This window comes from Lepidochelys kempii, chromosome 9 (assembly GCF_965140285.1).
Source record: "Lepidochelys kempii isolate rLepKem1 chromosome 9, rLepKem1.hap1, whole genome shotgun sequence".
Taxonomy (NCBI): domain Eukaryota; kingdom Metazoa; phylum Chordata; order Testudines; family Cheloniidae; genus Lepidochelys; species Lepidochelys kempii.
In genome coordinates, this window is record NC_136388.1 from 58,894,626 (window position 1) to 59,002,683 (window position 108,058).

Genomic DNA, 108,058 nt, shown 5'->3' on the forward strand with positions numbered 1-108,058 from the left:
CACAGCCACGTCTGAGGCCCGAACAGGGTTGGCCCTGCCCACAACAGCAATCACACCCAGCCCCACCGAGAGGTGACGGCTCCTCCACATCAACCCTGCTAGCCCACTTGGGCAGTGACTCCTCCATCTGGGTCAGTGGCTCTGAGCCCCACTGGGCACTAGGTCTGCCCCTCCCACCAGATCCATGGTTCCCAGCTAGCTGGTCCGTTTAGCCAAGGGTGCTGAGTGCCTCTGGCACCTCATTGGTACTGCAGCCAACATGGGCGGGGCCAGAGTTGCTGCCCCCTCAGGCAGCCTTGAATGCCAGGAGCAGGGGCTAGCCGTAGCCAGCGGCCAGTGCCAACTGCTTCTCCATGGCAACCCACGCTGGTCTTAGATGGCCATGGAGGCATTGGGCAGTGTCCTAGCCCAATGCGTTAGCTGCTAGACCACACTCTATGTATCGCTCATTCTACCACGGGTCTGTACAGCACCTAGCACAATTATGCCCTGAGCTCAGTGGGGACCTCTAGGCACAACCATCATACTGAGCAACAGCATGCCAAGCTATTTGTAGCCCCACCCACAAACAAACTCCACTCCCACGGGGTGTACAGCCCTGCATGCTTGCAGCGCTGCAGTGAGGTTGTGGCTCGGGGACAGTGCTCGCTAGTGGAGTCCCCAGTGCTTCCAGCCCCAGCACTCCTCTTTAATGGACCATGTGAGGTGCATGGCAGCGCTGAGTCACAGATGAGCCACGCGGCATGGAGCTGTGCTGGGAGCAGGGCATGGCCAGGCGCCCTACAGCACCTGTCAGGTTGTCAGGCAGCTCCTCGGATCCCATCCCCACCCCCAGCACAGACAGGCAGATGCTGGATACCTCCTTGCTGGCTTGCGGGCCTCCCTCATTGAGATTGGTGCCTTGTCTCAGCTCGGCTCTACGGCACACTCATGGCCCAGCAGGGCGCTGCCGTGAATCCGGCCACTGACCTCAGCCTTTACACGACCACTTATTCTGGAGTGGAGGCAGGGGCTCTTTGTTCAGCACGGCATGGGCCTCTGGCCCAGCTCTACGGCCTCACAGCTAGGGCACAGCTGAGTCCCACTGATCTCGCTTGGGCTCACATCGAGTGAGACAGCCCCTCTTGTGTTCTACATAACAATGGGCCAGCACTGTGGAGCGGGCATCTACTCAGGAGGCATGGGGCTGGGATCTGCTCCTAGCTGTGATGCCCTCCTAGCTGGGGTCTATTCCTAGCTCTGCCACTGACTTGCTGAGTGACTTTGGGCAAGTCAGCTTGTTGCTTTGTGCCTCAGTTTCCCTATCTGTGAAATGGAGGTTATGCTACGTAACCTCCTTTGTAAAGCACTTTGAGCTGGTGGGAGGAAAGGGAGGGACATGCTATGGGGCTGGTGTTAAGAAGGGCTGTATTTTCACTGCCTCCCCCACCTCTGTCTGTCTTCCAGGTGTTCCTATCTTTTGCCTTCCCCTGTCAGTTCACCGCCCTGCTGATGGTCTGTGTAGCTCCCTCGTGTGGCCCCGGCCCTGTCTCACACCCTCCTCACAGCACATTTACTAATATCACGTTTGGTTTCAGTAAAAACTCACTCAAGCTCACAAGCCTTTCTCTTTCCCGAGGCTCAACACCGCCACCCAGTGGCTGGGAGAGCCCACACGGCGCCAAGCATCTGGCTTGTGTGTGAAATTAAACCCATGCAGAGGGTCAGCATGAGCCCTCAGGGCATAAGTGGGACCCTGCCCAAGGGTGAAATTCATGCTCTGGATCTGCCTACATTACAGCCACACAGTGATCAAGCTGCTCTCACTGCCAGCTGGCATGCAGTAGGGTGTCTACCCGCAGAACACCCCCATGGGCACTGTCACGCAGACTCTGTGGGTCAGGCCGTTGAGGGACCCATCACACACTGACTGTGGCTGGCTTACATACTTGGGCAGAGGAAGCCATCCCAAGTGTCCAGCCCCTCCAGCAATTTGAATCCTAGCTGTGGGCCAATGCTGGAGACTGAAATGAGGGGCTCAAGTAACACCTGCTGCCCATGGGGTACACCAGCACTGCTGCAAACAGCCATGCTCAGGGGGAATTCTGAGAGAATGTGTCCATGCTCTGGTGCATTCTGGGGGGAAAGGAGCCCACCCCCAGAAATGCCCACAAGTGACCCCTTTAGCCAGGCTCAAGAGCCCCTGGGGATTTGTGTGTTGCTGCCAGAGGCCCCATTCCAGTTTGTGCCTGCATCACTGCTGGCACCTGCCCATCTGCACCAAGACATGCCACGTTGCGCTGAGTGGCAGCTGGCAGATTCTATGGGCACCTGGTTGAGGCAGCCGCACATGAGCATTTCTAGGGCACCTGGTTTCAGAGTCCAATCTCTCTCCATCTGAAAGTGCCATGAGTCTGTCCCTGGGAGCTGGGCCAGGAGCATACCATGGGACTGCCCTGGGGGGCAGGTTACAGTTACACTTGGCCTCCAGCTCACGGAGCTTCCCTGCAGGGAGCCCGGGGTGCCCTGGTTGGAAGGAGAAGTCATTGGGCAGGACTATGGGCCAGCGCCCCCGCTGCTATAAATCAACAGCGCTCCATTGGATCACTGGGACAAGCTCCCCAGCTGTTGTCAATCAGCACTGCTCCATTGGCCTCAGTTTGTACTATCTAACCCTGTGTAGAGCAAGGCATGATCCCTCCTCCCTCTCCTGGGTGTAGTGTAGACATGGGAGTTCATGCATCTTTATTGCCTGGCCCTTTGGAGGCAGGAAAGTGGGGGTAGAGAGAGCAGAATGCTACCTGGAGAGCTGCTAGGCATCAGAGAGGGACAAGGATGATAACTTGGCACATCGAATACAACCCCAAGCACTGGGAAGTGATACCCTGGGCACAGCCTAGCTATACCTGGCCAGGCCACTTGGTGACAGAGTTGAGCTTTGGCTGTGGAGAATGGCCGCATCCTGCAGCTTGGGGGCTGAGCTGGTGCTTTGCGAGAGCAGGGCAGCATCTGAGGGACAGAGGCTGGCAGTTCAGGCAGTCAGGAAGCACAGTGCTGGGGGAGGCGCCCAGGCCAGAAGCAGCCACCAGCAGGGGGAGCTGCTGCAGCATCTGCTCACTGAAGGAGGCAGCCCCAGGATGTGCAGGGTGTTGCTCGCATTGCAGGTGTCCCACAGGGATGATGCAAACTATGCTCACATTGTAGACGTTCCTCCCCTGACCCATGTGGGCAGGTCTGTGGGGCAAGGTTTATACAGCCCTGGGGGAGGGCAGGCTGCTGGCTCATGGCACACCAGCATTGGATGTGCCCGTTATCAACCCATTTTGGCCAATGGAGCTGCACTGGGGGTGGTGGCTGAGAAGCAAGAGGAAAACCACTGTTTGATGCCAAGAGTATCATCATGGGAGCCTAAGCCTCACCGGGATGGACATCTGGTGCCCCTGGCTGCCCTGGGGCGTGATGGCTGGCTTAGTACAGCTGTGTGGGACCTGATCACTGTTCTCTGCACCGGCTGCAAATGCCAAGCCAGCCACGACACAAGGGACGTTTCAAATGGAACATGCCCCTGCATTAGAGGGAGCTGCAACAGGCAAAATGCAGCACATCTGGTGTCTTTAGCTCTGCCCCCTGTGCATGCAAAACTATAGTGTTGTTTATGATGTGTGACAGAGCTGGGAACCACCTGCAATAGCCTGGCCAAACCTCACTGAAAGAAGTTTCTGTATCATTGTGGCCAGGGTCTGTCTGCCATGGGGGAGAGGGCCCACAGCCCTGCAAGAATTAGGAACAGTGAGAGGGGATTAGGCACATTCATTCAGGCTGTAACCATGGAAGTACCAGCACCTGGCCAGGATCACACCTGCTGGGTCACATGGGATTCTCCAGAACCTGACAGCCAAAGAAAGGACTTCTGGGTAAATAGCCTGAGTTCAAACTGCCTTGATGCCTTCATTCAGATACAGCAAATGGACAGGCCCCTCTGGCCAGTGGGTCCCCAATCATTAGGGAAGGGTTGCGAGGCATGACAGCCCCGGTGGAGCTGGGGGGATGAGCTCTGGTAAGGCTCTTAGCATGTGTGTGGGGTTCTCTGGGATGCTTTGTACCTTACCAATAACTGTCCTTGCTTAGCAAGAGCGGGGTGGTAGCTTACCTGGGGCAATGCACTGTTGACTGTCTCAGAGGAGAGACATAACACAGGCGGCTTAGGCAGCCTGCCTTTGCTGGGGAATTCACGGGGTTGGCAGGGAGCTGTGCAGCCTGGAAAACCCCCACTCAGGAGAGAGAGAGATGCGGGTTGCAGCCCGAGTACGGTTGCCATATGTCCAGTTTTTGACCAGAAAGTCCAGTCAAAAGGGGACTTGTACACCAAAAGTCCAGTTACTGCCTGCAGGGACACCAGAATGGGGGGGCCAGGCAGCACCCTCCGCAGTATGTGAGACCGCAGTGGGGCACTTGCAGAGAGTGGGGGCAGCATGACTGTGAGCCAGGTGGGTGCCAATCCACGCTGTGGGATTGTGTTTGGATCCTGTCCTATTTTCCATGCTCCTCTCTGTTCCCCAGCTCTGCCCCTCCCTGCCTGCTGCAGAAACATCCCATCATCATGGGAAGCCACTCCAGGGGCTCTGAGACACACATGATCAGCACTGAGCTGGGGATCCCATGTGGGGAGGCCGCTTCTCCGCGGGGCAGAGGAAACTTTGCTGCACCAGTGCCACTTGGATGGGGGCTCAGCCCGGCCTGGGAGGGTAAGGGAGCAGCGCCCTTAAGGCTCAGGGTATGCGGCTTATTGCGAGCCTGGCCTCCAGCTCACACACAGAGCGTGGGGAGGGAAGGGCATTTCCCCCAGCCCAGCCCGGCTTGTCCAGACAGACAGACTGATAACACCCCTGCCCCCCACGATTGTTGCCTGCAAATGCTGCTGCCAGCCTGGCTCAGGTTATGGGGACTGGGAGCGCTGCTGGGCCATCAACCTGTGTCAGCCCCTTCTCAGCCAGGGTTGACTCCTACCTGCATCTCATGAGCAGCCACCGCTGCAGCTCCCACCCCAGCTCTGTAGGTGGCAGGTGAGTCCCGGGGGAGGAGGGGGAAGCAAGCGAACAGGGGAGGGGGGCTGTAGTCTCCAGTTTTAAGAAATTGGAAAGTTGGCAACCTTATGCCCAAGAGAGGCAGCTGCAGGGAAGTCGCAAGACCAGTGTAGGTGCCCTCACAGGCCTAGCAGGGGGAATACAGGTGCAATTGCCCAGAACTGTGACAACATGGTCACACAACCACCATCTCTCCAGCTTGTGCCACAGCCAGGCTGGGCTGTTTAATTCTGGGTAACTTAGAGCAGAGAAAGGAGCAGGGCTGGGCTGCACCATGCAGAGGGAGAAGGGGTGAGACTAGCCTCATGCACAGATCTCAGCTCCACGCAAAGCTTCTAAGGGAAGGGCCTGCGGGGGCAGCACCTGGCTGGCTGGACACCCAGCAGTCAAACAGGCAGCTGCCCAGAGACCAACTCCACTGCTGCCTGCAGCACAGCCCAGCCTGGGGCTTGGCAAGGCCAGGCTTTGGGTAGCAGAGAGAAAAGGGCCACTGCTCAGGTTGCTAGCGGGGCCCAGCCTCAGGCCGAGCGTGCCATCTAGTGGCTGCAACATGGGCTTTAGTCACTGCCAAAGCAGACCTGTCCCTGTGACTGAGCTGCTGTCTCCAAGAGCAGATTTGACAGGAGTGGGATGCCCCTCGTGCCCACTCAGTGTAGCAGCTGCTTTGGTGCTTTAGAACAGGTTAATCTGCCTTTGGGCGGCCAGTGCTTTTGTAACACCGACAGACCCCAGTTATCGGTGGGCAGGATCGAACCTGGGGCCTCTGGAGCTTAGTGCATGAGCCTCTACCCCCTGAGCGAAAAGCCAACTAGCAGTTAGCAAAGGCTGCAGAGCAGACTCAATTTCTCTCTCTTTAAGTGTGGCTACCTGGGACAGAACGCCACACCCAGGAGGTGTGTGGGTTACACTTCCAGCGACCAATGTGGCTATGCTGTGCACAGCTACTCGGGCTTTGGGGGGAGTCATCTTGCACGGACCCCAGAGCAAGCCCAGCCCCTCGACAAGGAAAAAGGGGGCCTTTATACAAGCACCCTGGGATCAGAATGCAGTTGGGTTCCTTGTGCCTTGCGCATGGCCAGGCTGTGTGTCAGGACTGGTGTTGTGCCACAGATGGGCATGATGCTTTGGAGAGTAAAGATTCTGCCTGGGGACTTGAGCTAAAAGTTCTGTGGCCATGCGAGCCAGCAGAGTCCTGTTTCCACCATCCGCCCAGGGGCCAGTGCTACTGCTTCAGCTCTTTCATCTCTCTCAGGCAAAGGCAGAACAAGAGCCACCGGCTGGATGCTGAAGCCAGACAAATTGAGACTAGAAATAAAGGTGAAAATTCCTAGCTCTCCCCACACAGATTCAGGTCACAACTGGCCCACATAGCAGCCGCAGCAATCACTTCCATGAAGCAATCCCCCGCCCCCAGCTCCTTGCACAGGCAGGCACCAGGGGCTCTTCTTTGCAATGCAGAGCCCGCTAGCTGAGGGAGTAGCAGGCCCCACTGAAGAGGGAGCCAGTGTAACCTGCTGGACAGTCTGTTCCATCTCCCTCCCAGCCTGATCCCCAGCTGACAAGCCCAGTGTCCCCAAGACAGAGGTTGTCACACTCATTTCACATGAGCTGCTGGCTCCTGTGGGCCACCAGTGAGTAGCCACCCTTTGGGCCAGCTGCAGGGCTGCATGAGGGGGCTCAGAAACATGCCCAGGCCTGAGGAGCCAACAGCAGCTCAGCACATTAGGCTCCCAGGTCATTTTGAAGCCCAGGTACGTCTGGCAGTGTGGCTGAGCTGCTCAGAGGTGTGAGCCAAGTGCCACAGTACTGCCAGCAAAGGCCCTAGTTCAGCCCCAGCTATGCTTTTACCCTTCGCGTGGCTGCCATAAGCAATGCCAGTGAGCAGGCAGCTTGGCCAGGCTAAGCTGGGTCCCGCTAGGCATGCTAGGGCACCAGCAGAGCTACACCAGCAAACAGCTCCCGGTAGAGAGCGGCTTCAATCTTCTTGCTGTCACATCTCAGCAGCGGCATGAACGATCACACAACACCCACTGGCTCATTGTCCTTAGCATTGTTTAATGCAGCGTGTCCCTCGCCTCCCTGTGCTCCCCAGGTGGGGATACATACCCGCGGCCAGAGAGCTAGGGGACACTAACAAGTTCAGTAATCAACAGCTTAGAAAATACACACAACGTTGTAAAAAACACCGCTCTGGGACGCTGTACAGAGCCCACTGCGCCTTTAGTGTGTAGGAAGCACAATGGTACACAAAATATACAACATTGGCACAAACCCCATTATACACGGTTGGCACATCCCTGGGCTGGACCTTGCACGTCAGGCAAGAGGCTTCAGGACTATAACAGTACAGCTGATGCTGGCAGTCAGGGTTATACTCATGGAGACCAGGCAGCACATGACCAGCGGGGGCTCCGGGCTGCTCAACACCCACATTTGTGATTCCAAACACTGAGAAGGTTCCTTCCCTCCTGTCTCACTGCCACAGGGAGGGCTTCCTGGCCTTCCTTAGCATCTTTCCCACCCCTCCCTGCCTGCTAAAGCCTGTAGGCTGCCCACTGGCCAGCAGGGGCTCTGCAGATCCACTTTCCCTCCCCACTTGGACAGCACTCTTAGTCTCTGCTGTAGGGTGACCAGATAGCAAGTGTGAAAAATCGAGATGGGGGTGGGGGGTAATAGGAGCCCATATAAAAAAAAAGCCCCAAATATCGGGACTGTCCTTATACAATCAGGACATCTGGTCACCCTACCCTGCTGGCCAGGGGCTCCCGCATCGCAGCACAGAGCAGTAGCCATGGGGGTGAGCCCCTGCGTGTGGCTTTTTACTGGGCAATTGAAATAAGGCTCCCCACCCACCAGGGCTTTTAGTTAGGGGTATCTGAAGGCCTTTACGTGACAGGCTCCTGTGCTGAATACAACTGCACATGGAGGCGGGGGGGAGCTAGCCATGGGGCTGTGGCCAGGGCCTGGGGTGCAGCAGGAAGTAGCAAAAGTGCCATTTGAAAGCCAGTGGAGAGCCCTTTCCAAGCCCCGGGGCCTGCATGTGCACTGCAGGGACTGGAGCCTGGGGCTGTCAAGCCACGGGCCAGGATCAGAAACCAACTAGCAGCCGAGCCACTACACCCACTGAACACAGCTGCCCCAGGCTGTCAGCAAAGGAACCCGTATGCCTGTTGGCTGATAACCGACTGCAACTCTTCCCAACACCCATAGGGAAGCCATAGGCCAGCGGCATGGCACTTTGAGCTACACCTCCAGCGGCTCAAGTCTATGGCATGGGAATTGTGTTGTGGGGCATAGCACCCCATGGCCTGACTTTTCCTGGGCCTTCAGGGCAAGGCAGGAGACCTAGGACAAGAGCCCGTCTCATATACACCACATGGGGAAAGGACAGGCTGTAGGGGGATGAGGTGAAACAATTAGCATGACGAAGATTTAACCAGAAGGCCAGGCTGGGGCCTATGTGGTCTGACATCATGCAATAAACAATCACATTTGCTAGCTTGTACATGTGGGTGCGTCTTGGGCTCTGGGCATATAAATGATTCATTTTCAGGCTCCAAAGGCTTTGGGGGGATTTAACCTTCCCTGTAGTGTTAGAAACTCAAATCACGGCAGCCTTGGGTAAGTGCATGAAAATCAGGAAGTGAAACGGACAGTGTGTGATCTTGACCAGGCTAGTTCCACTGTCTTAGATGAGTGAAGTGCAATGGGTCCAACATCCTAGAGGGTGAAAAGTACAGCAGAACTTTTAAATCTGTGTAGTGTTAAGGAGGCTTCGTCATTGCACGTAAGGGATGTTGGAGATAATTGTTAAGTGGTGCCACGTCCCAGTTCCATTTCTAAACACTCTGGAGGAGGAGACTCATTAAAAGGGGCTGTAACATCGCATCTGCTAATTGCTCAGAAAGGATTCCAGGAATTTGATTCACGTCAGAAATCCAGGGCCCAGCATGGAAACAATGAGGATTTCCAGTTCAATATTCCTGTATTATTTCAAGAGTCTTTTCTCATCCCATGGCTCTAATCAGCTCCTAGAGGGAACAGGATACCCTGCACTGAAATGCTGAGCTCCCTTTGCTGCATTTTCACATAACATTGTAATTACTCAACCTGAATTATTTGGAAATCAGTTGTTTATTTTTCTAAAGCAGCTATTTCCTCTTCGGCTACAGCCAGTTTTATTCAGGTTCCAAGGCTTGATTGGAAATGATCACGTGCAAATTCAGCAAAAAGCTTATGTCGAATTTCTTTTCAAGGTTTTAGTACTGGATGCGAGAGAGACTTCTGCAGGGTTGGCTCTTACTGCCATGAGCACACTGAAAACATCCAGTCCTTGCTACAATCTCTTCCTGGGTGGAGAAACACTCATCAAAAGTTTAGCATAGTTTCAGTTAGTGTTAAGGAGCACTAGAAGAGTTTAGTGTCTTAGCTATTCCCACAATCACTAGCTCAAAAACTTCCCCTTAAAAAGAGTATGACCCAGATGAGTCATAAGCAAATGACCCATCCCTTTTTAAGTGCTATTTTTATATCACCAAAGGGTTAGGTTATTTTCAATTTATGTCTGTTTTTATGCCTGTCCCTGGCCCACTCCTGGCTGAGGTATCTCACTGGGTGCATGATCACATGGGGAATGGCACGTGACAGGGTGTCTGGCTACAGCTAGCTGCCCACTGCATGCCCTGCAGCTGAGTGGAAAGGGAAATGCACTAGAAGGCCGGCATGGGGCCTGATCCCCATTGGGCACAGAGCACCCGCAACCCCTAATGCAATGAGGGCTCAGTACCTCTCCAGTAGTACAGAGCCCTGGTCTGTACAGTCCCATTGGGCACACAACCTGCATCAGCCTATCCCAACCTCTCTGGATGGCACAATGACAGGGAGAGGCTGGAAATGCATCAGGCAGGGAGGTAGGACACTGGAAACACTCTAGGATCAGAGTAAGGGCAGGGCCAGGCTGTCTCCCAGTTTAGCTCCATGACCTCAGATCAGCAGCAGCCCAGAACTGTGGCCAGACCCTTGCACTTTTCTCTGACCCATGGTGAATGGAGAGCTGTGCCCCCTGCATGGGCTCTGCCTGACACAGCTCCTGTCCCTGGTAACAAGTGCTGTCACACTCCTGTCTCCAGAGAGCTCCTCCTATGCTCCATCCATCTCCACCCCCACACTAGCATTTGCAGCAGGGCTGACATCCCTGGTGTTCTGGGAATGTGCCCCCCACACCCAGCTGCAGAGCTGCAGCAGGGATCTCCCCAGGGGCTGCTAGTGGGAGAGGCAGCCCACTGGTCAGGTTCCTACTCAGCTCCCAGGGGAGGGACAGTCCCTCTGACCTGCCAGAAAGAGAGAGTTCCCAGGGGCTCTACCCGTCCTGTCAGGAGCCAGCTGGGAGGTAGCACCAGCCTCCTCTCTGTAGTAATAGACTAGGCAGGCTGGTGTTACTGAGATCACAGATAGCAGGGCAGGGGCTCTGAGCCCAGGCGTAGGCCATGCCCAGCACAGCACTGAGAGAGTTAAGCGCCTAGTGGGTTTAGACTATTGTTCCAAACACAATGGAGAGGAAGAGGATGTCGGGGGCTGAGAATTTGTGGCAGATCCCCAGCAAATTCCTTTGGTTACTTAGAAGCCATGTGTATTAGGGGAAGAAGTGATTAACCCTTTACAGCCAGAAGTGCTGGAGTGCGGGGGGGGGCGGCGAGGAGGAACAGACCAGCTCAAGTCCTTAATGCCAGGAAATCCCAGCCTAAACCTCTTTCTACAGAACGATAGGATGCTACCATGTCTCTATAGCTACAGTCCAGGTGCAGCTCTCAGGGAGGTAAATCCCAGAACAATGGCATGGGGTTTGCACCTGGGACAGATTGGGATCTGGCTGCTTGGGCCACGCTAAATGCCCAGACAGAGAGAGGGCAGAAAAAGGGTTTGGTTCCTGGGTTAGTGCTTTCTCCTGCTGTCTCTCATCCCTGAGCTGCTTGCTCATGTGGTATAATGTGTTTATAAGGTACCCTGGAGAGCCAGAGCAGCTCCTACAGAGAGTGGCAACCAGCAAGACAAGGGGGTACCCAACTGGGACGCCTGCAGCAGCCCATTGCATCAGCAATCACACACCCAAGTTGGGGGCGCACTCCAGAACCCATTCCACTAGGGCATGGAACTCCACTCCACTTCTGCAATAGGACATGGGGAGCAGATGCCCCCTGGATAGGCCTGGTGGTGGCACCGGGTCCAGAGCTGGGGGGGGTAAAGCAAGGGGATGGGATGGGCAGGGCAGGTGCAGTGCTACACCTGCACCAACCTGCGCTGTGCAAGGGCACCGGGAGGCTTCCGCCATGGAAACAGGAGCAGGGCAGGTGCAAATGGGACAGGTGCTGAGGCCGGTGAAGGAGAGTCAGTGCCCTAGTGTAAGCATGTGTGACAGCAGGGCCCGGACCCTCCCCTCACACACCAAAGCCACCAGAGCTGCTGGCCAAAGGCGCCTAAAGCTACCCCATGGACAAACGGACGAGTATCCGGACCCCACATGCCCCAGGGAAAAGTGGACGCTGGGACTGAAAGCCAGGGCAGGTGGCCACTTGGCACTAGGTGTCTGAGCTTATCAGAGACAGGACAGTCTGGGATATGGGAGTTTCTACACAGAGCTCCCAGATCCTTGCCAAGATGCCCAGGTGGCATCACCCCATTGTACAGCAGACGGGATGGAGGCACAGACAGGGAACTACATATAGTCACATGCAATCAGTAGGTGAGACGGGAAGAGAACCCAGGAGTCCTGGGCTTCCATTCCCATGCCCCAGCCACTGCCCCACACACCGCCCCACATGGCAACAGCTGGGAATGAGCCGCAACTGCAGCAGAATCTGAGTGTGAGTCTGATACCAGGTGATCCTGGTCTAGGTTCTTGGACCCTCCTGGAATGGACTCAGAACAAAATGGTAGGCAAGGAGCCCGCCCAGGGGGACAGTGACTCTCAGCTGTACCCCAGGTGAGGGGCCTGCACTGAGGGAGCAGTGCCTCCCCAGCTAAACCCCAGGTGAGGGGCCCGCACTGGGGGGGATAGTGCCCACTCCTGGTGTGGAGCTGATGAAGGAGCTGGCCTTGGCTGCAGAAGGGGGAGGTTTTGGTTAAGAACATCCTGAACCTGGTGGGAAGTAAGGGATGTTCAGAGCCCCCCTGACCCCCTCCAAACCCAAAACAGTGAGGGCTGAGGAAGAGCCAGGCAGCTTGGCAGCCAGCCAGAGGCTCATACCATTCCCTGGCCCTTGGGGGCTGCTGGTTCCAGGCCCTGCTTTGGGTGGAATGCACAGTCCTAGCGCATGGGCCCAAAGCCAGGGCTGGGCAGGAAGGTAGCGTTGGGGACAGGCTCTCCCCCGAGCTAAGGTCCCTGGCTCCTCCCCCTCCCCATGTGCCTCTCCCCATTCCCGCATGCCTCTCCCCCTTCCCACAAGGCCCCTCCATAGGAAAAAAGCAATTTAAAATACAAAAATAAATAACATTCGCAGGGATCTCTCTCTCTCTCACACACACACACACACACACACACACACACACGCGCGCGACCAGGCACTGGTATGAGACCCTCTTTGGTCGTGCTAACTGGGGTCATGGCAGTGGGGCAGCAATGCCCTCTGCCCCCCCCGCTGGTACCCCCATAGGCACCACGTGAGGGGATCTTTGAGCAGGCAGCAGCAGGGGCCAGTTGCAGGGCTCTCCCGGTGAAATGTAGATCCTGCTGCAAACCTTGGCAAGGGCTGGGGAAGCGAAAGCAACATCCCCTTTGGCGTGTTGAAGAGTCCAGTTTTCTTCGGCTTCCAGTTCAGCTCCAGAAATCCCAGGCCGCTCTCCAGCAGAGCCCTTCCCACCCGGAGCGCTGTTTGCTTGGCTTTGGTGACCCGGCCCGTGGCAGGTCGGTGCTGGAGGAGATGACTAGTGCACCCTCCCACTCTTTGGGGCTTCAGGCCGTGGCACCCTGGGAAGTGCTGAACGCCCTATTTGTGCCAGCGCCCTGCTGGATCTTGCCGGCTGGATGGCACATAGGCTCCCACTGAATTGGTGCATTGGTCGGGAGGGAGGAGAACGACGTGTACTGGCACCATTCACCTGGGTCACCAGCTGGGAGGCTGTGGGACACTCCCACACAACCCTCTCTGCTCCAGGGTCCTCCAGCAGCAGCCCATGAGAAGGCCGTGGCCGTCAGCTCTAGGCCACATGACTGTGGACGAGACCATGGCCACGTGGCCACCAGGAGTGCAGTGCTGGCACTAATAATCTCTGGGCCCAAGCAGGAGACTCTCCCTGAGACACCTGAGCTGCTCCTCCCCCAGCTTGATCTTCTCCTCCAGCTCCCGCTGCTCGATGATGAGGGCTGACTTCATCTTGACAAAGTGCTGGTAGTCCTGGAGCTGCTCGGCCGGCAGGGAGCGCGAGATGGTGCCAAACACGGCCCTCTCTCGCCGGTCCACATGCTCCTTCAGCTCCTTGGCATCCTCCAACTGCTCCGTCAGCTGCCGCTTCTTCTCCAGCAGCGCCAGCTGTTGGGGGTGCAGAGCAGGGAGCAGTGAATGCACACAGCAGACCCACCAGAGACTTGGGGGGTCAGACACCCCCCAACCAGAGCAGTGCCTGGGTGAGACACACACCCTCTCCCCCCCCCCCCACACACACAACAGGGCAGTGCCCGGGTGAGACCCCCCCCGCACACAACAGAGCAGTGCCCAGGTGAGAGGCATACCTCCCCGTCCCCCTTCCCTCCCCCACACACACAACAGAACAGTGCCCCCGTGAGATCTCTCCCCCCCACACACACATGGCAGTGCCAAGGTGAGACACCCTCCCCCGCCCCCACATGCACACATAACAGAGTAGTGCCAGGTGAGACACTCCCCCGCACAATACAACAGGACAGTACCCAGGCCACATAATTAATTTAAAAATATTGGAGGAAACTGGATGTCAGGGGAGACAGCACAGAAATCTGGGGAAGCTTCCCCTTCATGCACTGCCAGAATCTCAGTTTCAACCCACAGCCCCCTGCAACCCCAGCCCTGGATTTCCACCCCCCACAAGCTCTGCCAATGCCCCTCAATCCTGACCCACAGCCTCTCCTGAACAGAGACAGAGCACCTGTCTGACCTGTGCTTTGCTAATGCAGCACTGGGGTCAAGGCACTACTAAATCTTGACCCATAGCCCTGGTGTCCCCGCCACACTTTAACCTGGGTAACCACAGTCTGCCCCAGAAATTCATCCTGTAGGTCAGCTGAACACAGGATTCTGCCCCACTTCTGCCTATAGAACGTTGCTGTGCACTGTTGCAGGCACCTCTGGAATAGGGCATTTATGTCAGCTAAGGGGATGGAGGAGGACAGATTCCTGGGGCTCTGGCAGGATCAGACCTTTGTTGCTACTTGTGACCCACTGTCCTGGTGCCCAGACTAATGTGGTGATGTGGACGAGCTGGCATGTGCATGCCAATACAGGAGGATTGTGCCCCTCCCCAGAGCATCCTCCCCGCATACCTTCTCATCCTCGGTGGCCTCATGGTCCAGGCTGTTGAGGGCATTCTCCACCCGGGCCAGGCGCCCCGAGAGCGACAGCAGCAGATTCACCACCTTGTCCAGGTCACCGATGAAGAGGCGGAACTTGTCAAACTCATTGGGTTTGCAGACGCCCTTCACCTGGCACTCCACCTCCTCCCCCAGCGCTGTGTTGGCGTTGATGTCCTCCTGGAGGCCCCGCTGCGCCTCCTGCAGCACCGCCAGCTTCCTGCTGATGCTCTCGATGAGCTGTGCCTGCGGAGGGAGAGAAATGTGGGGCAGGGGGCGGGAGAGGCGATTAAAACCCAGGGGTCATGTCAGGTGCCATGTTCATGAGAGGTGGAGCAGGGGAGCTCAGGAGTCAGGACTCCGGGGTTCTATCCCCGGCTCTGGGAGGGATGTGGGGGCTGGTCGTTAGAGCAGGAGGGGCTGGGAGTCAGGACTCCTGGGTTCTATTCCTGGCAATATCAGGTCCTAGAGACAGTGCACAATCCACATAACCTCTGCCCCACTTTACCTTCTTCTGCGCTAGTTCGTGATCCACCTCCTCCTCTGAGGTCCCCTCCGCTACCTCCGGCAACTCCTTCATCTTGTTGAGCAGCTCAGCCTTGCCCGCCGAGGTGTTGTAATAGGCTGAGTAGGAGGTGGGGCTGACGGTGCCCCCCAGGGGAGGGGAGATGGGCTGGAACTCCTCCCTGTACACATATGGCACACGGGGTCGGACACAGTACAGAGCGGAGGGAAGCTGAGCTCCCAGTTGTAGAATGAGGAAGTTACTGGCAGGGACATGGGGGAATCTGCACCTGAATCCTAATGGCTCCTAACTCCACTAGGCTCTTTGAACCCTAAGCATACAATCTCAGGCCACCAGATCCCCCAGTCCCTCAGCTCCAGCTTGGGGACAGGAGCTGCACTTTGCCAGATGGGGAAGAGGGGTTAGACATTGGAGGCTGAGATGCCTGTGACAGCCCATGGGTTTGCTAAGCAGCCTCAGGAGAGCAGGAACTGGACTTGGCCAGACCCCCAGCGGTCTCTTTTGGTGCCACATGGTGCGGGTGGGTGTCAGCACAGAGACTGCACTTTCTCGCTGTTCTGCCTCCTGCGTCAGAGCAGCAGCAAAGCGCTGCTGGCTGCCTATGCCCAGGTCCCATGCCCGTCTCTGTCTCTGCAGGGTCCAGCCCAGCACCTGCCGGCTGCCTGAGCCCTGGGAGCGGGTGTGAAATTCACCCCCCCCCCATTTAGAGCGCAGGGGGATCCCTGCAGTGTCCCCATGCCATTTAGTTGGGGATTGGTCCTGCTTTGAGCAGGGGGTTGGACTAGATGACCTCCTGAGGTCCCTTCCAACCCTGATATTCTATGATTCTATGATTGGCACCCCAGTATGGGCGCACTGGGGCGGCCCTGTCCCCAAGGCCACATGGAACGACCTGCCACTGCGACAGTGCAGAGGTGACACTGCAATGTTCAGCAACCACAGGGGCTGCTTGGCTGGGGACACAGGGAAATGGGCAACTGAAGGACAAAGCCCAGCTGGAGGGAACATGCTGTGATTGCTCGGGGCTCTGCAGCCACGCTGAAGAAACTTGCACAGAACATGTGAAACCCCCTAATGCCCCAGTGATTGCACCAGCACTCACGAGCTACTTACACATCAACATCCAGCCCCGCCAGGAATAGCCAAGACGTCTCCTACCTTTCCTGAGCCTCAGCCTCACTCTGCTTCTCCAGCCGCCAGTCCTGCTGGTAATGGTCCTTCCACGAGCGGCGGTCCCCTGCCGAGAAGAGTTCTCCCATGACCTCGGCAGCTGTCACCATGCCAGAGGCTGGGCTCAGCACACCTGCCAGGGAGCGATCCCTGCCTGCCACGTCTCGCATCAGCTCCTCTGAGGTCATGCGGCAGGGCGGCTGCCTGCCCAGCCGGCAGCTCTCCACCTCTGCGCTCTCCTGGGCCGACTCCACCTCCTCGGCGGCTACAGGAGGAGGCAGGGAGTGAGCAACCACAACTGCCACATGGGCCCATGCCACGGGAATTCACAGGGAAGTACCACTCACCCAGGCAGGGGGGGCTAGGCCGCGGGCGCTCCTGGCCCCAGCTGATCACTTGGTATTGCTCGTCCTTTACAGACCTGCCCGTATCCCACCGCGGCGTCTCCTTCACCACCTCCTCTGAGGGCCCGTCTGGCCTGTAGGCACAATCCCAGAGGAAAGGTGTTAGTAGGGAGCCTAAGTAGCATAGCAGGGCCCAGAGCTTCCAGCCTTTGGGGTACTGGAGGACACCCTCTGGGGAGCTGGAACCCCCCTGCCTCAGGGGGTGACTCTGGACTGGCTGGACTCTGGGAACAGCCTTGGCCCAGGGGATTTGCCACAAGTTTGACAAGAGTGTGTGCTGGAATACAGCACATTTGGGGAGCGGGGCACAAAGGCAATTGCACCCGGTCTGGCTTTCAGAGGGTTCAATGTCGGGGGAGGCAGAGGGGAGCATTTGTCCCTGCGAGCTCAGCCCATCCCAGTCAGGTCCCACCCTCCCCCGCCAGCATCCAGGGCCACAGGAACCAGGCAGATGGGACACTGAGCTTGACATGCCTTGCTGGGATTTTTGGTTAAAGAGCCCCTTGGACTCAGACATCCAACACACACTTGGGAGAAAGAAAAGGAGTACTTGTGGCACCTTAGAGACTAACCAATTTATTTGAGCATGAGCTTTCGTGAGCTACAGCTCACTTCATCGGATGCATACCGTGGAAACTGCAGCAGACTTTATATACACACAGAGAATATGAAACAATACCTCCTCCCACCCCACTGTCCTGCTGGTAATAGCTTATCTAAAGTGATTATCAAGTTGGGCCATTTCCAGCACAAATCCAGGTTCTCTCACCCTCCACCCCCCCACACAAATTCACTCTCCTGCTGGTGATAGCCCATCCAAAGTGACAACTCTCTACACAATGTGCATGATAATCAAGTTGGGCCATTTTCTGCATGCCAACATTTTTATGGCTGATTTAGAACGCTTCCTCAGCTCTCGTCCCCTAAAGCCCCTACTCTACTTGCACTATATTGATGACATCTTCATCATCTGGACCCATGAAAAAGAAGCCCTTGAGGAATTCCACCATGATTTCAACAATTTCCATCCCACCATCAACCTCAGCCTGGTCCAGTCCACACAAGAGATCCACTTCCTGGACACTACAGTGCTAATAAACAATGGTCACATAAACACCACCCTATACCGGAAACCTACTGACCGCTATTCCTACCTGCATGCCTCCAGCTTTCACCCTGACCACACCACACGATCCATCGTCAACAGCCAAGCTCTGCGATACAAACGCATTTGCTCCAACCCCTCAGACAGAGACAAACACCTACAAGATCTCTGTCAAGCTTTCTTACAACTACAATACCCACCTGCGGAAGTAAAGAAACAGATTGATAGAGCCAGAAGAGTTCCCAGAAGTTACCTACTACAGGACAGGCCTAACAAAGAAAATAACAGAACGCCACTAGCCGTCACCTTCAGCCCCCAACTAAAACCCCTCCAACGCGTTATTAAGGATCTACAACCTATCCTAAAGGATGACCCAACACTCTCACAAATCTTGGGAGACAGGCCAGTCCTTGCCTACAGACAGCCCCGCAACCTGAAGCAAATACTCACCAACAACCACATACCACACAACAGAACCACTAACCCAGGAACGTATCCTTGCAACAAAGCCCGTTGCCAACTGTGCCCACATATCTATTCAGAGGACATCATCACAGGGCCTAATAACATCAGCCACACTATCAGAGGCTCGTTCACCTGCACATCCACCAATGTGATCTATGCCATCATGTGCCAGCAATGCCCCTCTGCCATGTACATTGGTCAAACTGGACAGTCTCTACGTAAAAGAATAAATGGACACAAATCAGATGTCAAGAATTATAACATTCATAAACCAGTCGGAGAACACTTCAATCTCTCTGGTCACGCAATCACAGACATGAAGGTCGCTATCTTAAAACAAAAAAACTTCAAATCCAGACTCCAGCGAGAAACTGCTGAATTGGAATTCATTTGCAAATTGGATACTATTAATTTAGGCTTAAATAGAGACTGGGAGTGGCTAAGTCATTATGCAAGGTAGCCTATTTCCCCTTGTTTTTTCCTCCCCCCCCCCAGATGTTCTGGTTGAACTTGGATTTAAACTTGGAGAGTGGTCAGTTTGGATGAGCTATTACCAGCAGGAGAGTGAGTTTGTGTGTGTGGTTTTTGGGAGGGGGGTGAGGGGGTGAGAGAACCTGGATTTGTGCAGGAAATGGCCCAACTTGATTATCATGCACATTGTGTAGAGAGTTGTCACTTTGGATGGGCTATCACCAGCAGGAGAGTGAATTTGTGTGGGGGGGTGGAGGGTGAGAAAACCTGGATTTGTGCTGGAAATGGCCCAACTTCATGATCACTTTAGATAAGCTATTACCAGCAGGACAGTGGGGTGGGAGGAGGTATTGTTTCATATTCTCTGTGTGTATATAAAGTCTGCTGCAGTTTCCACGGTATGCATCCGATGAAGTGAGCTGTAGCTCACGAAAGCTCATGCTCAAATAAATTGGTTAGTCTCTAAGGTGCCACAAGTACTCCTTTTCTTTTTGCGAATACAGACTAACATGGCTGTTCCTTTCTCCCAAGTGTCAGAGTATCTCAGAGCTAAAGATCCAACATCCACCCCTTCAGTGGGGGGCTGAGATGCTCCCAAGGATCCCTCCCACAGAGGTGTGGAGGGTCACACTCACTACTGCTGAAGTACCAAACAAGCAGAGATAAACACAGCCCGGAGCACGGCCCTTCTTCTCTGGCCTTTCCAGGTGCCCCTGCCATCAGGCCGGGCCCAGCAGGGGATCCACCCACCCACCACCCTCCCTGGACATGGACAGCCTGGGCCAACAGCCCTTTGCTCCAGGCTCTTGTGAGCCATGATGGACCAGGGGCCAGGGAATCGGCAGGACAAACAGCCAGCCCAAAGCCGCCCCAGAGAGACAGCGCTCATGGGAAAGGGAACCCCCAACTCCCATGGTAAGACACATGAGAGCTGAATGGGGGCGGGTGAGGGGGGGGGCATTCCTCAGTCCCCACATGCCCCTGGCGCTGCGGGAATCAGCATCCCAGGGACAAGCCCGTCCTGGTTAACCAACCTGCTGCCAAGCAGGGCACGGATGCCAGCCTGGCTCCTGTGCCAGAGGGGAGTGGGGTGCTGGTGCTGAGCTCAGCCCCTGAGCTGCATGGAGTGATGGCACAGAAGGGCCTGAGACGGCTCCAAGGGCCATCAGCCTCTCACTTGCTTTAGCTCAGGGGTGGTGGATGGTCCAAGGCCTTGACAGCTCAGCAACCTGCCTTACACGTGGCCGATGCCCACCAAAGCACTCCAGCCCTTGGCACAGCCCCATAACCAGCGACTCCCAGCGAGGACGAGGTTTCTCCTCAGCAGAGAGTGCGGCAGGTGCAACCCCCCTGACATAGGCTCAGAACAGGATGCATGCCAGGAGCCCATTACTACACTTAGGATCGGGGGCAGTGTGCAGCAGCAGCCTCGAGAGGGAACAGATCGTGGTATTGAAGTAAGTGAGGCCCCTTGGGGGTGAGGGGGCAGTGACAGGCCGTGGACCCTGCCATCGGGGTGAGGGGGCCCAGTTTACTTGCCTGGGAGCGTCCCTGGTGCCCGTGTCCGGTGCCAGTGGCTCCCGAGGCGAGACATGGCAGTAATAGTGGCTGCTCCCCTGCTCTGGCAGGTGTCTGGTGTCCAGGGATTCCTGGGGGAGGGTGCCAGGCATTCGAGGCTGTGAGACGGCCATGGGCTTGGCCGAGTCCCCAGGGAGCTTGTCCAGAGGAAGGCTCTGGGAGCGCTGTCTTGCTGTCTCCATGCTGCCACCGCCCTGGTGGTGAGGCTGTTCCAGGGGCACCGCCAGCAAGGCTGAGCTGGGCCCAGCGGGCTCCGGTGGGTACAGGTGGTGGTGGGAAGCCCGGCGAGTTCTGTACTTCTCCCAGTTTGGGGGTGGGGGCCGTGGAGGGGGCGGCCCTTTCTTTCTGGCTGGACACGGAGTCATCGGGCAGGTCTCGTCTAGCTTGGCCAATGGGGCGTCTCTCCTCTCTTGGCCCTGGGCGCTGGGCGGCTCCATGTTGAGGTGGCTCTCGGAGAAGGCCCTGCCCCGGAGCGGGCGGTGGAGCAGCTCGCTTGGGCTCTCTGGTGCGCGCCGCTCGCAATCCCAAGAGAGGTCGAGAGAGGACGTGGCCCGGTAGCACGGGGGCCACGTCTGCTTGGAGGTCTCCAAGCAGGGCCGGAAGGGACCCTCCCTCTGGAAGCCGATCTCGTAGTGCGCCAGCTCGCTGGGGAAAACATTTGGGGGCAGATGCCCCCGAAACCATTCAATCACAGCCTGCTTCCTGCCTGGCCTGAGGATAGCTAGCGCTGACGTACCAGGCAGCCATAGGAGCCAGGAGTCAGAGAGAAACCCCTCAGGCAGCTTCTCTATGGGCCAAATCCCCACTGCCATGACAAGCCCAGCCTTGGGGCAGCTCCCAGCCCCATGCAGCCAGCACCCAGAGTGCTAGCCTCTCACTAAGGTACCTATCCGACTCCACCCGTAGTGTCTGGGCCCCCCATCTGCAATGGAATGGCCGTCTCATGCCCCTGGGGTGGAGGGGGGCTATTCTCCTCATGGCATGGATGGGGAAGGGAGCTGGGATTTCCAGAGTCCTAGACCCCCCACTGAACAGTCCTTCCTCTGCCTCCCCTCCCCCCACGCTGATCACAGGGCTGGGCCCAGGGCATCCGGCAGCAGCACGACCCGTGGGATCTGCCCCAGCTGGTGGTAACTGTCAGTCCCCCCCAGAGGGACAGGCACAGAGCACGCTATCCCCAGCAGCATGGCCTCACTCTCCAGCCCACCCCTTGCTTGGCGTCCCCATGGGCTAGGCCCAGTGGTGAATTAGCCACTGGGCAAATGGGGCCCATGCCCAGGGGCCTCAGACAACTGGGGAGCCCCTGGAAAAAATGGGTGCCCCTGCCTGTCCGGTGGTCCTCAAATCCCACAAGGCGGGGGGACCGCAGGCAAAAGCGGTGGGGAGGGGCCCCCACTTGCTCTGGCTCAGGGCCCCACAAACCCCTAATCCACCTCTGGCTAGGCCAGAAGGGTGGGAGTCAAAGACCCTGGGCTCAGCTCCCCAGCAATCCCACTGATCACAGCCCCTAACCCACCTAACTGGGTGAGCCCCAGCACCTCAGCTTCAAGCAGCCCTGCGAGAGCCTTGCTCGCAGCAGGCAGGGCAAGGCCAGGGGAGTCTGCCAGCCTTGCCACAGGCCTCAGGGAGCCTGGCACCAAACAGCAGCTCTACTGCTGCCTCTCCCCTGGACATGACACTTGTGTTGGAGACAGCGTGGTCTAGAGGGCAGAGCACTAGACGTGGACTCAGGAGACCAGGATCCTATTCCTGGGTTAGCTGGGTGACCCTTGGCCCCTCCCTAGGCCTCAGTTTCCCCATCTGTAAAATGGGAACGATGACACTGACCTCCTGTGTAAAGTGCTTTACGATCTACAGAGGAGAGCTTGGCATGAGGATGATCCCTATGATACCCCATGGAAAATCCTTCCACGGAGGGCTAGACACGCAGTTCTTAGCAGCGCAGCAGCTCTGCGCAGCATGCCACATTCCCAAGGACTGAGGGTGGACAGTCCCTGGCCCTGCCTCAATCCCAGATTCTAGCTATTGCCAGACCCTCATCTCAGCACAGACTGGTGACAGTATCCCTCTGGGCCCTTCTGCTCCGTTCCCTGCTCGCCTGGTAAAGCTGCTAAAATAACTGGCTTGTTTCCTCTGGAACTGCCGTGCCAGCTGCCTTGGGAACAGGCATGTCCACATCTGGCTGCTCTTGGAATGAGGGGTAAGTTCAAAATGAACGCTAGGGGCAGGGAAACCCTGAGGGTCTGGGCTGAGATCACCAGGGCTAGGACCAGCCTTAGGAAATCCCTGACCGGACAAGGCAGAGAGCAGGCCCATTTCAGGGCAGCATACTGACCACGCAGCATAACATACAACACCCTGCCATGTGCTCTGGCTGGGCTTCTGGAAGGGCCCTGTCAGTGGGCATCTGACACTAATGCCCTTCAACCCCCAGCTTGTGCACAAATCCAAATCCTGCTGGAGCCAGCTCAAACGCCCGCTTTGCTGAGGCACATGGAGATGTGGTTCTCAGCTACCAGCAGGCAGAGCTGGAGACAGAGGGAAAAACTAACCCTTCCAGGAAAGCTAGCGGCAAGCCTGGGAACACAGCGAGGTGGGGACACCAGCTGGGCATACCTGGGAAAGCTTAGAAATCGAAAGGCAAAGGAACTCTGAACTCCTGTGCTGGTCTCTCCTGTCAGGCAGCCTGGTATCCTCACCCCAGCCATCTTCCCCAGTGAGGCCTTGGCCACACACAAACCTGACTGATTCCCACTGAGGTAACCTGGCCCCGCAGTCACAACTGTAAACGTGCTTACCCCACACTGGCTGGCTCCACCTGGAAGCAGAACAGCTGTACCTGAACAAGGCACTTTCTCCCAGTACAACAGTGTCACCCGGATACCAGCCTTAGTGTATCAGCCCAAATCTCGGGCAGAGCACGGCGGACTCGCCTGGCATGTGGCTCCTGTTCCCTGGATAGCCTGCCTAGCCCTTTGAGCCTCCTCTGCTGACCCCGCCTCTGGGAATGTGCTGCATCGCCTCACCCTTTGCCTCCAGTCACAGCCCACATCCCTCCTGCAGCCTAATTCAGAGCCCATGGCATGGCCACCTCTCAGCTGCACCCACTAACCTGCCCCCTTCTCCTTAGTCCACTGCATGCAACAGAGAACTGGCTACCCCAGGACAGGGACTGACCCACCACACCATGTGCTGCACCAAACACAGCTCAGCGTGGAAGGGCCAGACAGATCTCCAGCCAACTCTCCTGGACCAAGACCAGCGGCTTGTGTTCGACTGAGGCAGATCTGCAGGGCCCCGAAGCGTGCCTGTGTGAGAACTGCTGCAAGGCGAGCTAGGCTGGCCACAACCTTGCTCACAGCCAGCGCTGACCGGGCATGTTTCATTGTTACTTTCAAACTGTTGAAAATGACTTGAAAGGTTCAGTCCTGGCCCTCGGCTCTTAGCAGGGTCCACGTGGGAGGAGGCACAGGGCAGAAGACAGGCTGTTTGCTTTGCCTTAGCTTGGCTTTCCACAGTGCCTGCCGAGCATTTGGTATTTCGCTTCCAAACCAAAATCAGATCTGGGAAATTTAGGTTGAGATTTTAAACCAACAGATGCCTAAAACTCAGCCCCTCCGGAGTTCGGCACCAAGACTTTTAGTGGGACTCCTGCTCCTAAATCCCTTAGGATAATCTAACTCCCCAATACCAGGGCTGATTTTAGCCAGCCTTTCTGAATTACAGTCTATCATCTGCATTGTAGGGGTACCTGGGAGGCTCTTCAGAACCCAGGCTAATGGAGCAGATCAGTGCTCTGCACTCTTGAAAATCAGCTGTTATTCAGGGCCCAGATCCTCACAGATATTTTGGTACCTAACTCCCATTGATGTCAATGGGAGTTAGGGGCCTAAGGACCTCTGGGGATCTGGGCCCAGGCACCTCAATAGGATTTGGGGCCCTAAGCTGTGGATTGCCCTTTTGAAAATCTTGGCCCAAGATGACAACATTCTCAGTGTTTCCCTGCTTGTCTGTGCAGCCTTCATGTGCTCAGTGTGGGGATTTACTGGCGCTCATGTGCCTGGAAACAGCACTTCAGGCACCTCCTTGATGGGTGGAAGCTCACCACAAATCACCACAGCCAGGGCTGTACCAAACGGCTATCCTGGCAGGGAATCCTGCTGACAGAATCCCCAGGCCTCCTGCAGAAGCAGCACCCTGGGAAGCCCCAACAGCAGGCTGCCTCCCTGTCCCAGACACTGAAACAGCGAGGCCCTAGTTGGGCTCTGGTGATCCTCTGTATTGTAAGAGCATGTGCTCCTCCTGGCTCCTCGGGGCTGACGGCTGGGCCGGGGTTAAAAAGGGCCTTTCAGCGCTGGCAGCAAGGCTGCAGGTTTCTCTGGCCGTGTGCCCAGAGCTTTGTTGTTGGGTTCATGAGAGAGGCAGCAGCAGCACGACCCAGGTGCCAACCCTGTGCCCTGGCCCATAGCACTGCATGCAGAGCGGCTCCCCGGGCACAGTCACTCCCATGGGCCAGCTGGCGATCCAGGGAGGATCTGTGGGCTTGGAAGCCAGGTCTGCTATGGTGTCCACCCCGCCACCTCACAGCTCCAGCAAAGCAGGAAACAGCTTCCTCTGAGCCCCACAGTGCAAGCCCCACTGGCTGTCCTGTGCAGGGAGGTGCTGGCTGCTGGAGCCTCCTGTGCTCTGGATTGGCCCAGGCACGCTGCTTAAGAAAAAACACCTGGAGGCTGTCAGTGCAGCTGCGAGGATCCCTGGCTTGCTGCTGCTAACAGACCCTGCTGTGCACACCTGGTCCCTTGCCTAGCTCCCGGTTCCTGGCCCAGCCCTGCTCCATGTCCTTGGTCCCTGCTCCGCTCCTGCCCTCTCACCCAGTCTCAGCTCCACTGACCCTGCTTCAGCTGGCTCACTTGGCTCCAGCCTGGCACAACTCATCGACTTGAGTTCAACCTGCTCCTGCAACATGGCACTAGCATGGGCTGCTGCTCCTGGCCTGGACTTGGACTATGTCCCCTCCACGCCAGGCTCAGCTCGACCCACTCCCCACAGCTGGGGCCCTGACACGAGGGCCCCAGGGGATGGCCCCAGCTCCAGCACAGCTAAAACATGCTGGGAGACACCCCCACCCTTTGTGCGGCCCCCGCCACGGCCTGCAGCACGTGATACCCCCAGCCCGGGCTGCTAACTCAGGACCCCGGGACTTTCTGGGGCTTCTTCCTCAGAGCTCTCACCCCCTTGTCCACCTTCAAAGCCTTGAACCACCACAGGTGCTCCCCGCTGGCCAGGAGGGACCCCTCTCCTCCATCAACAGCACCCCAGATGGGGGAGCAGGTAGGAGCCTGGGCTGGGTGATGGGAGCAGCCCCCCGCCATAGCCCAACCGAGCAGGTACTGCAGGGCAGGGCCACTGCCCAACCCAAGCCACCAGGCCACCACTTGGAAGTGGCAGTGTCCCAGCAAAGTGTCTGGGTGAGCTGAGTGCTGGGGACTCCATCCGGGGTGCACGGGGCTCTCCATGAGATCCAGTGTCACAGGCAGCCTCTGTCCCCTTCGCTGGCTGGCCATTTTATCGGTGACCCCACACCCCAGCCCCTCATCAAAGGCTCCTGCAAAGTAGGAACCTGCCCCCCTTCCCCCCCCCCAGCCCTTACCTCACTGACTGGCTGCCCTTCCTGTTTATCACCCCAGGCTCCCACTCCTCCAGAGGAAATTCCTGCAAACAAGAATCAGAGGAGTGAGATGGCCAGGACGAGCCACCCGCCCCTCCCACTGGTGCTCTCCAGCCCCCCGCCCAGCCACTGCCCCCCACCCCTCACATCCCAGGAGCAGGACAGGGGCTATTTTCCGCTCACAGTCCTAAAGACCAGGGCAGAGTCTCAGCAAGGAAACGCATGGTCCTGGCAGCCAGCTTAGCACTCGCTTGCCACCCCCCACCGCCCTCCCGTAGAGCCACAAACCTGCTGAGCCTGTTTGCCCTCCCTCCGTGGGGCTGGGCTGCAGGGCTGGTTCCCAGCTGTTGCGGAGAGACTGCACTGGGGAAGGCTCCCTGGGCAGTGGAGCTTTGGGGCTTGCACTGGCTCATGCAGGCAGCTCCGGCCACCAAAGCGCAGCAGGCCAGGCAGGTCCTGTCAGAGCCCGACAGGTATGGAGCTGGGCGGGGCATGAGCGGGAGAGCTGGGCAGGCACCAGGGCCTCAACCCAGCCCTCAGGACACCCGCCCCCTTGGGGTCTGAGGCCCTGCCAGGAAACGACACCCCCTCACCCATCCCTCTTGTCTCCAGTCACCCCCAGCCAAGGGACACCAACGTCCTTCCACTGCCAGCAGCCTGCACTGACAGGAGAGCGTGACACCCCCAGGAAGGACGTGTGATACAGCAGGGCTTGGCCACAAACAGGCCACTGGCAGGATGGCGCCAGCTGGCACGTGGATGGGTGGTTGGCAGGGGCGGGGGGGTCAGACAAGGCAGATTCAGCCAAACGAAAAACGTGCGGCAGAGACTCTCTGGGGTCCGGGATGGAATCTGGGAGAGGTCAGAACAGCCAGCAGCCCGGCAGGTGGGGCACCCACCTGGGACATGGGAAACCCGGGTTCAAGTGGCTGCTCTGAATCAGGCACCCTTGAACCGGGGTCGCCCCCGGTGAGCGTCCTGATGCCAGGCTGCGGCTCTCTCAGGCTCTGGTTTGCAGACAGCGCTGGGTTTAACAGAAATAAACACCAACCACAATGCTTCTTGTGCCCGAGTTTTGTTCTCCAGCCAGCGCTGCCAGCCAGCAATGCCAAGGTGCCCAGCGGCTACATGGGCTGCCATGCAGCACTCTCCCACGCTCATGCCACCCCAATGGTATGGGGACACATGGCAGGGTGGGAGGAGGAAGGGCTGATGGGCACAGCATCACCATTTGTGAGTAATCCCCTGGCTAACGCTCCCTGGCTGTGCCCCCAGGCCAGGAGAGACAAAGCTCCATCCTGCCCTGGCTCAGACCCACCGCTTCCCTCCCTGGGCTCCCGCTGCCCTGGCCCGCAGCTAGCAATCTGCTGGCTGGGGGGCACAGCCATGAGGAACCTGACTCCTCGCCCTCCCCTCTCCACCAGTGTAGGAGCAGCACTTAGGGGTGCCAGAGGGACACCGGCTGCCTGCTCCAGGCTTGGCAGGGGCATGTGTGGCGGGGGGCAAGGGGGTTCCCATGGCACATTTCTGGAGAAGGTTGAGTTAAACACAAATGGCAGGGGATGCCAGTTGCTGTCCTGGCAGAGATGGGCAGGTCACAGGCAAGGGGTACCCAATTCCTCCCACACACACCGGGCATGTGCCAGACAGACCCCCTTCCCTAAGCTGGGGAACCACTGGGGATCAAATGCAGTCACGCAATACGCATTTTCCCCTGTCCCCTACTGCCTCCCAGGAACTCTGCCCCTGCCCTGCTCCAACACCCCCTGCCCCACAGCTTCAAACACCCTGGGAGGGGAGTGGTGCCTCCTGCTGCCAGTGGCTGGCATGGCGCAAAGGGCTCAGGGTGAGGCAGGGTGAAGGAGGCGGCAACTCCTAGTGTTTAAGCAGGGTTGGCTCCCCATCCCCAGGGACAGACAGACAAATCCCCCTGACAGCCTTCCCCTGCACCTCTCCACAAGCTGATACTCAGCCGGGCCAGGCTCAGCCACAGGGCCTGCCCACCTGGCACCAGAGACTGCTTGCAGGGAGGATCTCTTACCGGCAAGAACGCCTTCCTCCCAGGCCAGGGCTCGCTCTCCTCCAGAGCCTTGTGGGGAACAGAGCAGCAGCAGTCAGAGCACCGTGGCACCCAGGGGTGGGGGTGGCAGCGGTAGCCATGGTGGCTGGGCTGCATGTTCCTCTGCAGCAGTGTGGGGCACATGTCGCTGGAGCAGTAGAGGCAGGGCTCGCAACGCAGTGGGGCCGTCCCGGCACAGGCCCGGGCAAAGGGCCGCAGGTACTCGAACTCGGCATGCCGCGGGAGGCCGGCATAGCACACAGGCGGCTCCAGGCAGCACTCAGCATAGGCGGGGAGATTCTGCCGCCCAGGTGACAGGGGTGGGTACGATTGGTCCACGGAACGGCGCCGCAGCTCCCGGCACTCAGCACTCAGTGGCTGAAAGGCGTGCGGCTCGGCTGCCTTCGGCCGGAAGCTGGGGGGCTTGCTGTGCCGGGCCGGGAGGCGCCCCATGCACCTGCTGGTCTCCTCAAAGAACTTCCTCCGGTCAGCGAAGGGCAGCAGGTCAGCATCCTCCGCCAGGCGCAGCGGGGAGGCAGGCGCCTCCGGCCCCTTGGCGTACGCCTTCCCAGGGCTCAGGACCCGCTGAAGCTTGTGCTCTGGAGACCACCGCCACCGGCCCCCAGCTGCCGGAGCCCTGTGCTTCTCCCTGTCGGGGGCAGGGGGGCTGGGGCCTTTCCGTGCAGACTGGGGGGTGGGGGCACTCCTGTCAGCAGGGCGGCCGAGGCTCCTGCCAAGTTTCCCAGCAGGTGCCACACCCGACGTGGGGCTCAGGCACCTGGCTCTGGCTTGTGCCATGCCTGAGCTAGGCAGCCTGCCCTGTGGCAGGGCTGAGGAATTAGGGGGGCTCTCACACGGCTCGTCAGTCTCCTCCACTGGCTCCTCCCCACACAACAGAGCCACAGAGCCCTTGCTCTTCTGCAGCTGGGCCTTCCTCCTCTGGATCTCATTGCGCAGGTTGGTGGCGAAGCGCTCGCTCCGGCGCCGAAGCTGGGCCGATCGCTGATGAGAAGGGCCCAATTTCCTGGCACATGGCCTGCTCTCCCCAGACTCCTTCCCCTCCTCTACCAGTGCCTCGGAGCTGCACGTGGGGATCAGGCCAGCAGGCTGCGGAGGTGTGGCTGACTCACCGGGGGTGCTGCAGGATCTCTCCAGCTCTGAGTAACACCTGTATGGCCCCTGGCTGTGGCAGGAGTCCTGGGCCCAGCTGGGGGAGTGCTGGGCTTGCGTCGTGTGGTCGTCAGCCCGGTCTGTGCCCATGGCCGGATTCCCGCACAACTGCTCTTTGGCATCCTCTGTCTGTCGGCCAGGGCACGGCTGCTCCAAGTGCAGCGGGTTCACAGTCCATTGGTGCCCGTCCTGCACCTGGGTATCCCAGCAGCTGCTGCCTGTGGCCACAGTCAGGGAGTGCAGCTGGGATGCCAGCAGCTGCTCAGGGGCGCTGTGCCGGTGCCCCTTCCGAGGAGATGGGGGAGGGTCACCATTGGTGCCTGGCTCTCCTTCGTGAGCACCGTTGTCCTGGCACTGCCCACGGGCAGCTCCGTGGGGATGCTCTGTGCTCTCCCCTAACAGCTGCTCCATGTCCAGGTGGGAGCTCAGCATGTAGTACTGGTCGGCAGACAGGCGCTCTTTCGGATGGCCTCCAACCCCCTCGGGCTCCTTGTCTCGCAGGCAGAGCAAGGTGTCTGAGGTCCACCTGCCCGGGAGGTGCAGGACATCGGCGGGCGCGGAGGCCCGGCGTCGCTCGGTGCCAGCTGGCTGGGGGTTGGAGGCCCGGAGGCTGTCCCTCCTGACGGGGGGCTGGGGAGGGGCGCCTGATTTGGAGGAGCCTGACAGGTTGCTCTCGTGGGGGCATGAGGAGGGCCTGGAGTTGGGTGCCAGGTGCCCACACAGCTGGCAGGAGACATCTGCCCCCTCGCTGCCTGTCTGCAGGTAGCGCCCCTCGTGGGCTCGGCTGGGGCCCAGGCCCTGGAGGATGGAGTCTGTGGAGGAGGTCTCCTCGGGGCGCAGGGACAGGGCATAGTCCGAGGTGTTGGAGCTGGCTGAGAAGGAGCTGTAGGCAGAGTCACGTTTGTTCTGGTACATGCTCTGGTCCACGGGCGAGAGGCTGCCCTCGTAGTAGGTCTGACTGGGCGGGTCCAGGCTCTCCATGCTTCCAATGGAGCTGCTCTTCTCTGTGCTGCAATGGCGAGACAGCTGGGCCCACTGCAGGGACAGGTCACTGGAGAGAGACACAGCAAGTGTGAGCGGCACCGGGCAAACACCCTCCCCCCCAGCGCCATGGGAAGAGGAAACCCGGCCTGTGCCGCACGGTGCCGTTCACAGGCCAGGTATAGACCAGATGCCCCTTGGCCCAGTGCACCCCTCAAACACCCCAGCTCTGCAAGCTCACACAACACTAGCAAGCTCCTGGGCAGCTCCCCTGCCATGGTCAGGAAGGAGTCGCTCCCCTGTGGGCACTGCACAGGGGGCCCAGGGGGGAGTGGGGCAAGAAGCTGGTGCAACAAGGGGTGGGACCTCCTGCCTGCCCCCGCTGGGGACGGTTGGTTCCAGCCTTGCCCTGGCCCCACTGTGGGCAGGGGCTGCGTGCATCAGGTATCTCCCTGTTCGGTGGATTAAGTGGTGGGCAGAGCCAGGTGATGCTCCCGGAAGAGGTGATCTGCCCATTCCAGCTCCGCTCGTCTCACTGCCCTTCGCCCAGCCCCAGGATGCTAGTTCCTATTCTGAGGCAACAGGGGTCGCAGCCAGAATTACTGCACATAAGCGAGGGCAGGATTTGGCCCGCAGGGGGAGGGGGGGATCCACTGGGCCCGCAGCATGCTCTCGCCTGTCCTCTGGGACTGTGGGCAGTGTGGCATTCGCAGCCCCCCACTTGGCCAAGACAGCTGGGATTTGTTAGCTCCGTGCTCGCAACGCAGCTGGCTCTGGCCCGCCACCCTTCCTGCTCAGGAATCGGAGCTCAGCAGAACAAACCAGAGCTGGAAAAAGGGGGGAACCATCCCCGGGGAAGACAGGGAGACAGCCACGGAACAGGGCAGCTCCTCCTGTCAGAACGGGCCTAGGGGGCCCTGTGGCAGTACCAAAGGGCCCCAGTGGAAGGCGGGGCAGCAGCCAGCCAGGCCAGCAAGGGGAAGAACGTGCTGGGCTTGGAGACAACCCAGCCCAAGGTGGAAAATTCCAGGGTGAGACATGCACTCATGCTGGGATAAAGCGTGCTCTGGAGAGCTGGCTAATGGCGTGTCACAGGGGCCATGTGGCCCTCTGGTCCGAGCCCTCTGTGTTACAGCAGGACAAGGATGTTTTTCCCACAGCCCAGGCACAGAGAACACTAAGGCAGAGCTCAGCCAGGGAACTGAAGGGCTAACGGTGACAGACGGGTTGCATTACCCCGAGGGCCAGGGTGAGAGCAAAGCTCACATCTAAGGGACCCACTCCTGGGCAGCTCTGGGGAGCATGGCTGGCCTTAACTCTGCCCTCTGCAATCCTCCAGGGAAGAGAAATGAGTCCAGGCTCAAAATCAGCCTCAGCCAACCTGGAGCCACCTATGCCTGGCTGGCAACCAAGCGACCATTGCTGGGCCCCGGCCCAGCGCCTGAGGCCCAGAGGCAGCCCAAGGCAGGGGCTCCAGAGGTGGGGAGCAGCTAGCTTGGGTCTGGATTGCTCCAGCAAGGGGGCATTTTAGAGCCAGGCACCTGCCAGGGCTCCTCCACCCAGAGGGCTCTCAGGTGCCCCAGGGCAGCAAGTCCAGGCAGGCAGAGCCAGTGGCACACACTGGGCTACACCCCAGCTGCTGTGGGACTCACCTGGAGTCACATCCTGAGTGCCAAGACAAGCTGAAGGTGTCGGAGGGACAGTGCATGGTGGCAGCCTCGGTCCGGACCTCGGAGAGTTTGGCCAGGTGCCAGGAGTGGGGCCTGATGACGGGCACGTTCCTCCTGCCAAGAGCAGCACAGAGCCAAGAATGGAGAGGAAACCAGGCTGAGGCATTGGGCTGAGCTCACTTCCTGGAGAACTTCCCGTCCCGTCCTCCACAGAGAGGCTCCCTTAGCGGGACATCCCGGAGGAGTTCCCCATTAGCTTACTGGGGTCTTTGGGGGCGTCCTCTCTCACCCTGTGTCTGCCCAGCCCAGAGGATGGCATCCCACGCTCCCCATCCTGGGGGAGCTCCCGTCCCTCTGAGCGAAGGGCTGGGAGCTGCTGGCACTTGGGGGTGGGAAGTGGGTGCCTCCCACCAGGCAGACAAAGCCATCCAGGGCATGGAAGCCCTTTCTCCAGGCTGCCCCTCATGGCTCTCCCCACTCCTGCCTCTCTGCCAGCAGGGCCAGGGATTTGCTCCCCACCAACTGAAACAATGGGGGGGACCCCTCCCTCCGCAACATTCCAACAGGCAGAGGAGGGGCCAGCGCTATTGGGATAAAGGCCCCCTCACCCTTTGGGTGATGAGAATTTCAGTCCCCATTCTACCCACGCACTGCACCTTCCCTTTCCAGCACAGTACCCCAAAGCCTGGGATATCCTCAAGCCCCAGCTCCCAGAGTCATGGGATTATGTTCGGCCCTCAGTGTGGGATTTTGAAAAAGCAGGTTTCTAGCCCTGGTGGCTGGGAAGAAAAGCTGGCGAAGGGGCTCCGCCAGGCTCAGACGCCAGGAGACGGAGGAACCAGCTTCGGGTCTAACGCCTACATTTTAAGCCAGTCTCATGATTTCTGCGGGCTGGACTCACACTGGCTGAGTGCTGGGGATTATCCAGGCAGCCCCACCCCCACCCTCTATGGGCATTGCTCCAATAGGTAGGACAACTTGGAAAGTCGGGCTCATACCAGGAAGCCAGGGCAGGGCCCTAAATAAAGATCCCAGCCACCTCCACAGAGCACTAGCCCAGGCCTGGCTCTGGATGGCAGGGGGCAGAACTCAGGCAAATCCCCCCAGTAATTCACAGCCTTGGGTGATCCCATTGGGAGACTGGGAGCCCTCTGACTGCCACTGGGCTACCAGGGTAGGTAGCCAAACTGCCACCCACAGGAGCACCCAGACTGGTAGCACCCTGCCCCCACAGAGCAAATAGGGGCATTTTAGCTGGGCCTGGCTGCACACACAAGCTCTCCACCAGCAGTACAGGGTCCTGCACTGCACTCACAGGCCAATGGTGGGACTCGACCCCAGGCTCCCAGAGCCAGGCCAAGAGACTCCCTGCGATGGCACGTTACTGCTGCCCCAGCCTGAGTATCCCAACAGCACGTGGGGTACGGCGGGGTGCTGGGGGACGAAGTGGCATGGAGGGAAGGAGCCAGGTTGGCAGGAGACAGAGGAGTCAACATGAACTATGCATTGGCTGAGTTGGCTTTCATCCCCCTTCCCAGCCCCTGGGCCTGCCACGCACAATGCCCCACGGGGGGAGGGAAGGGGACTCTGAGCAGAGCCTTGGAGCTGCTCAGTGCCCCAGAGCCCTACACAACAGCATCACACCCTGGTTCAGCACAAGCCCAGCAGCCCAGGCTGGACTGAACAGAAACCAGGGTCCAGCACGGTGTGACACAATGAACAGGAGCAAGGGGAAACTGACGCCAGAAGGACAGGGCTGGGAGCGGGAACCAGCCGGGTTCCCAGCACAGGGTCGCGCGGTGCTATTAACACATGCTGCAGGAGGGAGCAGCCAGGGGGAGAATGACTTCACGCCAGGCCAGCCCGGCCCCTCAGGGAAGAAGTGGGCTCTGCAGAGCCGTCTCCCTGCTCTCAGGGGCGAGGGATTTGGGATCCCAATCCCGGAGTCGCTGACGTGCAGGCGGTGCCGGGCGAGAAGTGTAGAGGAAGCTGTTGTGTGGGGGTCAGGGACCGCGTGCTGATAGCATGGCAATAATGCCAGGATTTATGGGCTCCGTGGGGTCGGTGCCAGGCCAGCACAGCAGGACTGCACAGTTGCCCGCTCCTGCGGGGAGACGTGCTCCTGGCAGGCGCATGACATGGGGGGGGGGTCAGAATCACCCCCAGGAAGCCCAGAAGGTAGGCTCAGTTGTTCCACTACAGGGCACCACATGAGTCCTGTGGCAGCCCAGCCCAGTGAGGGATGGGCACAGGAAGCTGTGCCAGGCCACATGGTGCCGCGGCGCAGGGGCTGGGGACCCAGCCTGGAATGCCCTGACCCGTCCCTGCACAGCCCTGCACCACCACCGTTAGCTGGCACTGAGCAATCAACTGCTGGCACATGGCCTGGCGCCCCAGTGCTGGCCCTGAACTCCTGGCTCCTCCAGGAACAGCCGCCCAGTCTAGGCTTCTCCAAGCAGCTGCGTGCCCCAGACGTTGCCTTTGGTCTGATCTGCAAGGGCAGCCCCTCATCCAGCTGCAGACCTCGGGGGATAAGGCCGAGGTGCCCATGCTGCTCAGTCGAGGGCAGTACCAAGATCAGAGGGGGTCTTGCTGAGCCCTGCAGGTTGCATCCTGAGTTGTGAGGGGAGGCAGAGATGACTGCAGCAGCCGGCCACGGGCGAGCCACAAGCCCCTTGCCAGGCCTGGAAAGACAGGGTGCAGTGCAGGGGAACATGCCACTTCTCAGGAGACCCTGACTCCACCCAGACTGGCATTGAGTGAAATGGGCTTCAAAACCATTAGGAACCTTAGGGGCTTGGCTACATCATGAAGCTGTCCCACGACTGGGCAAGACCAGCTGCTTCTGTGTTGTGTGAGGCAGGACTGGGACACAGGGGTGGAGGAGGGGGGGCCTGGGCTCTGGCAGAGCTGTGTGTGTGTGGAGCCATGGGCTGGGAGATCAGGGGCTATGGGTCGGGACTGAGGGGCACCAGCAGAGCTGTGTAGAGAGGAGCTCAGGGCTGGGCTAGCAGGGGACTGTGGTTTGGGAGTGAGGGGCACCGGCAGAGCTGGGGTGGAGCCCAGGACTGGGCTAGCAGGGGGCTGCAGATCGGGAGTGCGGGGCACCGGCAGAGCTGTGTGCTCAGCATGGGAGTCACAGGAGGTGATGCTCTGTCAGGATTCAGGCACACTCCAGTGGGAGAGGGGGCAGGTGCTATGCAGGGCCCCAGAGAAGAGCTGTCTGAAAGCCACAGGACAAGCAGTGCTGGGGAGCCCGAGCTGTGCCCCACGTCTCCTGGCAGAAGTTGCCAACTTCGGCAAGGCACAAGCCAAGAAGCAGGGCATCCATCCTTCCCCATGTCCCACTGGGCCTGGCTCCCTCCAGGGCAAACCAGGCTGCTCCCCAGAGATAGGCTGTAAGGGGCCATCAGTGCCAGGAGCCAGTGGAGCCCTGCCAGCCCAAGGCCCCGTACTCACCATGGATGCGGGATTCCAGAGAGATCTGGGCTGGGTGTCCCCAAAGACTAGAGCGTTGCGTCCCTCGTGGCCGACCTGCTGCCCCTAACGCCTCCCCCAGGAGCACAGCCCAACCCCCCCGTGCTGTGGAGCCACGAGCCTGGGTGCCACGTCAGACCACATAGACGGTGCCCTCGCTCGCTGGCTGTGCCACACCGGGCAGCCTCTGCTAGCACTGTGGCTGCCGACCCCGATCCCAGTGCTCTCCGGGAGTCTTTGCCGGTCCGGAGAGCCCCACCCCCAGGCCCAGCGGCCAATCGTCTACCTGCTCCCGGGCACCCGCAGCAGCCAGGAAGGGAGTGAGGAAGCGATGTTCAGGGGAGATAAGCTCTGGACAGCAAGGAATTTGCTGCCATATGGGAGAGAAAACAGGGAGGGAGCTGGCTGGGGCTGGAGAGCATCCCAGGGCTTCCTGGCTCCGTGAGTAGCCATGAGGAGGAAATGGGACAGCAGGCACGAGCAGAGCCACCAGCACCAGCCCCGCTGGCCCAAGAGCCCCATTAGGCACACTGAGTCAGTGGGACCAGCAGGCTCCCAGACAGGCCCCCTGCCCTGCTCCTCGCAAGGGACTCAGATCCCAAGAGTCATTAGCGCCCTGTAGGAAAGGGGACCACCCCTGCACCCACAGGCTCTCGGCCGAGACGGGCTGTCCTGGGGATCAGGGAGCATTTCCAGCTGCAGGGGAGAGCAGGGCCTATGCATGGCCTTAGTGCTCCCCTCCTCTTCACAGTAGCTGCTTCCCACAATGCCAAGGGCCACAGGGCTAGAGAAGGGATCTCTGGCTGGCATGCCCAGGGGCTGCCTTTGCCAACATCTCCCGCAGCCATTTGTGAGGGGCCACGGCTGCCCCACATGGCAGCACGAAGAAGCCAGGTCAGCTTCTGGCCAGGCAGGCCGGCCAGGCCCTGATGTCAGGGTGCACCCAGCACCCTGTCCCGGGGAGACCCCAGCCAGAGTTGGGGAGGCTGTGGGCTCTGCCTGGGGACTCGCTCCAGTACTAGTGCTGATTGCAACAAAACAAACCACAACAGCTGCAGCCGCTTCCCTGCCCGAAGCAGCTGGGCTTGGCCGCCCCCCACCTCCGGCCCTTGCCCTCGCACAGGAAGCCGTGGGAAGAGCCCGGGAAGAAGGAGGTCACAGGGGGGTGGAGATTGAAAGAGATCAAGGGGAACGGGCAGCCCTGCAGCCTCAGCTCTGGGGAGGGTGGCAGGGCCAGGGGGTTAGGGGAGCCCCTGGCTGGGGGCAGGAAACGTGGCTGGAGCCTCGAAAGCCAGCTCAGAGCTCGGGGCCAGGGTCATTTCACCCTCCCCCAATCCCCCAGCCCCACGTGAAGCTCCCTGGGCAGAGCCCCCAGCCCATGTCACTGGCACTGAGCAGCCCCACAGCCGCAGCAAGCGCCGGGTTCTGCGGGCTGATCCGGGCTCATCGGGGAGACCTTCTGGCCCAGGGAAATGGTTCCTCGGGGGGCAAGGGGGCACTGTGGTCAGAGATACTGGGTCCCTTGGGGCGTCCCCTCCCAGCCAGTGCCACACCTCTGCAGCTATCTCCCTGCCTGCGGTCGAGGGATGGAGCATGGGGATCCTGGCTGCGCTGGCCCTGGCAGAAGAAGCCAGTGGGCCACCCCGAGTCCAGGGGCTCCTCTCCCCAAGCAAGGAGCCTGGCTGCCACAGTGCTCAGGAAAGGCTTCGGGCCCGGACTTCGGGCCAGAGATTGGGTGCCAGCCCCAGGGCAGCCACCCCTCCTGGGAGTGGCAGGGCGTAGCCCCCCTGGGGAGGGGAGAGGGTCTGGGGCTCAGCAAGGAGCCATCCCTGACACCACGCCAGGGCTCTGGGGCCAACAGACTGTGCTGTGTCCTGCCCCACGCCTCCAGTCCAGGCACTTCTAAACAGTAGAAAACAGTCACATTCCAGCCACCAGAGGGCAGCAGTGGCTCAGGTTGGGAGCACCATAGGACAGCAGGGCCAATGCCTCCCCAGTCCCTGGTCGGGGCTCACCAGGCCTGGAACCGGGGGGAGGGGGGGGCGGGGGTCCCTACTGAGCCAGGGCCCCTTACAGCCAAGAGCAGGGGCCTTTCCTAGGTCTCCAGTACACGGGAATCCACACCCAGGCCAGCCTCTTCCGGGGCCCATCACCTGGGTATCTGGCATCGCAGGAGCAAGCTGAAACAGTCAAAAGGCTTTAGGGCTCCCTGGGGCTGCACAGCCCAGAGCCCTGCCTAGGCAGAGACCCAGCTGTGCCCCCATACACCAGAGCTTGCTGCTGGAGCTCAACCGAGGCTGCCTCCCTCCCGGCAGGGGCATCAGGAAGCCCAAAGGGGCAAAGAGCCCTGGCTCCAGCCAGACCTTCCGCCCAAGTCCTCACACTTTTGCCAGCGCCCCAGGGGGTGGAGGGGCGGGGGGCCTGCTGTCAGCTCCGCAGCCACTATTAGGACAATAAGACCCCCCACGGCTAGACTCACCCACCCCAAATAATCAGGAGATAAAGGGGGCAGGGCACTGGGGGTCTGGAGATAAGGTGGTGCTGGGGGTCAGCCCCAGGGTTCTCAGAGCAGAGAGGAGACAGACACACCTGACTGCTGGAGGAAGGGGGGGTCCGACCCCCACTGCTCCTCCTCCCTGGGTTTGGAGGTCAGGTGCCTCCAAAGAGACAGGCTGAGCAGGGAGGGGGTTGTGAGGGGTTTCTGAGCTGCTCCCAGCTAGCAGGGGAGCCTGGGCCTGCTGTGGGGAGTGGGGGGCCCAGTAGAACCAAACAGGGGCCAGGAAGCTCCACGTGCAGGAGAGAGGTAACCCAGCTCATTGCCCCTCTGTGAATGGGGAAAGCCCAACACACACACACACCAGTTTCCCCCAACCCCCTGCCCTCACCTGCTGGGACAGCCCTGCTCAGAGCGTCTCCTCCCCAATCCCCAGTTGAGGTGGCCTGGCGGGGGCTGGCAGAGAAGGGAGATAGGGTCCCATGGCCCCCCCTGTACAGCAAGGCAGTGAGCCAGGCACACACCCGGCCCCCAGCCACATGCTCCTAGCCATCCCCAGATGCAGCCTCTAGCCTGGAGCCCTAACTCTGGGCAGTGAGTGCCAGGGGGCTGGGGCTGCTGGGGAAATGCCTCTGCTCTGGTCTCTCCCCTGACTGGGCCGGACGGGGCCTCGCAGCACCCAGACATACCAACCCGGGGCCTAGTCAGCTCAGCCCCTCGCTGCCCCCCAGCATCTCTGGGGCGGGGGGGGACCCCTCCTTACACTGCTGCCACCTGGATTCTCCTACGGTTCTCCCCTCTGCCCACAGGGTGGGGCCCTCCCTGGGGCCTGGAGACCCCCAGCAGTGCTGGCTCTAGGACAATTCACCCACTCTCCATGTTAGGACAGACCAGCCAGGGCCCCGCTCTCCTACCTCCTCACAATCATCTTCAGCGTGCGATAGGAGCCCTTGATGAGGACGAGCGCCTCCTGCCGGGAGCCGTACAGCGGGGTGCCGTTGATGTTCACCAGCTCGTCCCCGGTCCGCATCTTGCGGGACAGGGCCGCCTTACCCCCATCTTCAACCTAGGCACAGATCCAAGACAACCCAGATGGGCCGGGCGCTGTGCTCACCCGCGCACAGAGGGGTGTGGGGCAGCCAGGCCCTTGATTTCTGGGGATGCCCCAGTACCCTGGCCAGTGACGCAGGGAACCCGTTTCAACACATCCAGCTGTCCAGCCCTCACCGCGCCCCCCTGGCACCCGTCCTGCCTTCGAGGGGAGCCCCAGGCCCAGCTACTGCAGGATAGAAGTCTCATGGGATTGGGAGTTCGCCAAACGATGGGGGTGCCAGGGCCACAAGGCCAGAGCTTGGAACACACCATGTCCATGGAGATGTCCCGCCAGGACCCTTTAAGGTAGGGTGCAGGGTGGTGCATATATTGTGGGGGCTGGAAAGTCATTGCGGGAGTCAGGGCCTGAAGGCCTCCAGGTGACAGCCTCCCTGCCGCCAACCCCTCCCTTCACCCCTACATCCCCATTCATAGGGTTTCCAGGTGTCCTGTTTTCAACCAGAATGCCCAGTCGAAAAGGGGCCCTGACAGCTCCGGTCAGCATTGCTGACCAGGCCATTAAAAGTCTAGTTGGTCACCTGCAGTGGGGTGGGCAGGGTGCCTGCCCGGCTCCGCGCAGCTCCTGGGAAGCGGCCGGCATCTCCTTCTGGCTCCTAGGCATAGGTGCGGCCATGGGAGCTCCATGCGCTGCCCCCGCCCTGAGCGCTAGCTCTGCAGCTCCCATTGGCCGGGAACTGAGGACAATGGGAAATGTGGGGGCCGCGCCTGCAGGCAGGGGCAACGCATGGAGCTGCTGGGCTGCGCCTCCACCTAGGAGCCAGAGGGAGATGCCGGCCACTTTCTGGGAGCTGCCTGAGACTAGCAGCACCACCCGCAGCCCACACCTCTCATCCCATCCTGTGCCCCAACCCCCTGCCCTAGCCCTGAGCCCCTTCCTGCATCCAAACTCGAACTCAAGAGTCCCCTCCCATACTCCGACCCCCTCAACCCCAGCCCAGAGCCCACACTCCCAGCCGGAGCTGCAGCCCCTCTCGTGCCCCAACGCCTTGCCCCAGCCCAAAGACCCCTCCTGCACCCCAACCCCCTCGCTCCCTCCCGCACCTCTGCCCCAGCCTAGTGAAAATGAGGGAGTGTAGGAGAGAGTGAGCAATGGAGGGAGGGGGGGATGGAGTGAGCAGGGGTGGGGCCTCAGAAACAGGGCAAGGGTGTTCGGTTTTCTGCAAATAGAAAGTTGGCAACCCTACCCATCCATCGCCAACAAAATCCACATAAACCCCCATTCCTCCTCCTCCCTCCCAGCGATGACATTCAGCTCCTCTACCTGCCTCCCCACCTGCTCGCCAATCCAAGCTGGCGATGGGGGAAGATGATTTCCTGGGGTGGAGGCGGCAGCAGTGCCCCCAACCTATACCACCATGACACAGCGCCTGGAGACCAGCTGTCTGGCAGCAAGTGGCTCGGCCGGCTAAGTCTGAAAGAAGGTGCCAGCATATCACTGGGGACACATGTCCCTGCACAGCCACCAGCAGACCAAGACACAGTTGAATGGACTGGCTGGGCTGGACACCGCCCGCCCCCTCCCCCCTCCCCCATCCCAGTATCCCCTCTGTCGAAGGCATCCAGTTTCCTCCTCCCCCAGCCCTAGGTTTTCTCTCAATCCCAGTCATATTACGCTTGAACCCATCACTGAACCTGGCACACAAGAGGTTAAAGGGCACGAAGCAGGGGGGAGGGGCAGCAGCTGACTCCCTCCCCCACCCAGCTGGCTGAGGGGAGACGGCCCCTCTGGCTGATGGGGCGCTAGGCTGCCATTTGGGGAAATCCCTCCTCCGGCTCTGACAGGACAGGCCATTCTCAAGTGCTCACCTGGGAGTGCGGCCAGCCACGAGCATGAGGCTCCATGAGCATGTCACTTGGCCCTGATCCCTACACGCCCAGCAGATCCCCTTACCACCCGTGCCCCAGGGCACGGCAGTCCAACACCAGCTCCCAGGTTGGCTGCTATTAACCCCAGCTGGCTCAGGAAAGAGGGTACCCCCGCTGAGCCGCAGCGTCCTGCCTGAAGCCATCATGCAGCTGCTGGGTGAGGCCTGGGGCTCACAGCCCAGCTCCTAGAGGGGCATGTCCCATGCCACTAGAACCAACTCTGGCCTCCCCTGTGCAGGCACCTGGAAGGAGACCGAGCTAGAAGGGGCCACAGCAAGAGAGCTTCCATCTCCACCTAGGACAGTCTAGCTGGCGACATTCACTAAGGAAAATCACCCTGCTAAGAGCTTCAAGAGAGGATCGCTGGTGTGACGGGAGTCTCGGGTCTCAACCCAGCTTTCTAGGGCATGGGGATTTTTGTGCTGGATCAGAACCGAGGCCCAGTACCCCCCTCAAATGGTGGCCAAGAACAGTGGCTGAGGAGGAAGCTGTAAGAACTCCCACAGCCAGCAGCAACACGTCCTGGGGAGCCTGCCCAGAGCTGGCTTGTGGGCCTGAAGTGGATGGGGGTCCCGGCCCTCATGCAGCTGCTACCCCCCAGTGTGCTGTGGATGCTCACGTTACCCCCAACCCCTCCCACACCATAAGCCCCAAGCTCCTGAACAGCCCACTCTCCCACACACAGCCCTTGGGGGACCTGGCTGCCAGCGCCCGACCCTGCCCAGCCCTCAGGAACCTGGGTTAATACAGACCAGGTGGGAAGAACATGGATACAGTGATTGCAGCAGAAACAGAAAAAACCAAGCAGCCTCAGAGCAAAGCCCAGGGCTCCCGCCCCGGGGTGGCCAGCCTGAGCCAACATGCCCCACGCTCCAGGGCAGACTGGGCCCCAGGGTCCACTCACTCACACTGGAGTACCCATCCTGGGCTGCCATCGAGCCCCCTGCCTAACACCAGTGTGCATGGGGGGGGGTGTTTATGCCCACTCATGAGGCCAGCACAATACTCAGCTAGACTGGCATGCTCCGAAGAGCCTGGCAGCTCTTGGTGGCCCCCACCCACATGGCGCCCCCACTCCAGGACAGCAGCTCCCTGGTCTGGCTGCTGGAATTCCAGAGCTATGGATCTGATCCGACTCTGGCTGCTAGCAGCACCCGAGCTCGCTCTGACAGAGCGAGTAGCCCTGCGCCAGGGCCGTTGGGGAGGCCAGCAAGCTAGGCCCACCTGGCCCCAAGCGCCAGGGTCACAGCCTTGTATTGCCCTCCCCACTCTGTGGGAGAAAGGCCATGCAGAACACGCCAGCGACCCTCCAACCCCTCATCCCTGTGCCTAGCCCCACTTGGCTCCTGGCAGCCTTGGTGACAACACACCGTCCTGCGGCACCGTCCTGCACTGCTAGTCACTGCCCCAGTGCCCATCACCATGGCATGTGGACACCCACCATCCCTCAGACATTCCCTATGGGCCCTCCTGCCATGCTGCACCAGTGCAGCTGGGATTCTGGTAAACCCTGGAGAAGCCAGAAGGTGCCTTGAGTCCTGGCCAGGGATCGGCTCCGCGGGGTGATCCTGCTCCCCCAGGAGGCTATCAGGGCTCCTGCCACTGTCTGCTGCACCCACTGAGGGCAACGCCGACCTGCACATCACACCGCAGGTCCAGCCCTGTGCCTGACCCCCGCTCTCCCCCAGCACGGGCTGCACAGGTTAGACAGGGCAGGTCTTCCCATCCCAGCCATCGCTCTGCACGCCCCAGTGCCCATCCTCCACTATGCCCCCTTCCTCACCCACCACTTTGGCACTCCTGTCCCCCAGAGCTTTAACCAATTCCCTGTTGGGAGGATACCACACCCTGGACCGGTCCCAGATGTGGACCCCCCCACACTTTGCCTACACCATTGGTGCTGCTCCTTTATCTGCAAAGGGGATAGGCCATCAATGCCCCTTCTCCATATCAATGCCCCCAGACAGAGCTGAGCCTCCCTTCCCCCACTCTGACCCAACCCTGCTTGGGGAGCTTGGAAATCCCAAAGCAGGAAAGCCGAGTTCCCCCTCCCTCACAAGCAGTGCACTAGGGACCAAGGTGTTATACAGCAGCGGCGCTCGTACCACTCTCCAAAGGGTCTGGTGCTTCCGGGTCCACAAAACCAACCTGGCAACTGTTGGATCTTGGCCTGGGACGGCTGTCGAATCAACCGTGGGGGATCCGCTGTGGGACAGGAGGCTTCTGCCCCAGGGGGCCAGGTGCTCCCAAGACAGGCCAGGCTGGGGTGGAGGCATGCTGAGCCGAGCAGCCCAGCAGGGCGTGGCGTGGCCTGCCTCCCTCCCCCGCCCCAGTCACATGCATCTCACAGCAAAGAAAGGAAGCTGAAAAATGTCTCTTGCTCTCCCCGCAGATTCCCCAGCAGCGTTGGGGCAGCACAAAAGCCCATTGTGGAGCTGAAATGCCAGCCCAGTGTCCAGAGCTCCCAGTCACCCTGTCCATGGTATCAGTACATCCACCCCATGGCAAGCGTAGGACAAGGGGCTCTGTAGGCGAGGGGAGCTGGGCATTCCAGCTCCCGGGCATTGCCAGCCTAGATCAGTGCCTGAAAGTGCTAGTACCGACAGCCCCACTTGCTGATCGGTGGGCAGCGTGGACTGGGGCCTTGGCTCCTTGCCACTGAACAGAAACTGGCCCCACATTGGCACAGACAGGTTCCCAGTGCTGCCCATCTCCACAGAGAGGCCAATGAGTACATGTGCCTTAGAGGCAAGGCTGCTGCTGTCCCCTGCAAGGGGGCCCCTCCAGCCCAGGGCAGCATCGGGGTGTGTGCGGAGGGGTTCCCCATGCTGCACCTCCTCTGGGGAGGAGACTGCTCCTGGGGCTGGGAGACAAGCACTGAATCAAACCAACATATGAATCCCTGGGCAGGGTGAATCCACGGGCGCAGCAAGGTGGCCGGTGACTCCCTGCGCAGAGCGATGGTATCAGCAAGAACATAGCAAAGGTATGCCAGATCTCACCAGCAACAGATGCATGGAGCCCAGCACAGAAGAGGAGGCTGAGGGAGCGCACAAATCAAAGTCCAAACCTGGAGCATGGAGCCAGAGGAGGTGAGACTGGGACAGAGCAGCTGAGAGCATCCCCAACACAAGGAGAGAGCTGGCCTCAAACCATCAGGGGTTAGGAGACAGCCCAAAGACCTCCCAACTCATCTGGGCAGGCAACCGCCTGCTGCGGCTTCAGCAGCATTCCCAGCATCACCTGCCAGATTCCACTGTGTTGGCTCCTGTGCTGCCCCCTCTATACCAGGAAACTCCTGGATCAAACTCAAACAGCTGCTACTGCCTCCACCTTCAGATCCCTCCATAAGGGCCCCTACAGCCCCGATGCCGACAGAGCGCAGCTGTCTGACCTCAGGGCTTGGCAAGTTCCTCTAGAGCTTCTCGCAAATGGGGTCTGGACCCCCAAATAAAGCAATTCCAAATGCCCAGTGGTGCCTCATGGGAGCTAGAGTTCACAGAGTTGCCAACTCTCATGATTTCGCCCAGCGATATTTGGTGCTTTTTCTCAAGCCCCAGCACCTGGAGTCCTGTGACAAAAGGAGAATCTCAGCCTTCATTTTAAAAACCCCTATGCTTCTAGCTCTCCGAAGTGCAGGGCAAATCTCACCAGACCAGCCTGGACACTCAGCAACCAAACCAAGAGAGCCCACCTTTTACTCTGCATTCGAAATCTCCTGGTTCTGGGGGGCTGACTTGTGATGTTTGAACACTTGGGGTTGGCCATGCTGCATTCAGACTACATCTCCCATGATGCACTCAGGTAAGGGGAGTAGGCACATGACAGGCACCGCTTGCCACGGTGCCCCATGGGAAATGTAGTCTGGCCAGAGCACCTGGCCCATAGAGAACAGGAGCCAGAGGGAGCTGAATTACAACTCCCATGAGCAGGGTGGATTTGATTTAAATCACCAGTCAGGAAGACTCGATTTAATCATGAATTTCTATATAAAAATGCATTCTTGTTGGTTGTTATAACCTTAATACATATTCTTCACAGATAGAGGAACTTCATTAAAATATTCCCAAACTGGGTCTCTTTTATGGCCTGCTCTCATTATAGGTTTTCCCTTCTAGAGAGAGGGAATGGTATGGTAGATCTCAAATCAATGAAGGCTACACTCAGAAAGACCTCAAAATTTCTGGAATATGCTGGTCAAACAGTTTCACTTTTGTTTCTACTGCCTGTCCATCCCTTCTCACATTTATCTCCAGACATCTTCTCCTTGTCCAGATCTATTCTGCCCCCAACAATCTTCTATTAATTGAACTTTTTGAAACTTTGCACTTTTAGAAAGAGGTAAGGGATTGACTCTGTACACAAATTTGCAGAGGGACAATAGGGTTGAGGTCTGTTATTTCTCACCTCTATATATTAATTAATTAAAAACATTTTTGCTGTTAACAAGCATGTTATCTCTGAAGACACAAATCCACAGTTTGAGAACGGCAAAACTAAGCATCTCTGATGGTATCTTCTAAACTCAGCCCCATTGGATAGATAGAAAGATTAACCTAAATAATCTATACAGAAGTCCTTGGAACCCCATAAAATGGGGACCCTAATCCATGAACTGTTGGAACTCATCTACAAACTTTTCTTAAACATTACTTGAACATACTGTCTCTTACTATAGAATTCGAATTTATAATCCCTATTCCATGATGAGATATCTTTGAGCTATAATATTTCTTAATTAAAACTATCATCTTTAGATAGGTTTTTTCCTCAAAAAACATTTTATCAAAACAAATCTGATGTAAATTTCAAAAATCAGATTTTTAAAATTTTTTTAAAAAAAATCCACCCTGTCCATGAGGCAAATTTCAAAAATCAGATTTTTAAAAATTAAAAAAAAAAAATCCACCCTGTCCATGAGGCACTGTGATGCCATTTTCACAGCAAATGGAGTCCATCGTTTCAGACCAAATATCGACCCTCCCAAACAATAATTTGACTGGAAAACTTCTGCCCAGCTCTATAGTCCTCTCCCCTGCCCCTTGCTCCCCACACAACCCCCATGGAAACCGCCACCCAAGCTACAAGCCCCAGAACTAGCCAGGCAGGGCCAGGACTCACCCAGATGCATTGGCTTGCACCCCCTTCCCAGCCCACCTTTGTCCTTCGGCTGGAGGCCCGCAGTGCAGCGATGGCCTCCTCTCTGTGTTCATACAGCACCCAGCAGGGCCTCTGAGCACCACCATGCTATCACTATTATCTGCACCCACTGCAAGCCATGAGGCCACCGTGCCCCTGGCAGGAGCTACCATGCCCCAACATGATGCATGTGCATCACTAGGGGGTGCTGTGCAGGGGAACAGCGGGGTGGAAGCCAGCCCTGATACAGCACCATCACCGCAGGGGCTTAAAGTGCCATAGGCAGGAAGGAGTGTAGCACTAGCCCAGGGGTGGATAAACTTTTTGCCCGAGGGCCACACCGGGGTTGCGAAACTGTATGGAGGGCCGGGTAGGGAAGCCTGGCCCTCCACACCCTATCCACCCCCTCCCACTTCCCACTGCCTGACTGCCCCCCTCAGAACCCCGACCCATTCAACACCCCCCCCCGCTCCCTGTCCCCTGACTGCCCCCTCCCGGGATCCCCCACCCCTAACCACCACCCCCAGGAATCCCCCCATCCACCCCCTCCCCGCTCCCTGTCCCCTGACTGCCCAAACCTATCCACCGCCCGCCCCCCAAGACTCCCATGCCTATCCAACTGCCCCCTGCTCCTGTCCTGACTGCCCCTTGGGACCCCCTGCCCCTTATCCAACCCCCCTGCTCCCTGCCTCCTTACCATGCTGCTCAGAGCGGCAGGACTAGCAGCTGCCCCGCACAGTTATCTGCGCTACCTGCGTGGCTGCGTAGCTGCGGGGTAGGGGGGGACAGCAAGGGAGGGACCAGAGGTCTAGCCTGCCCGGCCAGAGGCTCAAGGGCCAGGCAGGACGGTCCCGTGGGCCAGATGTGGCCCACAGGCTGTAGTTTGCCCACCTCTGCACTAGCCCCACTGCAACAAGGGAAACTGAGGCACAAACAGGGAGGAGCTTACCCAATGTGGCAACACAGAAAGAGTCAGGAGTCCAGTGCCCTGCTCAGTTTCACTGCCTCTTTGGGTTCAGCGGCCCCCACCACAGGGCACCCCACACACCCCTCCAGGCGAGAGGCCTGTGTTTTGGTCTCCGGTTCTGTTCCCCTGGATCTCCAACAGGCCCAGCCCCCTTTGGGCAGGAGGAGCACCCTGCCTGCCCAGCCCAGGGGGCCAAATGTCCCCCACCCCCAAGCAATGACAGGGACAGCTTCATGCCACGCCCCACACGCTCACCCCACGCTTGGTGCCACAGCTGGCCGATGGACTCCAGCACAACAGCAGCTCGGCTCTCACTTGGTTCCCCCACCCGCTGGGCTCCATTCGGTGGGGTAGGGGGTGGGAACGTCCCACAGGCCAGGGCTGCCCATGGCCCCTCCAGTGCCATGGCACAAATGGGGTGAGTGGGAATCTTCTGAATGACCCTCTCATGCTTGGTTCTGGTGCCAGAGCACCCACACCAGCCTGCTCCTCCACAGCCCATGCATGGGCAGTGCCAAGGAGGGACGGGCATGGCCAGTGGCTCATGCCTAGGCTTGTCCCCAAACAGGATGTGATTGAGCCTGAAGATCCTTCCCCAGCTGATGGAACTGGGTAAACTGGCTCCGCTCCCACAGGGGTACCTTGCCTGAGTCCCTCCCGGGAGGGGCAACAAGGGGCCATTCCAACACCCATCACTACTGCACCCCCACATCACTGACCATCCCCCTGCCAAAGTGACAGCACGGCTTCTGCAGGATCTTACCTGTGGTCCCCAGCACTGCACTGAACGCCAGGGCACCCACCAGGCCCTGCTCTGGCACAAGCTGCAAATAACCTGAGCTGGATTCCCAAGCTGGATTCCCGGGAACGGGCTGTGGGGCCCCAGCTTGGCAGAGTCCAATGTGGGGCTTGAGGATGCTACAGGCCAATGCAACCCCCATAGAGCATGTGCTCCCCACCGAGCCAGGGACACCCTGCCCCAGATCCTCACTTCTATGGGCAAACAGCCTGGTGCTGCCAACTGGGTCCAGGGCAACTGACTCAGAGGAGAGCACAGCCATGCCAGCTCCTGCAAGCACACCAGCCATCCCTGGGGACAGCGACTCCCAGCCAAGGAGATACCAGACGTGGCCCTGCTTACCTAGCAAGGCCTGGAAGGAACTACAGCTTCAGATGAGCCAAGGAGACGAGGTGCGTTTCTTGTCACTTCCTCACCTGCAGCTTTGGTCGCATCCACTCCACAAGCCCCACGGCCCCCAGCACACAGCGGGCTCTCCCTGGGCGTGCAGCAGGCTGGCCATGGGGCTCCCCACAGGCCCCCCCGACAGGCACGCTGTGGCTGCCCACGGGGCCTAGCAGACTCCCCACAGCCTCTCAGAACACACTGGGTTCCCCCAGCCCCTATGACATGCAGCAGGCTCCCCACAGCCCCCCAGCAGGGCCCCTGGAACACAGCAAGCTCCCCTGGCCCCAGGAACTCCCGGGGCTCCCCGGTGCTCGCTGACAGTGCGACGAGTCACAGGCTCAGCACAAAGTTCTGATCGACGCCAGCCAGGGCAGAGCTGGGATTTGGAAAAGAAAATAAATATCACTCCAGTTCCCAACGCCGGATTCCTGCCATCTCTGGCGCGCTGCTGAAATAGAGTCCAGATGAGGGGACGGCCCAGTACAGCTCCCACCCCATCTTTCAGATCCCAGCCAGGAGAGGAATCTCAGTGCCTGAGGGAAGGAGCGGGGAGGGAGTTGCACACCAGCCCCAGGTCACAGCAGGCACTGGGCTCTGTGCAGCCCATGGAGAGAGGTGTTAGCACCACCATCCCTGGCATGCATGGCACAAGGCACCAGGGTACTGCCCCCAGGTGCTGCCCTCTGGCACTGCCAGCTCCAGCTGAGCCACAGACCAGAGATGGTAACAGCACAAGCTCCCGCTAGCCAACCTGCCCTGGCTGAACCCCTCCGAGGGAGAGAAGGGCTCCGGGGAGGGAGGGGGGACAGAGGGGCTCCAGCCCACCTGCTCTATGTCCCCCCTGCTCATGCTGCAGGCCAGGGAGCTCCCTCAGATGCCTGGAGGCCAAGAGGGGCTCGAAGATGCGGCCGTGGGCAGGCAGGCATGCACGGGGGTCAGAGCTGACTTTGCTTATGGAAGGTGGTTTGTCTGAGCGGTCTGTTTTCTTGGAGTGGGGGTGGTGCAAGGCCAGTGCCAGGACCAAGGGCAGGAGAGCTGATGGGGCTGGGCTGGGATTTCCCTGCCTGTCCTGGGCGGGGCAGAACACCTCAAGCCTCCCATTCATCTACCTCGGGCCTCCAGGGCTGCTCCTGGGGACAGGGAGATCCAAGGACAATGTTAAGCACCACTTTGGCAGATACAGCTCAGCCACCAGCTCTCCCCAGAATGGCTGGAATCATGCGGGGGGATGTGGGGGACGGGACGGGACATGCCAGCGATTCCATAGGACCCCAAATTGGAGAAGAGGGGCCAGGACCAACACAGCCAGAGGGGCTGCAGATCGGGAGTGAGGGGCAGCAGCAGAGCTGGGGGAGGGGGGAACCCAGGGTTGGGTTAGCAGAGGGCAACAGGTTGGGAGTGAGGAGCATGGGCAGAGCTCATAGACTTTAAAGCCAGAAGGGTCTATCATGATCATCTAGTCTGACCTCTTGCACATTGCAGGCCACAGAACCTCACCCACCCACTCCTATAATAGACCCCTAACCTCTGGCTGAGTCACTGCTGTCCTCAAATCATGATTTAAAAAGACTCCAAATTACAGAAACTCCATCAACACTAGTTTAAACCTGCAAGTGACCTATGCCCCATGCTGCAGAGGAAGGTGAAAACCCCACAGGGTCTGTCTCAATCTGATCCAGCGGAAAATTCCTTCCTGACTGCTAATCTGGTGATCAGTTAGACCCTGAGTATGTGGGCAAGATCCACCAGCCAGACACCTGCAGGGGGAGCCCAGGGCTGGGCTAGCAGGGGCTGCAGGTCAGGAGTGGGCAGAACCAGGGGTAGATAGCCAGCAGGGGCTGGGACAGTACCATGCCAGTGAGCATGAAGCACCCTCGACTGTAAAGGCCCATTTGGCATGGACCAGCAGATGACTGGGCGCAGGGTGAAACAGGCACTGAGGGGAGCTGGTAAATGGTGACACCTCCAGAGGGGACAGAGTCCAGCACCCTGATGCTAAGCTCCTCAGGCTGGAAATTGGATCAGTGCCCCACACTGCCCCCAGAGGTGCCAAGGGAACCACTCTCCAATAGGCAGGCTGCTCCCATGGGGTGGGCAGCGCAGCTCTGCATGTTGGCAGAGAGCAGGCTTCCTGCAACCCCCTGGACCCCACATGGGATGGTTCCAGGGCATTGCACCCAACAGGAGCTTCCAGCACAGCCTGGGGCCCCCTCTGCCATCCTGGCAGCTGCCCCCCAAGAGGCAGATGCAATGCTGAGCATGGGGCCCATACAGGGCCCTGCCCGTGGGAGATGCCAGCTCTGAGACCTTCATTGATGTGAGCAGCAGCATGGACACTCCAGCCCCACTACAGGAAAAGCAGGCATCATCTTTGCTGTAACTGCATAGGCCAGCAACAGCCATGCACCCCTTTGCTCCCAGTGCTAACAGGAGGCTGCTCCCCATCCAGGGCTCTTTCAGCAGCAACCCCCCATCTGCCAGAGCCCCCTCTCCCTCTGGGGCAGCATCCCTAGCTCACTGTGAAGGACAGTGACCCCCAGCATCAGAGGGCTAGTGACCCAGCTAGGGACACAGCCTGGCCTGAGGCAGCTCATGCTCTGCCCTGACCACTAGGAAACAGCTGCCCAACAGCCCCATCAGCCCAGAGCTGGGAGAGGAGCAGAAGGTTGCAGCCACAGGGATGCACCCAGGGCAGCAGGACAAGAAGAGTCCGTGGCCAGGCACTCACAGCAAGGGCAAGGGAGGGCCTGGGATGAGGAGGGGCAGACCTGGTCAGACTGGGCTTTACTGGTGCCGTTACAGCATCAGCTCTCGCTGCCCCGGGGATCCTGGCCTCTCACGCCCCCAGGCTCCACATGTGGAAATGGAGGCACAGAGGTCATGTGGCCTTAACTGAGGTCATCCATCAGCTGCAGCCAGGAGCCCAGATCGGGACGCATGCCACTCGCTGGGAGCCATGGGTCAGCTTTCACCCTGCGCCACACGAGAGGCGCTGCCCAGGAAAGTGGGCATTGCCCAGTGGGAGCAGCTTTTGGCCTCTGCTCCCCGGCTCCCACTCCTAAGCGTCCATGTCAGGGGCAGAGAGTGTGCGCTGCCCTTCAGCTTGGCTAAATAGGGAGCCCGCCTAGGCTATCACACAGCCAGACCAGGGCCCAGACTCAGGACTCCTGGGTTCTTTTCCTGCCTCTCTGTCAGCCCAGACAGGTGACCTCCTGCCCCTCCCCAGCTCTGCCCCATTCTCGGGAACATTCCTCAGCACTACCAGGCCCATCCCAACCAGAGCCTGGTGGGCAGCAGGTCCCCCTGGGCACAGCAGGGTGCAGGGCCAACACCTACGGGCTCATGACGACTGGAGACAGTCCCCCGGGGGTGGAGCACAGGCATGCACAGCAGCACCAGCACTCGCAAATCTCACTTGGGCTTATAAATGACGCATCACACAGGGCAGCCAAGGGGGCTCAGAGAGCAGCTGCCGGAGCTCCTGCCCTAACCCAGCCTCTTGGGGCCCCCCACCCACACTGCGGCTTCAGGGGGCAGAGGCAAGGGGCGCCCAGGACCTGCAGCTCGCTGGTCACCTAGCACCACGCCAAGAGCAGCTCCTGATGCCCGCAAGCAGGGCCCCCTGGCTCGGCCCTGAGCACTCGAGTGAAGATGAAGCAGTGAGGGGGGCTGCCCTGCTCGCATGCCGGCCTCCTCTCTCTGCATCCCGGTGAGGGTCAGGCACTGGCCAGGGGCCACTGTACCTCCTCGAAACAGGCAGTACTGAGGCAGCCCATCCCCCACGCCTGCTGTGCTCACAGGTGTTGGAGCCCCACCAACATCCGCCTGACCCCTGAGATCAGCTCCACTCAGTTCTCCCATTGCTGGTGGAACTTGCCCTCCTGCTGTGTCCCAGCCCTGGCGACCAGCCTCACCCTAGGCACCACGAGCTGGTGTCCCCAGCAAAGTCAGACCATCCCAGCCCATCCACCACCCTCAGCCAGGCTCCCCATGCTGCCCCCTGGTGGGCATGTTGGTGCCTGCTCATACACTTCCCCCAAGCCTGGGGGGACTGCAGCCGGCACCCCTCATGCCCCTGCCTCTCCTTGGAAACCCTGCCCGGTGTCCCAGCTGCCCCGCACAGTCCATGTCCCGCTCAGAACCGAGCCAGGCCAGATCTGGTCCTGCGACCTATGCCACAGCCCTATGCACGCTGCACAGCAGCTCAGTCACCGTCTCACATCCCCCTCCGCTGTGCAGGGCTCGCTCTCGGCAGACACAGCTCAGGCCACCTGGCGCACATTGGCCTCCAGGGGCGTCAGCAGAGGCTCCCCTGCATCCCCCACCCCCATCTGCTGTAAACCACTGGCAAACACAGAACCAGGCCACGCCCCTCCTGCTAGAGCAGAACGGACGTGGCCAATCCAACAGGGTCTGGGGAGGGAACGGCTCACCAATGGGGCACACTGGGTCCCCAACAGGCCCCAGATCTCTGCAGTCACAGCTCCTGGGCCAGGAGCCCCTGCCACAAGGCCTCAGGACGAAGGGACAGGGCTGGGGGAGTGACCGGCCCAGGCCTGGCTCTGGCCAAGCACAGCCAGTGGCAGCTATAGCGGGACACAGTGAACAAGGCGAGTCTAGACACTGCGCTGACGTCATCACCAGGGTCTCCTCCGGCGACCTGGGAACTGTGTAATTCAATTACAGCCAGGCCCAGCAACCTTCCCAGCCAGGAACGGGGAGGAGAAAGTGGCTTTGTCTTAATTAGGGTGGGTTTAAGAGCCGATTTCCTGCAACTCGGCACGCTGCCACCCTCCTCCCCCCGGCTAGCCAGCCCCAGACTCCCAGCCACGGATGGACGCGGGGGAGGGGAAGTCAGCAAAAGGGGCTCGCTTTCCAGGGGAGTCCCAGCCGCTTCACAGCCAGCCCAGCGGGGACCAGAAATGCAGCAGGGAGCGCTCTCCCCTTTGTGGCATGAGGGCGCTGGGCCAGAAGCGCTGCCTTCCTGGACAGCGCAGGGGAGAGTCCCTGAGCACACAGGGACTTTTAAGTAACAGCCGCAGGTGCTTTGCACCCCCAAAGCTCTGTTGTCTTGACCAGACTCCAACTTGGGTCGGTCCAGTCCCCCTGGATCATTCACTTCCTGTCTTAAACTGCTGGGCAGCATTGCCGTGGGCTATATTGCCGCCTTCAGAGGTGGCTGCATTTCAGTGTGGACAAAGTGATTCTCCGTACCAGGCGGAAAAGTACAGTGGCCAGGGATTCTTTGGTATGGAGGAGCCCCTCTGGCTTGAGCGACTCTGATAAATTTTGGTTAGTCTCTAAGGTGCCACAAATCCTCCTGTTCTTTTTGCGGATACAGACTAACACGGCTGCTGCTCTGCAACCTGTGCAGGCAGATCGCTGCTACCTGTGCATGCCACATCCCCTTTGCCTAGAGCCCAGGCACAGCCCCTGCATTCACAGGCCGGACAGGTCGCGTCACAAACTCTCATCTGAGGATTTCTTCTGACCAGCCCAACACTGGGCTGAGCATGCATCTGGGGGCAGGGAGCCAGTCCTGAGTCCCCACCCCCTTGCCTGCTCAGCTCAGAGCTGCTCCTTTTGGGTCAGACAGCCTGTGCCACAAACTCCGTGCCCCCAGCTTCTCCCTGACCTGAGCAGAGAGTGCAGGGGGCTATAAGCCAGAAGCCAAGTGAGGGGAGTGGAGCAGGATCCTCCAAACAGGCCCAATCTGGCCCTGGATCCCAGTGGCCAGAGACTCCCGCAGCCCCTAGCATTTCACCAACTCCCCAGGTGGCTCTGGCTGGCTTGTTCCCCAAGCTCACTGGTCACCCTGCCTGCAGCACAGCTGCCTGCCCATTTCAGCACAGCTGATCCCAGTTTACTTGCAATTCAGGGAAAGAGCAACTTCCCAACTCTGGGCCGGCCCCCACAGTCCCCGGCCATGCCTGGGGAGCGCTCCCGCCCTCCACGGCCCCAGGATCGCTCAGAGTCTGCCACGTCCTCTAAGCGAGCGAGGATCTTGGCCCTACCAGCTAACCCAGCCAAGCAGGGCACAACTCCCCACAGATCCCACCTCACTCCATGGGACAGCATGGCTGAACCCATCAGCATTCTTTGTGGGGGCACTGCCTCCAGTCTGCCACACGGAGAGCACACCTGGGGCTGTCTAGCAAGACCTCTGCCCTTCGAACCCCCGCAGTGCTGGCTGCAGAGCCCAACAGAGAGGCTACGGGAGCTCACACTCTCCCAGAGGACATGATCGGAGTGGGGGGGGGGAAGGGAGCTTGGGTTGGGAGCCCTCCAGCCATGCTGCTTTACGGACCCTGCTGCTGTCCCCAGAGCCAGTTGTACCCAGCAGCAGGGGAACAGAGGCTCAGAGCCCACTCAGGAGCAACCAGAGCATTCAGCAGTTGGGAACACAGCCAGCCCTAGCGCAGCGCTCGCTTTACGGCTCCCCAGGGTTGCCACGCCAAAGGCTCCCACCCAAGGGCTACAGCCGCAGAGGAGCAGAGGTCACATGTGTCCAACCAGCGCCCCAGGGACAGACGGGGGTGGGAGCCAATAGACATTCCCCTAGGTAGGGCTGCTAGCCCCTTGGGAGACAATGACCTAAAACCCCTCGGTCATCTACCCAGGTATTACTTTCCCCGCTGCTGTGTCTGGCTGGCTGCTGCCCTCTACCCCAGAGGTGGCTGTGTTTCAGCAGTGCTGCACTCCTACCTGGACTGGGACTGTGTGGGTCTCTGGTCAAAGAGAGGCACAGTCAGGTATGGTAGACACAGGACCATCCCTATGTTACATCTGTTCTGATGAGCAATGTTGACCAGCTTCAAGGGGAGGGCGGTGCTTCAGTAGGACTTACTTTATTTCTTAGTCTGCCTGCAGTGTCAGTGTGCGCACACACAGGGAGATCCCCCATTCCCGCTGGGTGCGCCGTACTCGTGGAGGGCAGGTAGTCAATGGGGAGCGACAGGTGGGAAGAAAGGAGCCCTGATGCCTGCACAACATTTTCCTAACTAGGGCAGCAGGGAGGTTGGCACCAGCCAGGAGAACCAGGGCAGACCCTATTAGAACCCTGGGAGGTGGGCGAGCACAAGTCCACCTACTTCTAAAGGCCCCTCTCCTAGCCTTGTGAGAGGGACCACTGGACCCAGGAACCAACTGAAGATGGGGGACAACTAATGAACAACAGGGTCAGGAGTGAAGGTCACAGGTTCAAAAACTAGGGATCCAGAGGGGGACACCAAGCAGAGAACCCAGGACAGCGCCCACTGCTCCTCAAAGCTGTCTAGGGAGCCAGCAGCAGACGCTGCCCAGAGGAACCATGCCCAGATGCATGAGACAAGGGAGGAGCAGAAATAGGCAGGTGACTGGCCCTGCACCAAGGGCACAGACCCATCAGAGAGAAATACCAGGATTCTGCTGGCTGGAGCTGAAGGTTATTTGTGGACAGATAGGCGGGGAAGGCAGCTGGGAGCTAATGGGACTGAGTCACTGGCTGCCCCGGCTGGCCGGAGAGCCCAGCCCCAGGGCTCAGACAGGGCCATCCCTTTGTCTGGCAGGTTTCATGACGGCTGCGTGCACTGGGGGAGGCTCGGGGGCTGGCACCTCTGCTTCAGGGGCCAATTCCAGCACAAACAGGGGTTTGTTCTGCCTAAGCCACTAAAGACCTCAGTACTGAAGGGAAGAGGCTTCCCAATGCAGGCCTGCTCCCCCGGTCACCACAGGCTAGGGAGAGACATCCCCCATCCCCTATCCAGGCCTGCCCTCATGGCTGCAAAGAAACCCTTCCGAACACAGCACAAGCGTGACCACAGCAGGGACACCTGCCAATACCCCAAAACAACTCACAGATGTGTTGACCTGAAGCCTAATGATATCACTTTGAAGAGCAGAGCCTGCTGCCACAGCAGTCAATAGCAAAGTCCCATTGACTTCCCTGGCAGCAGGACCTGGCCCTGCATTTCAGTATCTACATTAATTGTTTCACTGCTAACCACAGTGGTGGGAGCAGGTGGCTAACATGCTCATCCTGCAATTCCAAGGGGCCCAAACCCTCCAGCCAAGCCTCTCCAGGCAGTGTGGGGATCGCGCTACAAACCCCCAGCAGCCCCAAGCACCCAGCTCCCAAGCCTGCACGGGCAGTTCGGTGCCACTGCGCAAGCTCAAGGCAAGAACCACTCTCTGCCCCTTCCCTTCCCGGAGCCACTCCCACAGCACCTGCCATTTCTCTGGGCTGCCGAAAACCATCAGCCGCGCTCAGCTTCCAGCTCAGCGGGGCAGAGACGGGGCCTTGGAGACAAACCTCCGCCCAGAGACCTGCCTACCGACAGCGAGCCCCCCCGACAGCATGCAGACAGACACACTCCCCACCCCTCAGCAACATGGTCCCCAGTGCACAAACCCTCCACCCCCACATAACATGCACCCAGAACTCCTCCCCTGTCAGCTCAGACCCCCGCAGCAGCGCTGCATAACCACATGAGGAGCGTCCTGGACGTGCTGTCGCTAGGGGCAGTCTGAGGACACAGCACACACCTGGGCCCCCCAACTGGAATTCAACCCTCTCCCCTCTTAGCTGCAGGATCTTTCATACCAACCCCGAGGATCACCGTCACAGCTCACCAAAAGTATGGCCCAGCACAGCGCCCCCTAGCACCACCCTGGGATGGGGCACCCCTCTGCACCATCGTGGGCTCCCCAGGAGGTTTTCTGGCCAAGCACCAGCCAGCTCCAACCCCCAGAGCCCAGGTGAAGCGGGAGCTCCAGGCCCCATCCTCACCCACCATACCCGGGGACCAGAGAGCGAGGACATCCCCAGGCAGTTAGGGGAGCAGGTGCTGCCAGTGGCCCCTCACCCTGGTGCTGGGCCTCCCCACAGAGCTGCCCATGAGTTTGAGTGGAAAAGGCTGCGTGTGCCAGACACCCCCAAGGCTGGCCCTGCCCTCTCCTGCACACATCACATCTGCTGCCCTCAGTGCGGGTGTCCCTGGTGGATGCAGGCAGAGAAGTGCTCTGGAAATCCCTGGGCAGGGGTGCACTCCCCACCTCTGTCCTCACAGTGGGGACACTCCAGCCCAGGGAGAGCGGCCCCAGCTTCAGCTCAGGGATGACTCACAGCTCTGAGCACCCAGCTCCAGGAGACCTTGGCCCCAGCCCCCACAAACAGATCCAGTCTCCCTCACTCCTCAGCACAGCCGTGCCCTAGGCCTGCTCCCGCTGGCTTCGTACACATCTGGAGAACAGTGGCTGAACAGTGGCGAATAGTTTTACTGGAAACCAGTAACCAGCCAGAGCTGCCAGGCACATCTGCCCATGCTGGACGGGGCCACCCATCACTCCTGGTATAGGCTGACAGCCCCCCAGATGCCCCTCCCGAGAACCTTTCGTCACTGTCAGCAGGTGCAATCACTCCAAGCCAGCACGGCTCTGGCCTTCAGCCTGGCCTCCCCATCCCCCCCCCCGGGACCCTAGCACTAGGGGAGGCAGTACGGGCAGACATAGCATGGAGACCAGCATCATTGCAGCCCCTCGATGCTCCCCAGCACAGACCCCTGTGTGCCAGCACCCCCAGGACCCACCCTCCGCCAACAGGAGTGCAAAGAGCAAAGGCTGGGCAGAGGTGGGACAGCACTGGTCACGCAGCATGGGACACAATGGAGCCAGCTAGGATCTATGCCTAGCTCCAGCCCCGACGCAGGGAGCGAGGGCTGGCTCTGCCCGGGGAGCTGCCAGGAAGCAGCAGTTCCAGCAAAGCCCTGAGCTGCTCTGGAGGATCCTGCACCAGCAGAGAGCCGCAAAGAAACTGTATCCTTTCAGCCCGCAGGGTGGCACTTCCTCGCAGACATGATGAGGGCCAACAGCACCGCACCAAGGCTGAACGCTGGGCAAGGGACAGGCCTGGGCGAGGGCTAAGCCCCCAGCATCGCAGAGGACTGGCACCAGCCCAGCAGAGCTGCCCAAGGCTCCTACGGACAGGACAGCCTGCACTGATGGAGCAGAGCACCTGGTGTTACACTCACCATGGACCGCTCACAAGCAGGCCTTTGGAGTGGAGCCCGGACCTGGAGCGTGGAGCTGCAGGTTTTTGCCTGGAGCTGGAGTGGAGCCGGAGCACAGAAAATCTTGACTGGTCTACTGCTCCAGGTTTTTTTTCCCCCCATTTTCAATCCAAAATGAATTATATTTAGCAAGAAAGTCCTAAAGGTGCCAAAAAGTTTCAGATTGTATAACAACTGATATTAACATCTACTTTACCACTTTACACAATATGTCACAGTTATTCTCACATCAGCCGAAATCAAGATTTAAAGTACAGATACAAAATTACAAAGGTTTTTGGAGATATGTTTTATTAAAGAATCAGATAATTATCAGACATCCGGCAACACTGCAGACTGCTCCCACCCTTGTGTCAAGGTTAGGGGAGTACGTACTCGCGTAGATTAGTTAGATAGATTAGTATGTGTTGATACTTCTTTTGTAAGGGTTGATCAACGAGATGTGCTGAGTGCTGCGATTATGGAAAAGTGTGACGCAAGACGCAACATTTAAGATATCACAAACAGGTATATTGCAAAATAAATAATGTTTTTGTTTATTGATATATTAAGATATCGCAAGAGATATTAACCACTTAAGCTCGTTTCTCACACGGGCTCCCGTTACCATTTGTTCATTTGTACATGCTCCCGTATCACTCTGGAAGACTTATTTTATATGTCATCTGTTCAACGGTCTTTGGTAGCGTTGTTTGTAATTTTAAATTTATTGAAAAAGTCGCGTGCAGCAGGCAAATAAATATACAATAAACGTTTTTGCATAAATTAGGAGTGATTTTTGTGATATATCCAGAGTGATTGGAAAATGTCCAACAAAACTTTGGGGGTGAATGCTTCGATCATTTTAAGAAAAAACGTTTCTGTGAACAGGTGTCCTAAAATTCTTCCTAAGGGCGCTACAGTCCCTTCAAGGAGATGTTGAAAAGTTAATTTCTGATTAATATCTCAAAAACGCTTTAATATAAAGTAATAAAATTATGTCCGTGTCTTAGCATTAGTATGTGCTACCATATTACATTATCCAAAATTATTTAAACCATAGGCGTCCCGAACTGGCGGTGGGTCACTTTTTTTTTCATATTTCAACAAAGGCTTGTCGTCGACTGCCCCTGGCTACAAGTGGTAATATGTTCCATAATAAGTTAATAATTTTGGTTATTTATTATTACATTTAATATTTATAGTTCCAAAGTTGAAAAATAAGTAATAAGTAAAATTGTTTGTATCATTCTAAGCATCTAAGCAGATTAAAATTTCTAAACAGTTTTCTCAGAAACGGTTAATTATACAAAATAAATTAAGAGTACCATTTAAATGCATGTTTTAGCATTAAATCATATGCCAGGGTCGTATCTGTTAAATAGTCAAAGATGTAAAAAATATTAAATAAAATTAGCCCAGTCCCCCAAGTTCACGACACCTGTAATTTAAATAATTTTATTTGAATGATGTTGTATGATAGAACATTGGAAATAAACTTTAACGGGAAAGCAGATTCAAATTGCAAGCACAGTCCTTTTAGTAAAGAGAGCAAATTTTCAGAAATATGTTTATAATGTTTCCAGCCTGATGAAGGAAAAACATATTTCTGAAAATTTGCTCTCTTTACTAAAAGGACTGTGCTTGCAATTTGAATCCGCTTTCCCGTTAAAGTTTATTTTCAACCTTGTAATGTGTAGCCTTGTTACTTCCCAACAATTAATGTTGTAGAACAGCGATAGCACATACTAACGCTATGGCACATACCAAATTTTATTGATACATCTATATTAAAGCATTTTTGAGATATTAATTAAAACTTTGGAAAATATTTTGAATATTTTTACCGCCAAATTTCATAAGAAAAACTTGCAATTTATAAATAAAAATCTATATTAGTTATGTATATTAAAAATACTTTACTTCATTAAAACTGAAAGAAACATGTTAAAATATTAAAATATACTTTAATAATAATTTTGTGTAAAAAGAAAATGCAATCATTTTTGTCCAGAAAATCCAAAATAAATTCAAAGTACCTTAAGTGGTTAAGATACCACAAGCAGGTACATTATAAAAAAAATGTAATGCTTTTCGTTCATTGCTTTTCAAAGATCATAACAAGAAACATTTGGCTGCAGTAGCAGCACAAGAAGATTTGGCCATGGCTTCAACAAAAAAACCAAATCTGCCCCCCATGATTGATAGTCGATTTACAGAAAAGGATCTCAACGACGTCTTTACTTTTGAATTTGAAAAGCAAAGAAGAAATTGGCAACGTGCAAGGTTGAAAAGGAAGTGAATGGCGAGCTCAAACCATGTAGCTTTAAGACAAGTGAAGCAAGTGCTATGAAAAGTCTCAACCTCTGGCGGCATGTAAAACGTAACCATCCTGAAAACTATGCGGCTCTGGTTACCAAAAAGGACCAGGAAGATGAGGCAAAACAGAAAGCTGACGCAGCTAAACAACGTTCATCTAGCTCTTTGAAAAGTCCTGGAGAAAAGATTTTTTGCAGCGCTTCATCTGAAAAGAAACCCAAAATTGAGCAAACAAAACTTGACTCATATTTGAAGTCCTCAAAAGGTTACAGTCACCCTGGATGCCAGTACTTTCCATGAAGGGCTGATGGAAATGGCTTGCTTGAGTTCAACACCACTCACTACCTTCAGGCTAAAGAACAAAGGATTCCAAAAAATTGCAGGTGAAATGGGTCGGCAGCTTGGCATTTCGACGGGGCACGATGCGGTTCGTCATTTAGTTGTCAGCACCGCTGAGTCTGGTCGCGAAGAGCTCAAGAAAGCTTTGGAGCAAAAATTGTGCTACCTGAAAATGGATGCAGCAACCCATGGAAACAGAAATTTCCTTGCAATCAGTGCTCAGTACTATGAAGAAGGAAAAGATAAAGCTGTGGTAAAAACCTTGGACATAATCGACACTGAAGGGCGTCGCAATTCTTTGTACATGAAAACTCAAGTAAAAGCTATTTTAGAAAAATTTGCGATCAGTGAAATGCAAGTGCTGAGCATCTGCATTGACAATGTAGCAAACATGACGTGTGCCATCAAAAATTTAAGCGAGGACAACGAAACCATTTCTACCTCTGAGAACAGGGATGTGGACAGAACTGAAGCTATTTTGCCTGATGAAGGAACTAAAGGAATGGATGAAATCGAGCTCAACATGGTTGCTGCTGCGCAATGGGTTAATGACCCTAGCCTTATACTTCCAACACAGCGTCATGAGGACGACTCAAAAGTCCAACTGATGAGGTGTGGTATTCACACTCCTCAGTTGGCAATCTGGGATGGACTGAACAAAGAACATGCGAAGAAATTTCTGGCAAAAATTCGACAAGTCGTTGTCAAGTATTCAAAGTGTTCTGCTTGATCTACATGTTTAACTCAATCATTGGATACTGTGCCTCGCTGGGGTACAACATTTGCAATGATTGATCGGCTTCTCGTTTTTCAATCTTACTGTGAACAAGTGGCTGCTGCTGGAACAAGAAAACTGAAGTTAACAAAAGTTGAATGGGACGAAGTGAAGAACCTGCGAGACTTCTTGGCAAAGCCAAACCAAACAATCATGAATCTTCAAGCTGTTGACAGAATCCAGCGAGAAACTGCTGAATTGGAATTCATTTGCAAATTGGATACTATTAATTTGGGCTTAAATAGAGACTGGGAGTGGCTAAGTCATTATGCAAGGTAGCCTATTTCCCCTTGTTTTTTCCTCCCCCCCCCCCCCCGACGTTCTGGTTAAACTTGGATAGTGGTCAGTTTGGATGAGCTATTGCCAGCAGGAGAGTGAGTTTATGTGTGTGTGTGTGTTCCCCGCGGGGGGCGGGGGGGTGAGAAAGCCTGGATCTGTGCTGGAAATGGCCCACCTTGATTACCATGCACATTGTAGGGAGAGTGGTCACTTTGGATGAGCTATTACCAGCAGGAGAGTGAGTTTGTGTGTGGGGCGGGTGGAGGGTGAGAACACCTGGATTTGTGCTGGAAATGGCCCAACTTGATGATCACTTTAGATAAGCTATTACCAGCGGGACAGTGGGGTTGGAGGAGGTATTGTTTCATGGTCTCTATGTGTATATAATGTCTTCTGCAGTTTCCACGGCATGCATCCGATGAAGTGAGCTGTAGCTCACGAAAGCTCATGCTCAAATAAATTGGTTAGTCTCTAAGGTGCCACAAGTACTCCTTTTCTTTTTGCGAATACAGACTAACACGGCTGTTACTCTGCAAGCTGTTGATGTAACCCTGGAAGTTTTAATGAAGGAATGGCGAAAACTGTCAAAATTCTTGAAAGAAAATGGTGGACAAATTGCAGAAGGAATTCTATCCTACATGCAGAAACATGAAGAGAAGCTTTTTGACAATATTCATTTCCTTGCTGGAGTTTATGTTGACCCATGGTATTGGATTCTTCTTACCTCTAGGGAAATAGCAAAGGCAAAGGAAGGGCTCCTTGATATTGCTCGACGACTCCAAAAACAAAATCTATTGCTACATTTGAAGTCGGCACAAGAGGTTGAACAAAAACAAAACACAACAAAAGGTGTCATCAACAATCGAATTTGCAGTTTCAGAAAGTTCACATCCTTCAGAAATAGCAGGCTGTTCTCAAACTTCCGTCTCCACTCTGAACTTGTTCGAGCGTCCATCCCAGAGACATCTTCAACCATCACCGGGAAATGGAGATAGTTCAAGCACCAATTCTTCAGAAGATGACGCCTTTGAAAAGGAATTGGAGAAACAAGAAAGACGCCGGCGAGTTTCTGCGATTCATAATTGTAATGAAGCATTATTCAAGAGAAACTTTCGGGAAGATTGTGAGGCGATGGAGTCTATTGGTAGGCTAAAAGTTAAGTCTGTTTTTGAGGACTTTCATAGCTACCCACACCACACTCAGGCTGCCTGTAGAATTGCTTCGAACATGCCAACTCAAGCTAGTGTAGAGTGACTGTTTTTGGCTTTAAAGTTAATTTTAAATGATTTGCAGCAGGCTATGAATTGATTGATTGCTGCAATAATTTTTTACAGAATGAATTATTAATCATTCTAGTTTGTATAACTGTTGAAGACATTTAAATTGTTTTAAAAGTCTGAATAAAAATGTTTTTTCAAAATTACAGTATGCACTTTTTTTATTTAGTTAAAAATTCATTTGAGTAGGAGCGGAGCTGGAGCAGTCACTATTGGTGCTGGAGCGGAACTGGAGTGGAGCAATTCAAAACTTTGATTGCTCCAAATCCCTGCTCACAAGCCACCTTCAGCTCTTCTAAGGGGGCTCATTTAATAATGGGGTCCTGCACCAGGCAAGCAGGGCCCAGAAGAGACAGACACCCCCCTGACATTGGGATGGAAGGTGCTGACCCTGAGCCTGGTTTTTGCACCGTCCAGCACGACCTCTTTTAGAATGAAGAGAGTATCTCCAGTCAGAGAACAGCCCACCTCAGGGCTGGGCCTCAAGGGATCTGAGTTCAGTCCCTGGTTCAGCCACACAGACTTCCTGAGAGGTCACTTTGCCACTCCGTGCCTCAGTTTCCCACCTGGAACAAGGGGATCATGCACAGCAGTGTTGGGGGGACTCATTAGTGGCTGCCAGGCACTCAGATACTGCAGTGACAAGCCATAGACTGTGCCCCTGCTGCTGGACAAATGCAACCTGAATAGACCCCACCACTTTGGGGCAAAGCTTCCCATCCCCGCCGACCCCTAGGAATGTTGCTGAAGTACCTATGGCCACATGCCCCCTCTGTACCAGAACGTCACACAGCTCCCTTCACTGGGGCACGTTAGGAACACTGGGGAGCCCCACCCCACCCCAGAGCAGTGCAAAGAGGCATCACCACCGTCCAGGGCTCATGCAGCACAGCAGGAGCCAGGCCAGCGCCACCCCACAGCTCCGAACAGCCTGGGCTTGGGGGGAGCCAGGGCGCCTGCAGGGAATTCTCCCCTGAATACACAGTGCTGTAACAAATGCCCTTTGTTCACCAGCACTAAGCCACGCGCAGCAAGAACAGCCAGGCTCTAGGTAGGGCAGAGGTTTCCTGCACTGACCTTCCACCTCCTGCTCAAGTGCTGCTCCTAGGTCAGAAATAATAATGAGATTTGTCCACAGCACAAAGACAAACAGTTTGAAATGAATGGCAGCCTGTGCACAGGAAACGCCGGGGAAGTTGAATGTCAGGATTGAGGGGCACCAGCAGAGCTGTGTGTGTGGAGAGCCCAGGGCTGGGACAGCAGGGGGCATGGGTCAGGACTGAGAGGCACCGGCAGAACTCAGGGGGAAGCCCAAGGCTGGGATAGCAGGGGCTGCAGGTCGGGACTGAGGGGCACCAGCAGAGCTGTCTGTGGGGAGTCACAGGACCAGGACACAGCCTAGACAGGCAGATGTGAGCATGCTGGAGCTGAGAGACTTCTGGGACCAGACTCAAGGGCCCTGCTTCTAACTCAGGTGGGCTGAGGAGACAATCACCGGCCGAGATGATCAGCACAAGCAGCCGACATGCCCGGGATCCTTCTCCAGCAACTATCCTAGAGGGAGCAGCATCTGTGCAGGACGTGCAGCCAGCACATCAGCCCAGAGCCCTGCCCACTCCCACAGGGCCAAGATCCCGGGCCAACTGCCAGCCCATCGCAGCTGCTAGTGCATCCCACAGCAGGAGGGCTCAGGGGAGACATGGAGGATGCATCCTGCTCTGGCAGCCAGGAGACCCCAGGTCAACACACCCCACCTGAGCTCAAAGCAGCCCCTCTGAACAAGGCAACAGCTTCCTAGGGGAGGAGATGGGTCCCACTCTCCAGAGTGCAGCCAGGCCAACCCTGTGGCAGGGTGGATGCTGAATTTGGACCTGAGCTGCCTGCAGGCTGGGATCACACATGCACACCCCTCGGCATGCAAACTTCCTTCCTCCCCGAAGGCCTCTGGCTCTCATTACCAGCAAGACGGAGGGAAAGTGTAACCAGAGCCGGAGGCAGCTGGGAGAGGCTCCTCTGGCAGTCAATGCTGATCACTCACCCAGCCAGCGTAGGGGGACATCACACTGGCTCTGGTTAACCGCGCATAGCTAGGGTGCCCGCAGCTGGGTTACAGGCCACAGGGCCACGGCCACGCTGCCAGAGGAGAGGGCCATGGAGCTGGGGGGGACCAGTAATCTCCATCACACCAGAAGCGGGGGCAGGGGGAAGGGGGTGCAGCAGCAACATACTGGCCCAGGAGCCTTGGATCACTCCCATGTGAACATGAACATGAACATGTGAACATCTCTCCACAGGTATCGTTGCGGAGAGTGGACCAGATGATATGTCTGGGGCGAGAAAGCAGAAGGAGACTCCGCTGGTTGGAAGGCATGAGATGCGCTGTCCTGAGGTTGGGGGTTCCACGACCACCACCCCCAAGAGGAGAAGGCGGGTGGTGGTGGTCGGGGACTCTCTCCTCCGGGGGACTGAGTCATCTATCTGCCGCCCTGACCGGGAAAACCGAGAAGTCTGCTGCTTGCCAGGGGCTAAGATTCGTGATGTGACGGAGAGACTGCCGAGACTCATCAAGCCCTCGGATCGCTACCCCTTCCTGCTTCTCCACGTGGGCACCAATGATACTGCCAAGAATGACCTTGAGCGGATCACTGCGGACTATGTGGCTCTAGGAAGAAGAATAAAGGAGTTGGAGGCGCAAGTGGTGTTCTCGTCCATCCTCCCCGTGGAAGGAAAAGGCCTAGGTAGGGAGCGTCGAATCGTGGAAGTCAACGAATGGCTACGCAGATGGTGTCGGAGAGAAGGCTTTGGTTTCTTTGACCATGGGATGGTGTTCCATGAAGGAGGAGTGCTGGGTAGAGACGGGCTCCATCTTACGAAGAGAGGGAAGAGCATCTTTGCCAGCAGGCTGGCTAACCTAGTGAGGAGGGCTTTAAACTAGGTTCACCGGGGGAAGGAGACCAAAGCCCTGAGGTAAGTGGGAAAGCGGGATACCGGGAGGAAGCACAGGCAGGAATGTCTGTGAGGGGAGGGCTCCTGCCTCATACTGGCAATGAGGGGCGATCAACAGGTTATCTCAAGTGCTTATATACAAATGCACAAAGCCTTGGAAACAAGCAGGGAGAACTGGAGGTCCTGGTGATGTCAAGGAACTATGACGTGATCGGAATAACAGAGACTTGGTGGGATAACTCATATGACTGGAGTACTGTCATGGATGGTTATAAACTGTTCAGGAAGGACAGGCAGGGCAGAAAAGGTGGGGGAGTAGCACTGTATGTAAGGGAGCAGTATGACTGCTCAGAGCTCCGGTACGAAACTGCAGAAAAACCTGAGTGTCTCTGGATTAAGTTTAGAAGTGTGTGCAACAAGAGTGATGTAGTGGTGGGAGTCTGCTATAGACCACCGGACCAGGGGGATGAGGTGGATGAGGCTTTCTTCCGGCAGCTCACGGAAGCTACTAGATCGCATGCCCTGATTCTCATGGGTGACTTTAATTTTCCTGATATCTGCTGGGAGAGCAATACAGCGGTGCATAGACAATCCAGGAAGTTTTTGGAAAGCGTAGGGGACAATTTCCTGGCGCAAGTGCTAGAGGAGCCAACTAGGGGGGGTGCTTTTCTTGACCTGCTGCTCACAAACCGGGTAGAATTAGTGGGGGAAGCAAAAGTGGATGGGAATCTGGGAGGCAGTGACCATGAGTTGGTTGAGTTCAGGATCCTGACGCAGGGAAGAAAGGTAAGCAGCAGGATACGGACCCTGGACTTCAGGAAAGCAGACTTCGACTCCCTCAGGGAACGGATGGCCAGGATCCCCTGGGGGACTAACTTGAAGGGGAAAGGAGTCCAGGAGAGCTGGCTGTATTTCAAGGAATCCCTGTTGAGGTTACAGGGACAAACCATCCCGATGAGTCGAAAGAATAGTAAATATGGCAGGCGACCAACTTGGCTTAATGGTGAAATCCTAGCGGATCTTAAACATAAAAAAGAAGCTTACAAGAAGTGGAAGGTTGGACATATGACCAGGGAAGAGTATAAAAATATTGCTCGGGCATGTAGGAATGTTATCAGGAGGGCCAAATCGCACCTGGAGCTGCAGCTAGCCAGAGATGTCAAGAGTAACAAGAAGGGTTTCTTCAGGTATGTTGGCAACAAGAAGAAAGCCAAGGAATGTGTGGGCCCCTTACTGAATGAGGGAGGCAACCTAGTGACAGAGGATGTGGAAAAAGCTAATGTACTCAATGCTTTTTTTGCCTCTGTCTTCACTAACAAGGTCAGCTCTCAGACTGCTGCGCTGGGCATCACAAAATGCGGAAGAGATGGCCAGCCCTCTGTGGAGATAGAGGCGGTTAGGGACTATTTAGAAAAGCTGGACATGCACAAGTCCATGGGGCCGGACGAGTTGCATCCGAGAGTGCTGAAGGAATTGGCGGCTGTGATTGCAGAGCCACTGGCCATTATCTTTGAAAACTCGTGGCGAACCGGGGAAGTCCCGGATGACTGGAAAAAGGCTAATGTAGTGCCAATCTTTAAAAAAGGGAAGAAGGAAGATCCTGGGAACTACAGGCCAGTCAGCCTCACCTCAGTCCCTGGAAAAATCATGGAGCAGGTCCTCAAAGAATCAATCCTGAAGCACTTGCATGAGAGGAAAGTGATCAGGAACAGCCAGCATGGATTCACCAAGGGAAGGTCATGCCTGACTAATCTAATCGCCTTTTATGATGAGATTACTGGTTCTGTGGATGAAGGGAAAGCAGTGGATGTATTGTTTCTTGACTTTAGCAAAGCTTTTGACACGGTCTCCCATAGTATTCTTGTCACCAAGTTAAGGAAGTATGGGCTGGATGAATGCACTATAAGGTGGGTAGAAAGCTGGCTAGATTGTCGGGCTCAACGGGTAGTGATCGGTGGCTCCATGTCTAGTTGGCAGCCGGTATCAAGTGGAGTACCCCAAGGGTCGGTCCTGGGGCCGGTTTTATTCAATATCTTCATAAATGATCTGGAGGATGGTGTGGATTGCACTCTCAGCAAATTTGCGGATGATACTAAACTGGGAGGAGTGGTAGATACGCTGGAGGGGAGGGATAGGATACAGAAGGACCTAGACCAATTGGAAGATTGGGCCAAAAGGAATCTGATGAGGTTCAATAAGGATAAGTGCAGGGTCCTGCACTTAGGACGGAAGAACCCAATGCACAGCTACAGACTAGGGACCGAATGGCTAGGCAGCAGTTCTGCAGAAAAGGACCTAGGGGTGACAGTGGACGAGAAGCTGGATATGAGTCAGCAGTGTGCCCTTGTTGCCAAGAAGGCCAATGGCATTTTGGGATGTATAAGTAGGGGCATAGCGAGCAGATCGAGGGATGTGATCGTTCCCCTCTATTCGACATTGGTGAGGCCTCATCTGGAGTACTGTGTCCAGTTTTGGGCCCCACACTTCAAGAAGGATGTGGATAAATTGGAGAGAGTCCAGCGAAGGGCAACAAAAATGATTAGGGGACTGGAACACATGAGTTATGAGGAGAGGCTGAGGGAGCTGGGATTGTTTAGCCTGCAGAAGAGAAGAATGAGGGGGGATTTGATAGCTGCTTTCAACTACCTGAAAGGGGGTTCCAAAGAGGATGGCTCTAGACTGTTCTCAATGGTAGCAGATGACAGAACGAGGAGTAATGGTCTCAAGTTGCAGTGGGGGAGGTTTAGATTGGATATTAGGAAAAACTTTTTCACTAAGAGGGTGGTGAAACACTGGAATGCGTTACCTAGGGAGGTGGTAGAATCTCCTTCCTTAGAGGTTTTTAAGGTCAGGCTTGACAAAGCCCTGGCTGGGATGATTTAACTGGGAATTGGTCCTGCTTTGAGCAGGGGGTTGGACTAGATGACCTTCTGGGGTCCCTTCCAACCCTGATATTCTATGATTCTATGAGCGGCCTCCTCCCACTAAACCACTACCAGCATCTGCAGGGGCTCTGAGGAGCTGCCCTGGCCCTCACTACTGCCAGTCACTCCTGTGTTCCCACTGCCCCCTGACTTGGGAACTCAGAGAGAGGGCAATGACCCGCTGTTCAACACAGCCATGGGGAGAGCAGAGGCTGGGCTCCAGCAAGGTGTACCCCTGTCCCGCATACATTTCAGACCTCATAAATGCTGGGGGAAGAAGAATGGCCTGGCTTTGGAAGGACCCTAAGAAACTCCCACTCTTTCCGGCTGCTGCAAGACACCCAGAAACCCAGAGTCCTATATCAAGCACATGGCTCCCTATGACCTGCAGGCACCCATGTGATTCGCCCCCAGCCCTGCCCACAGGACCCCTTCGAGTTCTGGGAGCCTCACAGGACGACGAGCCCCTTGGGAACCCAAGCCCCATGCTGCCTGTACCTGCCAGGGCTCTGGCTAGCAACCCTTGGGTCTGCAATACAGAAATGCGAGAACCACAGGGCAGGCCACGTCCTAGCCAATAAGAACAGGAGGACTTGTGGCACCTTAGAGACTAACCAATTTATTTGAGCATAAGCTTTTGTGAGCTACAGCTCACTTCATCGGATGCATACTGTGGAAAATACAATGGGGAGATTTTATATACACAGAGAACATGAAACAATGGGTGTTGGGCCATTTCCAGCATAAATCCAGATTAACACCCATTATTTCATGGTTTGTATGTATAAGAACATCTTCTGTATTTTCCACAGTATGCATCTGATGAAGTGAGCTGTAGCTCACGAAAGTTCATGCTCAAATAAATTGGTTAGTCTCTAAGGTGCCACAAGTACTCCTTTTCTTTTTGCGAATACAGACTAACACAGCTGTTACTCTGATTCCTAGCCAATGAGGCTCTGAAGAAAGGGCCCACAGCCCTGCACCCCGTGGGTCAGGGCTCAGAGCATAGATCTTCTCATTGGTCAAACACTGGAAGCCCAGGTCTGGGGAGCGGACACACGGGATGAAAACCTGGCAGAACCCCGAGCCCGTAGAGCTCACCCTGGGCTCCACACAACATTAATTTTACAGTCTACTTCCAGTCAGAGCTGAATTTCACACTCAATCCAGTTGTTAGCTGCTGGGGACCCCACCTGAGAAAGTCCCCTTTGCAAGGCCGCTGGCAAGAACAGCTGCTGTCGCACCCAGGGCAGTGAACATGGCCAGCGAGACACCAGGGCCAAGGCTGCTGGAGAACAGGCAGCAGCTGCCTGGAGCCCGGGGGCCCATCCATGCCTGCAGGAATGCTGTGCCACCTGGAGGAGTTTAACATGGCCTGTGGCTAATGCACTGTTAACACAGCCCAGCAGCTGGAGTGGAGGGGCCGCACCATGGTCAGCAGGGAGGTTTCTCGCCCCACTTCAGCTCCCAGAGGCAGTGCCAGCGGATGCTTCCCCAGCTAAGTGCACGATGGAAGCTCTTGCCCTTCCTCGGAACAGTGGGGCTGGCTGGCCCTTGTCCTGTCTCTTTAGGGCAGCTCCCGCAAGGATGAGGGTAAGAGCAGCAAGGACACGGCCTAGTGCAGCCCACTGTGAACTAGAATGATATTCAGAACCACTACAGCCCCCTCCCAACCCCAGCCCTGCTCACGGGTCCCAGGCGTGTGCCAGTGTGTGCCAAAATCCTGCCAGACTGTCCCCTGGCACCACATCGGTCAGCCAACGAGAGAGGGGCAAGCTCCTTCTCTACCCCACACACAGGCCAGGGGGACCATGCTGTTAGCCTCAACCTGGGGCAAGAGGAATGGGTAACCCCTTGGGAGAGGCCAGGCCACAGCCTAACAGATCTCACAGGTAGGAATGTTTTCCTGAGACCCAGACAAACCATTCCCTTTTTTCAACTTTGTGCCATTCCCCGTCACACCCTCTAGCCCAGACCAGTCACCTACCCTCTTTGGGGATTTCACTTTTCAGATGCTTGTCCGCGTTCAGCTTCCTGCCGCGGCCAACCCAGCTTAGGAGGCACTTAGGTAGCTCAGCATCCACGCTGGGGCATTTTCCACCCCCAACTCTCAGATCAACCCCTCTAGCCTCTTCTGTCCCTCTGCTCTCAACTCCCCCTCCCGCATCTTCAGCCCAGACACCCCTGACACATGCATTCTAGACAGCACGGCCACCGCTTGAACCTATCCACCCTGCTCCCTTTCACACCCCTGGGGAACTGTACTTAAACAACCTGACCTGCACTACAGCCTTATGCATTTTTAAATAGTAATAAAGAAAGCTCAAGTGTCAGCCAGCTGGAACGGCTATTAGCAGGTTTGGCTATTTCCATTGCAAGGGTGGAAAGCCAGCCCAGCCCTGAATGGGAAATTAACAAAGTCATGTGTCCACAGCTCCAGGAGCAGCATTTGGGGTTTATTTAACCTCCTTTTCAGCACCCTTTACATAAGTTTCCACTCTGATCAGAGGCAGCTTCTCATTGCAATCTGCATGGAACTAATGGTGAGGAACCACGGGGCCAGATTCCTAAATTTAAACTTTCCTTTAAAAAAAAGAAAGAAAGCTGCTGGCCTGTCTGATAGCCAAAGTCCCATTCCACATGTGAGCTGAGCAGAACCAGATGCAGTGCTATCTTCCTGAGTCTGCAGACACCCCCATTGCTTCTGCAGCACCTCACAGCTTTGCCACATTTGCAGTGATGTTAACAAGATGTTGGTCAGTTTCACAGCTGCTGTTCACAGCCACCTGGGATGATCAATGTTATGCTGAAGCAGCGGATTGCGAAAGGCATAATGGAGTTCATGGATTTGAAGGCCTGAAGGGACCACTGTGATCATCAAGTCTGTGTTTAAGACAAACCAGAAAATTCCCCATCATAATCCCTCTTAAGAAAACACCCAGTCTTGATTTAAAACTTGTCAGGGATGGAGAATCCACCACAGCACTTGGTACATTGTTCCACTAGTTAATCACTTTCACCGTTACAAAATTAGACCTTATTTCCAGTCTGGATTTCTCTAGCTTCAATTTACAGCCATTAGATCATGTTAGACCTTCCTCTGCCAGACTGAAAAGCCCCTTATTAAATATCTGTGCCCCATGTAGGTACCTGTAGACTGTGATCAGCTCCCCCTTAATCTTCTTTGTTAAGCTACATTGATTGAGCTCCTTGCGTCTCGCACTATAAGGCAGGTTTTCTAATCCTTGAATCATTCTCATGGCTCTTCTCTGACCCCCTCTAATTTAACTGGAATTGTGGGCACCAGAAGTGGCCACAGTTCCAGCAGGCTTTGCACCAGTGCCAAATACAGGGGTGCAATAACGTCCCTGCTCCTAATTGAGATTCCTGTTTATGCATCCAAGGATCACATTAGGCCTTTTGACCACAGCATCACATTGGGAACTCACATTCAGCCAATTATCCACCCCACGCCCACATCTTTTTCAGAATCAAAAGTTAGGCACATGGAGAGGAAGACCCACAATAATGGAGAATGGGGTGAGGGGGTGATTAACAGAGACCCCTGCTCCCTCCAAGCAGCTAAGATCTAGAGGAGGAAAAGAGAGAGTCCCTTCTCCACTGCAGCACCTAAAGCAGCTCAGCTTCAAACACGGACTAGCCAGAGGTGCTCATTAAAGGACAGAGCTCCCAAGCAACAACCAGAGATCAGTTCCTCATTCCTAGCACTGGTGGCAGGGAGCAGTCCCCATCCACCTCACTGTGGCCTTCTGCATCCACTCCTGTGCTCTTACCCCTTGCCTCTGGTAAACTGTCCAAGCTCCAGTAGACTGCATGAGACAGCCATTGGCACCCATCTCCATCCCTTCCAATGGCTCGCAGAGGACGGAGAGGAGGGGTTAGTCTCTTTTAGTTCTTCCTCATCCCGTGCCAGACACACACTGCTCCCAGCGCAGGGGAGAGCAGCTGCAGCTTGTTTTAAAATCCATCGCTCACCCAAATTCTGGCCTTGACAGGAGCTCAGACCTGGGTCTTCAAGGCGCCCACCCCACCCCCTGCTCCTTTCTTCCCTCAAAGGAGAAAACACTTTTGGTTCTGATTTTTTTTGCCTTATTAACAGGGAGCAAAGCGCAGCCTGGTGTCACACGCTGCTCCAGCACTTCACTCGGGCTCCTGCCTACTCAACCCCAGGAAACCTTCCACCAACCCCAGTGTCCCTAGCCCTCCAGCCAGCCCTTCCCGCTCTGCAGAGCCCCTGGCCCAGCTCTCCGGAGCGGGACGAGCTGAGCCAGGGACAGACACGGGGGGTGGCCAGAAGCCAGCCTGCAGTGTGTCCTGGCTAGGGGCTGCCACAGCCAGCCTAGGGGGATGGGAAGCGGCGCACGGCTTCTGAAGGGTGACGAGTCTCTTCCCCACTCCCCCAGAGCACAGACCCAGCGTAGAGGGTCTGCCTGGCCCATCCCCAACGCCGGGGGCTCCTGCCTGCAGTACAGCGCCTCCCCGGGCGCCCGGACTGGGCTGCTCCCTGCGCCGCCAACACTGCAGCGAGTGGGGAGCAGCCTCCAGCCCTTTCCGGGCCGCCCCCAGCCCCGGCTGCCTGGAGACCCGCCTCCAGCGCAGAGCGGGCCGGCTCCGCTTCCCTCCTTCCCGGCCTGTCTGATCGCCCCGGGGGCCACGAACGTCCCAAGCCTCCTCCCCTGCGTGTGCGTGTCCCCAGCCCCGGCCAAGCTCCCTGCGCCCTCCTGCCTGGAGCTCGGTCCCGCGCTCCCGGGCCGGCCAGGGCACCCCGCGGCGCCTCCGGCAAACAAAGCGGGGCAGGGGCCGCGGCTCCCGTCGCAACCAGCTTCCAGCCCATCGCGGTGGGACCCCCCGCCCGCTGCCGAGCCGCTTTTCCGCCCCCCGGACAAAAGTTTCCAGCAAGGCGCGGCCCGGCCCCGGCTCCCTCCAGCAGGACGAGGCGGCCCCGGCGCCTCTCGGGCTCAGAGCGCCTCCTGCTGGCCGCGCCCCGGCCGCCTCTTACCTTGGAGACGATGAGGGGCTCCCCGTGCTCCAGCCCCCCCTTGAGGGTGAAGCCCCAGGGCGCGCCCCCCTGCAGCTGCACGTGCACGTACTGGAAGGAGACCAACCGGCTCTCGGTGCGCTCCTCCGGCGGCTCCATGGCCGCTAGCGCCGCGACCCCCCGCGCCACATCCCCCGGCCAGCTCGGGCTCCCGCGGCAGGAGGAGGAAATGACACGGAGCAGCCAGCAGCGTGACGGAGGCGGGGGCCGAGCGGGGGCTGGGGCAGCCCCGGGGGCCGGCCAATGAGGCGCGGCCGGGGTGGGGCGCGGGGCTGGCTCCGGCCTCAGTGTTACACTCTCCGCTTGCGGGCGTGGGCTGGGGTATGTATTTACATTGGGAGCTTGAGCACCCGTGTGCATGGCCATGTGTGCATGTGGCTATATGTACCTGGGTACGTGGGTACCTCCTTATGCACACTGAGGTGTGTGGGTACGGATGTCTAGAGATGTATACTGAAGGATGCATGTGTGTCTGCACATCCTCACGTGTGTTTGTATGTAGGTACCCTTGTGCATGTGTGTGTAAATCAGCCTTGCACAACTCATGAAACATTAACAGCTCAGGTTTCAGAGTGGTACCTTGTTAGTCTGTACCAGCAAAAACAACGAGGAGTCCTTGTGGCACCTTGGAGACTATCAAATTTATTTGGGCATAAGCTTTTGTGGGGTAGAACCCACTTCATCAGATGCATGCAGTGGAAAATACAGTAGCAGGTATATATATCAGATTGGTAGATGTGCAGGTGAACGAGCCCCTGATGGTGTGGCTGATGTGGTTAGGTCCTATGATGGTGTCCCTTGACAGCTCAGATGCCTAATCCCTGTGTCCCGCCTTTCTAAGGAGAACTGGTCATAACCAGAAAGCCACTGATATTTTACTCATCCCTCAGAACAATTCCTATCCTTCTTCAGTGCCCCATGGGTTGCACCCAGCCTTGCAAGGAAAGAGCCTGCTACCCAGTTAGGGACACTTGGCATGTACCTATAATGCTGTGCCCAGGTGATTAGAAGTTTGACAGGTGACTGTGTGTACCCCCCTTGGTGATATATGTGTGTGGATATATAGGAATGCCTGTAGGTATGTGCTTGGAAAACCAATCTCTGCTTCGTACACAGTCCAGTCTCCACCTCTGGGAAGCAGGCTCAGTCATTGTTCAGTGACTAGGGCAGGCAGGGGCAAGAGACCTGGAGGTGGCTAATCCTGGCTCTGCCACTGACTTGCTGTGTGCCCTTGGGTGAGTTATATCACCTTTGTGTCCCGGTTTTCTTCCCCACATCTCATTAGATTGCAAACGCTGCGGGGCAGCGCCTGTCTCTGGCCAGGAGTAATGTCCTAGCCCCAGGGAGAGCTTCAGTGAGGCAAGATTCCTCCACATGTGCCTGCAGTGCCTCGCACAATGGAGCCCTCATCCTGATTAGGGTCTAGTCTAAGTGCTACTAGAATGCAAATAATGACTCAGTCCCAGCTGCCTGCACGGTTTCGCAAAGGCATGTTCACCGTCTCGCTCAGAACGTCCTGCATGCGCATGTCCCAGCTGGTCACGAGCACGGAGTGTAACAGAAACACCTCATCTGCAGGCTGCTATTCTGCAGTGGTATTTTAAACATGGCCCTTACCCAGCATTACAAGGTATTTTTGCTTCTTGGTCAATTTTTAATTGGTGAGTTTCAAAAACAAATCCTGATTGGAGAAGGAAATGAACCTGCCCAAAGGGGAGGGGGAGCAGTATAGCCCTAGATCCCCCCAGACTGGCCATGCTGCACCAAACCTCCTTCATGGTCCTCTGATCTTGGGCCAGCCAGTATAAGTTAGCTACTCACATACCCAGCCCCCATTCCCATAGTATCTGAGCCCTCCCTACCACCAAGGAGTTAATCTCCCACACCCCTGTGAAGTGAAACAGGGCCATTGTCTCCACTGTACAGCTAGGTGATTTGCCCACAGGCACACAAGGTGCCTGTGGCAGCACGGAGCCGATCCCAGGTCGCTCAACTCACAGACAAGGGCTCTAACCACTGGACCATCCTTCCTCTCTGACATTAGTGCTGCCTCAGGGGCTAATGACCTTATGCTGTTGCCATAGCTACTGGGGCCTGGACTTTCTGCAATTTCTTTTCAATGAAGGTTATCATTTTTGTGAGCTAGGATCAGATGTGCCCCTGAACGAGCCACCCTGAAAATCACTGGGCTGTCCCGCCCGGCTCCCCTTGCAGTTTAACTCCCTGCTGCTGGCTGCACAGTGCTTCACTTCATCCCTGCCTGGCGTCGCTCTCAGGACACACCAAGCAATTGCCTCATCCCCGGGCCATCAGGGCATCTGGAGCAGACTGAAAACTTTCCACGCTCCCACCCGAGGTGGAGTGAATCCACTTTGCCCTGGGCAACAGACTGCAAAGGAGCCAGGGGGGTGAACCACACAGTAGCAAAGCTGCCATGGGCTCTCTGGGGATGTGCTGGCCCCTTCCCTGGGGTGGAGTGGGATGGGGGGGAACCCCTCCAAGCCAGCAATCATCTCACTCTCTCCAGAGCACCTGCCGAGCACGGGATCCTAGCACGTGGCTCTGCTTTGGCTTCAGGCCTGAGTGACTGGCAGGCAGGAAAGCTCCCACAGTGCCCGTAGCCTTTCCCAAAGGCAGAGGGAGACGAGGGAGCAGGGAAAGTGCGGTAACGTTTTCAAGGTGGCACATTCAGGGGCACATCTGATCTTAACTTCAGTTCAATACCCAGGGGGATCCCGGCACAAGGGAGACATCATCATCTTGAGCACACTCCATGCCTGCCCCGGAATTATTTACTTCCAGTCCCTCTGAGATGGTTGATCCTCCTGCCAGCATCCTTCGTGGTCACATTAGCAGGGGGTTGGTCAACTGAAAGCCAACAGATCCCTGCCCTTACCTCACTGAGACGCATACCCAGCAGGGGAAGAGCAGCGCTGAGGGGCCAATCATCAATGGTTTGAGCATTGGCCTGCTAAACCCAGGGTTGTGAGTTCAATCCTTGAGGGGGTCATTTAGGGATTGGGGCAAAAACTGGGGATTGGTCCTGCTTTGAGTAGGGGTTGGACTAGATGATCTCCTGAGGTCCCTTCCAACCCTGATATTCTATGGGAAAGCCACGGTGGCAGGATGTAGCAGGTGCACCTGCACTAGGTGAATTGGGATCAAGCCACATCCTCTAGCTGGCAGACCACACCCCCAGGGCACAGAGTGCCAACTCACCATGCTGTACACTAGCACAGGAACACGGCCAATGATGTTTTGGACACACTGAAGATCCATCTCCGTCTCTTGGCTCTGACAGTGGCAAATGCTAGGCCCTTAGCAGAAGCTGGAAAAGCCTGTGATCAATCTTCAGGATCAAAATTCCTTCCTGAGCCCATCAGAGGATCAGGGCATGCCCAGCATGAAGATTGAGAGCCTTTGTGATGGTTGTCCCAGTAAAGTGCTGCTCTCATTCACAGGAATATAGGAATTGCCAGACTGGATGAGACTGGAGGGTCATCTGGCCCAGTATCCACAGTGGCTGGTACCAGATGCTTTAGAGCGGAGCAGGGCGGGAAGACATTTTGGCCCGAGGGCCACATCGGGGTTGCAAAAGTGTATGGAGGGCCGGGTAGGTAAGGCTGTGCCCCTCTGAACAGCCTGGTCCCTGCCCCCTCCCACTTCCCACCCCCTGACTGTGCTCCTCAGAGCCCCCGACCCATCCAACCCCCCCCTGCTTGTCTCCTGATCGCCCCCACCCAGGACTCCCCACCCCAACCACCCCCCCGGGACCCCACCCCCTATCCAAACCGCCCCCCCCGCTCCCTGTCCCCTGACTGCCCCGACCCCATCCACCTGCCCGACAGGCCCCACGGGACACCCACGCCTATCCAACCCCCCCCCGTTCCCAGTCCCCTAACCACCCCCTCCCGCCCCATCCAACCGCCCCCTGCTCCCTGTCCTCTGACTGTCCCCTGGGACCTGCTGCCCCTTATCCAATCCCCCCCTCCGTGGCCCCTTACAATGCCACTCAAAGCAGCAGGAGCTCGCAGCCCCACCGCCCGGCTGGTGCCAGCCATGCCACCGTGCTGCCCGGCAGGAGCGGCAGACCAGACTGTTGGCGGCATGGCGAGCTGAGACAGCGGGGGAAGGGCCAGGGGCTAGCCTCGCCAGCCAGGGAGGCTAGGGCCCGACGGTTCTGAGGGCCGGATGTGGCCCGCGTGCCATAGTTTGCCCACCTCTGCTTTAGAGGAAGGTATGAGCCACCTACAGTAGCATATGTGGGCTATCTGCCCTCCATGTTAGGTATAAGAGCACTGTGGTAGCAGATCTGCCCCTGACAGTAGGTCTCATCCTAGTCTCACAAAGACTGGCTGAAGCCTGAAACATGAAGGTTAATACCAGATCAATGTCTAGGGCCAAATTATCTGCTGGCGTAACGTAATTGAGGTCAATGGAGTTTCACCGGCAAAGGATTTGGACCCTAATCATTCACTGTCTATCTCAGGGGTTGCTCTAGTGCCCATAGCGTCTGAACACTGCCCAGGTAAATCCGGTCTGTCTGGCAAGGTCTTGAGTGGAATGTGGTGCTATCCAGCACAGCAGCAGCAGGTTCCACAGGTGAATTCTACCAGTATTCCCTCTCTGATTCTAGGATTCCTTTGATTCTAAGCCACTGTCACCTTTTCATTTTGCCAGCTGCCCCTTTGTACATTGTGGGATGGGATAAAAAGCAGCACCCAGCTCGCTTTTGCTGTGCCATTTATTAGTGCATATATGGTTCTTTCAGACTTCATTAATAAATAATAATCCTTTGCCTTTCTCTCAGCCCTCCCAACAGAGCATCTCAGAGCACAGCCCAGACATTAGTTCGTGTATCCTCACAGCACCCATATGCGGGAGGTCAGTGTCACTATCCCCATTTTCTAAATGGGGAAACTGAGACATAGAGTTGCACCTCAAGCCACACAAAGTCAGTAGCAGAGCCAGGGTCCTGCCCCCATCAGTTGCTCTTATTCATTTCCTTTCCAGATTAAATAGGCCAAGCCTTTGAAAACCTCTCCCCATGCAAAAAGGGGCCTAGCCCCAGGTGCTGCCGTTAAGCATATTCATTCCCTTCTCTGGTCCATTTCTGTGTTCACCATCTTAAGGGTAGATGGGTGTGTGTGGATATACAGAGTGCCTTCTGCTGGCTAGTGGGTGCTGCTGTCTCCTCCAGTGCCCCTGGCCAGGTCACTGCATTGTCATTAACACTCAGGCCTGTCTGGGTGGTTCTCATAATCTTGGCCAAACCAGGGGGAAATGATGAAACCGTGTTTCTCTTCTGACGCTCCTTGGGCTGACGTGCCAGACATCAGACCGAGGGGGATGCATGTCCATGTGTGGGAAACCACAGGGAAAACCTGATCTGGTCCTGCAATCATGCTGCCTTGGGGTGCCTCGCTGTTAGCTCTCGCTAGTTCCACAATACCAGGCCTGCTTGGTGCTGGGACGGGAAGCCATGGGGAAAGCCCCAGCTACTGCAGAACATGGTGTGAGTGACTCAGCAGGGGTGCTCCTCCCTCTGAGTCAGGCCTGAACCCACCACCCAGCACAGCGCTGGAAGAGGCTGTCTGTCAGGGGATACCAAAACCATGACCTGTCCACGTATGGTCATTCCAGACCCCAGGATGCTTTTCACAGAGCGACCTGCCAGCCCAGGTCTCCTGGCCCGTCTGATTATTCCCTACAACTCCTACAGTTGCACCGAGACACAGATTCTTTATCCCGGTCCTGCATGGTGTTGCCATCAGACGGCTAATGCCTTTCACATGAACATGGCCCCTAGGAGAGGGGCCCCAGCCAGCCAGCGGTATATGGGGTTAACTCCCAGCAGGGGATTCAGAGACCCAGCAGGGAGGGGCCCCCCATGCTGACCTGGTCAGGTGCAGCTGGGCCTGCTAAACTCAGGCCCTGGGCCATGCTCGTGAGAGGAGCGGCAGGGGTGTTCTCCACAGCTGAGTATTTACCCGCAGGGAGGCCAAGGACAATTCTTATCTTGTGACAGGGAGTTTGGGGGTGTAGGTCTGGCTCCTGTGCATGCCCTGTCTCTGCTCTCCTGGGCCTCCCTGACAGTTTTGCTAGCCCAGTGGAGTAGAGGGGTCATGGCTGTGGAGGGAGAGGCCACAACTCTCAGGCAACAGGGGCCAGTCCCACTGATGAGCAGGGCAAAGGCCTGGACCTGGATCCGGCACACTGTGGTACCTGGGGGACATCTGATGAGCTGCTGCAAGTTGTCCCATCTGGAGCTTGTTCAGGCTACAGTGTTTACGTCCTCAGAGTGACAAGCTGCTGCCCAGACACCATAGTGAGGATTTCACAGACAGACCAGCTACCACAGTTGTTGCTTTGCCCTGTTGGATGCTGTTTGTTTGGAGGGTACGGATGGCAAAGCTGCAGGACAGGGATGAGGCCAGAGATTCTGCTGCTTTGTGTCCTCTGGCTGGAGGAGGATGCTGTACAGAAACCAGAAGCTGCCAGAGGGTCATTCTGCTTCGAGTCGACCACTGACCTCTGGGCCAGTCAGGCCCTGCCACCGCAGGCTTCTGTCAGTTCAAACGAGTGCCTCACATGTCTTCTGGGCATGGGAGTGGAGGCCTGCTGAGCACAGGGGCCTGGAGGAGGGCTGTGCTGTTTCAGTGACTTGGCCTCCCTTACTGTCTTCAGAGTAACAGCCGTGTTAGTCTGTATTCGCAAAGAGAAAAGGAGTACTTGTGGCACCTTAGAGACTAGCCAATTTATTTGAGCATAAACTTTCGTGAGCTTCAGCTGACTTCATCGGATGCATACTGTCTTGTGAGCCTCCTGTCCTCCCGTCCAGTTCCCCACCTCCAACCTCCCCAATTCCTCCTGCTCCCACTGCTTTTTTAAAATAACCTGTCTACAGCCTCCAGCATGTCATGGGCGTCTCTGTGCTTTGACAGCTGCATCTTGCTGGAGGCAACACTCGCTCCAACTCCAAAAACACAGGCCCCAGCCCCTCGAGTCTGAGCAGTATCTCCTTCGGTGTTAACAGGATAGGGCCTATGACACACAGCTGGGAAGTTCCACATACACAATGGCCAGTGCAATGCAGTGGTAGCATGCACAGAAGTTGCAGCTGGGTCAGAGGTTCAATAATTCTCTGGGAGTGTGGGGCAGAGACAGGTGCACAGAGCCACTGCATCATGCCAAGTACCATACAGCAGCCATGAGGTCCAGCTCCAATCTCACATCCACGTCATGGCCACCTTGGGACAGGAGGAAACTGCGGCTTTTTAGATCGCTGCATTCGTGTCCCAGACGCCCCGTGTCCTGCAGTGTGATCAGCCCAGCTCAGCAAAGGCTGTGGCCAGTGAATGAGGAACTTAACACAGCTCCCTCAGGTGATGACAGCCCACTGCAGGGCCCTTCCCACCCCACCCACAGACACTGCAAGCCCTGATCTGATTAGCTCAACCATCAAAGCAAACTTCATCCAGCTCTTGGAGCAAGGGAGGTGTCAGTGCCCTGCAGCAGGTTCTGATCTCTGTTCAGGAATAAAGGTGACTTTGTTTCAGGACCTAGCCCTCCAAGGAACAATCCTGACTTCAGTGCAGCTTGCTAGCTCAGGCCCAGAACTCCTTATGTGAAGGTCCTGAACCTTTTCACCCTCCACCAACTCTGCTCTTGGCTGACTCTGCCTCCTAGTCCTTTGATTGCTTTGCCCCAGGACGGGCTTGAACCAAGGGCCAGAGATTAAAGGTTAGTTCTTTGTGCACAGCGCTTTGAAACCCAGGGGATTGTGGCAGTTCTCAGAGTCTCAGTGTTGAAACCAACTGTCTTCCAGCTGGTAAAGGCTACATCTGCAGCTGCATATACAAAGGGCCGACGGGTTCCTCTCCCCTCACTCGCAGAGACAACATTGTGCTCCCAGCGCTTTTGAAGACGACTGGAGTCACAAGGCATCTCGCTTCTATGCATCACCAGCAGCCTGCAGCCCAGGATCTCAAGGCATCTTAGCCAAGCTCTGATGTGCCAGGTGGACAAATGCACATCAGCGGCGATCGCACCCGCATCAGTCCCTGCATCTCTACTGCCCATGTCTGTATAATGGTCTGGGAGCTATCTTAGGAGGTTCCCCGTTCAAATCCATCCATGGCAAGGAACGTCACATCCTGCGGAACACTGATTAGAAGGCTGGAGGGCCTGATTGATGGGAAATATCAAACTAATCACACAGGCCAGTTGTAACCAAGTGGAACTGCCCAGACTTGTAGGCATCTGCAAGCTCCAGTCAACACATCCTGTAGCAGCAATCCATGAAGATCTGTATGCTAAGGCCAGGGAGATGTCCATCCGGGGTATATTGGATGGATGAGCGACACTGGCCCAGAGTATCCCTGTGCCACTCCACAGCCTGATGAGCTCACTGGGACGACATCTGCTCTTGTTGCTCTGAAATGGCATTGTGGCATGTGAAGTGCCAACCCGAAGAAGGAATTCTGGAAAGGGCACACCATGCAGTCTAGAATGGTGCAGAGCCGGGAGTGGGGCAGACTGCAACCATTCCATCAGGCAGGGGGTGGCCATTGTGTTCCATCTCGCAGCTGCATGGCCTGGGGGATCACTTGACTGCATCCCTGACCCCGTCTCCACCATTCCCACTTTTCTAGCTTAGCTGAGGGCTTTTGAATGCACTTTATCAAAATGTCGGCCGTACATTGCAAGCCTTGTTTATTGCTCTCCTGTTCAGAGTCTTTAGGAAGCTGTGAACTGACACTGGCTTCCTTTACCAACTTTCCCCCCAGCACAAATACATCTTTGCTTGATACTGTAGGGCTGCTCCGTGGGGCAGGTTTCTTACTCTAGGGCTGCCAGGCTTGTTATTGCAGGGCTGCTCGTGGGGCAGGTTTGTTATTGTAGGGCTGCAGGGGAAGGCAGGTTTGTTATTGTAGGACTCCTCTTGGGGCAGGTGTGTTATTGTAGGGTGGCCAGTGTGTTCTTATACGGCTGCTCTGTGGGGCAGCTTTCTTACTGTAGAGCTGCAGGGGAAGGCAGGAGTGTTGCTGTCAGGCCACCAGGTTTGTCACCATAGGGCTGCCCAGGAAGGTGGGTTTGTTACTGTAAGGTTGTTAAATCCTTCTTGCCATGGGCTCTGAGCTCTCCCTGAGATCCTTTACTGGTCCCACTTGGGGATGCCTCTAGCACAAAGCTCTGGTTTCCCTGCCCATCCCGCTAATCTCTGGAGCCTGCTTCAAGGAGAGCAGAGCATGCAGCCTAGCAGCCAGGGGCCGCAGCACAGAGCCCAAGGCTTGGCTGTCTGACACCAAACCCTCTGGGGCATTGCAGGGCACCACTGTCCAGGGGAGCAAATTCCTGACACTTTCAGCCTCTTCCCAGCGCCACACTGCTCCTGGGAGATGCCTATGTCCTGCCCGCTCTGTTAATTATCCCCCTGCGTCCCAGGGAGTTGGACTTTCCCCAGGTTTGCAAAGGATCAACAACAAGGGCAGTTTTATAACTGCTCCCAGTTGGTCCTAGACACTCATTAATAACTATGCGCTGCCCAGCCAGGGGTGACAGCACCCTCAGCTCCTTGCCCCACTGCCTGTCAAGCAGCAGAGGAGAGGCCAGGGGCTCCCACATGGAGCCTCTTGCCCCCACTAGCACCACTGTCACACACACACACCCCATTAACTGCCAGCCACCTGCAGACCTCTCCCCAGGTCATGAGACCAGGCTAATCATTAATCCGCCAGGGAGTCCAGGTGCTGTGGCTTTCCAGCCACAAGGCTCAGTCCAGCCCCAGGGGATTGCCCTGGTCTATGGCACGGCTGCCCCACCCTTGCCGTGCTCCAGCCAGCATGTGCCAGACATGGCAGGAGGCAGGTAATGCAGCCAGCAACCCCAAGGGACAGGGAGAGGCTGTGGGCAAGCTTTGCCTCTGTTAAACATTTGTACATTGAGCAGCAGGCAACCCCGCTGAGGGGGAAGGGCTGGCAGCACAGGCCCCAGGCGAGTACGTTGGGGCTGCATGAGTTCCCCCAAATAGCTCTGCTGATTCACCTCAGTGCTGGCCCATAGCAGCCATTCTACCACAGCCAGGGGCTTCTCCCTGCCCCCAGCTCTGTCAATTCCCCTCAATTCCAAACTGCAGCCCCTTGCTATCCCAGGCCCGGACTCCCCCCAGCCCATCTCTGTCAATTTCCCTTAATCCCAACCTGCAGCCCCCTCACCCCAATAGCCCAGCCCTGGGCTCCCCCCAACCCATCCTGTCAATGCCCCTCAATCCTGACCCACAACCCCCTGCTTTGCATCCTCACACAGCTCTGTCCATGTCCCTTTGCATCATCTCGGTTATTCTAGTCTGTCTACCTGCCCAAAGCTTAGTCAAAGTCACCTCTCTCCCACGCACAGGATGGGGAGTCCCCAGGAGCTGGCATTATTAGGCTTCAGATCCTCTCTGCTGATCCTTAGCCATGAAAGAGTTGAAACCCCTACAACTGCTTCTGTGGGATGGAGATGGCCATAGGGCAGCACTGTCCTGAGCTCCACCTGGGAACCTGCTTCACGGTTAGCTACTCCAGGCTGTGCACTGCAGGGAGCTCTTGAGCAAATCAGGTGCCAACCATGAAACACAGTGTCCACCCCTTGGGGACACCAATCACCCACATATAACAAAGGGCTCCAGGGACCTGGTGTTTGGCGTTACTGTGATCCAGTGACAGAGCCCAGGGCCCCAGTTCCCTTGTACTCCATATGCATGTGTCCCAGGGCCCAGATTTCCTTGGGATCCATGTGCACATGCCCCAGGGCCCCAATTCCCACAGGCTCCATGTGCATGTGCCCCCCCAGGGCCCTGATTCCCATGGGCTCCATTTACAAGTGTGCTGGGGCCCCAATTCCCCTGGGCTCCATGTGCATGTGCCCTGGGGTCCCGATTCCCCTGGGCTCCATGTACACATGGCCTGGGGCCCTGATTCCCCTGGGCTCCATGTGCAGCCCCGATTCTCCTGGGCTCCATATGCACATGCCCGGGGCCCCGATTCCCATGGGTGCCAGCTGCCAGTGCTCCAGTTCCCATGTGCACCAACCACCACATATTCCACGCCAGCATGTCATCCTGGCCACCCCGTATTCCATACAGCCCCTTCTACCCATGGAGCTCCAGTACCCTGCACTCTGGTGATGGTGCTGCAGCGGATGTGTGCTAAGGCTGAGCTGGAGCTCCATGTGCATGTGCCCATCTCACCATGTAAGTTCCTATATTTGCATCCTCCAGTCTGAGTGATCTGCCCTCGGTGCCCAGGTCATTTACCAAGCCGGGGGGCTGGGAGCTTGTCCCAGAGCTAACAAACAAACCCCATTGTTCCCAGCCCAGTGCCTGGTGGCAGCAGCCTGCCACCCTTCCAGACTCTGCCAGCCTGTTGAGAGCAACGGAGCTGGGCAGGACCTTCCCCAGGTGGGTCCCTACAGCAGAGGCCACACAGAATTCTGTTGCTACGTGGACAGAGCTGAACCAGGCCTAGATTCCTTTTCTGCCCCCAGAAGTAGGCCTGGCACCACGCACACCCGGCCAGGCCAGGGCTTTGTAATTCAGCCAGAGGAGCAAAGGGAGCCCAGACACCAGGTTCTGAGGGACACCCTGTCATGTCCCAAGGCCCGCTCCCAGCTCCTCACAAGCCGGGGTCCAGCTCAAGGCAAGCAGCTGACAGGCACTCGCTACTGCTCCATTGCTAGCTGGAGAAACAACCCTGCTGAGAAAGGAGCCAGGCTGACGAGCAGCATGGGCTGTAGCATATCTCGCCATGTCTCGCTTGACATGCCCCAGCCCCCAGCCAGCCACACCAGCCCCTCCACTGCTTCCTAGTGGACAGTTCTTAGCCGATGGCTGGGGAAAAGGAGGCTGGCTCATTGGCTCTCAGCCCGGCTCCAACCAAAGTGCAGATGGACACAAGCAACCGTCCCTTGGACAGCCATGCAGGGCAGGACAGGGACTTGTGTCTTTGTTACCAGCAGCAAAAGAGGAGCAGGCTCACTGTCCAACAAAGCCTCACTGATGAGCTGGGATCTGGCCCAGGCTCTGGCTGCAAGGCGGGGGTTCAGGCCAAAGAGACAATGCTGGATTGGAGGAGCTACAGAGCACAGTGCGGGGGGTGGGGAGAGAGGGGAGGCACAGAGGAATGGGGAGCCCCAGCCGGGGCACAGGTCCAGTCCAGAGTTGCGGGGGAGGGGGCTCCAGGCCCATCCTAAACAATAACCCAGAGATCAAGCAGTTTTTACTCTGGCATCAGCACCCCTTAAATTCCTGGGGACGTGAGTTGAGCAGCTCTTCCCAGCCACCCCCTCTAACCTCCCCACACAGCCTGGGCCACCCCACTGCAGCTCTTTGGAGCCGCAGTGAAATTCAGAATCATGGTGTCCAGAAGAGAACAGACACAAAGCCCTGCTGGCCACTGGGCTCCTCATCCACAGATCTCAGAGCACTTATGTGGGGGAGGATCGATAGCTCCCTCCCACAGGTGGGGAAACTGAGGTATGGACCTACCTGATTTAGTTGGGGATTGGTCCTGCTTTGAGCAGGGGGTTGGATTAGATGACCTCCTGGGGTCTCTTCCAATCCTAATCTTCTATGATTCTACCCCAAGTCACCTCATCAGTCAGAGCCGGGACTGGACCCCAGGAGTCCTGCAGGCTAATGCCACTCTAGCACTAGCCACAGGCAAAGCATCATGCAGCTCAGCAGCAGCACCAGATGCAGCCAGCACAGGGCAGGGGCAGGGCAGAGGCGGTCAGCATGGGACCGTCGGGGATCAGCCAGTCACTGCTCCATCAGCCAGCACCTGTCACTTGTGCAGGCTGGATTTCTGGCCCCCAAAGGCCTGGGAAGCAGGCTCTGCCCAACTGCACAGTGCCAGGTGTTTCTGCAGCTGGAATGACCGGACAGAGTGCTTTTCGCTGCCCTCAAGTGGTGAGTGGTGGGATTGCAGCGATCTCACTTGCAACTAGGGCCGTCAGCACTTTGCTTCCCTCTAACCTCATGGGGTGTGCCAGCCCAGGAACCACAGCATAGGCGCCAATGTCCCCTCTTTCCTGTGGGTGCTCAATCCCCACTCTGCCCCCGCCCCTGCCCTGCCCCTTCCCCAAAGTCCCCGCCCCAACTCCGCCCCCTCCCAGCCCCTATTCCAACTCCTTCCCCAAATCCCCGCCCCAGCCCCGCCTCTTCCCCGCCTCCTCCCCTGAGCGCAAGCAGTGTTCCCGCTCCTCCCCCTCCTTCCTGGAACATGCTAAAGCTGCCAAACAGCTGTTTGGTGGCGGTTGGGCAGGAAGTGCTGGGAGGTAGGCAGAAGAGCAGGCACACAATGCACTCGGTGGGGGGGGGGAAGGAGGTGACGCGGAGGCAGGGGGTGAGGGGAGCTTGGCTGCCAGTGGGTGCAGAACACCCACTAATTTTTCCCTGTGGGTGCTTCGGGGCTGTAGTCGGCACCTATGACCATTGCGTCGCTAGATAACAGGGTCCCCTCCTCTGACGGGCCCAAGACAGCTTGTTGGGGTTCCACTGGCTCTGTGTGCTGGCCCTAGCTCTGGTGCTGGAGAGTTTAGGGGTGCAGACTGACGTTTCCCCCCCGTCTCAGCTGCTCTGCGCAGCTCAGAGCAACCCCACCAGACCCTTAGAGTAAAATCTGGGGAAACGCCTCTTGACTTGAACAGGCCCAAGTCCCTGTCGCCATCTGCACAGCAAGCCCTGCCCAAGTGTCAGATGAGACAGGTTACAGGTCTGCACTGCCCAGCCCAGCAGGCTAGAGTTGCCAACTTTCTAATCACACAAAACCGAACACCCTTGCCCCGCCCCTTATCCGAGGCCCTGCCCTGCTCACTCCATCCCCTCTCTCTTCCTCATGCACTCTCCCCAACCCTCACTCACTCGCTCGTTTTTACAGGGGCAAGGGGTTGGAGTGCGGGAGGGGGCTCTGGGAGGGAGTTTGGTGTGAGAGAGGGCTCAGGGCTGGGGCACGGGGTTGGGGGGGGTGAGGGCTCCGGTGTGTGGGCTCCAGGGTGAGGCCAGAAATGAGGGGTTCAAGGTGCAGGAAGGGGATCTGGGCTGGGGCAGGGGGTTGAGGTGGGGTGGGGCGGGGTGCAAGCTCCAGAAGGGAGTTTGGGTGCAGAAGGGGGCTCAGGGCTGGGGCAGGGAATTGGACGGCCTTCCCATTTGCACAGCAGGCTCTGGCTGGGTGTGTGGCCTCTGGGGTGGGGCCAGAAATGAGAGGTTCAGAGTGCAGGAGGGGGCTCTGGGCTGTGGAAGAGGACTGGTGTGTGTGGGGTGTGAGCTCTGGGAGGGAGTTTGGGTGCAGGAGGGGCCTCAGGGCTGGGGCAGGGGGTTGGGTCGGGGGGGGTGAGGGCTCCGGCTGGGGTGCAGACTCTTGGGTGGGGCTGGGGAAGAGGGGTTTGTGGTGCAGGAGGTGGTTCGGGGTAAAGGCTCCAGGCGATGCGTACCTTAGGCAGCTCCCGGGACGTGGCTGGCATGGCCGGCTCTGGCTCAGGGCAGCCAGGAGGCTCCGCGCCCTGCTTGCGCCCACAGGCCTGAAGCTCCCATTGGTCATGGTTCCTGGCCAATGGGAACTGTGGAGCCGGCGCTCAGGGTGGGGACAGTGCGCAGAGCACCCGTGGCTGCCCCTGCACCAACTGGCTGCAGAGACATACCAGCCACTTCTGGGAACCATGCAGAGCCAGGGCAGGCAGGAAGCCTGCCTTAGCCCCGCTGCACTGCCGACCAGAGTTTTAACGGCCCAGTCAGTGGTGTTGAGCGGAGCCGACAGGGTCCCTTTTCAACTGGGTGTTCCTGTCAAAAACCGGACACTTGGCCACCCTACCAGCAGCCCATTCCCATGGAAATGCCCGAGTGGCTGTCCTGGACAGAGCTGTGCAGCTTCGGGCCCAGTATCAAGCAGGGAGAGTCTGGGAGTGGTTTAGGGAACCCCAATTTTACCCACCCCATTTCTGCAACTGCTGAGTGTTGAGGGTGTTGCCTCTAGGGCTGGCGCAGAACCACTGGCCATGTGACTATGCCTCTGGGGTAGAGTAGCTGTGTGGGCACATTGGGCGTTAATGCGGGTGGGCACCCAGGGGTTAAGTGCAGGCATTTAGGTAGCCATTCACTGCTAGATGTGGCCAGTGGCACTGAGGACTTGCACAGCCCCAGACGATTTGCCCAAGTTCATTTGGAATGAGGAGAACCACTGCTGGTGGGAGCATGATTGATATGTGATGGGCAGAACTCCATGCCAAGACACCTGGGTACTCATCCACCCAGCAGTGCCACTGGCTCACTGGGCGAGCAGCTCCCCTTCTCTCTCTGGAGAATAGGCTGGTGATGCTGAGCGGGGTTGGGGACCCTGGAATGTGTTTGCAGGTGTACATGCACGAGGGACCTGAGCCCAGACCCCAGATCCAAGCCTGGTCAGCCCGAAGCTTGGGGGGGTGGGAAGCTGTGGGTCAGCCTGTCTCTGTTACTGTTCCTGCCAACTCCGTGGCTTATGGTGGCAGAGAGGGGTTGTGTGTGCCCGGTGCACCCTTTGAGAGGCTGCTGGGAGAGCCCAGCCCGTAACCTGGGGAGAGCAGCTGCAGCACCGGCCCCAGCTCTGCCATGGCCTTATGGCTCTGCTGCCGTGTTTATGGCCATGTTAAGCAGCACACAGCATTCCAGCACGGCCTTCCCATTTGCACAGCTCAGGCCTGGCAGCATTGTCCAAAACAAGGAGCACCGGAGCCCAGTGCAGCAAAGCAGCCCCCATCCTATCAAAAACCCATAGGCTTAGACTACAGGTCGGGACTGAGGGGCACTGACAGACCTGTGTGTGTGTGGGAAGCCCAGGGCTGGCTCAGCAGGGGGCTGCAGGTCGGGACTGAGGGGCACTGGCAGAGCTCATAAGATGCCAACTATCCCTGTTTCAGAGGCCCAGTCCCTTCTTTGTCTGGAAGCATTTGCAAGCCTGGCTCTGTGCAAAGCTCTCAGCCTGAAGGCTTTCACCGAAAATGAAAGGTGTGTTCCTCTTCCACCCCATGTCTCCCTATTTATAGCATTCAAGTGGTGGCAGGTGTGTGCCGGGCGTGTGGGAAGCTCCAGACTGGAATTGCAGGGCATGCTGTAGATCCTTGGCGCAGCTTCATTGTGGCTCTGGCCTCGCGCTGGGGAAGCACAAGGCAGGATTGTGGGGCACTGGCAGAGCTGGGATGGGAGCTGGGTGATCTGCCCCATCCTTCACCCACTGTACCAACTCAAGCCTGTAAGACCAGCCGCTCCCTCCTATGAGTCTCACACATCATTCAGTGAAAAGGGGGCAGTGTCTACAAAAACTCCACCAGGGGAATCCAGTGCTGGTTAATCATCCACCAGGCCATGGGATCCCAGTGCTCTGCCCCAGCTGTCCAGAGGCCCCACATCCCCTCGGTACTGCAGCCTAAGCAATGAGTCACCCAGCACCTCAGAGCCGGGGCCCCCAACTACAGCCCCCCACCTGGCTCCCTGAACAGGCCCGGACAGTCAGCTCCCCCCACCACTTGGGAGGTTTGGGAGAGAGCGACTGACCATGCAGTCCCCTCTGCTTTCTGAGCCCGTTCCGGAGTGACAGCACACGCCCTGACCCAGGGAGAGCCCAGAGCTGGAGCCAAGCACAGCCCTGCTGGGACTGGGAGCACTGCCCTGCGTGCTGGGGGGAGCCCCCCTGGAACGAGAGGGGCGTGTGCAGGAGGCAGCCAGACGGGCTGGTGTGGCCCCTGCAACGCTCTCTCTTGCAATCACTCCTAACCACAAGGGCCAGCTGTGCCTTCTCCCCAGGATGGGCGAACCCAGCAGGCCCATCTTAGTAGGACAGGAGCACAGCAACTGAAGTGGGATCCATTCAGGCTAGAAATAAGGTAGGCATTTTTAAAGGGCAGGGGATCCACCCCGGGGAACAGCTCGCCTAGGAATGTGGATCCATCACTTGGAGTGGAGGCCAGCCTGAAATGGCGCTCTCACTCACCCAGGAGCAATGGCTGGAGGCAGAAATCCCTGCCTTGTAGTGGCTGGCCTGCATTAGCTAGGGAATCTGACAGGACAATCACAATGCTCCCTTCCAGCCCTAAAAGCTACGAGTGGCCTAGTCACAAACAGACCTTGGAGCCAGGACACCTGGGTTCCATTTCCAGCGCTATCGCTCACTCGTTGCCTGAGCTCAGGCAAGTCCCCAAGTCCAGCATATTCAGTGGTTTTGGGAGCCCAGTCTGAGACCCAGGGCATAGTCTCCAGAGGCGCTGAAGCAACGTCGATGGGAGCTGGGGGTGCTCATCTCCGCTGCACCCTTCATGCTGCGGTTTCATCGCCCAGTCCATTGATTCACACCGCATACCCTGGTGCAGCAGAGGAGGGTTACACCCTCGGGGTCCCAAACACAAGGTGCTCCTGACCACTTGAAAATGCTGCCCTGACCCGCTCCATGCCTCAGTTTCCCCACCTGTGGAATGGAACCAAAGCTGGTGGCATTCAGGGCAGAGAGTCAGTTTGGTTTTACAGCATTTGAGCACAAAAGTCCCAACCTGTCTATTCATCTCTGTGCTCCCTGAGAGCCCTGCTGCACTGACAAAGAGTGATGCTCCTCCTCTACCTGGAGTCCAGACGGGAGAGCTGGCCCTTAGCTCTCTGGGATACCAGGCCCTGAATGCAGAGGGGTAGAGCACAAAAGGGACCCTGGCCCTCTGCTTTTGTAATGGGGAGAAAAGTTTTAACAGGCATAAAGTCAGTGGGATTGTGCAGGCGGCTGGAACTGTGCCGGCGGCTGGGAATGTGGCCCGTAGGTTTCTGGCCAGTGAATTCTCTCATTCCTGGCCTGTTTATCTCTGCGTGGGAGCTCTCCAAGTGGGCTGATGCTTTTGGGGTTGCCCCAACACCTGCTAAAACAGTGGAAAGACTCCCATTGACTCCAGTGGGCTCTGGCTCAACCAACTGGGGTCCCAGGCTCTGGGAGGAGCAAGGCCCAGCTCAGGGAGCGGGGAGCTGCCTGATAGCTCCCTTGGCAGAAAGGCTGCCTGTGGGCCAGGACACCCCAACATGAGCTGTGGCTGGCATAGCAGCCACCTGCCTGCCAGGGGAACTCTGCTCCAGAGGTAAGTCTGCCCAGGAGGCCAGTCACTGGCTGGCAGGCGCAAGAGAGTCACACAGGATGTCCCTGTCCCCTTTTGAGGAGAGATGCCAACACTTGGAAGCCAAGGTCTTTACTCCGACCTCTCTGCACTGCCGCCTGAGGAGAGGTCAAGCTGCATCCACCGGGGGCTGGCACCACCACTGCAGAAGGGAACAGAGCCTGCAGGGACACGCCAGTCCACAGAGGTGTCAGGATCCCATGTGCCAGATGCCACTGTGGGGAGAGGGCGGGGCTACTGGGCAATGCCACATGGGAGACCTCCTGACTTGGGGGAGGTGCACACTCTGCCCTCACCTTGGGGAGGAGTGGATTTTATATTTGTTCTTTCTTCCTTTCCTCTAATCCAGTGGTTCTCAAACTGTGGGTTGGGACCCCAAAGTGGGTCATGACCCTGTTGTAATGGGGTCACCAGAGCTGGCATTAGACTTGCTGGGACCTGAGCCCGAGCCCAAGTCTGAGCCCTGGGCTGCTGGGCTCAGGTTACAGCTTCCCCCACCTGGGGCTGAAGCCCTCGGGCTTCGACTTTGGTCTCCCGCCAGCTTAGGGCAACAGGGATCGGATGGGCTCAGGCTTCAGTCCCCCCTCCTGGGGTCGTGTAGTAATTTTTGTTGTGGGAAGGGAGTTGCGGTGCAATGAAGTTTGAGAACCCCTGCTAATCCAATGGAAGTCTGTGCATGCAGGAAACATTGCAGCCAGAGCTAAAGCCACAAAGCCAGCTAGCCACAAAGCTCTGAGCGGGCTGGCATAGGCTCCCCTCAGCACCCCCAAAACTCATGAGGTTCTAACTCTCGTGAGATGCATTTTCAGAGCAATTTCCATCATCTCCAGGGCTCATCAACTGGGACAGAGAACTTCCACCGCAATTTCATGGAATACCGATCCCAAAATCCCCATCTCCTCCCACCCCATCACTGAAAAGGCTTACAGTGACCTCTGCTGGAGAATTACGTCAACTGCAGCCACATGGAGACAGATGCAAAACTCAAATATCCTGGAGGGGAAAACAATCTCCCACCTCCAAGCTTGGAGCGAGTGGCTGACTGCTGGGCTATGGTTGGGACAGGCCTTAACGCTTAGGTTGACCTGTGCCCTGGCTGCAGGAAGCACTGACCCAAACCCTTAGACTGGCTCAAAGCATGTGGGACCCACCACTCTGCAGGCAGCCCAGGGCATGACATACTCAGGGGCTTGGAGCAGCATCCAGGATTCAGGTAGCTGCTGATGGGAAGGCAGCGCTGTCCCAGTCAGAACAGGGTGGCTTGCATGGGCATCTCCCACCTAGTGGCAGCAAGACTGTGATGCCCTCAGACCCTGGCTAGAGACAGTGAGTTGAGAAGAACTGACAGCCCCAGGTGAAGGCTACGGGGCCTCAGATGCTTGCTTGAGAGGAGATGAACTGTGCTGGGAAAATCCTCCCTGAGTAGGTGGGGACCAGTCCCCAGCCCTTCCTTCATCCCCTTCCATGGCCCTTTCCCCTAGCATGAGAGGCCTGTGGCACAGTCCTCAATGCCCAGGGCTGGGGGAAGGAGACTTGTGCTAAGGACCTCTCCAGGCAGCTCATGACAGCACAGATAATAATCTGCATGTCACCTTCACCTGAGGGGCATGTCCTACAGACCCCGTTGCACAGCGGGGGAAATTTAGGCACAGCATTTGCCCAGGCTCACACAGAGAGTGAGTGGAGAGCTGGGAATAGAATCCAGGAGTCCAGACTCCCAGTGTAGTGCTCTAACCACTGGTTCATGCTGTCCTTGTCAGTCCTCCCATGGAAGCCTTGATCCCCCACTGTGAAGCTGGAGGGATGCAGAGAGGGGGTCTGTGTGGGGAGGAAAGCGTGACGCCTCAGAGAGGCAATTGCTGCTAGGATGGGGTCTGGTGACACAACAGTGGCAGTGGACCTTTGGGAGCAAACCCTGCCACGCCCCCTTCTCCATGCATTTGGTATCAGCCCTGGCACCAGCACGGGACACCCAGCACCAGACTTACAGGCACTTGGGAACCTTGTGGAGACGCTGTACCCATGCACACTGCATCAGTGGGAGGGGGGGACAGGGCTGGCAGCTTTGCTGTTTCTGGAGCAGGGAACCAGGACTCAGGTGTACTGGATCCTTTTCTCAGCTCTGCCACTGACCCACTGAGTGGCTTTGGGCAAGTCACTTCCCCTCTAGAAGGCCAATAAGGCCACACAGCTCCCCCTTCAAGGATCTCCAAGCATGTTACAGGCATTGGCCCATCAACCCTCCTGACCCCTTGTGAGGTGGCTCATGATCCTCAAACCCATGTTCCAGATGGGGAAACTGAGGCACAGAGCAGGGAGGTGAGTGGCTTTCGGAGAGTGGCCCAGGAATCCTGTGGCAGGTGGGGAAGAGCACTGAGGTCTCCCTACCCAGGTCTTAGCCTCTAATAATCCTCCCCCAGGTGCTGAAGAGCTGGGAGACCCTGTAAGGCAGCCCCACAGAGAGGAGTCAATTATTGGTAACTAGGCCGCCTCCTGAGCTGTCATTGGCCCTAGTGTGCCTATGGGACAATCTGCAGATGGCTGCCCCTGTTGTACCAACTCCCCTGGCAGCTGCCCCAATTGTACCAACTCCCCTGGCTAGTCAGAGTCCGGGAGGCCTATTCTCCCCTTCCTGGCACCTAGTGTTGTAATCTAGATCTGTCTGTCCCTGACCCGCCCCAGCAGAACAGAGCATGGGGAGCAGGTGGAGAACAGCTCCTGGCCCTTTAAATCCTGATTAACACTGGGCCTTTAAAATGGACGTGAGGGTTAAGCCCTTCTTAACCCAGTGGTCTGGGTCAGAGAGGAGGGGCTGGAGCTAGTCTGGGTCCCAAGGATTTTTAACCCCCCCCCCCCCCCCTTGCTGAGTCCTGGTCCTGGTCCTGGTCCTGGTCCTGGTCCTGGTCCTGGTCCTGGTCCTGGTCCTGGTCCTGGTCCTGGTCCTGGTCCTGGTCCTGCTGACCTTCTTGGTTCCCCTACCCCAGGCCAGTGGGGTTTTTAAATTGCATTCAGAGGAACCCCTTTGTGCCAGGTCCCTGGGGGGCTAGTTTTAATCCTGAAGGGTTTGCCCTCAAGGGAGGGCAATAGGGCAGGGAAGAGAAATTGTCTGATTCTGCCTCAAAACTTTCCTCACCCCCAAGTAAGCTGCCTAAAGGCCCAGCGTGGAAACAGCTGAGTGAAAGCAGGAAAGCCCTGGGACCCTGCCCTTTCTAGGGAGAAAGCACCTGCCTTTGGGGAGGGGGAGAAGAATGCTTCCCCCTTCTCTGTGGCTTCCATAGCACCAGCTCTCTAGAGCTCCCTGCCCATCCCTGTAACCACAGCCTGCTACCCACCCCTTAGCCATGTTTGGAGGGGGCCCTTTCTGCTCCCTTTGGAGCTTGTTCCTCTTGGCTGCACTGCTCCCCCTAGAGCTGAGTATGGGGGAGGAAGAGAAGGAGCCAGCTACCCTAAGTGCCCTGGCTGGGGTGTCCTCCTTGCCCCTCATCCAGATGCTGCTAGAGCAGGTCCCCAGTGCCTGGCCCTGCTGCCGCCGGAAGCAGCTGGCCAGCGGGCAGCCGCTGCGTTACATGCTCAACCTGTACCAGAATGTGGCAGACCGGTCTGGAAGACCCCGCCAGAACCGTAAGCTGGGCACCAATGCTGTGCGCCTGGTCAGGCCCTTTGCCAAGATGAGGCAGCCTGGGGCAGGTGAGTCACTAGGCATAGGGGGGCAGGCAGGTGGGTCTCCTGGGGTGGTGGAGCCACTGGGGGGGTTGGCTGGAGGGGGTGGGAGGAGACGATCGCGCTGGTGCCTCCCTGGAAATGGTTCTGTTCCCAGGGGGCTGGTGTTTGAATGGGGGGCACTGGCTGCATAGTGCCCAGGGCTTGAAGGAGATGGCAGCTGGAAGGGCAGCTGGAAGGGCAGCTGTAGGGAGCTGGGAACCCTGCTACCATAACGCTGATTGTGCTTGTAAAGTCACCAGTCAGGAGGATTTTGCTTCTTTGCTAGAGCTCCCCACCCTCAGTCCCCCCTCCTCTATGCTGCCTTTAGCTCCCTCCTGCTCTGGCCCACTGGCACTAGAACAGGAGAGCTGATCTTCTGGCAGCAGGTGGCCTGGCAGAGTCTTGTTGCTCCAGGCCTTGTTGTGCAGAACTGGCCCCTGTGTGGGTTCTTTAGATCAGGACCCCAGCTAGTGAGCCTCCCCCTGGCTGGGGGCAGGCTGGATACAGGGGGTCTCCCTGCTCCAGGGATGCTCTGCTCTGTACACTGGCACAAATGGCCATGTTCGTTACTGCAGCATGTTGGCCCTTTCCAGTCCAAAGCACCTGCCTGTGCTCCCTGGAGCTGGGCAAGCTAGTGACAGGAAGGGCTAAGGCAGTGTCCCACCCCCATGCTTCTCTGCAGGTCTTGTGCACGATGGGAACTGTACTGAGCTCTTGGCCAAGGAAGTGAACTCTCGACTTTGCCTTGTCACCTCTGTGCTGCCAACCTCACTCCTCCCTGCACACAACTGCTGTTTGTTTCCACCCCTCCTCCTCTCTGGCTGCATGGTGCTCAGGGACCCAGGTTACCTTGGGACTCTGGTTCTCACGGGCTTCTGGGTGGGAGGGGAGACCTGCATGCCCAGAGAGCTGACCAAGGTGTATTGCCCTGCCAGGCACTCGGCAATCTACCCTCAGTCACAACCAGCTGGTCTCCCCTGGCATCTGCTGCTGGCTGTTTGCATGACTGAGCTGAGTGCTGCTGCAAGTAGCAGCCAAGCGTAACTCTTCATACTAAGACTGTCCAGTCTGTTATGTCAAATGGAGCCGCAGGAAGGGGGTGTGTTCTGCTGTCTGCTGGGGAGAGGCCCAGAGCAGAGACTTGTTTCCTTCATTCAGCTATTTATAGGGACAAACCCAGAGTCTGGGCTAGGAAGAGCAGTGCTTCCGGTTAGCTCTCTAATTGGGAACCATAAAAAGATTTTTGGGTGTGGGCTGGTTGCTGCCCCCTTCCTCAAGGGCTGGAGCCCAGCCTAGTCACAGCTCTGCATCCCCGCTGGTCTGTGGCAGGAGAGTGAGAGTCTGGCTACTGTCTCAATGCGTCAAGCAGCGTGCCTGCTGTTCCCATTGCCAAGGAGGCCATGGAGAGCCAGGAAAGCTCAGCTGTTCTCCCAAGCCTCTAATAAAGGGGATGTGATCAGTCTGGCCACGCTTTGCCGTGAGCAGGCTCCTCTTCCACCCCCACCCCTATGAGGTGCTCCTGGGACAGCCCTGTGTCCATGGGGGGGCAACAAGGCCCAGGAATGAAATAATTCTCTCAAGGTCACACAACCAGACCACGGCATGTTAAAGAATGAAACCAAGGTTGCCTGACTCCTGTCCTAACCACTATGCCCGGCTGCCTCAAGTGGATAATGGCATATGACTCTTGCCATGGCAGGTGTTCACATGCAAGGGGGGTTCAGGCTCAGCCAGAGGCCATGTGAGATGGTGCCACAGCACTGGCTCAAGGGAAACTCCTGCCTTCTTGGTGAGGGCCGAGGTTCTTCCCAGCTCTGACATGGCCTTGTCTTGTGCTGGCAGGCATGCTCCTTCCCTCCCCATCCATCTCTGCTCCTCCAGGCAGCCCTGCAAGATGCTGATACGCTAATCTGGTTCTAGTACCTTCCTGGCTGGGGCTTTGTACCTTCTGGACTTCTCTAATGCCTTCCATGTGACCTTGATGCTTTCCAAACCGCGGGTGGGGGAGGAAATCTTTCATGCTCTCTCTGATGCATAAAGAGCTTGAACAATTTAGAAGGAATAAGGTCTCTTTCAGAAGATCAGGAATATGGCTCTCTTGCTAAAGATCTCTCTGGGGCACCTATGGGAGCAGCCTGGAGACTTGATACAGAGCATTCCTCCAGCAGTTTGTTGGACACTTCAGTTAAATTAACCAAAACAGCTTCCCCTCTCAATCAAGTTTCACTTCCTTGATTTCTGTAATGATGTAAACATCTCCAGCTGTCCATAAAGCCGCCTAGGAAAAACCAGGTTGAAATTATCTGACTTTAGGGACAAAACTACTTCCATTAAAAATAATAATAATCCTGTGTGGCACTTTTTTCTAAAGAAGCAAACTGGGCAGAAAAGCCTGGTCTATCCAGGTCATTCTTAGTGCCCCTTTGAGGCCTTCAGGAGATGCATGGGAGCGTTTGAGCTACCTCCTAGGTGGTGTGGGCAGTTCCAGGAGGAGAGGGTGAAAGGGGGCACTGGCTGTTCCAGGAGCATGGGCACAAACTCCCCAAAGTGGCTTATATGTAAGTTTGAGGCTGTTCTGTCTTGCTTTTGGGAATGCTAACTCCATCTCCTCCCTCCCCCCACACAGGTCCCTGGTACATGCAGACTCTCGACTACCACCTGAACGTCCAGCCAGGAAGTGAACATCTGGTGAGAGCCACTGTGGTTTATTCTAAGACTCTGCTAGTGGCTCATGCCCAGCTCTCTTGTGTGGTTCAGCTGGCTGGGGAGGCTGGGGTTCCAAAGCTCTCACCCCCTCAAAGAGGCAAGAGGAATGCCCTTGTCTCCTCTAGGATGGACAGCTGGGAGGAGAGGGACATCACTTCCCACTCTTTGCCATGGGCCTGGGACTCCAAGAAGAGCCAGCTGCTCCGCCTTAGTCATGTGTGTATCTGGCTGGGACCAGCTGATGGCTCAGAGCCTGAAGTTGGCTGGGAGGAGACTGCTTCCATGAATGACCCTTTCCTGTTGCTCTACCTCAATGACACTCAGAAAGGCCTCCGGGCCAAGACAGGGAAAGCTGGCTTGAAGGAGACTCCTGATGGGCCAGTGCTGAGTCGCAAAGCTCGCCAGGCAGGCAACCTCATCCTGGATCTCCCCAGCTACTCGCAGAAGACCAGCACTGAGAAGGACGAGTGTGCTCTCCACTCCTTCCGGGTCAGCTTCAACCAGCTGGGCTGGGACCACTGGATCATCGCCCCCCACCGGTACAACCCCAAGTACTGCAAGGGCACATGCCCCCGCATCCTGCGCTATGGCTACAACTCCCCCAACCATGCCATCGTGCAGAACTTCATCAATCAGCTGGTGGACCAGAGTGTCCCCCGACCCTCCTGTGTGCCCTACAAGTACAGCCCCATCAGTGTGCTGATGATTGAGCAAAGTGGCAGCATCCTCTATAAAGAGTATGAAGACATGATAGCAGAGTCCTGCACCTGTAGATAAAGCCCTCCCCACTAGAACCATTCACCATGTCTAACAACCATCTGAGCTTGCATGAAGACATGGTGATCCTTCACCTGGCCTCCCCACTCCAACTCAGTCTATGGTGAACCAGATGCCCAGCTGTCTGAAGTAATTTGCTTAATGTGCATTTAATTTTTTGCATTTTTGACAGCCCCCTACACACACACACACACACACACACACACACACACAAGGATCTGGGTTTTTAAGAAAGTTTGTCCAATTTTTTTTGGCTTGGTCCTCCGCCTCCATTGCACAATGGACACTGGGCTCTGCTGGGATGTTTTACAAATGGATTTTTATGCAAATGTTGTGGAATAGCAGTTTTTAAAGGGAAGAGTTTGCTGGGCCTTGTATTAAAGGACTGCCACTTTGTATCTTCTCTTCGGGGCACTCCTCTTCCTACTAGGGAGCTTTACAGGACTGGATGGAAGCATGACTAGTCAAATGGCTCAGCCATTGGCAGGGCGGTGAGATGGACTGACATCTAGAGAATATACTAACTGTCATGCCATCTGGGTTTTGTCTGATGCTCTCTGAGCTTCCTCTTGTATGAAGAGACTGTTCCATCTGTGTTCAAGAACAGTTGCGTGGCCAGGTGGGAACTGGGCATGGCTCCAATGCACCAAGGGGCCATGGAGAAGGTGGCAATGTGCTTGTCAGAACTCTCTAGAGGAATAGTAGCTAAGCTGGAGTTATAGGTGAGATGCCTGGAGCTTGGGCCTCTTCTACTGAAGATTTTTGGGGCAGGGAAGCTAAATCTTCTGCAGGCAAATGGAACCTAACATGAGTCTGGAGCAGGGAGCGATGATGCCAATTGGTTCTAATACTCAAAGGCTTCCCCCTATGGGTCAATGTCTCCCTCTTGCCAGTGCTGGCTTTTTGGTTTCTGTGTGGGTCCTTCACTTTAAGGGCTTCCATATACTTAATTTGAGTTCAGGCTGGTACTGTCCTGTGACTTCTATATCTGCTGTCCCCCTGTCCAGCTCTGGCATTGGCCACTAATCCCAGTAGATTACATGTACACTTGACCTGTCCAAATAAATACCTTTGTAGTCTGCATCAGTAGCTTGTTGGGCTATGTGAGCTAGGGGCTGGCCAGAGGGCTCTAGAGACAATGCATGGTGAGGGGGGAGCACAGGATCTGGAGAGTCACTTTCTCAAAGCCCTGGGTCTTTCTGGGCCATGGCTTCAGGGGAGAGGGAAGGGCAGTTTTTAAAAGTCCTTCTCTAGGAACTGAAAAGAACACACTTCAAGTGAAGCACTAAACTTTTTTTAATCTTAAAAAGGGAACCCCTTGCAGGGCCCGATGGTGTTGAGATGCAACTCATCTCCTAGCACTAGGGCCCAGTCACGCAAGGCCTCCAGCAAGTTCTGGCTAATCCCCTCCAGCTGTGAACTCTAGTAAATTGCCCACCTTTACTAGACACTTGTGTTTTAGACTCTCTTGGAACTACCTGAAACCCATCACTCCCCCAGATCAACTTGGATGAGATTTTAGTCTTTAATGCAACCTTTTTTCTTTTCTTTCCCTTTGGTTCAAAGCACCTTAGAAGCAGAGTCCAGAGACCTTTCTCCTAGTCTTTCCTCTTTACCTATTGCTGCACCAGCCTGAGTATTCCCCAGTTCCACTGAACCCTGGTTACAATGTTGCTTGGCTTTCATTGCTTTCCTTTCTGTAGCCTGCCATAATCTAATGAATTCCTGTTACAGCCTTTTCTATTTATTATATGCTGTATTTAAGTGTTATGTAAATAAATTGGTTTGTTTTTGCTAAAGAGAATCCTAGCCTTTTCTTGGGTGGGAGGGACCTGTCCTCTACTGGCATGTCTTTCTAACCCCCCCAATGTGGTAGATTTCCACTGGGCAAGGAGTGGGTTAAGAATCCAAGTCTGGGGGCAGACAACTTCAGGCAAGCAAGGCTCTATCCTGATCCTGTTAAATAGACCCCATCTTGCTATGCAGCTCCCCCAGGCTGAGTCCAGGCCCCTGTCTAGTCTTCCCCTTTCAGCATGTTCCAGGGCTGGTGACTGCCTCACTGGCAGAGGGTCTGCTGAACTTCGTGTTTCTGGAAGTGGAAGGTGATTTGGGTGGCATTGTTCTTTCATCTCCCTGGAGGTCATGTGGACTCTTGGCCACTATCTCAAGGCCATGGCAAAGATCCCTATAACACAGCCCCTCTGCAAGTGAGGGGATTTCCCTCTGGGATAGCTAGGAAGGCCTGGCAGCTAGCGCAGAGACCAGGTGCAGTGACATACCCAGCAGCTGGAGCAGTGGGGTGCCCTTCTTGGGCAGTGCCAAGGAAACAATGGTAGCTACCCACAGACTGATGCACAAGCTTCAAAGCTCAGATCCAAAGCTGGGCTATGCCAAAGGACAATCTGGATCAATGGCAGTGCTGAGGGCAAGATGGTGGCTCTGAACCGGCCCACCACCTCTCCCCAGCAGGGTGGGGTGGTCTCCTCAGCTGTGAAAAGAGCCAGGAGATGGACAATTGCAGAGCTAACCTGTGAGTCTGAGTGAGGTGACATGTTTTGCTAAGAAGGACTCAGATTCCTTCTTATGTCACATGCCCAGGATGATCTCTAGTGCTAGCCCTTGTCCACCTCGGCGACACTGCAGAAGAGGCTAAACAGTGTGCAATGTAAAGTGGTGCTTGGCCCTGAGCTGCCAGCCTTGGAGCCTGCAGTTGTCTGTCACTCCGAGCAGAGGCAGCAGCGAAGCATCCTGGTATCAAGTGGAGTGCCCCAAGGGTCGGTCCTGGGGCCGGTTTTATTCAATATCTTCATAAATGATCTGGAGGATGGTGTGGATTGCACTCTCAGCAAATTTGCAGATGATACTAAACTGGGAGGAGTGGTAGATACGCTGGAGGGGAGGGATAGGATACAGAAGGACCTAGACCAATTGGAGGATTGGGCCAAAAGGAATCTGATGAGGTTCAATAAGGATAAGTGCAGGGTCCTGCACTTAGGACGGAAGAACCCAATGCACAGCTACAGACTAGGGACCGAATGGCTAGGCAGCAGTTCTGCAGAAAAGGACCTAGGGGTGACAGTGGACGAGAAGCTGGATATGAGTCAGCAGTGTGCCCTTGTTGCCAAGAAGGCCAATGGCATTTTGGGATGTATAAGTAGGGGCATAGCGAGCAGATCGAGGGACGTGATCGTTCCCCTCTATTCGACATTGGTGAGGCCTCATCTGGAGTACTGTGTCCAGTTTTGGGCCCCACACTTCAAGAAGGATGTGGATAAATTGGAGAGAGTCCAGCGAAGGGCAACAAAAATTATTAGGGGAATGGAACACATGAGTTATGAGGAGAGGCTGAGGGAGCTGGGATTGTTTAGCCTGCAGAAGAGAAGAATGAGGGGGGATTTGATAGCTGCTTTCAACTACCTGAAAGGGGGTTCCAAAGAGGATGGCTCTAGACTGTTCTCAATGGTAGCAGATGACAGAACGAGGAGTAATGGTCTCAAGTTGCAGTGGGGGAGGTTTAGATTGGATATTAGGAAAAACTTTTTCACTAAGAGGGTGGTGAAACACTGGAATGCGTTACCTAGGGAGGTGGTAGAATCTCCTTCCTTAGAGGTTTTTAAGGTCAGGCTTGACAAAGCCCTGGCTGGGATGATTTAACTGGGAATTGGTCCTGCTTCGAGCAGGGGGTTGGACTAGATGACCTTCTGGGGTCCCTTCCAACCCTGATATTCTATGATTCTATGATCCCTGCGCCCACTCTGTGTGTGGCAGGCTTTCCTGAGCTGCACCTATGCAGCTGTGAGCAGAGTTCAGTCTCCAGGGCCTGCTCTGGCCTGGGCCCCTCTGAGCTGCATTAAATGCCCAGCCAGTGTGGGAGGAGACTGGCTGCTTGACTAGATGTGGCAATACCTGGGCTGAGGCTGAAAGGGGAGTTGCTGCTCAGGAGGCCATGGCCATGGCCCCAGCCTCTGGCTGCAGGTGGGGGGTAGCTGGCTTGCACAGGGCTGCCCCTCCCCAGGTGGAAGTTTAGTACCCATGGATCAATGGGTTTTCATAACCCAGAGGTTGTGTGTAAAGTCATCCCAGATTTCCCAGGGGTGTGTCTGGATTTAGGCAGCTATTGAATGAATCATTTAATTTTAGAAGATATTCAACAAATCCATATTAATGCAGAGGTGTGTTGCTGAGCTCTAGTTTGTCAGGCTGGGATGGGTCCTGGCTGTCAGCGCTCAGTCAGGGGACTTTGGGGCAGCAAAATTGATCGGCAGGGCAGTGCAGCTGTGTCACAAATACCAGCTCTGCTTCAGGGAATCTTGTGTGCTAAAGTGTGTGTGTGTATGGGAAGAGAGGGGGATCTTTTTGAACAGCACATTCTTCCCTTTCCCACTGGCCAAGCTGCTGACTTTGGGGAAACCCCCTAACACTAGCACCCAGATCCTCAAAGGTATTTAGGCTCCTAACTTCAGTGGACCTCACCCTAGTGTCCCCCAGAGTCTGTGGGGGAGGGGGTGTCATGTCTCTCTTCCCCTTTGCCATGTGGTCTTAGAGGGAAAATTTCAGAGGAGCCAGTCAGAGGCTCAACAGCAAACAGAGGCACAGCCAGTGCAGGGAGCTGGGGGCATGCACTCAAAAGCAGCAAGTTTCAGTTGCTTCTGCCCTGTGCTGATCTGCTGTCTGCTCCATGTTCCCCCTCAGTTCCTTCACCTTAGCCTCATTCTACCCCTGCCCATCCCTTTTCTCTTCTTTCTAGGTAGCTTATCCCTACCCCCGCCCCCCCAAAAAAAATTACAAAAAACCCCACTGGAACTAACCTCCCCTTTACTGCCATCACATTGGTCACTTGCTGCTTTGTTCTCCCCCTCCCTTATCTGTCTGCTCTATTTACATGTCAGTTTTTCATTGTATTCATCTTGTGGTACAGTTAGATTGCAAGCTCTTTGGGACAGGTCTTTGTACAGCACCTTGCACAACAGAGTTCTGGGCTGTGATGGAGGCTTTTTGCTGCTACAGTAATATAAATAATAATAAAGATCCATACTGCTATAGCATCCTTATACAGAGGTAGTAGACTGTTGCTTTCCATTCACAAAGCAGGTATTTCCCATCAAGGTGGCTTCTATGCTACATTAGGGAAAATGGACAAAGAAAGAATGAATGCAAAGTCTCCAGCTGAGGGGGAGCACTGTATCTCTTGCATCATGAAAGATCCTCATGGACAGGGTTAAATGGGGAAGTGCCCAGGGAACAGAAGCTGAGCTGTGTATGCCCTCTGCCAATAGGGGATGTCACAGCTCTCATGGCCTCAATTATGCTGGTGAAATCAATAAGTATGAGAAAAGGATGCTGGTATGTTCTAGGACCATAACTTATAAGGCCAAGTGGCTTTTTCAGGGTAGGGGGGGAGGACTGTTTTCCCACTGTTGAAAATGGCTTGTTTAGATAATTGAGTAGACAGGATCACAGCTACACATGCCAGTTACATAGGTATCTAGGAAGCTCTACAGGTGAATGTTCGATTCAGGTACAGTCAGAGATTCAAAGGTGCACAGCAAGTTGCAGCTTCCTTTAGGTGCATAAAAGTTACCTGGCCAGAGTATGGCCTACAATTTCCAAGTGTAACTGAGTCCATTGTAGAAGTGTTCGGGCACAGGGTTTAAGCCCCTTGACTGTTGTTCTCCTAAGTAATGGTTTGCCACTACCCCTTTGTTAGGGTGACCAGACAGCAAGTGTGAAATATTGGGGTGGGGTGGGGGTAATAGGAGCCTATATAAGAAAAAGGCCCAAAAATTGGGACTGTCCCTATAAAATCGGGACATCTGGTCGCCCCACCTTCTGTCATTGAATGGGCCCTGAGATTGCTTGAGTCGAGCTGCATTTTGTTGCTTAGCCTGCATTTGCAGAGATATTTACATAGTCATCTCTCCAACATGGATGTTTCTCTTGTGAGTCATGGCTTGGTGATGCATTTCCTAGAGGCTATGAGGTAGTGCCATAGGCTTTCATCATGCTGATTGCTGCAGAGTTTTTCTGAGCTATTATCCAGTGGGATCAAGGGGTTTGGATCCAAAGAAAATATATGTATGGCAGCTTATCTGCCCCCTGCCTGCTCAGAGGAGGGTGGGTGTGCGAGCCCACATGTGGTGCGAGGACGGTCATGTTGAAAATCCATGTGCTAACTTCCCATTGGAAATCTTTGCATGCTAGGAAGACTGTTTGGAGAATATTAGCACAGCATTAAAACTGGCTTCTCGTTGCTCTATTTCACCTTTATTCAGTGCCCAGGGAGTCTGGTACTGCATGAACACTTTGAAAGAGACAGTCCCTGCCCGCAAAGGGTTTACAGCCAAAACTGGTAAAGCAGAGAAAGGATGGGAGAGGAAAGTGATGCACAGAGACGGGCAGGCCCAGTTCTTCAGAGATATTGAGCCTCCTAACTTCCACGGATCTGGGTGGAGTGACTTCCCCATGGTCTCCTGGCTGCCAGTGCAGGGCCCTAGCCACTGGGCCACAATTCACTGGTCTCGGCTGGCAGCTGCGTGGGGTTGCCAAGGGAGAGTGGAAGGGCAATGTTGCTGCAGCTGGCCATATCTGCGGCAGCTGAATGGTTGGATCTATGGTTTAGATGAGTTGGTGGGAGGCTGGTCAGTTTGTCCTGTTCCTATAGGGCCAGGAAGCCATGGGAGGATCCAAGGTCATGGTCAGGAAAGGGAGGCCATGGAGCTTTCGGACTGGGGCTGTCCCACCTTGCCAATGGTTTAGCTGGCGTGTGGGTGCAAGGAGAGGTGGCAGTCTGCAAAGGGTGCTGGTTTCAGGGACACAGGGAAAGTGCCATCAGTGGATGCTGAGATCCTGCCACTGCCAGCCAGATATGCCAGGGAGCTGCTCACTGATATTCAGTGAGGTCGAGGAGCTGGTGCCCTTCCATCCCTGCACAAATGGTGCACTGGGCTGGGACTCAGGATATCTGGAATCAAGTCTTGGCCCTGCCACAAGCTCAGTGTGATCTTGGCCAAGTCACATGAGGTCTAGTTCGTCCCAGCATGCAGCCACAGGGAGGTAGTTTGCCAATGGGCGGTTGCAGGGGCTGAGAATCACTGAGTGCCCTGGCCCACCCCAGCATGCCCTCCGATGCCAGGGCTGCTCCAGCAGAGCTGAGTGCAGGCCCGTGCTAGGATCCTTCGCTGAGAGGGGCCCATGCCTCCCCTATGGCCTCTTTGTGCCAGTGCAGCTGGTGCAAATAGGCTCGAGGGCAACAGTGAAACCAGCCCTTAACTTGCTCCGTGCCTCAGTTTTCCCATCTGTAAAATAGGGATAATGATGTAGTACCTGCAAGGTTACATTCAAGACTACATAGCAGGGCTCAGAGGAGTGGAGCAGAAAGGAGAGGGCCATAGCAACAGAGAGAAATGCTAATGGTCATTACGGTTAACTGGGGCTGGACCCAGGCACTTCAGTCTGAAATCACTAGCAGCAACTCCCTGCACGGTACCGCATCCAGTTACTCTCTGCCCGAGGGACAGCTGCCTGCAGCTATCCTGACCCTCCCCTGGAAACCAACGTGTTTAGTTCATGGCTTTGTCTGGCATTAGGGGGAGGTGGCTCCCTCATCCTGCTGGGCTCCAGTGGGAGAACTGATTGCTCCGTCCCAGGGAAGTCTGAAGGGTAACCCTGCAAAGGGTCTGATAATCCTGCAAATCGTCATGCAGCAGAGCAGGGACAAACCAACTCCCCAGCGCTCCCTCAAGGTGATATTCACTCCACAGCAGCCTTCTCCCAGACACATACCTGTCCTGAAGGCTGACAGATTTGGGCTATTGTAGACAGGAGGGAGGTAAGAGGCCCTCAGGGAGAATCCTAATGTGAGGGGCCCTTGGGGAGAATACCCTGACAGCAGCCCCCAGTCTTCTAGATTGTTGCCTCTTGGCCTGAGCAGACTGCCAATATTTAGGCCTTGCTGGATTGTTTCCAGTGGGAGCAGAAATCAGTGAGAGGAGGTGGGTATTTTGTGTGCAATCCTGTTTGTTTACACTGGTGGTTCATGCAGTCCTGGTTCCCTGAACACAGCAGGAACAAACAGTAGCAGGCAGTTTCCTTGCTCACTATTTCAAAGTCTGCCTTTCCAGCCAGTCCTGTGCCCAAGGAGCTCTGTCTCCTAGCTTTCTCCCAGGGCCATGCTCATGACTGCATCTCTGTCTGTCTTTCTACCTCTCACACACAGCTAGCTTGCCAAGCAGTCCCCTGCTAGCTCCTGCATTTGCAGCCAGTCTGGGGATACCCTTCAGATCACATGGCTTAGTCCTGCTCAGGCTGTGTCATGCAGCCAATTGCCATGGGCAGTGGCTTCTATTGTCTCCAGCTATCTCATTCCATAAAGGGGCATTTAATTGCTCCTTCCATTCAGCTTGAATGAAGGATGGTTAGCACACCCATCAGTTTTAATCAGGTCTGTGAATGTCTATAGATCAAGGTCGTAGTTGACACCTTCTAACATAACAATATTAGGGGGAGGGTCCTGAGCTGGAGGGAAAGGGGAGTATGGTCTCAGGAATATAGATTCTAATTCTGTGGGCTTTCTAGAATAAAACCAACACCTTAAACACTGCTCCCGCAGCAGCCAGTGCAGCTCATGAGCAGGCTGGCAGTGGGGCATTCCCTTTAGCAGAC

At 56.6% G+C, this 108,058-nt stretch overlaps 2 protein-coding genes and 1 long non-coding RNA gene across 4 annotated transcripts; 1 reads left to right on the forward strand and 2 right to left on the reverse strand.

Moving 5' to 3' along the window:
• Positions 1 to 12,493: 12,493 nt before the first annotated feature.
• SHROOM4 (shroom family member 4) lies at positions 12,494 to 74,251 on the reverse strand. 2 transcript variants are annotated; one of them, XM_073360588.2, is made up of 11 exons: positions 74,015 to 74,251; positions 38,754 to 38,905; positions 31,851 to 31,982; positions 28,030 to 30,268; positions 25,971 to 26,032; positions 20,282 to 20,965; positions 16,645 to 16,775; positions 16,286 to 16,562; positions 15,110 to 15,287; positions 14,575 to 14,847; positions 12,494 to 13,588 (listed from the first exon to the last, which is right to left on the reverse strand). In XM_073360588.2, exons 1-11 carry the CDS (start codon positions 74,150 to 74,152, stop codon positions 13,319 to 13,321), a joined length of 4,536 nt encoding a protein of 1,511 aa, XP_073216689.2. In that variant the 5' UTR covers positions 74,153 to 74,251; the 3' UTR covers positions 12,494 to 13,318. The 2 variants fall into 2 exon arrangements, with proteins under 2 accessions (XP_073216689.2, XP_073216693.2); XM_073360592.2 differs by lacking the exons at positions 38,754 to 38,905; positions 74,015 to 74,251 and adding an exon at positions 35,328 to 38,739.
• On the reverse strand, positions 71,430 to 74,008 carry LOC140917528 (uncharacterized). Its single transcript, XR_012160880.2, has 2 exons — positions 72,789 to 74,008; positions 71,430 to 71,877 (listed from the first exon to the last, which is right to left on the reverse strand). It is a non-coding gene; the product is annotated as an uncharacterized LOC140917528 (long non-coding RNA).
• Positions 74,252 to 95,553: 21,302 nt separating the features above from the next.
• Positions 95,554 to 99,496, forward strand: BMP15 (bone morphogenetic protein 15). The gene is made up of 2 exons (XM_073358828.2): positions 95,554 to 95,899; positions 98,541 to 99,496. Exons 1-2 carry the CDS (start codon positions 95,554 to 95,556, stop codon positions 99,395 to 99,397), a joined length of 1,203 nt encoding a protein of 400 aa, XP_073214929.1. The 3' UTR covers positions 99,398 to 99,496.
• Positions 99,497 to 108,058: the final 8,562 nt, after the last annotated feature.

Coding starts and splice junctions, on each gene's coding strand:
- SHROOM4 (XM_073360588.2), bottom strand. CDS start 74,152: ATGGAGCCGCCGGAGGAGCGCACCGAGAGCCGGTTGGTCTCCTTCCAG. Junction 31,983..38,753: donor CTGAAGATGATTGTGAGGAG/GTAGGAGAGCGG, acceptor TGCTCTTGGCAG/GAGGAACGTGCCCGTCATCA. Junction 16,776..20,281: donor GGCACCAGGGACGCTCCCAG/GCAAGTAAACTG, acceptor TTGTGCCTACAG/GCCAGACGGGCCCTCAGAGG.
- BMP15 (XM_073358828.2), top strand. CDS start 95,554: ATGTTTGGAGGGGGCCCTTTCTGCTCCCTTTGGAGCTTGTTCCTCTTG. Junction 95,900..98,540: donor GATGAGGCAGCCTGGGGCAG/GTGAGTCACTAG, acceptor CCCCCCACACAG/GTCCCTGGTACATGCAGACT.